The 144,179-nt window shown below is 36.8% G+C and overlaps 1 protein-coding gene across 2 annotated transcripts; it reads left to right on the top strand.

The window, feature by feature from the left end:
• Positions 1–39,235: 39,235 nt before the first annotated feature.
• On the top strand, positions 39,236–115,855 carry LOC131076408 (transcription factor RF2b). 2 transcript variants are annotated; one of them, XM_058013574.2, is made up of 6 exons: positions 39,236–39,740; positions 39,852–39,965; positions 40,307–41,088; positions 42,237–42,369; positions 80,692–80,776; positions 114,663–115,855. In XM_058013574.2, the coding sequence occupies exons 3-6, from the start codon at positions 40,559–40,561 to the stop codon at positions 115,013–115,015; spliced, it is 1,101 nt and encodes a 366-aa protein (XP_057869557.2). In that variant the 5' UTR covers positions 39,236–39,740; positions 39,852–39,965; positions 40,307–40,558; the 3' UTR covers positions 115,016–115,855. The 2 variants fall into 2 exon arrangements, with proteins under 2 accessions (XP_057869557.2, XP_057869556.2); XM_058013573.2 differs by lacking the exon at positions 39,852–39,965.
• Positions 115,856–144,179: the final 28,324 nt, after the last annotated feature.

Raw genomic sequence — 144,179 nt, 5'->3', positions numbered from 1 at the left:
AGAGAGGCTTGTTATATTCATTCAAATTTATCATGTTAACCAACTTAGAGGTCTTGTTTTTGTTTATAGGTTTCGACAAAGCCACAAAGTCATCAAGGGCATCATCCAACAAAGCATAATCATATCGTTTAAAGGGTTTGTCTTTTGATTCAAAAGGAGACATCTCCTCATAGAGGGGATTATTGAAAACAACCATGTTACTAGATTCAGGGGAAGAGTGGATAGGAATGTATCCTTGAGAGGAATCATTCAACCTATCTTTCTCATCACACCTAAATGGCATAGTAACAAGGTTTATGAGTTTTTGGTAAAATGAAGGTTTAGCATCCTTAGGGTTTAAAAACTCATCTAAAGCTTCATCTAATTCATCTTGGCTATACTCATAATAATCATCAAAAGTATGAACATTTTGCAAATAAAAATCTGACATTTTGAAAAGATTGCATAAAATTGAAACACACAATGCAAAGAAACACAAGTTTTCTCTTTTTTTTTTTTCTTTTAATGAAAAACACACTAAATCTAGATCTAGATCTAACAAATGCAATGCAAGAGGAAGCAATGATAGATTCACGTCGGGTTCACCAAAATGTGTAGGGGAAAAAGCGAGACTAGGACAATGTACCCTAATCCTAACTTTTGACACACATTACGGAATACGAAAGAGCCTAGAGATATCGCACAATTGGCTACTTCTTTTGGTGAAAGAGAGAGCCACGGGATATCTATTAGGATTCCTATTCCCTTGTTGAAATTGAAAGCTAAAATGATACAAGTTCAAACCCTAACCTCAAAGTGTAAGTATGAACTAGTAACCAATTTGCAGAATTGAGATTAAGCAATGAACAGCTATAAATGTAAGGATAAAATGAGAACGCAGATATGTACCCGGAGTCGAAATCAGACTGAAAATGTTCGGGACGGGGGCGCGGGCGCCACTGTCCTGAAAACTGCACCGGAAACCACTGTTCTGCACCCTGAAACACTGTCTGGAAACTGCCGGAAAGCTGTCTGTTCGGAGGACCAGGGCGCCCAGCGCCTCTGTCCCAGGGACCAGGGCGCCCAGCGCCCCTGTCCTGGCAGGACCAGGGCACCCAGCGCCCCTGTCCCAGTCTTCTGAGCTGCAACTGCACACAGAGTTATGTCTTTGTCTCCTCTTTCCGGATCTGTGTCCCGCGGCGTCGTCCGAATCCCGAAACCTGCACTAATATCTGAAAAGGGGGAAGGGCGGCTATATAGGGTTTTGCCTTAGTCAAACCCCCGCTTCGGTGATTTCCACCTCCACGAATAGCCAAGTTGTTTTGTAAAATGTATTGTGTGTGCAGACCTAGTGTGTATGCAAGGTCCAAAATGCAAGAAAACAAGCTAGAGCAACCTAGAAAGTAAACCCTAATTGCTTGTAAATGATAATGCAAATGCTCTAAATCAAGATGCAATGTGATCTAAAGCATGAATACATGATATATCAAAGCTTATGTAAGGACATGAAAACAATATGAAATCATACCCAACCCTCAAGGGAGGAGTACAAGCCAATCTTCAGTCGGTAATCTCCTATTGTTCTTCAATGTCTTCCAAGCCCTAATTGGATGAATGAATGAATTTGATAGATGCTTAATAGAATGATGTTGAGTGTTGTTGAAGTCTTCAAAGATCTGCTCTTTCGCTGCATATCAAGTTCCTGGAAACAAAAATCGGATCCCTTCAAATGAGGAAAGAGAGCTTTTATGTATGAAACCCTAGGTCGTAAATTCGTATTTTGGCCGACCTAGAGATTGAATATCCCGCCAATTTCTTGGGGTTAAGCTTTATTTTATGATTGGATCGTGCTCCCAAAATTTCGGGAAAAATGTCCGGGACCATGTTGCACGGGCGCCATGGTCCCGACAACTTTTCACCAAATTTTCAGGGCCGTCGGATATGATGATTTTAGAGAGAATCCCGAAGTTACAGGTGATTTCGAGATGTTTAGACCCCGAAACCAAGCCCTCAAGTTCGAAATAGGACTTAATTAGGGTTTTTGATTAAGTGGTGTATTGGAAGAATAAAATGCGAAGGGCGCGCTTTAGTGAAAGGGCCCAACTTTGTGATGTAGAAAATGATGAAATAGGGCCTTAGACCTAATTAATTTGATTAATTAAGTGCTTAAGGAGAAATGCAATGCAAAATGCAAAACGCACTAAGGCGGGTGCTAAACTAGGTGCGAAATTGTACCACCCTAGCGAGTGCGTACAATTTACGACGCTACATATACATATACATACATACTACATATATATGTATGTATGTATGTATGTATGTATGTATATGTATACATACACATATATATATATGTATACATATATATATATGTATGTATACATATACATACATACATACATACATACATACATATATATGTATGTATGTATGTATATGTATACATACATATACATACATACATACATATATATGTATATATGTATGTATGTATGTATATGTATACATACATATATGTAGGTTATATATATATATATATACACACACACACACACACATACATATACATATATGCATATGCATATACATATACATATGCACATATATATACATACACACACACCCATCCACACACACAGTGTATATACATATGTGTGTGTATGTTTATGTATATATACATACATACATGCATACATATAGATATATATATACATATACGTTTACATAACTATATATACATATGTATATGTATATGTATGTATGTATGCGCGCGCGCACACACACACAATCTATGGGTCTTCTCACTAATGGAACAAAATTTTGTTTTTAACATATCAAAATAACAATTGATTACAATGTGATTTTGCTCGTCTCAAAAGGACTCATTGTACACCAATTCTACAAAATCTCTTAAATCCAAATAAACTGAAGATAAGCAATCATGGAACACATCTTTCTTATTATGCAAATTTTCATCTATAATAGAACACATATTTCTTTTTATGCAAATTTACTTTTGTAGTTCTCAGTATTTTCTAAGTCTTTTAAATCGACACATTTTATACACGTAGACACACACACACACACATATTTTTATACATGTGTGTATATGTATATACGTGTATATATGTATACATATGTGTGTGTGTGTGTACACACACACACACACACACACACATATATATATAGCCATAATTTGTAAGTCTTCTCACCCATGGAATACATCTTTCTTATCGTGCAAATTTACTTCTACAAATTCTAATATCTTCTAAGTCTTATATACTAAGTACAAACAATTGCATGGAAACTTGTTGTGATATATATCCATAATTTATGAGTCTTCTCACCAATGGAACAAATCTTCCTTTTTAACTTAAAACAAAAATATATTAAAATGACAAGTGATTGCAAAGTGAGTTTTCTCCCTCCACACCAATTCCAAAAAATCCCCAAAATCCAAATAATGAAGATAAACAATCCTGGAACACATCTTTCTTATTATGCAAATTTATTTATATATTTTATGAATATCTTATAAGTCTTTTAAATACACATTTTAAATTTAAAAAAAATAAAAATAGTATAGCTACATCACAAATATATGTGTATACACACATTAATATACATGTGTCTATACATGTATATATGTGTGTGTATACAAACATTACACATATATACTTACATATGTGTGCATGTGTGTGTATATATGTGTGTAATATGTGTATACACACATATATATGTGTACGTATATGTGTGAAGAAAGTGTGAGTGCTAAACAAAAATGATTGAAATAATAATTATCAACTTAAGCATACACAAATCAATCAAACACTCAAGATAAGGATGCCAGAAAAGGAATTAATGAAGCTAAATTAACACAAAATATAAAAATACAAACTCCAATTGTTCCCTTGATTTGATTATCCTTTGGTTTGATATGTGTTGCTCATGATGTTACATATGCTCATTTTTGCTCCATGATGAGTGATGCAAGATGTCATTGATGGAAAATGATTATGCAAAGTGAATAATTACTTCAGCATTATGACGGTATGAGTGTGAAAAAGTACATCAATATGAGTATGAAAATTGACATTATGATGATATGGTTATGAAAAAGTGGACGAGTGAATAGAAAGGGGAGGTTTTAAATAGGATTTAGTGAGGAGAGGAAGGGCTTGACAAATGAGACACTTGTCATCAAAGAGGACAAGTGACTTAGCAAGAAATGACAAGTGTCTTTGGAAAATACAAGTGTCAAGGAGTGGAGTAACATGTGTCTTTTGTCCTCAAAGACACATGTCAATTTTGGGAGATGACCACCCAAAATTGGAATATCTTTTTCAAATAATAAAGATATTTAGGAATGTGCACACATGTGAGGGGGGAGGTTAGAAAGGATAAGGTTGGTTAGGTGGATATGGTTAGTTAGAACCCATGGGTTAGGCTTAAGACAAGGGTTAGATGGGGGTTTAGGTTAGAAAACATGTGACTTAATTGGATTATTTGAATTAATTAAATTCAAATAAGAGAAGAAAAATGTGACATGAACTAAATAAAATAATTATATTATTTTATTTAGCAAAAGAAGGGTTTAAGGGGAATTAATTAATTGAAAGGTTTAACAATTAATGGGACATGACTTTACTAATTAAATTAATTTAGCCAAAAGGAAGATACATTTAATTAAATAATATGGATTATTTAATTAATACAAGTGACTAAGGAAATTCAATTTGATTAAAATTAATTAGTCAAATTTGAGTGTCTACAATTAAATTATTTAAAATTTGAATATGAATGTGTATGTATAGTTGTTAAATTACTTGTTATTTTTTTAAAATTGCACATTATATTAATTGAAAAATTACAAAAATATACATAACTCCCTAAAATGGTTATGCTCTCCTCACCAATAAAACACATATTTCTCATTATGCAATACCCAATATCTTCAATATCTTGTAAATAAATATATTTTAATAAATATATGTACTAATTATTAAATATTAAAAAAAATTAACTTCAACAATCTTCACCTCGTCACATGTTAAATAATTTTAAAAATCATATATAATATCACTTAATTTATTTTCAAAAAGTGATTTTGCCACTCTTGGCACACTAATTCCAAAAAATCCAAATCCAAATAAAGAAGATCAACAATCATGGAATACATTTTTTTTATTATGCAAATTTACTTCTATAATATAACACATCTTTCTTTTTGTGCAAATTTACTTCTCTAATTTCCAATAACTTCTAAGCCTTTTAAATAGATACAATTTAAATATTTATATTAAATATTCAATTTCAAAAATAAACAATATATATAACTAAATCACAAATATATAATTAAGGAGTGACTTATGACTTCAACAATCTTCTCCACCTTCCCACTAAACAAATTTTAATTCCTATATAATGCTAGTTATTTTTGTACTTTCAAATTATACATTATATTAATAAAAAATTGGTACTTACAAACAATTGCATGAAAAGTTGTCAACATAATTTACTAGTCTTCTCACCTATGAAATACATCTTTCTTATCATGCAAATTTACTTCTACAAACTCTAATATCTTCTAAGTCTTATATACTAAGGACAAACAATTGCATGAAAATATGAAAAATTTGGGGTTATGTGTGTGTGTGTGTGTGTGTGTGCGTGCGTGCGCGCGCGTGTGTGTGGATCTTCTCATCAATAGAACAAATATTTTTTAATATAATGAAAAATATATTAAAATCGCAATTAAATACAAAGTGAGTTTGCTCATTTTAAAAAGTCTTTTTGTACACCAATTCCCAAAAAATCTCCAAAATACAAATAAACTGAAGATAAGCAATCATGGAACACATTTCTTATCATGCAAGTTTACTTTTGTAATAGAACACATCTTTCTTTTTATGCAAATTTAGTTATGTAATTCTTAGTATCTTCTAAGCCTTTTAAGTTTATGTAATTCTCAGTATCTTCTAAGCCTTTTAAGTACATATATTTTAAATATTTAATTAAATTTTAAAAATTAAGGACATACACATACACATACACATACACACACACACACATACACACACACATACACATACAAATACATGTACACGTACACGTACACATACACATACACATACACACATGTGTGTGTACATATATGCATGTATATGTGTGTATATGTATGTATATATGTGTGTGCATTATTACGTTGAGAGGCGTATTACACTCACATAATAGATTGAACAATGTTTGTTAATAAAAACTCCTTTGATTAAAATTAACGTTCATATATCATTTTTTTTTTATCAATAAAAAATGTTTTTTATTAGAAATATTAAAGAAGTATAATATCATATGAGATATCAAAACTTTATATAAGATCCACATCCCATCCCCATCTTGCAAAAAAACTTACAAGGCATGTAGACTGCCACATTGACCCCAATCCTATTGCAACTACGTCAACATACCAAAAATATACACCACCTCAACCTTGCTAAAATTTGACAATAGTAGAAACATTCATTCGATATGAATATAGACATAGAGACTGTAGAACACATTTTTGTCATTGATGTATGTTTTTGGAAATCTTTCAGCTAAGCGTGTTCTATGTCAGCGGTTGTTCTATTTGGTTGTCAGCTTGTTACCTGAGTTCATATTACTACAAGTGGCTTTGTTCTTTCAGCATGTCTTGATTTGATTGTAATGACTAAGATGGTAGACATACTTTGTGTTTTTAGTCTGCATTTTCAATTATATTTGTCCATGTTCAGTGTGGAAAGCATGTTTAGAACTATTACACTTTATCCGTTAGGGTAGTTACTTCTTGTTTGCAGAAGTGCAGCTAGAGATGCTCTTCAATTTCGCAGTATGTTGGAGATTCTTTAGTTTTTGAAGATTTTTTTTTGCTTTGTTAGTGCTTGTAGAAAACAACAACTATTTGCAGTCTTCTGGGTTCGATAGTGAGTGGTTTGCTTTCTTCTAAAGAGAATTGTTTTCTTTTTTGCATTTTGGACACAATTTTAGATGTTTTTTTTTTTGAGAGTTTGGTAGTTTGAAGTTTGTTTTTTGAGAAAGAGTTTGTTGTATATTCTTTTAGGTTGTTGCATTAAAGATGTTTTTGGTGAATGAACTTGTGATTGTATTGAAGATGACCTCTGTGTGTGAAGTGTTGAAATCGTGCCAGTGTTGAAGGAAGTTGAAGATGTTGAGTTGCATAAGTAAAATGAAAAATTATAATATCACTTCAGTATATTTGGTGGAGTTGTTGTTGGAGCTGGAGTTATCATTGAATGATATAGAAACTTTGGTTAGTGTGACCGTTTTTTAGAGAAATATGTGACGATATACAAAAGTGTGAGATTGGTTTCAAGTACTAAGTTGTGCATTGTTATGTGATGTTGTGTTATGCAGTCTTGTTAGTCAACAATGAATATTGAAGGAGACATCAAGATAATCATCGAAGCATTGTGGTAGTACTGGATACTAATGTATGTAATGGTTGACATAATTATCAGGCTGATAGTTAAAGTCTTTCAAAGCTATCTCACGATGTATGGGTGTTTTCAGAGTCTTTATTTTTAAAAGGTTTTGAATATTGAGAACATTGAAGAGTAAGATTGTGCGTTTAGAATGGTTGTGCAACTGTGATACTTAAAGCAGAAGCTTGTACTCCTCATGGTCTATGCAGATGATTCTACTACAAGGAAGTGAAATTGTTAAGACTATTCTAAGACAAAAGTGTTTTATACATATCAGTATAAAACTGTGATATGATTTTTGTAATTCCCTAAAATTTGAAAGTGTCTTTATTGAGTTGAAACTCTTCTAGGGGTTGGAGCCTCTTTTGCATTGATTTGGTGCTCTTCAAGGAGTTGGTGCCCACTTTGATTATAATAATTTTTGTGTTATGTGTTTTTTAACCGGGAAGGGTTTTCCATGGGAAATTATGTGTTCTTGTGCTTTGACTGTCTATTGGATTTTTTATTTTAATAAGTTGAGTTTTACAATAAGTTGAGTTGGTCCAGCCTGTGTTGAAAATGAATACCTTATAAGGTCTTGCTACAAATAGAGCACCTCTATTTGATGGTGTGAATTATGCTTTTTTGAGTATTAGAATGAAGACATATATTATGTCCTTGGGTTTTGATGTCTGGATGAGCATTGTGAATGGATACACTACTCCAACCACACCATCTATAGATCTTGATGCAAAGAGGGCATTTGAGAACAATGCCAAAGTAGTTAATGCAATTCTATGTGGTCTATCAGAATCATAGTTTGTTAGAATGATGCACTACACTGGGACACAATGAAAGTAGTCTGAGACAAACTGAATAATGCATATGTAGTACCCCTACCCTAATCAAATTCTAATTTCGGTTTGACCTTGGTTAGTTTATCATGTTATAATGTTATAGTCAGATGTTTTGATTATTATGTGTACCGGTTAATGTGGTTTTCGCATCATTTTGTATGTAAGCTTACTAGTTCTCCTGATTCATGTTATTAATCTCGGGCTAACACTTTTATTAAATATATATATATGCATGTGCGATTAATGGTTGCAAGAGATTGCAGGTACAGTACCGCATGGGTGTGAGGTTCGTCTCCACCTGAATTCACAGGTTTGAGTGTTCCTCATTGGCCCTTAGTAATTGGATTAGGTGGTCGTGAGACCTTCGTTTGACCTTAATTGTGCTCAAGTGAGCATCGTCAGTCGTCCGTCGATATCCCCTTTGATGGGGTATGCAAGTCATTTGTTGGTTTGGCTTTCTTGGGTTGCATGTTTTGTGTGTGGTTAAATTGAGTATTTAATCCTTAATATTTAATTTGATTTAATGTGTGTTTACGCATTAGTATTTTTGGGGACTAAATTAAATAAGTTCCCTTTTATGCGATTAATCGTTAATTAGAATTGCTCAATGCAAGTTGGTAGCAAGTTCAATTAAATGGTTAATTTTATATGATAAATATTTTCAATTATGTTTTTTGAAAGGAAAGATTTAAATTTAATTGAAATAGAATTAATTTAATCTCTTTGCCTTTTAATATATATATATATATATATATAGAAAGGTTGATTTCAATTAATTAAGAAAATCAATTTTATTAGAAAAGCAAGTTTAATGTATATTTGATAAAGTGTGAAAGATTGATTTTAGGATTTTATTTTAATTAAAAAATATATTTTACTCGCATTAATATTTTGGAATATAAAGGTTAATTTTGTTAAAATTGAGAAAATTAGAAATTAAACGAGGAAGAGGCATTTTGATTTTTCTAAATTAGAAATAAATTGTGTAAGAGTATTTTTATTTAGAAAGGGGATTTTTGGTCAAAAACTTTGCCATTTAACCTAGGGTTGGAAAAATATTTGGGAGGAATGATTTTTTGAAAAATATGGTTGAGAGACATTTTGGAATATGTCTCTGGAGAAATTTTAGGGCATTAGGTGGAAGAAGGATTCTAAGCTCGCAGGTTGGGCTCTCCTTCAAATCTCTTCCTGGATTGTGTATGGAAGTAGGATTTCTTTTATTTGTCTTCTTTGTTGCCAAAGAAATTTACTGTTTTGGTTGAAAGAAATGAGTTTGTTGTTAAATAATCTTTCTAATTGATGAATAGAGTATAATAGCAATGAGATCTTGAATGTATCCCTCATTGAATTCATTCCTTGTTTTCAAATCAGTTTCTGATTTGCTCAGATTGATTTAAAAAATAAATAAAAATAGAAGAAATATTGGGGGTTTGGTTGTTCTTGATGAATTTTTGTTTAAACTCCATTGAATTTTTTTTGATTAAGTTTTAAATTGAAAATTAGTATGGAGTTTGGCAGATTGGTTGAAACATTGTGTGAAAAAGGATTCTCTTTTGCCCAAATATGATATTTGGTTGAAGAAAGATTGCTTGTTTTAGTATGGTTATTCTCAAATTTTAATATGTGAAAACCAAGAAGTTATGGAGATTTATTTCCGAGTCTATTTTATTTGGGGGTTTTGTTTGAGATCATAAAAAAAAATGCAAATATTAGAAAACCCACGGTTTTTTGGAAAATTGTTTTAAGTCTCTGTTGAGACTGTATTTTTTTTGGATTGCGAGCTTATTATTTTTTTACCAATAAAGAATTAAAAAAATAAAATAATAATAAAGTAAACCCCCACGTGGCAGGGAAAACCCCCACCATGCGGGGAGGTAGCAGGCTACCAGCGCTACCAAAGGTAGCGATCTCTACTACCATTTGGTAGCAAATGGTAGCACTACCAAAGGTAGCGATCTGCTACCATTTGGTAGCAACGCTACCAATGGTAGTGTGGGCTACCAAGGAACACCCCCCCCTCTCTTTTGGGTTTTGTATTTTTTTATTTATTTATTTTTTTTAATTTGTTAAAAAAAAATATAATATTATAATAATAGTTAATTTTAAATAAAGTTTTATTTGTGATTTAATTTAGTCATTAATTAATAATTTATGATTAGTTTGTTATTAATTAATTGTATAATGGTAAATATACATTAATTAATATTCAAATTCTATTTTTGTTAATTAATGTATATTTTTCTAAATAAATACTTAATTTGTTAATTTTGTTATTAATTATTAATTGTTTATATTTTATTAATTGCGGATTAATAAATATATATTAATTAATATTTAATTTTGGTATTTTTCTTTATGTGTGTAAGGAAATAATTTGTTGATTTGGGAAATGTTTGTCTATTTTTGGTTCCTTTAAATGTATATTTCCTTAATCTGAAAAGTGTAACTTGGTTCTGGAAAAGATGAATTTTGGGGAATTGTTTTCGAACCAGTATGAAAATGATGTTTTATTTTGAAGAATAGATATCATATTTTAGTTGAGTAATGTTTATTTAATTATATTCATGCAATTTTGGTTTGAAAACTCATGATAATGTATTTATGTTATTTTATGATGCAAAACAAACTTTTGTGAGTTAGTAAACCATGAGCAACATCTACCTAGACAGGGTAGACAAAATACAACCAAACTTAGATCAATTAGGAAATTGGATCAATTTTAATGTTTAGACAATATGGAAAAAGGTTGTCCTTTCCGGTTTATGCCTATGCATGTTTAAATTTTTGTATTCGCATTGCTTATGAAATGGCTAGTCCTTGATTGTGATTGTTGGTTATTGTCGTTTGTTGATTTGGGTACCTGTTTATGTCCTTGATCTCGAGTATTGTTTGTTTTCTTGTGATGGTGTTGTATCCGATCATGTCCTTTATGCGGGTGTTGAATGTTGATTCGTGGTTGACCATAGCTGGTCAGGTCTCTAGTTGGAGTACCGTTAGTCAGTGCACCTCGTATGAAGTCTTGTTTGACCAAGTGGGTATTTCTATCGTTTTGAGCTCTGTTTGCTTGACCTTGTGTATTCCTTGGTTTAGGAGTTTGTTTGAGTATAGTTTAGTGTCATTTGGGAAAGTGGCTTTCAATTGGGGGTCGTGCCCAAAGTGGTTGTTGGGTAACCCATAGAAAGTGTGTTTAAATAAGTGGTAACCTAATAGCATACTAGAGAGTTAGTTAATGAATCACTAAAAAAGATAATTGTGCCTCACGTATGAAATGAGTGCTAGTACAGACTGTTGAAATGTGGCAACTGATTAGCAAAGTATTGTACACTCAGCACGTATCCTCGCTGGGGTCTGGGGCCGGGCTGGGCCCTGGGTAGGGGTTCGAGGGTAGCAGCCCCCGAGAAATTTTTTTTTGCCGTTTTTCATTGATGAAAACCGACATTGTAATAAAACCCTAAAAAGGCCGACTTTGTTTGTTGCCCTAAAAACACATGTTATAAGCGGCTGGGATGCTTAAGGCATTGTAAGGTTGATGTACTATTTTTGCTGGATAATAAGAAAGATTGGACGACTGTGTATGGTGGACGTAACCCATTCTGGGTGAACCACGTTAAATCTTTGTGTTATCTATGTCCTGTTTTATTTCTTTATCTTTTGTATTTAAATCTGCATATAATTGTTAGTTCATATTTGCTTCGGATCTGATTGAAACCCTAACACAAACTCGACATGCAGTGAGAAGGCCTGAAATGGCAAACCATCTACCTTGTCTTCATGAAAGGTGGTGTTGGGTCCACATAAGGCTTGGATGGGCTGGGGGTTTGGATTAGGTTGCTAGGGTAACCTAGTGGATGGGGTCGGAACCTATGAAGACCTGCCATGGTAACCATACCAAGTTATGTGACGACACTTGTCCCTTATGTTCGCTAGTGTGTTGTTGTGTTGTCTTGATATGAGCACTGTTGTGGAGTCGTCTTGATGCTTATGCCCTTGTGAGAACAAGATATCATGCTAGACCTTGGGTTGCAAAGACTTAGTTTTGCGGATGCTCCAATTGATATTTGTAATTGCTTCTTATTATGTTCAATTGGATCCTTTCCTATTCAGGTATCATTCATGTATTTATTTGACCGTTGTGGTCATATGTATTATTGGTTATGTTCGCCTTGATGGCAGGATTGTAATGATGTGAACCTTACGTATTCTTCACTATTATTTAAATATCAGAGGGGTCTTGCAGTTGAGCAGACCTAGAGATGTAGCCCGCTAGGGGTGAACTCCAAGATCATTTTGTAGTTATGTGGTGATTTACATTCTTATGTTTCCTTTTAATTTGGCATGTATCGATGACATTATGTTAGAATGTATAATGTGGATTAGATGAAGTTAATCTTAAATGCATGTATGTAGTCATCTTATTAAATGCAGTAATTTGGATCATGAAAGAATGTAGATTTGAATAATGGAATATATTCAGTTAATGATTATGCAATTAAAGTATGCATGGAAAATATTCGTTAGTTTATCTTGAAATTAAAGTATTTAATGAAATTAGATGCATGACTTATGTTTTAATATAAGCTTGAGCGCAATGTATGGTTAAATTGTAGTGGATGAACTTAATCATGTTATCTATATTTTTAACCTTAATGGAAGAACTCATCATGTTATCTATAATATTAATTTACCGAAAGAAATTATCCTTTGTTTAAGTTTTATCATGTCATTAAGTTAATCAGCTTAATTGGATTAATTAAGCATGAGTTGAGTTAAATGTTGAATTAAGTAATCGTGTTGGGAAACTCTTTAGGTGTTATTTAGTCTTCTATTGTGTTATCTGAGCATATGATATCTCATTGTATCATTATGTTGTGTTCAAATTAAAAAAAAAAATTATGTGCACTCTATTCTTGTGTTTTAGCTTTATCCCTTCGGGGTTTCCTAGCGGGGCATTACAACATATGAAGGTGACGATAAAGTTAAAAAGGCTAAGCTACAAGCACATAGAATGTTGTTTGAATGTCTTAAAATGAAGGAGGAAGAATGCATTGCAACCTACTTTCTGAGAGTAGATGAAGTGGTTAATTCTCTGAAAGGTCTTGGAGATACAATTGTGTAGCATCCTAAAAGTGCACCCCTTGCAATTTTTGATCGCATTTGGGTCTTCGCCTTAGTGTTTGCGCCCCTTGGCCTGATCAGAGACCTAATTATACTCATACATGACAAAAACAACATCTAGCTCAAAGTGCACTTCACATGCCACCTTGATCCTTCCCAAAAACAGGGTAGGACCAAGGCGTGGCACCTTGGTCCTCCCTAATGGGGACCTATTTTGAACCCCCTGTCCTATCTCAAATTTGAGTGGGAAAAAACCCCTCCAGGTCGGCTCATGTCAGAAAATTATTTTATTTTCCTTTGGGCAAGTATATAAGAGGGATTTCCCCTCTCACTTGATCATTAGACAACATTCATGAGCAAGAATTGAGCATTCAAGAGATCAAGCATTCAAGAGAAATTGAGCAATTTCAGTTTTCCTTCAAGCTTTGGAGCAGAAATAGAGTCAAGGTTTCAAACATTGAAGAGGAGATCATCGTCCTAATTCATGAAGTCCTAATTCCACGTGGAGGCAAGCAAAACTTCACAAGGAGGTATAAGCATTTCATTTTCAATCAATTCAACATCCCTTCGAAGAGGAGGATTTCTACTTTTAGTCATTTTCAATTACATTATTTCAACCACTTGGTTAATTCAGAAATCAAGGTTTGACCTAAAGGCAAGCCCCTATCCCCAACACATTTCCCCTTCCTTTTGTCTGCAGAAAAACAGGTGCACAACTGTAACTCTCACAATAAGCTTCAGACACAGAAACAGAAAAACCTTTTTCGGTGATCAGAAATCTTAAAGGACCAAGAGGGGGCACCCTGGTCCCTGCATATGATCCCTACTACTTTTGGCAGTTTTCACATAGTAGTTTTGAATCTTCTCATACTTCTCAGATCCAGGTGCATGACAAAATCCTAAATTTACAACTCATTGTTTTCTCATATTTGTCTTCATTTCTAGAACTTAGCCTTAATTCAACCAATCAACTTGCAAAAGAGGGTCAAACACATTCCATTTCAATCAATCTACTTAGTATTCAATCTTAATTTAATTAGTGACTAAATATAGTGGATTTACCCCCTCTTTTGAATGTAAAGGTACCTCCCCATTCAAGCGAAAATAGGTGATTTGGTGATTTCTCCTTCTATCTTGCAAATTGCCAAGTCACCTAATTTTTCCCTTTACAACTTAATGACAAAACAATAGTTCATAAAATCTTACGCACGTTGCCCCTAAAATTTGATGCAAAAGTTTATGTTGTTAAAGAGATGACAGATTTGGATCAACTTACCGTTGATAAGCTACATGGAATTCTTACCGCATATGAAATGTGAACTAATGTTGAGAATACTATTGGCAATATGTTGGATTTGGTGTTAAGTGTTGTCATTGATGTCAACACTGTATCCCGGTTGGAGACTATCCTAGTTGGATCTATCCTGGTTAGTCTTGGTGATCATTTTAGTTATGGCTATGATTTTGATCCGGTATGATCAGATCTCTGGAATCGGTTTTGGATGCTTATTTTGATGTTTGTATGCTTGCTATATTTTGGTGGTTTCATGATTTGGTTATCGCTTTTGGTATTTTCTGGTTACCGATTGGTTTATGCCTTTATCGACTTCTGGCATTCCCAGTTAGCTTTACCGGTATGCTATTTTGGTGACTTCGTCAATGGATTTTGGGTCCGGCTTATGGAATCAGTTTCTTTCATGTTGTTGGTGCTTCTTTTATCCCAAGGATTTGGTGACTTTGCATTGGATAGTGTGCTATATGGTGGTCCTATTTGGATTCGGTTAAACTTTCACTAAGGGTTTCTATTGGCAAGTGAAGCGTGTTGGATTTTGGTCTTAGTGGAATACCCGACAGATATAATTGTTTGGTTAGATGATTTAGGTCCATGCTATGTAATGTAAATCATAATATTGGTCTAGTGGTATCATGTGATGTAATTTTTATAATTATGGGTTTATGGGTTTAGAATTCAGCCAACCTTGTTAATAAGGTTGATGATCTGTACTTATAGGTGACTTGTTCATGTAATTCATATGGATAGATCGATGGTTATGGTTGGTTAAGACTGCATTATCAAAGAAAAAATTATGTGCGAATAAAGTCATATCATTCAGGTGAAGGTTGAAAAGGTTTTATATTGTAGAGAAGACATCAGTGCTTAATCGAAACTGTATCAGGTATTAGTAGATGCTACTTTCACAGTTCGTTGTTTTCTGGATTGTAGTCCAATGATTTTGTAAGTCACTAAGACTTTCCTTTGTGATGAGCAGTGCACTCTAGGTTGTTGGCCTTTTTGCATGTGCATACCCCATTGTAATTATTCATAATACTAATACAAAGTATTCATCTGATTGTGGGTAGGGTTTCCCACCGTGGTTTTTCCCTTTCCGAGTTTTTCACGTCAAATATTGGTGTTATGTGTGTTGTGCTTTCATGTTATATTCTTCATTGGGTTGTGCTTCAGTTTAAGGTTAATAATTGAATTGATTGTTGTTATTGTTAGTAAATTAATTCACCCCCCCCTCCCCCCCCCCCGAATCAGTTTACTGCCGGTATGAGTGCATTCCAACAATTGGTATCACAGCGAGGTCCTCTCTATAAAAGCTTAACCACTTGAGGAGATCCAATGGCAACTGCATCTAGTTCTACATTAAATCCTTATCGGAAGGAGAGTCCCATATTTGATGGTACAAATTATAAGATATGGAAGGAGCGAATGAAGATTCATCTCAGATGTCTTGAGCTGAAGTTTAGGAGATAGTGGAGAATGGGTATACACCTCATGATCCTAATTTTGGAACACTGACACCTGTTGATGAACAGAAGAGAGCTGAAAATGATGTATGAGAAAAAGAAGCATTGTTGAGCGCCCTAGCTAATGAAAATCTATTAAATGTCATAGAGTTGGAAAATGCTAAGTTGATTTGGACAAAGCTTGAAACTCTTTATGAAGGTGACCAGGCTGTGGAGATTGCTAAAATTGAAGGTTTCTGGGTAAGATATGAAACTTTAAAGATGGAAGAAGATGAGAAGATAAGTTCTTTCATGGATAGAGTCAATGAGATTGTCATGGGTATCATATGTTGTGGCAGATATGCCAGTGAAGATGAGATAGTGTCAAAAGTTCAAAGAGTTCTACTTCGATTTACAAAATGAAGGCTATTGCTATCAATGAACTCCGAACAATGTCAAGTACCCTTGTGACTAGAGATACACTACTTGAGAAATTGACTGCTTTTTAACTTGAAGAACTTGGAGATCAGAGTGCTACTAAAACTGAGACTGCATTTAGAGCATCCGCATCTGGTAAACAAAAGATAGATTGGAAAGAGATGTATGCTAAGGATATGGAGGAAATTGGGAAAGAAGAAAGAGAGCTTGAAGAGTTGGAAGCCCTGATTGCTAGAAGAATTCCTAAAGGACCCACTGGAAGTAAGTATGAAGGAAAAGTCCCTTTTAAATGTTTTTCATGCAATAAGATTGGTCATTTTGCATCTAGATGTCCTGAAAGAGATGCTAGGAATCATGAAACATTTGTGAGGAATTATAAGCCTAATCCTTAATATCAGAGCATACCTAGATTTAGAAGAAACAAGGATAAATCATATTATTATGCTAGTGATGATGATGGTATTTCTAATGATGATGATGATGATGAACCTGTGAGTGGATCCGGTAATGGTACCTCATCTGACAAAGATTGGGTCTTTATAGCTATCGAGGATGTTTCTTCGGAATCTGTCATTGAACCAGCATATACTGAGGAAAAGGCCTCGGCTGCTAAAATTGAAGAAAATGATGAATAGGTTATAGATAGTGGATGCTCACATCACATGACTGGTGACAAAATAAAGTTCTTATCATTGCAAGAGTTTGATGGTGGATTGGTTGGATTTCGAGACAAGGAGGCATGTAGGATCAAAGACAAAGGAACAATATCATTGGATTGTAAGACTAATACTGATAATGTCTATTATGTTGAAGGATTAAAGCATAATCTTTTAAGTGTAGGTTAGATGGTGGATAGAGGATTTCATTTGCAATTCAAGGATGGAAAAAGCAAGATCATTAATAAATCTAGATTGGAGATTGCTTCCGGAACTCAGACTAATGGTAATATCTTTCATTTGAACTTCGGTGAGAAGACTTGCTTGATTGCTCAGATTGATGAAAGTTGGTTATGGCATAAGAGGATGTGTCATGTAAATTTTGATTGCATAGTAAAGATCAGTTCAATACCGACTGTCAGAGATTTGCCCAAGATTGTTAAACCTCATAATCCGATATGTAGAGAATGTCAAATGGGTAAGCAAGTTAGAACTTCTTTCAGAAGTGTACATGATAAATCTAATGAAATTCTTGATCTTATTCGTACTGATTTGTGTGGACCGGAAAGGACTAAAAACTTTCAAGGTAATAGATATTTTATGTTACTTATTGGTGACTATTGTAGAATGATGTGGGTATCATTTTTGAAAGAGAAATCTGAAGGTTTTGATAAATTCAAAATCTTTAAGGCTATGGTTGAGACTGAGACAAGACTGAATATAAAGTGCTTAAGATCATATCATGGGGGTGAGTTTACATCTGGTGAGTTCAACAACTTTTGTGAAAGGAATGGTATTAGGAGACAACTTTCTGCACCTAGGACCCCACAACAAAACGGATTGGTGGAGAGGAAGAACAAAACAATTTTGGAGGCTGCAAGGACTATGATGACTGAAGCTAAATTACCTGATATCTATTAGAGGGAGGTTGTCGATACTATTGTATACACTTTCAACAAAGTACACATAAAAGGTGATACCAATAAGACTCCTTATGAATTATGGTTTGGTCATACTCCTACTGTTAGATATTTTAGATTTTTTGGAAGAAAATGTTACATTAGGAGAGATGATGCATTAGGTAAGTTTGATCCTAGAAGTGATGAAGGAATATTTTTGGGTTATTCTACTAAGAGCAAAGCATATAGATGTTATAACAAAAGATTGAATAGGATATTGGAAAGCATAAATGTCAAGGTGGATGAGAATGGTAGTAATCATATCAGAGCATATGATTATGGACCGGAAGATGAATTTATCAGACCTGAACCAGTAATGCAAGAATCAGTTCAGAACAGTGAACCTGTGACACCGATAGCATCAGAAAATTCAACAGTGATAGAGGAACAACAGAATGAGTCAACAAATCATGAAAATTCAAAGACTCCCAGGTATGTAAAGCTAAATCATTATGAAGATCAGATCTTTGGGGATTATTGCAAGGTGTACACCCTTGGTTTCCTTGTGTTGTGCACCGCAATGCAAGGGTTTGTGACATGGTATGCATTCTTTCTTGGGAAGAAGTTGGTTTCATGGCTTAGTAAGAAAAAATCATGCACTTCATTGTCTATAGTTGAAGCAGAATATGTTGCAGCTGCTACCAACTGCACTCAAATTTTACGGAGGAAACATATGTTAAAGGATATAAGGGTAAGTTATGACGAGCCTATTGTTATTCACTGTGATAATACTGCTTCTATTGATATGTCAAAGAATCTGGTATTTCATTCCAAATCAAAACACATTTCTATAAGGTATAATTTCTTGAAGAAAAAGGTTGAAGCAAAGGAAGTCAAATTGGTTTATATGCCTACTAAGGAACATATTACAGATATTCTAATGAAACCATTGCCTAAAGACACTTTTGAATATCTCAAAGATCAGTTGGGGGTTACCAGCCTTCCGAAAGAGACTTAGAGATACAGGGATGCATCAATCCGGTGAGCTTATCAAACATACTTTTTTTATCCGGGTTGATGAAGATGGTGCTACTACTTAGGGGGAGTAGTCAGCTGTTTAGTTCAATATTCTTGGATTAGTATCCATCCTTTGTCATTAATGTCAAAGGGGAAGATGGTATTCATGTGAAAATTACTAGATCTTTTGATGGTTTTGGAGATTGTTGGCATTCCTTGGCACTTGGATGTTTTTCACATTCAGTGTTGCCATCAATGTCAAAGGGGGAGATTGTTGGCAATATGTTGGATTTGGTTAAGTGTTGTCATTGATGTCAATAGTGTATCCCAGTTGCAGACTATCTCAGTTAGATCTATCCCAATTAGTCTTGGTGATCATTTTGGTTTTGGTTGTGATTATGATTTGGTATGATCAGATCTCTAGAATCGATTTTGGACGCTTATTGTGATGGTTATATGCTTTCTATATTCTAGTGGTTTCATGATTTAGTTGTCTCTTTTGGTATTTTTGGTTACCGATTGGTAGATGCCTTTATTGGCTAGTTTTTGGCTTTACCAGCTTTTGGAATTCTCAGTTAGCTTTATCGGTATGTTGTTTTGGTGACTTGGTCAGTGGATTTTGGGACCGGCTTATGGAATAGATTTCTTTCATGGTGTTGGTGCTTCTTGATCATATCTTGAGCATTTGGTGACTTTGCATTGGATAGTGTGCTATTATGGTGGTCCTATTTGGTTCCGGTTAAACTTTCACTGAGGGTTTCTATCGGCAAGTGAAGCGTGTTAGATTTTGGTCTTAGTGGAATCCCCGGTGGATATAATTGTTTGGTTACTTGATTTAGGTCCATGCTATGTAATGTAAATCATAATATTGGTCTGGTGGTATCATGTGATGTAATTTTTATAATTATGGGTTTATGGGTTTAGGGTTTAGCCGACCTTGTCAATAAGGTTGATGATTTGTACTTATAGGTGACTTGTTAATGTAATTCATATGGATAGATCAATGGTTGTGGTTTTTTAAGTCTGCATTATCAGATAAAGGATTATGTGCAAATAAAGTCATATCATTCAGGTGAAGGTTGGAAAGGTTTTATATTGTAGAGAAAATCAGTGCTTAACTGAAACTGTATTAGGCATTAGTAGATGCTACTTTCATAGTTCACTGTTTTCTGGATTGTAGTCCGATGATTTTGTAAGTCAGTGAGACTTCCCTTTGTGATGAGCACTACGCTCTAGGTTGTTGGCCTTTCTGCATGTGCATACCCCATTGTAATTATTCATAATACTACTACAAAGTATTCATATGATTGTGGGTAGGGTTTCCCACCGTGGTTTTTCCCTTTCCAGGTTTTCCACATCAAATATTGGTGTTATGTGTGTTTTTCTTTCATGTTATATTCTTCATTGGGTTGTGCTTCGGTTTAAGCTTTATAATTGAATTGATTGTTGTTATTGTTAGTAAACTGATTCACCCCCCGCCACCCCCCCCCCCCTCCCCTCTTAGTTTAGTGTTGGCATCAGTGCATTCCAACAAATACATCTAATAAGGAAACAACCTTTAAGGTTTCTAAGAAGGGTAAAGAAAATGAGAAAGTATCTAGTGCAAGTTCTGAAGAAGAGTCTGAAGATGAAGTTGCACATCTTGTAAGAAAACTGAAAAGAGGCTCTGAAAAATACAAGGGTAAGCTGCCATTAAAATGCTTCAACTGTGGGAAGATAGGTCAGTTTGCATCAAAGTTTCCTTATGAGAAAGAAAATGACAATGATGATGAAAAAGAATCAAGGTTCAAAAACAATAAGAAGTTTTTGAAAAGAGAAAAGAAGTTTCAGAAATTTAAGAGGTCTCTATTCCAAGGAAGATAATGATTCTTCTCCTAGTAGTGAAGAAGAAAATCAGAATGATGAGATTTTGTTCACGACAGTTGAAGACACTCAAGAAGAAGTAGATTATTTTGATGAAGAAGATGTGAAGGTTGATCTTGAACAAGAGTTGATTAGTGCTCTTAGTGAGATCAAGAAACTAAAGAAGAAAAATCAAAATCTTAAGCTATTGTTACAAGAAGAAAATAGCAAAGTTTTTGAAAAGTCCTTGGCTCTAGAAGCTGCTGAAAAGATGGTGGCTGATCTGAAAATTCAGATTGAAGAAACAAGAAAGATAGAGGAGGAGCTAAGAAAGCAAATTAAAGACAAAGAGGTAGTATGTGAAAAACTTGAAAATGAAGTTATATCTTTAAGAAGGTTAGAAAAATCTTCACTACTATTCAATAATGAGAATACTTTTCAGAATAGTACTATGACTCTTGATGATCTGTTGAGCTCACAAAAGTAGTCCCTTGACAAGAGTGGAGTCAGCCATGATGAAATTCAATGTTCTAAATCTTCTGGAGGTGAAAAATGGAAGCCTAAGGTTGGTTTTGTACCTAAAAACAAAAATGGTAACTTCAATAAGTTTTTTAATGCTAGACAAGCTCGTATGACTAGTTACAACAATGCTTATTTCTATGGTCATTGTTTTTATTGCAACTATTATGGTCACAAGGTTGTAAATTACAGAAGATTCCCTAAGAAAAATTTCAATTTTGTGAATCAGAATCCTTATTCTCCTTTGAGAAGTTATAATATTGTTTGTTACAAGTATAATAACCTTGGTCATTCTGCAAAGTTATGTAAGAGTGTGTTGACATATTTGTCTAAGAAGAGGATGCACAAGAGAAAGGGAAGAAGAATATGAAAGTTTGGAAGAAGAAAGAAAAGTTAAGTCTAGAAGTAGCTTTAGTTGTGCAGACAACTTTTCTTGCACAAAATGAGAAGGATATATGGTACGTTGACAGTGGTTGTTCCAGGCACATGATGGGTGACAAGAGTAAATTCCTTACTCTTAAAAAAATGAATGGAGGTAAAGTTAGATTTGGAGGTAGTTCTTCTGTAAGAGTTGCGGGTATAGGCACTCTTATTTTGAATGATGGTGAAACAAAAGTAGAAAATGTTTTATATGTTAAAGGTTTGAAACACAATCTATTAAGTGTCGGTCAGCTATGTGACCAAGGATATGATCTTTCTTTTAATTCAAATTGTTTCACTATAAGCAAAAGTGAATAACTTATTGCAAATGCTATAGGACAACAAATATTTTGTATATTCTTGATGATTCTGACAATGAGATATGTTGTTTAAGTCAGTTTGATGAAGCTTGGTTATGGCATATGAGACGGGCATATGAATTTTGAAAATCTGATTAAAATCAGCAAGAGGGAAGTTGTAAGAGATATTCCACAACCTGAGAAACTAGCTGATATTGTTTATAGAAATCATCAAATGGGGAAGCAAACCAAAACAAGTCTCAAATATAAAGATTTGTCAAGCACCAAACCACTTGAGTTAGTCCATACTGATTTATGTGGACCAACTATAACAACAAGTCTACGAGGTGAAAAGTATTTTATGCTATTAATAGATTATTTTACCCGTGTGACATGGGTGACATTTTTGAAAGAAAAGTTTGAAGCCGTAGCAAAATTTAAAGCATTTAAATCCTTAGTTGAGAATGAAATGGATTTGAGAATTAAATGTTTGTGCCCCGACAATGGTGGTGAATTTACATCTAATGAGTTTATGAGTTTTTTTAAGAAAAATGGAATCAAAAGATGGGTTTCAACACCCAGAACACCACAATAAAATGGTGTTGTTGAGAGGAAGAATAGAGTAGTTTAGGAAATGGCTCGTAGTATGATGAATGAGGCCAAGGTTAGTGATGATTTTTGGAGAGAAGCTATTCATACAATTGTGTATATACAAAATAGAGGTTTGATAAGATCTAAATATAACAAGACACCCTATGAGCCGTGGAAAGGTAAACCAACAACAATTAAGAATTTTAAATTTTTTGGTAGTCTTTGTTATATCAAAAGAAATGATGATAATTTAGGTATGTTTGATCCTATATCAGATGAGGGCATTTTATTGGGTAATTATTCTTCGAAAAACAAAGCTTATAAATGTTTCAACAAAAGGCTACATAAGATTGTAGAAAGTGTTAATGTTCAAGTTCATGAAATTACTAACACTTCTTGTGAGCATGGAAATGGCATCAAGAGTGCTAAAAAAGAAGAGATAAGTGGTGTTGTTCAACCTTATTCTTCACAACCACAAGCATGTGATGAATACTAAGAGGGGGGGGTGAATTAGTATACCAAAAAATATTGTACTTAAACACTTTAATAGTTTAGCAGTAAACCGGTAAAACAGTTTAGCAAACAAACCGGTTAACACACATGCAAACCAAATTGCAAGTAATGTATTCACCCACAGAAGAACAATCACCATAACACAAGATATTTTGACGTGGAAACCCAAATGGGAAAAACCACAGTGAGATGAAACTCACAAGCAACTATCTGCAGAATAGTAACTAGACCGGTTAAGGTTAGACTGGTTAAGGTCATACAATGTTCTTTACTAGAACAAATCCTGTTAGGAATCTCAATCTCTGTTAGGAGATAAGTCCGATTAAAGACTACCTTGTGAGAGGATTTCAGATCCACAGATGTGAACCACCTCGTTAGAGGATTTACAAAGGCTTTTCTGGGCCTACCCGGTTAAGGGTTTCTAACTTGTTAAAGATGTGAGTAATCAACAAGTGAATGATCTAGCAAAAGGCACAGTCTGCTTGATTAGATCCATTGTAGCTCATAGCTAATGCATTTTAGCATTACTTCAGTCTTCAATAACTTCTTACTCTATTACAACTCACAGACTTGATCTTCTCAGTTAAGATCGCACATTCAAGAGCTCATCAACCACCACAAACCCTATCAGCTACACACATACTAAAACCCTAGACATGATGTCCTTATGAGGAATCTGATTTCATGTCGGTCCAATAGGATTACATTGCAAGTTCCTAGGTTCATTGTATCTAGACACATTTGGTAACACGACACAAAATCACTGTCAAAGTGTCGGTGGATGGTAACTCATCACAAAAATATACCGGTTGGTAACTCATCATAGAGTATTACCGGTTTGTCCAACTTTTCGGTCACCGGTTGGTGACTTAGAGTAATACTAGTTGACAAAAATTGAAGATTGGGAAAAAATAACCGTCGCTTCTAGCTCCTTTGCTCCGCTCTGCTTGAGATCCTTAAATCGCTTGATCTCTTTATGTCACTTGGGTCTTTATACCGCTTGAGATTGGTAAACACTTTCTACATAACAACAGTAGTCTAAAGACTACAACATGATACTGGTTTGAAACAATTACCGGTTGAGCATAATTCATACATTCTCAAAGTGATCTCATAGCAAGTGTGTGTCCATCAATGACAATCACAACATAATCATCAAAATTCCAACAATCTCTCCCTTTGGCATTGATGGCAACACTTAGGAAACATTTTGACTTCTAAGTGTTTTACAACAAAATTATGCCATAAGTAAAATTACTCCCCCTAAGCATATACACCATCCCTTTTGCAAAAAATACAATGTATACTACTTCCTTATTGAGATAATCATGAAAGTATGCAAAGCATGCATCAAAAATTTAAATCAAAATACTACTCCCCCTTTGCCAACAATGACAAAGTAGTTGACAAAAAAAAAAAACCCTGTTCCATTAGCATTAAAAACTAATTTAAAAGTTTATGACAATAAAGAGTGAAACTTGTCAAAAACTGATTTAAAATCCTGCGTAAATGTCTTCGTGGATAAAGACCATGATTCAAGCAATGAGGTAGCAACCTCATTCTCTGTTTGCATCTAATAAACCTGCTCCTCCATGGCATCCATGGTACTCATCTCTTGAGTAACCGTTAGGGCATCTATATTGAGGTAGCATTTCTGGAGAATTTGCAGTCTTGGCAGTAGGACCAGTTGAAGTTCCTGCAAATTACGTCTCCGGTTGCTTATCTCTATCTCTATTCTTGCAGACTGAAGTTGAAACCGGTGAGCAGTTTGTCCATATGTGGAGAAGGAATCATATGGCATCTTGAAGGTGCTAATAAATGATTGCATATTAGATTGCAGTTTGTCCTTTCGAGTGAGCACATCATCACAAAATAAATGAGGTTGACAAATCTTGCTGAGTAGTAGATTTCCCTCATCCATTGCATCTTTTATGTCCTTTTGTGCCTTCTGAAGTTTTGACCGAAGCTCATTCAACTTCTTCACCAAGGCAATGTTCAGAGCCTTTTCATGCTCCTTTTTGGCATTTGTTTCTGCAACTTCTTCCGGGCTTTGGACCTAGTCTTCCACAACTGTACATAGATGCTTTAATTGGGCAAGTGAGGAATCAGTACTGGGGAGGTTTGTACCGAGTATCAAATTGGTGAGTGTTTCCACCTCAGTTTGGATAACATCTTCCTCCTTTTTCCTCCTCAGAGCATCCAATCATTCTTGAGCAATCTTAATGCTCTGCAGTAGCTCTGATTCGTTTGCAGACTGGAGGTCAATAGGATTGGTAATGTCAGTCGATTTGGCTTGACTACCGGTTGCCTTTGGAGTCTCCATCTAAGTGCTTGGTGTCGCTTCTTCTTTCTCTTTGGCTCTTTTCTTGTCTTCTTCTGCCTTCTTTTTCTCCTCTTCTTTCCGCTTCTCTTCATCTTCATCCTTTTTTCTTCTCCTCTTCCTTTTCTGCTTCCTTCTTCTTCTTCTCATCCTCTTGTTTCTTATTTTCCTCTTCCTTTCTCTTTTCTTCCTCTTTCTTTTTCTTCTCATCCTCTTTCTTCTTTTCCTGTTCTGCCTGTTTTGTCTTTTCTTTCTCCTGTTTCTTCTTCTCTTCCTCTGCCTGCTTTCTCTTGTCTTCTTCCTATTTCTTCTTTTCTTCCTCTGTTTGTTTTCTCTTGTCTTCTTCTTGTTTCTCCTGACCTTCCTGTTTCTACTGGTGCATCCAGAGTAACATTGTCACCGTTTAAGGCATCAACATCAATCGGTTCCATTTGAGTGGTGACCAATTCTCCTTCACTGTTGCATACTTCATCCAGTTGAGTGACTTCCGATTCTTGCTCTGCTTTCCTGTTGGCTTCAGCCACTTCATGCAATCTTAAAGCTGATCAAGCAAGGGAGTGGGTATCTTTGACCACTTCTGGAACTTTTCCTTCCAATAACAGGAGTCTTCTTCTTCTCATGAAGAAGAGGCCCTTATATCTTTCCACCACTTCATACAGTTCTGTTTCAAGCACATCAGGAAAGTATTGTGCAAATACTTCCTCTCTTATTTCTTGTTCCTTTTCTATGGCAATGTTCCACTTGTTGTCTAAAGAACTATACAAAGAATCAGGTGTCTCAGATTTAATTTCTGATGGCCACTGGTCATTAATACATAAATAGTTGATAACTTCCTGTTCAACTTCTTTCTTTTCATCATCATTAAAATCATCAAAGCACTCTTTCAAATCACCAAGTACTTTTCTTCTAATATTCTTAATTGTTCTTTGACAATGTGTCAAAGGTTTGTAAGAGGAAATATCAATATTTACCGATGTCGATGTTGTCGGTTCACTCTTTGTCTTTTTCCTCGTTTGCCTAGTCTTCTTAGGCTGTTCATCAGAGACAGTGTCCTCTGAGTCTGGTGTATTACTTTTTGTCTTCTGCTTCCTCTCGAAGAATTTGGCAGGTGCCGCTTCCAGTTTCTTCTTTACTGGTGACCGCTTGGTCACTTTGGGACTTGCTGGAGTAACCGGTACCGATGCTGAAGGCACTGCCTTTCCCTTCTTTACTGAGGGTTCTTGAACCGGTGTAACCCTTTCCAAATAGGTGTCGGTTCTCTTTTCCTTTGGATCAAGGGGCGAGGCGATTAGGGTAGAGGCATACCCATCTAACATGTCATTCATTACCTCATATCCCATTGGTTCCACTTCTTCCTGTCTAGGCTCAACCGCCTCCATTATGCACTCATCAATTTTGATGGTGAAGCAGATGTCTTCCTCATACTTTTTTACTATATCACTAGATATTCTTACCCTTTGGTTCATTTTACATCTAAACTCATCAAAGTATTTGTTCAACACTTCCGAATAGCCGGTTCCAACTGCTTGTAGGCTTTCCTTGATTTGCTTCGTCACCGGTTGGTCAGCAGACCACTGAATATCACTTGCTCCTAGAAAGTAGCCTTGGAAGTAGAAGAACAACCCAATGAATAGTTATCCAAACGTAAATTCCAGGCCATTTTCCTGTTTGATCGACTTGAGGTTCAACAAAAGTTGTCTTTGCATACCAGTGCACAGATCAAATGATGCATCTTCCTTGATCATCCTGTGGGCGACATTTACCACTGCAGCAGAGATAGAATTGATTCTGCTGGCATGGAATGTTCATTATCCTATCACCATACATGCATATTTGACAAGATTGTCCTTGATTGAATTGACAGTCATTCCCCATGAATCGCTCACAGAACTGGTGAGCTTAGTCATTTTTGTCTTGCTAATCTTCCTTAGGGTTGGCACTTCACCGATGTTGTAGAAACTGGTGATGACATGAATCACTTCTGGTGTGATATCATGCATCCACTCTAAGTACATCTTATCACTGTGTACTCTACTCAGAATAATTCAAATATGATCATCCAAAAATTCTTCAAGAAAACAGGTTGCGTTGTGAAGTTTCTTCTTTTCCAGAATGTTGAATTCCAGTTTAATCTTCTTATCCTTTCCGTAGAACAGACTCAATTGGGAATGGATCATCAGAGATCTTAGGTCTTCAATCTTGCAGTCAATGAAATCTGAAATGCCTTCTTCCACTATGACACCAACGGGTATTTGAGATAGGGCATTGTATTTTGCCTTCCATTGAATGAAGTCTACATAATCAACAGGTGCACTAGAACTAGCATGTGATGCTGAAGCCATGATAAACAGGGAATTTTGAAAAATACCTTCGTAGATCAAAATTTAGGGCTTTGCAATTGAACTTCACTACACACTCCTTCGGTTGCTAAAATACCGCTTTGCGTTCTACACTTCTCCAATAGATGTTTGCTTCAAATTCTTCTTCAAGATTTTGATAAATTCTTTGAATCACAATGTAAATCGCTTTTCTTCGCGTTGCACTTGAAAACTTCTTTGCTTGAAAAATGATAATGAGAAATGATTTGAAAATTCCTTTTAAATAGATTCTCCACCTACCATAATAAATGCTCCACTATTAGGGCATAAACCCTAATTTTGCTTTATACCATTTCTGGTCTTTTGCCAATCTGACAGGTATCTCATACCGGTTAAGGTCTTTTACTGGTGTCAATTGGGGGTTCAAGATATTTCACTATTTGCTCCCCCTAAGCTTTTCTGATGCTTAGTTTGCCAGTTCAGCGATTTCCACACTAGGTGCAGAAACCGGTTCTTCTTGAATCACTTCTTCTGGCTTCTTCTTCCAGGTTTTCTTCATATCTACTTGAACAATTTCAACATCAATTTTTCCTTCCGGAGTGACTGGTATGTCATCCGATATACTCTTTCTTGCTCTACAGAATCTTGTTGTATGACCCGGTTTGTTGCAGTGATAGTAAACCATTCCAGGGGCTCTCCAAGGTCCATTATTCCTGTTTCCATTCTTCCTTCTGCATGTTGCAGCAGTGTGACCATGACCATGACAAATCACACAGATTGCTCTCCATCTGGTTGTCGCTTGATAGCCACTGCTACCTAACTGATGACTATAGGTATTAAACTGGTTTGGGTTCCGGTTCCCAGAGGGTTCAGGAAAAACTCCTTGATTCCTTTGAGGATACCTTCCGGTATTGTGCATGACAAACCTGCATTCAAATGCTCTATGCCCAAACTTGTTGCATGCATAACAATTACCATTTAATCTATTGGATCTAGGCTTATTGTTTAGAAAATAAGGAAAATTATTGTAAGCCTTACTTCTACATACATTAGCAGTGTGTCCTTCCTTGAGACGGTTAAAGCAAACAGGTTTGAACTTTTGCTTACCTTTATCCTTTGATGCAGTCCATTGGTATTCTTTACCGGTTTAGCTGATTCAAGCTTCTGCTCTAGCTTGACAGAGCTCTTATTGAATTTGGCAAGTATTTCCTTTGACTTGGTGAGTTCCTTGGAAATGGCAGCATTGGATTCCTTCAAGGTTGCATTCTCAGAGATAGCTATGTTTAGTTCACCTTGCACTTCTTCTTTTTCCATTTTGCTTCCATGAAGATGAGCAGTAAGTGCATTGATCTCTTGCTTCAGTTTGGAGATCTCATGATCTTTGTCTTTTACCAGATCTTCATCTTTCCTTCGGTTCTCAAGCTCTTAACACATTCTGATAGTTAGGCCTTCAAGTTCCCTTCTTGGGTTGGCATTGGACTCATTCAGTTTTTCAACTTCTTGAATTAGGGCTTCCATGTTCGCTTCATCAGAGAAACTGTTTTCAGTTAGCTCCATCAGTTTTTCAGCATGCTCTCTTCTTTTTGGCTAAGAGGCCTTATATTTGACCATAAGTTCATCATAGGCTTGCTCAGACTGAGTGAGCCGATGAGTAAGTTCCCTCACAGTGTATTCCCCCATATCTCTTTCCAAGTGGTTAGACTTATAGAAAGGTTGGCTCTGATACCAATTGATGAATACTAAGAGGGGGGGTGAATTAGTATACCAAAAAATACTGTACTTAAACGCTTTAATAGTCTAGTAGTAAACCGGTAAAATAGTTGAGCAAACAAACCGGATAACACATATGCAAACCAAATAGCAAATAATGCATTCACCCACAGAAGAACAATCACCATAACACAAGATATTTTGATGTGGAAAACCAAATGGGAAAAACCACGGTGAGATGAAACTCACAAGTAACTATCTGCAGAATAGTAACCAGACTGGTTAAGGTCATACAATGTTCTTTACTATAACAGATCTTGTTGGGAATCTCAATCTTTGTTAGGATATAAGTCCGATTAAAGACTACCTTGTGAGAGGATTTCAGATCCACGGATGTGAACCACCTTGTTAGAGGATTTACTAAGGCTTTTCTGGGCCTACTTGGTTAAGGGTTTCTAACTTGTCAAAGATGTGAGTAATCAACAAGTGAATGATCTAGCAAATGGCACAGTCTGCTTGATTAGATCCATTGTAGCTCATAGCTAATGCATTTCAGCATTACTTCAGTCTTCAGTAACTTCTTACTCTGTTACAACTCACAGACTTGATCTTCTCAGTTAAGATCGCACATTCAAGAGCTCATCAACCACCACAAACCCTATCAGCTACACACATACTAAAACCCTAGACATGATGTCCTTATGAGGAATCTGATTTCATGTTGGTCCAATAGGATTACATTGCTTCCTAGGTTCATTGTATCTAGACACATTTGGTAACATGACACAAAATCACCGTGAAGTGTCGGTGGATGGTAACTCATCACAAAAATATACCAGTTGGTAACTCATCACAGAGTATTACCGGTTTGTCCAACTTTCCAGTTACCGATTGGTGACTCAGAGTAATACCGGTTAAACGGATTACTGGTTGACAAAAATTAAAGACTGGGAAAAAATAATTGCCACTTCTGGCTCCTTTGCTTTGCTCCGCTTGAGATCCTTAAACCGCTTGATCTCTCTATGTTGCTTGGGTCTTTATACCACTTAAGATCGGTAAACACTTTCTGCATAACAACAATAGTCTAAAAACTACAACATGATACCGGTTTGGAACAATTACCAGTTGAGCATAATTCATACATTCTCAAAGTGATCTCATAGCAAGTGTGTGTCCATTAATGACAATCACAACATAATCATCAAAATGCCAACATCATGGACAACAAGTAACAACACACAAAATACTCCTAAAAATGTTCAACCACGATTTGGAAATGCTTCTTCTTCTTCCAGTACGCAAAATGGGACAACAAGTACACATTCTAAAAATGAATCAGACAATGAGTATGGTAAGACCTCATTCGAGACTCCTTCTAAGTTTGTGCAGAGAAATCATCCTATTGATCAGATTTTACCTAAAAATAGAGCTAGAGCTACTAGAAGGAATATTAACTATTTTGAAGATGAAGATGTTTCGTTAATTTCTATGTTTGAACCTAAGAATTTTGAAGAAGTTGTTGAAGATAAACATTAGATAGCTGCTATGAAAGAAGAGCTTGAGCAGATTCAAAAGAGTGACACATGGGAGCTTGTGTCGAGACCCAAAGATAAGAATGTCATAGGCACGAAGTGGATCTACATAAACAAACTGAATGAGGAAGGCCAAGTGGTAATAAATAAAGAACGCTTGGTATGTAAGGGGTATGCTCAGGTAGAGAGTGTAGATTATGATGAGACCTTTACACCCGTAGCCCATCTTGAAGCTATTAGGCTTTTTCTTGCATTTTCTTCCTATAGGGTTTAAGATGTTTCAAATGGATGTTAAATATGCATTTCTTAATGGTTATTTGAGCGAAGAGGTTTATATTGAACAACTTGATGGATTTGTGTGGATTGAAAAACTTGATTATGTTTGCAAGTTGACAAAAGGCATTGTATGGCCTTAAACAAGCTCCACGAGCTTGGTATGACAAATTGGATAAGTACTTGTAGGAGCAAGGCTTCAAAAAAGGTGTAGCAGACAACAACCTTTATGTAAGAAAAGAAGGTAACAATATTTTAGTTGTTGTTGTTTATGTGGATGATCTAATTTTTGGTAGTGATTGTGTAGACATGTGCAAAGACTTTGTTGCAAACATGAAATGGGAGTTTGAAATGTCTATTTTGGGTGAGTTTTCTTACCTTTTGGGAATTCAAATTAGGCAGTCATCAAAAGGCATTTTTATCTCTCAAACTAAGTATATTAGAGAGATGTTAAAAATATTTAGAATGGAAGATAGTAATCCTGTTAGTACTCCTATGGTAACAGGATGCAAACTGAATGTTGATGATAAATCTTCTAATGTTAATCAAACATATTACAGGTCTATGGTAGGTAGTTTATTGTATGTTATAGCTACTAGACCTGACATTATGTAGACAATTGGATATGTTGCAAGATTTCAGACCTTTCCTAAAGACATGCATGTGCAAGCAGTGAAGAGGATTTTCAAGTATCTTAAGGGTACAATGAGTTTTGGTTTATGGTATCCTAGATGCAATGATTTTACACTAACAACCTACAGTGATGTAGATTGGCGAGGCTCAGTAGATGATAGAAAAAGCACGAGTGGAGGTGCTTTCTTTGTTGGTGGTTGTCTTGTTTCTTGGCATAGCAAAAAACAAGCTTCAGTTTCATTATCCACAACTGAAGTTGAGTACATAGCAGTTGTATCTTGTTGTACATAGGTTATTTGGATGAAACACACTTTGAAGGACTCTAATATTGAGTATATTGAACCTAATTCTATTTTATGTGATAATATGAGTGCTATTGATATTTCAAAAAATCCAGTTTTGCACTCTTGTACTAAGCATATTCCAATTAAATATCATTATTTGCACGAACAAGTTTCTAATCAAATTGTCAAGCTAGAATATGTGTGTTCTAAAGAACAGGTCGATATTTTTACCAATCCGCTTGCCAAGGAGACTTTTGAATTTTTAAGGGAGAAAGTTGGAATGATTTCACTCCACCACTGATTTACGAATTAAATTTAGGGGGACTTTGTATGGTTCTATTTTATGCCCCAGAACAATTTTCTTACTTGTTTTTAGTCTTATACTTTTCTTCAATCATTGATGTCAAAAGCGGGAGTAGTGAAACAGGGGGAGTGTTGTTGTTCAGGTGGTTTGTCATCAATGTCAAAAAGGGGGATATTATAGAACATATTTTTTTTCATTAATGTATGTTTTTGGACATCTTTTAGCTAAGCGTGTTCTATGTCAACAGTTGATCTACTTGGCTATCAGCTTGTTACCTGAGTTCATATTACTACAAGTGGCTTTGTTCTTTCAACATGTCTTGATTCGATTGTAATGACTGAGATGGCAAACATCCTCTATGTTTTTAGTCTGCATTTTCTATTATATTTGTGCATGTTTAGTGTGGAAAGTGTGTTCAGAACTATTACACTTTATCCGTTAGGGCAGTTACTTCTTGTTTGCAAAAGTCCATTTGGAGATGCTCTTCAATTTCGTAGTATGCTAGAGATTCTTCAGTTTTTGAAGAGTTGTTTTTGCTTTGTCAGTGCTTGCAGAAAATGACAGATGTTTGTAGTCTTCTGGGTTCAACAGTGAGTGGTTTGCTTTCTTCTAAAGAGAATCATTTTCTTTTCTACATGCTAGGTGCAATTTTAGATTTTTTTTGGAGAGTTTGGTAGTTTTGAATTTTATTTTTTGAGAAAGAGTTTGTTGTGTATTCTTTTGGGTTGTTGCATTAAAGATGTTTTTGGTGAATGAACTTGTGATTGTGTTGAAGATGACCTTTGTGTGTGAAGTGTTGAAGTCGTGTCGATGTTGAAGGAAGTTGAAGATGCTGAGTTGCAGAAGTTAAATGAAAAATTATAATATAATTTCAATAAATTTGGTGGATTTGTTACTGGAGCTGGAGTTATCATTGAATGATATAGAAACTTCAGTTAGTGTGACTATTTTTTAGAGAAATATGTGACGATATATAAAAGTGCGAGATTGGTTTCGAGTATTAAGTTGTGCATTGTTATGTAATGTTGTGTTATGCAGTCCTGTTAGTGAACAATGAATATCGAAGAAGACATCAAGATAATCATCGAAGCTTTGCTATAATACTGGATACTAATGTATGTAATGGTTGACATAATTATGTGGCTAACAATTAAAGTCTTTCAAATCTATCTCACGTTGTATGGGTGTTTTCTGAGTCTTTATTTGTAGAAGGTTTTGAATATCGAGAACATTGAAGAGTAAGATTGTGCGTATAGAATGGTTGTGCAGTTGTGATCCTTAAAGCATAAGTTTGTACTTCTCATGATCTATGCAAATGATTCTACTACGAGAAAGTGAAATTGTTAAGAGTATTCCAAGCCAAAAGTGTTTTATACATCTTAGTATAAAACTGTGATATGACTTTTGTAATTCCCTAAAATTTGAAAGTGTCTTTATTGAGTTGAAACTCTTCTAGGGGTTGGAGCCTCTTTTGCATTGAGTTGGTGCTCCTGCATGTAATTGGGTCGGTGCCCACTTTGATTATAATATTTTTTGTGTTGTGTGGTTTTTTCCTCGGAAGGGTTTTCCATGGGAAATTATGTGTTCTTGTGTTTTGACTGTCTATTGGATGTTCTATTTTAATAAGTTGAGTTTTACAATATTGATTCACCCCCTCCCCCTCTCAGTATTGTCTGTGTGTTCGCATAGAAAACATTGAAATCATTAAAAAATGTAAGAACCGAGCAAAAAATAATTTACTACCATGATGTTCTTGCCTTTGTTCCCTATTGCCACCATTTGGCCATCCGTAGCATCTGAGCCACCTGCGATATCCCTGTGCTTAGGAGAAAATCCAATGCACAACGTCTCACCCGCTTTATTTTTATATCGTTGCGGCCTACCCCATTTTTGCCTTGATGATGAATTAATTGACGTTGGTGCTGAATGCACCTCATATGGCCCCCATTTTTTCAATTCCTTTCTAATACTCTGTTCCTACTCAGACCTCAGATAGTCTTTCACCCCATTCATTTCAAATTGTGCAGAGGCTCTGGAAACCTCTTTGTTGTTGTTGGCACTCCATAAGAGGAAAGGGCGCAGAGGTGGAATGAATTAGCTCACATGCAACCACACACCACCTGGACAAAGAAAACCTTTACCTTCCCTTGCCATGCCCATAAAATTCTCCAAGCCCCCACACCATTCTTCCCCGATACAACTACTAACCACACATTGCATCGTTTCTTTAGATTCCAATTCAAAGCACTAAGCGATAAACAATGAGACTATATCAGCATTGGTTCTGTATTTGAATTGTGCCTTCAAGTATTCCTCTTCAAGAACGATTTTAACACGATTCAGGAAGTCCCTATCATCGAATTTGAACATGTTTGATTGCCTTTCATTCGATATATGACCCAAGAAGGCTACCATAGACTTTGCGACCAACAAAGAAAAATTTGCTTCCATTTTCCTGCGAATGTCGACTTCCTGTCACACAAAGGCTCTCTTACTCCAAAAGAAACTACTGACTCCGAGACTCTCTTTACCAAAAATAAACTTATATCCATAAAGGACACTTCTCCACCCGAGAACATTATTGCAGCCATATTGAATCGAAAAAACAATGATCACGCCAACTCAACCATGATTGAAATCTCCAGTAGATATATTTTCCTTTAATGAGCTTGAATTTTTGAGGACAAAAACCAGAGCTAGCCTTTAGTCTATCCATGATCGTTGTCAAATCACATAGGAGGTCGCTGCCACCCTAGCGAACCGTTGAAACCTCAACTTCCAGCTGTACAACAAGATAATCTAGCTAGGATTTTCATTTTAAAGAGACACTATGTCAATTTCCCAACATTAATGACATCTAATAGGGGCTATATCCCCTCATTTGAAAAGACAAAATGAATCTAGTCATCCCATACTCCCATGTCACCTGCCAACACAACCCGCAATGAATGAATGTTAGCCAACATAGCCTTCAAAATTGTTAAAAAATTTGACTGTTTGGATGGGGAATGCACAATTTAATTTCACCTTCAAGAAGATTGAAAGCTTGATTTGCACATACATCTTCTTCTTTGTTTCCAACTCTTTGAACATGGGACACCTTGAATTTTTTGAAAGAGGTGAGGATATTTATAATACCCCGAATTTCACGATCAAGCTTCCAATTTTTCGCCTTGCCCTTAAGAATCGCATGAATAATAATCTAGGAATCACCTTGAAGATGTAGATTTTCCACTCCCAATCTTTCAGCCAGTTGAACTGCTAGAAGAGCTACCGTGGCTTCAACCCCATTATTAGATCTCACTCCTAGGCATTGATTGCATTTAGCAATAATATGGCAATGGTAAACCCTTGCAACATAGCCTACACCCGATAGGCTAGGATTGCCACGCGTTACACCGTCAAAATTGACCTTGATCCAACCCTGCTCCAACGGTATCTAGGATGTTTGTTAGACTATCTGATGTGAAGGATTAACCCTTTCAAGCCCATTAACAAGCCACCTGACTCCTGTATATAATTACTATTACTTTTGCTTTTATTTATAATTTCATATTCCATGTAAGAAAAACACAAAACTAATAATAAAGAAAGTAGAAATATGGGCATGTTTCTATGTTGGACATTTAATTTCATATTAGATTTGAAATTATATTTTGAATTTGATTTATTTGTAATTTCCACTACATAAAACAAAAATTGGATTTATTTTTTAATTTATGATTTTAATAATTTAGATTTAATATTAATTATCATAATTATGTCATATACAATGATCTTGTAAACAAAAGCAATATTTTTAAATTAATTTATTATTTTTATTATTATTAAAATTAAATTTTTATCTTCATTTTTATTTTTATTTTTAGATAAAGTTTCCCTCTTCAACGAGATAAATATTTTTTTATCTTCATTTTTTATTTATATTTTTATTTTTCAGATAAAGTTTCCATTGAGATAAAATTCCTCTTGAATGAGATGAAGTTTCTATTAAAGTTTCCCATAGATAAGATTACACATTTGCAATGTAATGTGAAAAAGAAATTACATAACATTTGTGGTTTTTTATTAATCGGTAATTCTATTTTGTCTGTTTGTTTATTGTATTCCATTGTTTCTTTTGTATAATCCAGATCTTATTGCAATCTATAATGAAGTTTTGACAACATTAAATAATTTTTGACAACATTTTAGGAATCTCAAGTTGATTAAAGGAATATAAGGTTGATTTGAGGTAAGGCTATATCTTTTGTTATTTTTTGTTTATTGTATCTAATTGTATAATTAAGATCTTATTGAAATCTGTAATAAAGTTTTGACAACTTTAAGGATCTTTTGAAATCCATAATAAAGTTTTGACAATGTTAATGAAAAATTAAATCGGAATACTGGTTAAGTCTCCAAGCTTTTAAATCAATCCTAATGATTAACATTAAGGCGCTTATTTTTGTCTTGTTAAAATGCCCAAACATGCATTTTATCAAATTTGTGGTTTACTTTTCTCCTCTGTTTTTGCCAAATCTACAATTTACTTCTCCCATTGCACGCTTCATTGTCTTCTTTGCATTCTTTTTTTCCTCTTTCACTTGAAATTTTTCTTAAGAACCCTCATGATTTTAATCATTTATTCTCTATTGATTTTTCACTATTGCAGTTTGTATTTACTACTGACAAGCTTTTATTTAGGGTATCTAAACATGTAGGCATTGAAAGTTGGATTATATTACCCATTACTTAGATGTAGTATTTCATTAGAAAATTAATAAATTAATTTGCAAACCAATTTTAATATAACATTTTTTTCTCTTCATATAATTTGACTTTAAACTAATTTGTAAATAAAATGTTTATTATGTTCATTTTAATTTTAACGAGTACGGTCTTTCTAAAAAAAATACTTTAAAATTGAAAATAAAAAATACAATATATAAATAATGCAAAATAGAAAAAAAAACACATAAATAAGGAATAATTTTTTGACATGTTAGCTAGAAGAAAGATATTAAAAATATTTCTATAAATAACTTTAATAAATCTTTAAAAATTAAAGATTATCTAATGTAATTTAGATGCTTGAAATGCTACATAATCCAATTTCAAACCTTTGTATTTAAGTAAATATTTAAATGATCTTTACTTTTAAAATGCTTTATATCAATTTATAAATATATTTTTAATTCAATATTAATTTAAACTATATTTACATGATAAAATATAAATGATTTTTAGTTTTTATCTTAAATCATAAACCATCAACTCTAACATAAAACATAAATCATCAAAGTTAACTAAAAGATATCCGTCCACATATTTTACATGAAAAATTGATATGTTATAGTCATAATTTGCAAGTCCTCTCACCCATGGAATGCATATTTCTTATCATGCAAATTTACTTCTACAAAATCTAATATCTTCTAAGTCTTATATATCTTCTAAGTCTTATATACTAAGTACAAACAATTACATGGAAACTTGTTGTGATATATATCCATAATTTATGGGTCTTCTTACCAATGGAACAAATATTTCTTTTTAACTTAAAACAAAAATATATTAAAATAGCAATTGATTACAAAGTGAATTTGCTGCCTCCACATCAATTCCAAAAAAATCCCCAAAATCCAAATAATAAAGATAAAACAACCATGAAAGACATCTTTCTTATTATGCAAATTTACTTCTATAATAGATGACATCTTTCTTTTTATGCAAATTTATTTCTATAATTCTCAATATCTTCTAAGTCTTTTAAATAAATACATTTTAAATATTTAAACTAATTATTACATTTAAAAAATAAAAAAGACAGAATAATATAGCTACATCACAAATATATGTGTAGATACACATTGATATGCAAATGTCTATATGTGTATGTGTGTATACACACATTACACATATATATTTATAAGGTATATATGTGTAATATGTGTATATACACACATATATGTGTATGCGTAATTAATTAAAATTTGAATATGAGTGTGCATGAATAATTGATTAACTAAAATTAAAAAATAAAATATACAATAAAAGATAAAATATATATCATTCAACAATCCTCTTCACTCTTTTTTTTTTTTTTTTACTTATAACAACTTTAAAATTTTGTGTAATATTGCTTATTATTTTTTTCAAATTGTACATTATACTAATTAAAAGAATTACAAAATATACATAACTCCATGAAAATGATTATCCTCTTCTCACCAATAAAACACTTTTTCATTATGCAATTTTATTTCTAAAATTTTCAATATCTTTTAAATAGAAAAAACAAACAAAAACAAAACAAAACTTCAACAATCTTCACCTCCTCACATATTAACAATTTAAAAAACCCTATATAATATTACTTAAATTATTTTAAAAAATGGTACATTATACTAATTAAAAAATTGAAACTTCCTGTGACATACCCATAATTTAAGGGTCTTCTGACCAATAGGAGGCATCTTTCTTGCTATACAATTCTCCAACGACAATTCCCAATATCTTCTAAGCCTTGTCACGTGACATTTTGTGTGATCTCATTCAGCTTGATGAGAACATAAAAAGAATGATGGCCTGCATCTGATTCATCCATCGGACTTTATATATCATACGAAGTCGATATTATCGAATCCCTCATAATTCAAGGATGGGTTTTCTCCTCTCTAGTTTTTGCATGCATTTATTTTATATGCCTATCAGTTTTCAAGCTTCACCTAATACCTTCCACTATTAATCACTCGCTTGCCATTCCCATTAATTCCAATTCTTCTGTTTTTGGCTCCGGATTCATCTTCTTTTCATCTCTTACATTTTCATGTATATTCATTCATTGCCTACATTCCTTCCTTCTTTGTCAAGTTTCTCATAAAGCTCCAATTAAAGCCAATACATGTGGTTGTTATTCTTTTTCTCTGTAGTTTAGCTTGTTATGCAAGCCGACAGAAGCAATGTAAGACACTGTTGCTTCTGTTGGGTACACCACTTGCACACGTATAAAACACAACGGTCGTAAGCTTCGGAGCAATTTACAGGTCCGAAGCATTCTATCCTCCTCATTTACCATTAGCTTGTAGAATTTTACTGGATTCATTGTAGACTGTAGCTCATCTAGTTATGTCAATGAGATTTGGGTGTTTCTATAGGCATTCACTCGTAGGTGTATCTATTGGCATTGATTGTGCTTGATATTGAATTTTCGTGGGTTTCATGAGCATTGTGAAATCATCTCAGCTGTTTGAGCCTAATCGACATGTACTGTATGTATTCATGTATTGTTGTTTCATGTTATTGTTTTATGTTGGTCTCAGAGGTTTTAAGGGTTTTCCATCGAGTTTTACTGTGTGTGTATACACGGATAGATCTATTGATATATATTATGGCTGAAAATTCTAGTCGTCTTTTTGGCTGATTGTATTTTGTAGTTTACTTAATGTGTTCAAAGATGCCAGCATACGGGCTCTTTGGCTAGATGCGTCGATGCTAATTTAGATTGCGCATTCTGAAATTTCTGTGGGTTTTATAGGTTTTAAAATTTGCTTCATGTGGTTATGGTTGGATCGATTGATTTTCATTAAGGTTTGGAATGGTGAACTTGCAGCAATTTTTTTCTCGAGTGGAAGGTTAAAGAGATGGAACTGGTGCAATTTGTGGAGCTTTTGGTTGATGATTTATGTACCAAGTTGAGCCCCAAAATTGTGGAGTAATATAATTAATGCAGCTGCAGTTTAAGACAAGTTGTAAGCTATTCATCACAAATTAATACATTGATATTGAAAGGGAAATCGATCTTAATAAGTGAATCATATTCAGGGACTATCCTGGTATTATATTTGGCCAAGAGGCTGTCAAAATGAATGTACCGACCAACAATTTCAGTATGGATGTTAACAAAATGCCCGAAAATCCTCCTCGAAGAGGCACCCACAGAAGAGCTCAGTCAGAATTGGCATTTCGTCTACCTTATAATATTGATGTTAGGTTAACTGGAACTGAAACGCCTACCCTCTCTGATGAAATGGGTGAAAATTTGTTGCCCATGTATATGAATGTGGAGAAACATGAAAATAATTGTTTGGTAGAAGGAGGAGATATGAAGATAAATGGTACCGGAGTTTCAAATCATTCGAGAAGCGTGTCTGTAGAAGACAATGCAATGTGGGGATCAAAGGATAAGGCTATTTTTGGAATTGCAGATGGGTATGGGGTAATTGAAGTTTCTCCAGACCATGGCCGATCTCGGCATCGACACAGCTATTCCATGGATGGAGCAACGTCATCGCTGTCTGATCAACTACTTTCAGAAATGCCAGAGTTAAAGAAAGCAATGACTCCTGAAAAGCTTGCAGAACTGGCAGTCGCAGATCCTAAGAGAGCGAAGAGGTCTAATGTTTCTTATCTTATTTCTTATGCATTTTACTTCCAGAAGCTTTTCTCACACTTTGAATGTTTTAGAATGTATATCTGTTACTCCAGTATATGAAAAATGTCTATCAGATTGACATTTTGTCTGAATATTCTTATGTCTAAAGTTTAGAAACATCTGTATCTGTCCTGTTGCTTCAAGTATTCAGGTTGAAGCCTAAAAGTATTATGAGCTTAAGCTACCCAAGTCATTTCTCCTTTTTATCCTGATTGCAAGCATCTGATAGAGATAACATGTACCAACAATAGCTTTCAAGCCTTTTCTTTGTTCAAAGAATAATCTACATCTGCCCTTATAGCGTATTAACCATCAAGGAAGGAAACCATATCCGCCCTTCTGTATTTTGAAGTTCCATTTTATTGAGTCTAACTCAGATTTTAGGCTGATAATTAATCTGAAGGCTATCCTGTTTGTCTTACAGTTGGAAATTGTATAGCGTGGTTTGAAATTAGAATCCAACTGTGGCTTGGGTGCCTGTTGTGGGCATTTGAAATGACTCCATGGGTTCTGCATGTTTTAGCACTGCTTAGCAGCTAGAGCTTCCAAACACGTTGCCTATATGGAGTTGGGATACATGTTCCCGCTGCATGCAATGTTAAATTCTGTTACTAGTTTTCAAAGATCTCGTCAGAGTTGTTGAAGCTATTGAGCTTGTGAGTGAATTAAACTCTATGCCTATGGTATTAAGAAATGTGACTCTGAGTCCGTAATTATAAATGACGACACATTTTCATGCCAACTCTTCCTTATTTGTTGCTGGTAGTGAAGCTGTATTGAAGCTTTTCTGATGAAGATTTGTATAATAGCAATAAAATGTTTTTTATGCTGTTTGTAGTTGTCATTTGTTGTGTTTTATGTTTCTTTTTTACCTGATAAACATAATATATTTTGTCTTGTTATACAGATCAATAATTTTTGTCACCTTATTAAACTTTTGTCCATTGCATTTTATTTGCTGTAGTCATTCATGCTCGCTACATGTTTGTCATGCCTTTATGTGCCCTATAGGTTGAGGGAGATGATGGTATCTGCTTTTCTTTTTTTTATGGTTATGTTACATGCATATGGTAATTTAATGTTGAAATAATATGTTTCCTTATTGTAGGATTCTGGCAAATCGGCAATCAGCAGCTCGATCAAAGGAACGAAAGACAATATATATATCAGAATTAGAGCAAAAAGTGCGAACACTTCAGGCAGAAGCAACTACGCTTTCAGCACGGCTTACACTATATCAGGTGAACACAATTTGCCAGAAGTTTTCTATCTATTATTCTTGTAATAATACATTTTTATTCATCACTTGCTTTGCATTTGGCTTTATGAGATACATAACAGAAAGAAGTAATATCAAATACAAATCATATAGGCCTTATTTTGTATGTGCCAGCATTTTTAGCTTAAAGTTTCTTTGTACAAGCTAGCCATGCCTTTGGAGATGCAAAACAAATGGATGTAGTCTCTCACTTAGTGTTTGTGTATCGACTTTTTGGCAATAAGATTATGTGCTATCATTTTGGCCAATTCAATTGGCTTCATAGCAGAGAATTGATATTTTAATCTTCTGAGATCAGGATAAGTTGCTTGTTAACACATTTTCTTTTTGTTTCTGTCCTATATTTGTTCATACAAAGAAAGAAAGAAATTATGTTAATGTCCATAAAAGTAGATCATGACTTGAAGGATACATTAGTGGAGAAATACTGTGGTAAAGTTAACTAAATAATGAAAAAATAATCTTTGTACATCAAATAAATATAAACATAACTATGGGGTAAGCCTAAAACAGTTAAATCTGAATCATAAAAGCTAAGTACTAATAGTCTAATAATCCTGTTAGGGTTTGGTCCCCTCAAGGAAGCATGGAGCCGATGAATGAAAAAGTAGGGAATTGTTGCAGAAGGCCAGTCCAGGAAGCATGTAGCTGGTGTAGGTGAAAGTAGGAGATTGAAACAGGAGGCTAGTCAAGGAAGCATGTAGCAGATGCAGGTGAAAGTAGGAGATTGTGATATGAGGCCAGTAAAGGAAGCATGTATCTAATAAAGGTGAAAGTAGGATATCACGACAGGAGGCCAGTAGCATCACATGTGTTTAGTAATGTGCAGACCCAAAGAACCAACAACATTGTCATGTTAGGAGAATTAGGCTTTTACAGTCCATATCGGGAAGTTGTAAAGCATTTAGAGAAAACCTGTGAAGCAGAGTTTTCTACACAGATGTGAAATTTGTTACACAGTTTTTCATCAAAAGCTTTACAGCTTCAACATTGCCATCTATTGCTTCAAAAGGGTCAAAGGCCCAAAAGACGATCTGATAATGTTTATAGGGGAATTTCCAGGGCTGATGGTATCAGGCTGGATAATTCTAGGAGTAACTTGGGTTTTCTATCCTAGAACCCCCTTGAATGTCCATGACTGATAAATCCTGTATGTAGAGAAAAATCTATTAATATGTGTGTGCTATGTGACCTTAACTTGGACAAGGAAAAGCCTTAATACTGATATGAAACTTATCCACTCTACCTCAATTGAGATTGGGATGCTCTGGTAGAAACGTGCAAAGAGGAATACTGTGTGGAGACACTTTTAATCCTTTATTTTTTGTTTGAAAAGTGGCATTTTCCATTGTTTTGGCAAGAAAATTCATCTTCAGATTTTGGGAGGATTTCTATAAGATTCTGCGAGATATAGCAAGGTAAACAGTAGATAAAGAAAGAAATCTGATTACCATTCATATATGACCAGAAGGGTCCTTGACACTGTTAACTTTAATATAATAGACAATACATGAGGAGTGCATTAGAGATTTTCAACATGAGGAAATGCATTAAGGTTTTTCAACATTCCAGAGAATGTGATAGAAACTCAGTTAAATCTTCAATCAAAATGGAGATCTGTCTCAAATCCATTTAAGAAGGGAGGATACTGATGATTCCCGTTCATAAAATAACACTTGTGCATTATATCATTTGACATACTCATTATTATATGTATGGGCTGCAATTGGACATTCATCACGTTGGTCACCATTACAATTTAAAAATTTAGGCTGATTTCACTCTAGAAAAAATAAAAGCAAGGTGTTCTATGTTTCATCTGATATTCAGTTACTGAGAGCTCTCTATGGGCTAGGTGCTTAAATGATTTCTACTTAGGATTGGTACTGCACCTTACCTGATATATGTAAACAATTCCCTCCTTTTTTTCTGTGATAAATTGATTGGGGCCCTCGTCCAAAAAGTAATAAAAGCATTAGAATAATATATATAAAGCAAAATTACCATAGTGACCTCAAGAATCTACAAGATAACAAAAAAAACCATTGTATGTTGACTAACTGAAAATACCATCTTGGAAGGATCCCAAAAGACATGGTAAACACATGAATGGAGGATATCAACAAACTCCCTCATACTAGAAGAAACATCATCTCCCCACTCAACAACCCCCTCAACTTGAACTCTATTGCTTTAGTCACCTATTGCCTCCTAAGTTCTTTGCCAACAAGAATCTGGTGAAGAGAATTAGATTCCATGGAAAGCCCCCCTACACCTCTAAGCATGGCAAATCAAGTCCCCACAAAACATATGAACAGTAAGCTCATTGAAGATTGCAAGGTGTGCCTTGGAGTAGGTAACCATGAGGCCCTTTAGGAATTTTCCAATGCCATTATAGTATGCCATAGTAGATGTTGCTCCTAGTGGACAACTTTTGCTTTTTGCCCATCTTGTCCCTTTGATTAGAAATTAAGTTAAACAACTACAATCTGGAAATCTGAAATTTATCCTATATGATACCAATGGAGATTTAGGAAATGTAAGTCAACAGCAAAGAAATTAGCAAGCATAAGAGATTTACACAACACAACATTTACATGGAGGAAAACCCTTTCGAGCAAAGAAACGGGAATCGCCATGAATTGCCTAAACTTGGCGAGTCCGAGTCTGAGTCATGCTCGTCGAGTCTCTAGGACTCGGACTCGGACTCATTCGAGTTTGGTGAGCACACTCGCTAGACTCGCCGAGTTGGCGAGTTTGGCTCAAACTCGCCAAACTCGGCGAGTCCTGAGCCCCAAACTCGGCTACTGCTTGGGTTAAGTAAAATGACAAAAAAAAACATTTTCAAAAGATTTTTAAAAATGAATGGTCTCGTCTTTGTTCACTACAACCTCCGCCTGAGAATGAGAAAAATTAGGGTTACAACATGTCAACCAATAGAAAAATAACACCCGACGCCTTTATCGCGACAGGAAGCATGCAAGGGGCGCTGCCCCTTGACCCCACCTTGGGGGCGCTGCCCCCAAATCCCCGTCGAAAAATATGGGGGGAAACTGTGTCAATAGAAGTAGGGAAAATTTAACCTCCGAGTCTGACATTGATTGGATCGACCAGGTAGATATAGAGGTTGAGACTGTAGCCATGGCAGAGGAGGAGCGGAGAGCACGAGCACAGATAGGAGCTTTAGAGGCCGATAGTGACACGGATGTTCCTGATGTTGGTGAGCATGGCATGGTGTCACGGGGAGTGGCTATGGCTGTCGAATCATCCAGGACCTACCTTAGACGCCTTCACAGGTGGCCGGGGCCGGAGGGTGCTGCCGTGCAGGCTCCTCTGAGCCATAGGCTTGTAGTTGTATTTACCTTTGGTATTTGTATGAAACATTTGATGATGATCATATGATGACATGGATTTTTTATTCCATGAGTTTTGTAATATTGTATACATTTGACAATATTTATATATCTATGTTTGTTATTTCCTTCAGCTACAATTTGCGTTTATGCTTATGTGATTGATGTATACTTGTGTATGTAATCAAATGAGCCGAGTTTGATGATGTTATTGTGTCTTTAAGGTGTATTCAGTAAAGGGTGCCTGAAACGAGTTTTAAATCTTTAAAAATCTCTAAATTTCTTGAGTTTTTCACTTTCCCGAGTCCAACCGAGTTTGAAGCCGAGTTTGACTCCGAGTCCCGAGTCCAAGTCCGATTCGGCCTTGCCGAGTCCGAGCCGAGTCCCGTTTCTTTGCTTTCGAGTTTCAAGTAAAAAATTCCATCTGAAAAGAGGCCAAGTTTGTATCATCTTGAAACAAGAATACTATACAATCACTTCCTTTGTTCTTGCATCCATACTAATGTAACCGACAATCAATTGTTGGGCCCACTGTCTCGTGCCTTTTTGTGGGTTGTAATTGTCCATTCTGGATAGATGCTATTTTTGGTTTGTCCTCTCTTTTTAAGGAGGGGAGATGTTTTTTGTTCAGGAGGAAAGTTTCTTTGTTTTGTGTGGAAAAAATCTCTATTCTGGTGTGTTAGCTGTATAAACATTTTTTGTTGAAGATGAAGGATGTGACCCAGTATTTCTGATATTTCTTGTTTCTTCTTCAAATCCGAGTTTCTATTGTATTTTAGTTTTGCTAGTATTTGCCTTGTGATGGACAAAGTATCATGGACTGTTTTTTTTTCAGAGGCACAGTTTATTTCTAGGTTTTGTGTCTATGAATTATTGTGCAGCCTGATTGAGAGACAAGGGCAGAGGAGTCTTGAAGTACTCTGTGCATCAATTTTGGTATCAGAGCAATCAATAATGGCCCAGAAGGGAGTCCATGTGAATTGGGGAGGAAGGGGCAGGAGGAATGCTGGCCTTCGTATGAATGTTGCCAATGCCTTAGATCCAATGGAGAGGCTTATTGAAGCCTTAAAAAGCCAAAATTCTAAGATAAAAGTGGATATTTTCTGAATTTAAAGGTGAGCTCAACCCATATGCGTTTCTAGATTGGGTGCAAGAATTAGAGAAGTAATTTGAAATGGAGGATATTGATGAGGATGATCCAAAAAGGGTGAAAATTGGTGCATCCAAGTTGAAGTCTCATGAGTCCTGTGGTGGGAGAATGTGCAGATTTCAAGAAGAAGACAAGGAAAAAATAAAGCTTTGGCCTAAGATGCTAAAATATTTGAGAGCTTGATTTTTGCCCTCAGATTATCAACAAAAGCTGTTTAAAGAATTTCAAAATTTGAAACAGAAGGATCAGTTGTTATAACTTATAGGCTTATATTGAATAGTTCATGAGGTGTAATGTCCCCCTTTGGGTTTTGCCTTAATTTAGTCCTGAGACAATGATTCCAACTTAAGGTGAGAATTGTAATACATTTATAAATATAATTTTATCAAATCTGAAGACATTTCATTATAATATTTAACTTAAAATTCTTAGAATAGTTCGGAGGATAGAACTTATCTTGATGGCTTTCTCTAATTTGATGATGGGGCTTATGCAATGATAAATTCTGCTACACTCCAATCTGCAATTGATAGAGTAAATCTTGCTTTCTCTGATTTAACAATTTTGAAGTTTGCTAGTAGTATAATCACTTAGTGTTTGGTATTGATAATATAATGCTATGTCTGACTTCAAATGATATAAGCATGCACTGACTTTGATATCATGAAATGGTGATATAGTTGCTTTCTCTGATTACAACTGATATATTTGCAACTTAGAGGGGCTGTCTCAGATTTGGAAATTGATAAGATTGTGCACCTGATATTGTGCCTATGACATTGCTCACTAGGAGCAATAATCTGATTTATCTTTCTAATAACTTGCAATGTTTGAGGAAATTGCTGTGTCTGAATTCTGAATTGGTAATATGCAATATAATAGCCTTCCCTGATGTGTAGTCTTTATACTTATGCCTCCGCTGTGCCAATTTGGCAAGATGCTCACCAAAGCAGATCCAAAAAAAGTAATAAGTTTCCAAGTTCGATGCTCTGATAGAATGGATTGGATATCCATGATATATCTTGTAAACTTGAAGAGTCATGACTTGTCATTCAATATTTGCTGTCTCTTAAATTTATAATCATTCATCTTTTAAGGAAGCGATACTTCGTATTAACTAAATCTTTATTGATTGTCTTTCATCATGCACCTTTTAATCGCTCTACTTTGGGATATATTTGATTGCATCGATTGAGGCTTTTATAACAATAATATTATTGTGTTTGGTCAAAGCCTTTTTGTAACCAATGACTACTTAATTCCTTTTATTCATGCTTATTGATTGTTGACTTGTCATTATAATATTGATGGTCTGACTCTGTATTACTAGATTCATCTTCCAAATCCTCTTCTTGACTGATTCATCTCCTTGGACATTGTTCAAGTAATTAATTTATACGAATTCCTTTGAATGTCAATATGTTTGAATTAAGATATATTGGAGATCCGATCTGAATATGATAGGAGATTGATTCAATAACAATGGCATGTAGATGATTATCGATCTGATGGATTCAACAATATTCAACAATCCCGATTATTTGCAGCCTATGTTTTAGCAACTATTTCCGTGTTTTATCAATCATGGCAAATATTAAGGTCCGTCTTCGTGAGATATTTTACGCACAACATTAGTTAGTACCAACTAATATCGATGCTCTTCCGTAACCACTAGACATTTAATTTGTTTCTATGGTAGTATCTGTCAATATTTTATCATCTTCGTTATGAAAGCTTTAGATATAAATTGGACTACTTTGATTCTTGATCCTTGCTGGTAGAGTGTAATGGCCCCATATATACATAAGAGTATTATTGTGACGTTTTCACACATCCCCCCATTGCAAATGGGGACCCCCCACTTTTTGCTTAGATTGAGAGCTTTAGTTAGATGTTTTGGTTTTGGCTTGGCAGTAGTTCCTAGTCTTTAACCCTTGCTTGTGAGAAGGGGTTGGTTTTATTGGATTGAGTTTGAGGACAAATTGTTATCGATGTTGTAAAGTTGTCAAGATGTCATGTTGCAAAGTTGTTAGGAGTTTAAGGTGAGTGAATTAGAAATTTCCTTCTAAGGGTCAATTCTCCAACCTTTTAAATTTGTTAAGTGATGGAATTTGTTTTAAGAAAATTTAAATTTTTTTTGAATTTCCTTCTACATCTCGAATGTCCACTCCTGAAAATTGAGAGCTAAGTAAAAGAGAAGTTGGGAATCTTCCTAGTGGAGATTGATTTTCCACTCTAGAAGGAAATCTACAAGGCAAAATTTGTAAAGTGCAAATCTTACTAAGTAGGGTGCGAATTTCCACCCTTCCCTTGTGATAGTTGATTTTCGACCCCTATGTAATTTAGAATTTTTAAAGAGGTGAAGGGAAGTGAAGGAGAAACCTTCCTCCTAGAGGTCGATTTTCCACTCTAGCTGAAATTTGCTAGTAAAAATGGAACGAAGGTGGAAAAACAAAGAGAATCTAATCTTCCTTCTACTTCGCAAATTTCCACTCCTTCCTCCTAGAGGTCGAATTTCCACTCTTCAAGAAAATGATGAGCAATGCAAGTCAAAAATGGAACAAGGAAGCAAAATCTTCCTCCTAGGGGTTGATTTTCCACTCCCTCCTACATGGCAAATTTCCACCCTTGCTAAATTGAATGATGAATGGAAGAAGGTATAATTCTAAGGCATGAAAACAAAACCTTCCTAGTAGAGTGCAAATTTCCACTCTCACTTTTAGATCAAGCCTAGAGTGAAATTTTGAGAAGGAAATCAAACCTTCCTCCTTCCTAGTGTGTTGTGATTTTCCACTCCAAGTGTGATGAGTTTTCGAGTCAAAACATTCCTTGTGCACCTCAAATTTTTGCAACTTCCTCGTAGGTTGCGTTTTTCCACTCCTCTTTTGGTCAATTTAAAGGTGATTAAGATCGAATTTGAACAAAACAAAACCTTCCTTCTCCTAGTCGAATTTCCACTTGTTCAATTATAATTCAAATTTAAGCCCTAAACATTATTTGATTTCAAAATCGCATGGAAGGAGAATCTCGACTTGATAGGGAGAAATGCGAAATTTATTTGCAAAATAAAAATGTTTTCAAGACAAAGTTGGCAGGAAGATAAAGATGAAGGGTTATGACTTACGTTGCAAGGGTCCATAAAACAAAGATGACATGCACTATTCAACCAAATCAAATTCTAATCTCCTAAACAAGTTCGCTCCAATAGATGCATTTCAAATTCGCACCAAGAAGGCATTCTCAGGTCCGCAATCAGCCAACAAGGGTAAAATTGAAATTTATATCAGATCTTTCTAGGAGGGCAAAGTGTAATTAATAGCAGAAGACACGAATTCAAAGAGCAGATCTGGGCAAAATTGGGGAAGAGAACTATAGATCAGATATGATTAAGGATAATTTCAAGAGATATGCCTCAATCACAAACATGTTATGATGATCTACGTGAGGAGTGATGAGGTGGCATCCTAGTCATCATCCAACCTATCAGATTGTGCCACATCAACATGTCCACGTTCAATGAACTCATTCAAGGTGGAGCGACACATGACGCTTCATCAAATATTATTTTATGTACCTAACCTCAATTCTCATTAGTTAGAATTCAAAGGAAAGACATGTGTCCTATTCATTGTAATTTTCTTATTGGTCAAGGAGTTTGTTGTAACAAACCCTAATTAGGGTTTTATTGTAGAATCTTGGCCATTGATTTGAGAATCAATCAGAGCCATTTGTTGGTGTAAATAATTATTCATCATGGATATTAGTACACTTTACTTACGTTTACTTAGGAAATGCATTTCATAGTAGTTTGGGTATGAGACTTGGGTGTTTGTGCCACATTGGGATAGTGTGTGTAGGAGAATTTCCACCTTTTATGGTGTGATCTTTTTACTACTCTATCATATCCACTTATTGTGGAGTGATAATTCCACCTTTGATGGGTGATCCACCTCATGTGGAATATTTTATTGTTTCTCCTACCTACCACACCTATTTCCTACCTACCCTTGTTTCTTATTGAGCCACATGTCCTGTTTATGTGCTCACATATACATATTGCCTTGCCTATATATGCAAGCTCATCTACACTGTATGTAAGAACAACGATTGATGATCCAATAGATCAGTATTTTCATCTTGATAGAATACAGTTTATTCCTATCATCTATTTTGTTCTCTCTTATTTGTGCTTTCCATTGCCTCTAGATCTTGGAAAAATTTCACACTATTGAAATATAATGAGCTCTCTAGATAAGGCTCAGTCTCCTTATTTGTAAAAGTTAATAGTTAGTAGTAGAAGCAATCAATAGGAATAAGATAGCAAGTAGAGTAGGAGGAGAAGCCAGAAATCGTTGCCAAGCCATGTAAATAAACATACTTTTCATGGAATTTATGGTGGACAGTGGTGGTTCTTCTACATATGCATGGTTTCTTGTTACATCCTCAAATTTAGATAAAGTTCATTGATTATGATGGAGAAGTGTGATGATATTTGATGAACCCTTCGGTTTATACCATTTACAATTTGTTGATTATAAGTTGTAGTGTATGGTTAGTCTGAATGTAATTATTATTGTGGCTAAGTTCGATTGTGAATACTTCATTTGGATTGCGCTAGTATTGGGCATTTGAATGGATTGTTTACAATATGAAGATCTTTCACTACCTTAGGAGATCACACTCTTTCTATGGCATTGTGAACTATCTCTGGTTAAGTAGAAAGTAGTTTCATGAAGGATTTGTCTATCAAAGCATCATTAGTTATTGTCATTGACCTTAGGAATTAGATTAGTCTTCCTAAACCCTTCCTCTTTTTATCTTTTGTTTCAATTCAAGTCAGTTTAGGAGAAAGCATCAAAAGATTGCAATATCAAATGATTGAGTTCCAGTCACATTGAAGCAGTTCTAATTGTAGTTCAAGCATAAACGTAAGTCCCCTCGGATTACCAACAATCACATCTATACATTGAGTCTATCCACATATAAAGTCAAGACCTAACTATAGGAACCTTGGAGTTACCTTGTTTGATCACAAAGTTTTGCATTTGAGGAGATTTTGTTCAAGAGAGGATGAGATACTTGGTATTTTATTCTATGTTGTAAGGTGTCATAAAAAACACATCAACAAGTATGACTGATAAGTTTAAATGTTTAATTAAAACGTATTTAATCATTTCTCTTGAGCTTTGGAATGGGGACATTACACAAGGCTTTGTATTTGTATAGATATACAAGAGAATGATGGACAAGTTGCTGCTCAGTACATGAATGGACTAAAGTTTCAACTTCAGGATGAGCTTGCATTGCTGAAAGTATCTGCTATGGATGAAGCTTATGAATATGCATTAAGAGTAGAGGAGAAGCTAAACCGAAAGTGTAAATTCATGAGTAAGAAGGGTGATAACTACCAAAACAAAGGAAGAGGGAGTTCCTCCAAGCCTACCATAGAAGAAGCCCTAGATGGAAGTGTGAAGCCAAATTTTTTGAGGGAGGGGAAGCTTTAGAGGTAGAGGACGTGGACAATTGCCTTTAGAGGAATGGAAGCCCTTGAAGTGTTTTATTTATGATGAAGTTCGCAAGGCTATAGATTGCCCTCAAAATCCCAAAAGGGTGATGTTAGTCCAAGAAGAAGAAAAACCTTGGTTAGAAGCTAAAACCGAGTTTGGAGAAAAGTTAATGTTGAGAAGAACCTTAATATTTGGAAACAAGGAAACTCTTGAAGCTGATTGGAGGAGAAAAAGTGTCTTCCAAACGAAATGCAAATGCAAGGACAAGGTATGTAAGGTCATCATTGATGTTGGATCTACTGATAATCTGGTAAGTACAAAAATGCTTGACAAATTACAACTTGTTTGTGTTCCAAAATCTAACCCTTACAAGATTTCTTGGTTAAGAAAGATCGTAGTGTGTTGGTAGATAAGTCGTTTGGTAGCACTCAAAATTGGCCCTTATGTGGATGAAGTGCTTTGCAAAGTAGTGTCAGTGGATGCATGTCATTTGTTGTTGTGCAGGCCTTGGCAGCATGACCAAAATGTTATCCATCAAAGTCAAGAGAATACTTATGAATTTCAACATAAAGCGAAGAAAACACTCTTAAAACCATGGAAAGAAGAGGATGCATTTGAAATGTCGTCCTTTTCTCTTATTTCAACCAGCTATAAGAAATTTTGCAATGAGATCAAGGGATCAACTTGTTACTTATTACACCCAATAGAAGCAAGGGAGCCTCGTAAGATACAACCTCCTCCACAGATGCAAAAGTTGTTGGAAGAGTATTCTAATATAACTCCAACGGAACTGCTAGTTGGTTTACCTCTTTCATGAGGTATTACACACCATATTGATTTGGTATTGGGGTCCAAGCTTCCTAATCAAGCTGCATATCGATTGTCTTCGAAAGAAAATGAAGAAATGAGAAGGTAGATATGTGAATTGTTAGAAAAGGGATTCATTAGGGAGAGCATGAGCCCTTGTGCCATGCCTGCCTTAATTTGACCTAAAAAGGGGGCAAATGGAGAATGTGTGTGGATTCGAGAGCTGTCAACAAGATCATGGTGAAGTATTGGTGCTCCCTTCCTAGAATGAATGACTTGTTAGATTGTTTAGCAGGTGCCAAGGTTTTTTCCAAGGTTGATTTGACGAGTGGTTACCATCAAATTCAAATTCAAGAAGGGGATGAATGGAAGACAACATTCAAGGTCAAGGATGGGTCATATGAATGGTTGGTGATGCCTTTTGGAATGTCCAATGCCCCTGCCACTTTTATGTGCTCCATGAACCAGCTATTTAGATCCCACATTGGAAAGTTTGTTATAATCTATTTTGATGATATTTTAATTTTCAGCAGAAGCATGGAAGAACATTTGAAACACCTTCAAATTGTTTTCGATAATCTTAGAAGGGAGAGATTATTTATAATTCTTGAAAAAGGTGATTTTTGTATAGACAAGTTGGTTTTCCTTGGAAATTTGATTTCAGCAGGAGTAAGCATGGCTCTTGAAAAGGTTAATGCGATACTTGAATGGCCTACCCCTCAAAGTATTATAGAATAAAGAGTTTTCATGGGATAGTAAACTTCTATAAGAGGTTTATTCGAAATTTTAGTGGAATAGGTGCTCCCTTGACTAATTGTACTAAAGGAAAGTCTTTTTTTGGACTCAAGCAGCTGATAGAAGTTTTGAGCAGCTTAAAAAGAAGGTGACTTGAAGCCCCTATACTTGCCATACTAGACTTCAAGACATTTTTTACCATTGAGTGTGATGCTTCTGCAGTAGCATTAGGGGTGTATTGAGTCAACAGGGCAAGTCAATTGCCTACTTTAGTGAGAAACTAAATGATGCCAAAAAGAGGTATGGTACTTATGATACAGAATTATATGCTATTGTTTAAGCTTTGAAACAATGGAGGCACTACTTGTGTTCGCATAGGGAATTCATCTTGTTGACAAACAATCAAGCGCTGAAATATATCAATTCTCAAGCCATACTGTTACATAGGCATGCCAAATGGGTCTCCTCCTTGCAGAATTATGCATTTGTTGTTCAACATTTGAGTGGTAAACTAATGTTAGTGGCTGATGCCTTGAGTAGAAGACGCCACTTACTCGTCTCCGTGACCAATGAGATTGTTGGGTTTGAGGAAATGAAAGGGGAATATTCAACCGATCCTTATTTCAATGAAGTTATCATTGCCCTCAATAGTCTTGCTGCTGCAAGGAGTAAATTATTTGAAGATTTCTTGTTGGTAAGTGGGTTTTTATTTAAGGGACTCCATCTTTGTATTTCCACAGGATCTAGGAAGGAAAAATTGTTTTGAGAAATGCATTTGAATGGCTTGGGAGGACACTTTGGAATATAAAAAACTTATAGCTTGGTAAGTGAGAATTTTTTTTGGCCTCAACTAAGGAAGGATGTGAATAAGTTTGTTTCTAGATGTAGAGTTTGTCAAGTTTCTAAAGAGGGCAGCAAAACATGGGTTTATACAAACCTTTACCTATTCCTGAATTATGTTCCATGGGGATGCGTCCCTTGTGTTGGAACTCCCGTTCCCATACTAGGGATGACACGAGGACAGGTTTTAGAAGTACCTTGCTTGTCCCTAGATCGAGTAGAGTTTTAGAAATGCTTCCAGGATACCTTTGGGAGTGATTGGGGATGTAGGGGATTGCCAAAGGTTCCTTGGACGACTAAGGGACTTCCAAAAGTCCCTTGACTGTCCCCTATGTCCAAGACCAGTTTTGGACAGCCAGATTAAAAAAAACTGTATTTTTTAATTTGAAAAAGGGCTGCCTGGGCCTATAGGGACCCCCAAACCAAATTAAACAATACAAAACCTAATCCAAGGATAAAATAACCAAAAAGAAGAAAAAGACATTCATTTTTTAGATTTGCAAAAAAGGAGCAGTAAGAGGAGCAGTGACTTAGACTCAAGTTCTGGTTTTGATTTAGACTCTTAAATCTACCATGTGCTGATTATGGACAGCAATATTTTTTTCTTAGTTCTATCATTTCATTATTATGGGCAGCTGATTATTAAAACAGTGCGAGGCACGCAATGGATTTCAAAGAATTGATTGATTACAGAATGAGCAAGACGCTCATAAATAATACAAGAATATTTACAAGAATAGCAAGTTTCTAATAAGAAACTGCTGAGAAGATCGAAGAAGATCTTACTAAAATAGAATATACACTATTGAGCACTAATACTAAAATTAACATTATTTTAATATTCTAATACCCTCCCTGAATGCTCAATCTATTAACTACACCTATAGACCCCCTGAATTTTACAAATTTATCAGGACCAAGGGGCTTGGTGAAGATGTCTGCTGGCTGCTCCGAGGTAGGAACATATAGCAACTGGATAGATTCGTCTTCAACCAGTTGTCGAATATAGTGACAATGAGTTTCCACATGCTTGGTTCTTTCATGGAAGACTGGATTCTTGGTGAGTTTGAGCACTCCCTGATTATCACAGAACAAGGGAGTTGGACCTGCCTGGGAGACATGCATATCCGCAAGCAATTGTCAAAGCCAAACCACCTCACAAGATGCCTTAATTGCTCCCCGATACTCTGCTTTTGTCGAGGAGAGAGCCACTGCCTGCTGCTTCTTACTAGTCCATGTGATAGCACCAGATCCCAAACTAAACACATACCCTGTTGTAGATTTATGGTCATCAACCGAACCTGCCCAGTCAGAATCTGTGTAACCACTGAGTGTAGGATCAGAACTCCGAGTGTACAGAAGTCCATAATCAGGAGTGCCACTCACATAACGCAGCACACGCTTCGCTGCTATCCAATGATCAGCCTTGGGAGTTGTCATGAAGCGTGAAATGTAGCTCACTGCAAAACTGATGTCAGGTCTAGTGGCAGTAAGATAGATGAGACTGCCCACTAGTTGCCTGAACAAAGATTCATCCACAACTGGTGAAGATGATTGAGCTGAAAGTTTGAGCCCGGGTTCCATAGGAGTAGAGGCAGGTTTGCAATCCTGCATTCTGAACCTGTCCACAAGACTCTGGCATACTTGGACTGAGAGAGAAAGATACTGTTCTCAGTCTGCCAAACTTCAACTCCTAAGCAGTAATGTAGAAGTCCCAAATCTGTCATATAAAAAGTGTGGCACAAATCCTATTTGATTCCAGTGATCAAATGTGCTGAACTGCCAGTAATGATTAAGTCATCCACATAGACAACCACAAACAGAACATCATTACTAGTATGCCTGATATACAGGTTTGCATCAGATGGACTTTGCTGAAAACCATGATCTGTCAGGTACTTATCAATTTTCATGTACCGAGCCCGAGGAGCTTGTATCAGACCATAGAGTGCTTTGACTAGTCTACAGACCTTCTGTTCTTGACCAGCAACCTTGAATCCTGGGGGTTGCATCATGTAGACTTCTTCCTGTAAGTCACCATTCAAAAAGGCACTCTTGACGTCCATCTGATGGACTTTCCAACTGAACTGGGCTGCCAAGGCAAGAACGAGCCGTATGGTACTCATTTTGGCTGTAGGAGCAAAAGTCTCCTCGTAGTCAATGCCTTCTTTCTGTGAGAACCCACGAGCAACAAGACGAGCCTTATACTTGTCTAGGGTTCCATCAGCTTTGTATTTTACTTTGTACACCCATTTGCAGCTAATGGGCTTCTTCCCTGAAGGAAGATTAGAAAGGGCCCAAGTGTGATTCTTCTGAAGACTCTGGAACTCAGCTTCCATAGCCTGTTCCCACTCAGGTATACCTTTAGCCTCTGAATATGTCTGAGGCTCAAAAACACTGTGTATGTTAGCCATGAGAGCAAAATTGACTGTATGCTGCTGTTTGCTCTTATTACGGGAGGTTCTACCCTCAATGAGCTCAGTATCCCTGAGGTCACCAATGGTCTTGGCCCACCATTTAGGCTGGAGAGTAGAAGTGCTAACATCTGGAGGAGCTGGAAGAGGCTCAGGATCAGGAATAGGAGCAGCAGGAGGAGGATTATTCTCCGGAGGGAACTCAGGTAGTGCATCATCGAAAATAGATTTTGCACCATCCCTCCCATCAGGCGAACCTAAGGGAAGAAGAACACTGTGAGGCTGATCCTCAGAACACTGCTCAGAAGAAGGGGACTGAAAGAATCCTCTGTCTTCATCAAATACAACATCACGACTAAAGATAAGACGTTCAGTGTCTATATCTATCAGTCTGTATGCCTTATGGTGATCACTGTATCCTGTCATCATGAGTTTCTGACTTTTGGAATCCAACTTGGAGCGTTTAGCATCTGGAATCCAAACATAGGCAACAGAGCCAAAAACCTTCAGGTGGCTGATCTTAGGCTTCCGACTAGACCAAACCTCTTCTGGAGTCTTCCCCTTAACAACCTGAGTGGGGGAACGGTTAAGGAGGTAGACAGCAGTAAACACTGCTTCAGCCCAATACTTATTCGGAACACTCCTGTGTTGTAACATAGAGTGAGCCATCTCAACAACCGTACGATTGTGACGCTTGACAACACTGTTTTGCTGATGAGTGTAGGGTGTAGTCAATTGGCGTTTGATGCCATGGGTATCACAGAAGTTGGAGAATGCAGAAGAACAAAATTCCCCCCCGTTATCTGTCCTAAGAGTAATGATGCTACATCCAGACTCTTTTTCAACGAAGGACTTAAACTTCTGAAAGATACTAAATACATCTGATTTGTGTTTAAGAAAGTACACCCACGTCTTTCTACTAAAATCATCTACAATAAGCAAAAAGTATTTGCAACCAGTAACAGAAGATGTATTCATAGGACCACAAATATCAGCATGAAGTAATTGAAGTACCTTAGATGCGCGCCAAGACTTTCCATGTGTGAATGAAGTCCGATGCTGTTTGCCAACTTGACAGGCGCCACATACTCCAAGATGCTAAGTCTGAATATCAGGTAACCCTGAAACAAGTCCCTTCCGAGATAGCTGAGAGAGATACTGAATGTTGAGATGTCCATATCTCTGATGCCACAAAGTGCTGAGAGGAGAAACACGAGCTGCCAGAGCCACTTCAGGAGAATCACCAGTGTCAAGAAGCCTGTATAGGCCATGATCCTCGAGACCAACAACAACAATAAGACGAGTCTCCCGATCAATGATGGAACACTTGTGAGCACTGAACACCACATCTAGCTGAGGAGAATTCCTCATAATCTGACTGACAGAGAGCATATTAAGTTCCATACTAGGAACATAGTACACATTCAGGAAGATGAGATTCCTGCCACCAGATTGTATCTTAACAGTGCCTCTGCCAACAACTGTATACTCCTCACCTTCGCCAAATACAACGGAATCACTGAAAGGTGAGAAGTCTGTAAACCAGTCACGCCGATGAGAAAAGTGACGTGACGCACTAGAGTCAATGTACCAAGCAGAAGACCTGGCATGATCTGAAGACCTCTTAGCCATAAAGGCATAAAAGGTAGACTCCTTCTGCTCGGAATGTTCAGCAACATGCGCCTTCTGGTGTGACCCTCCCTGCTTCTTTTGTTCAGAAGCGAGCCTCTGACGGCAATCTTTCTTCATATGGCCGTACTTGTGACAGTAATTGTACTGCACATTCTTCTTCTTAGCACCATCTTGTGTCTGAGAAGAGCCTTTCTGCTGAAAAGACTGAGAGGACTGAAATTTGCCTTTATCCTTGTGAAAGGATTGGGCTGTGAAGGCATTTTCCGAGGAGATTGACGTAGTACCACTACCAAACTATTGTTTCTAGCGATCCTGGTATAGAAGTTTGGTGCACAATTCTGAAAACTTCAGGTCAACATTAGTTGAAGTAATATTGAGGGTCTCAATGAAGTGTTCGTACGATTTCGGAAGACTTTTCAGAGTGATTACTACCATGTCTTCTTCCTCCATAGTCCGACCAATAGCTTCGAGCTGATCTCGAATGTCCTTAATCCTCGTGAGGTGTTCCTGTAAGGACATGCGTTCGTCCATCATAATGGAGAACAACTGATTCTTCAGAAAGAAAGCTCGGCTCTTGTTGGATGTCTCATGCAATTCCTTCAGATGCTTCCAGATGTCGAAAGCTGTCTTGCCGGAAGGAATCTGTGGTAACTGATCATCAGTCACGGAGAGTTTGAGAAGCATAACTGCCTCCCGATTGCTTTCATCAAACTTATCTTGATCTGCACCAGGTGTACCAGGACTGAGCTCTTTTCCCAAAACAAGTTGGTCAAGACGCCTATATTCGAAAATGGTCAACATACACTGTTTCCAGATGTTGTAATTGTTGCCATTAAAGCGTTGACTGCCTTCTAACATTAGGTTGGTTAGAGAAGCCATTTGCACGTTTCCCAAGGCACGGAAAACGACAGGAAGAGACAGGTACAACTGCAACATGCACGAATTTCAAGATAAGTCCCGGCTGATCCGGAAAAAACTGACAGGTGCCTGAAAGCTGAGAGGAACTTAATCAAGAAAAAGCTGAGAAGAATAATTATGGACTTTCATATTTGTTGTTTACAGTTTATGTCATTTCATAGTTGATACTTGGATCCTTTGGGCATTTTTGTTATAATTCTAATGTAATATGTATGCACATTGACAATGAAAGTATTTGAATTTTGATGATTTGTTTGTCGAAATCTCAATTCAAGTCTAATGCTATGTATTAATCTTCTATAACATCTATGATGAATGCTTTATCAATGTTATGATATGCATATTTGAAATTTCTCTATATTTTTAAAAATTCCCCAATTTTTTGACAACTTTCCCCTAGAAAATGGCCCAAAAGTACCCCTATACTGAAAACATGTTTCACCGTCCATGTCCTCGAAACTTGGTGGAACATAGTGTAAATGATGTTCAATTTGCATTCAATATGCAAGTTATATTCTATTTGATATTATCTTGTTTTATGTATTACTGATTTAAAATATAAATCTAACTATCTTCTTTTGTATGGCAGGTGAGAGGAGCATTTATAAATTTCGATGTCCTTTCTCACAAATGCCATTTGATATATAATTAGCAAGTTGGGTACGATCAAGCAATGCCTTGATCGGTCATGACCGATCAAGACATTATTTGATCGTGTACCTTTGCTAATTTTATTAATAACAAACGGTGCATATTAACAATCGATGCCAACCGTATATGCTTAACCTTAACGACCGATAACTATCGGTGTATGCTCATGACCGATCAAGGCATTGCTTGATCGTGTCCCTTTCCTAATTATATTAATAACAAACGGTGCATATTAACAATCGATGCCAACCGGTATATGCTTAACCTTAACAACCGATAACTATCGGTGTATGATTAACCTTAACAGCCCGACAGTAATCGGTGCTTCTTTATCATGCCACCCGATATTAATCGGTGCACATATAACCCGATATCAATCGGTGTTAGTTTATATTAACACCTGATACTAATTGGTGTTTGGTTAATTCGATTAATCATTTGTTTATTATTAATTATGTTAACCGATATAAATCGGAATGCATTAGCATGATTTAGTAATCGGTGAACATAAATAATGATATAGGATGATTATCGATATTAAGCATTTGATCGAACTGAATAGATTAATTATATGCAAATGAAGAATGGTTATCAAATGAAGGGTTAATTGCTTGAAGGTTTTCATCATAATTATCGATATGATAAATGATTGAATGAGAGACTTAATTTATCTCTCATTCAATCATTTATCTTACCGAAGCTATCATGCATTAACACATAGTTCCTAAGGGATTGTGGGCTGACATCTCTATGTATTTCGTGTTGGGATTGCCTCATATTCAGCGAGGAAATGATTCTATTTTTGTTGTTGTGGATTGGTTCTCAAAGACGGCCCACTTTATTCCATGCAAAAAGACTACAGATACAAGTAAGGTTGTGGATTTGTTCTTTAAAGAAATTGTCCGCTTACATGGACTACCCTAAACCATTACTACTGATCAGGATACAAAGTTTTTGAATCACTTTTGGAGGACTTTGTGGAGGAAGCTCGATAGCAAACTGTAGTATAGTTTAGCGTATCACCCTCAAACTGATGGGCAAACGGAGGTGGTAAATAAGACTTTAGGTAGTTTGCTTTGATGCTTAGGTGGTGAGAATCCAAGGCAATGGGATTTGATTTTGGCCCAAGATGAGTTTGCTTTTAACTAAGCATCAATAGGCCCATTGGTAAGTCTCCATTCCAAGTTGTTTTAGGAAGCAATCCTAAAGGAGTTGTTGATCTTATTGATCTTCCAAATGGGAAGCGGGTTAGTCAAGATGTTGAGGACTTTGCAAGGTATATACAAGAAGTACAACAATAAGTGAAGCAAAAGCTGCCATTATCCAATGAAAAATATGAAAGGAATGCTAATTTGTGTTGAAGGGAGAAAATATATGATGAGGGTGAGCAAGTCATGGTGTATTTACATAAAGAAAGATTTTCCCAAGGCACTTATAACAAATTGAAACCTAGAAAAGTTGGACCATGCACAATACTAAAGAAAATTAGTGAGAATGCTTATTTGTTAGATTTACCTGAAGATTTGGATATTAGTCCTATTGTCAATGTTGTAGATCTTTATCCCTACCATGTTGGTCTTGAACAAGTTCTTGATGAAAATGTGCTAAGAGACTTGACCATAACATTGCCATAGAAAAAAAAAGAAAACATTGACAAGATAGTGGATACCGAGATTGCTGCTACAAGAGCAAAAAAATATAAGATATATTTGATTCTAACAACACATGGATCATTGAAGAAGACCTAATTAAATTTACAAGATTAGACTCTTTTGAATTAGGAGATTCAAAACCTTTCAAAGGTAGAAAAGATAGTGCAAAAGACAATCAATAGTTGGGCCCACTACATATTTGTGTTACCTTTTCTTTGCCTTGTGCCTTTTTTTGGGTTGTAATTGTCCATTTTAGACATATGCTATTTCTAGTTTGTCCTCTCGTTTTAAGGAGGTAGGACGGTTTTGTTTTGGAGTAAAGTTCTTTATTTTGTTGAAAATGAAGGAAGGATATGATCCAATTTTTCTAATATTTCTTGTTTTTTTTGCAAATCTGAGTTTCTATCGTATGTTAGTTTAGGTAGTATTTGCCTTGTGATGGATGAAGTATCATGGAGTGTTTTCTTTTTTAGAGGCAGGGTTTATTTCTAGGTTTTGTGTTTATAAATTACTGTATAGTGTGATTGAGAGACAAGGGTAGAGGAGTCTTGAGGTACTCTTTGCATCACATACTAACAACATCTATGTACCTATGCAACCTCATACTTTTCTTTGTCTAGTCTAACCCCTGAAGCACCTACTATTCCAAAATCTCTCAATGCAACAAGTATTGTGTGCATACTCGTGCAATTCACGTCTCATTTTGGGACACCACCTACGTGCTAAATTTGGCCTCTTACATGTCTCTTACAAGTGCGTATAATGCATTTCATCCTCATAACTTCCTCAAACTACTCCAAACTACTTCCCAACTAAATAAATATTTTAATACAAACTTAAGTCACCAAGATGACTATTAAAACATGCAAACTTTCATATTCCAACAATTGCTCTTTATTTGCATAACCACCCATGGTTCAAGCTATAGGTCACATTCAACATTAGCAACTTGTGCTACAAATTCTCTAGGATGGTCATGACACATAACGTGATGCACAAATATCAACATAGAAGTGAACATCCTTTTGAGGAAGGATATTGGGTTGTTCTTTCTCTATAACAAATCGACTTTGTAGTTCTATGACTTGTAATTCTGAGGTAAGTCGATTCAAGTGGAGTCTACCTAGTCCTCATGGAATTCATCTTATTTTTCATGTGTCTTGCTTGAAGGTGTTTGGTTGCTAAATCCTTGTAGAAATAAAGTTACCAAAATTGGATGATGAGGGCCAAATCCTTGGTTGATAGGTGAGTGTAATGGTCCATGATAGAGCTATCATATGGTATTTTATTAATATGGAGTATGTGACATTTTAGGACACATAGTTCATGTAGATGCACTTACAATTGGGAAGTGCTTAGGGCAATGTATTTTTGAAGTTATTTATTTGGATCTATTATCTTGCGCACTAGCATTCCAATAGTTGAGTAGAAACAAAAAAATGGTGGTCAATGTCATCAATGACATATTGAATTAGCTTGAAGAGAAAAAGGGAACGAACAATGTGTTCACGAAGTGGTGCCAAAGACTTGATAGAAATCATTAGCCTCAACGAAAATATTGAAATATTTAGATACATTGAAAACCTTACAAGGAAAAAAAATGGAGGGAGAAGAAGGTCACAAGCTGATAAAAAACGTTCCATAAATATTTCTAGCCTTAACTACAATATTGGGAAATTTGGACATGTACAAAGTCTTGGGGAAATAGATGATCCTAATTATGTCATCATGGTGGATCCATTTAGGCAACTTTTAAAGATAAGTGACAAGTTGAGCAACTACTTCTCTAGCTTTGTACAAGGGGAAATTCTCTCAAGTTTTCATATTACCAAGTTAAAGTTGATAGCTATTACCTCAACCTTAGATTCAACAAGAGAAGGTGTTCTTGTGGTCCTCAATATTCGCTTGTTGATCTCATTGGGATATTTTTTGGATAAATCATGGGGATCTTTGTTAGCCAAGAAGGTCACCACTACATCATCAAGGGAATAGAAGCAAACCTTGCCAAAATCTCGTGAACATCGCAAGTAATTTGCAACTTGTATAGGGCACTAAGTAGCTTGCCTAATTTCTCATGGAACTTGTAGATGAGATCCCATGAGTAAGATCTAGCAACTTGTGGCATGCACCAATGAATACTTACCGACATTGTGTCAACTTGGCTTGTGATTTGTAGATTGAGTTTCGAATTAAGTGTCCTTTTTAATTTGCTGAATTTTGCTAAGTTGCTAAGTATGAGTTAGATATGGTTATTTTTGAGTTTTTCTGAATTGCATGTTTTAAAATTATGATCAAATGAGAAAAGACCAAAATATAATCTCCAAGTGGATAGTTAATGGGATTTACAAATGAGTCTTATGCAGACATTTGAGATTGAATTCCCAAATTATACAATGAAATTTATAGAAAGAATGAATTTAATGGCTTCGTGTGGTGATCAAAGTAGGTCAATGAGACTTAAATGTATAAACCAATTGCAAAAGCATAGTAGGAGAGTTAAAGGGCCCTAAGACCTAAAAGGAAAAAGAATGAAAGCCATGAAACCATGAAAAAGCTAACTAAAATTGGTGGACACATAATGGGTACAGCCAAAACAATTTAAAAGAAGTTCCAAGGCAATAGCTCTTAGAGGCAAACTAATTTAGGGATGAAATAATAGGAATAATGATTTTTTTTTTGATCGGTAATTGGTTCCTTATATCTTGCTTTTGACTGGAGCTACGAACTAGTGGGATCACAATGGGGGACCCCATCCCCGTGATTACATCAATGACTTGCTGAGGCATTAACACCTCCCTAATTTGTCTCCTGCTGATCTTGGTTTCTACTTACCTTATCACTCCATTCTTCTCCTTATCCCTCCATGTTTTCTCCTTATTCCTCCAACCCTCATGACTCCACAACTTGTTTTTACAAGCTCGACGTTCATCTTCTTTCCTCCTTATTCCTCCACGCTCGCCGAATTCTTTGCCACAGGATGGAGGAGCCTTAACACTCAACCGCGACAGGCTTGTTCAAACGGTCTCAATTGCATGACTACCATGTAGCATGCGCATGCACCAAGTAAGCATCAACATCTGCAGTGTCCGTGTGTTTTTGCTGGGCGAGGATTCAACAGTCCAAGGGGCTCAAGCGGGCTCGAACCCGAGACCTCCACACAGGAGGCTCGCAGCTGTTATGGACGACTAGGTCTAGAAATGCCAAACTATAGCAAAGAACTCCAATAAATGCAGATTCCAGCTTTAATATACCTCAACGGCTGCCCTAGAAACCTCGTGTGGGCCTTCAAGAAGAGGTACGACTGGCTGGGAATGGTACATCAAGCTAGAATAAAATATAACCAGCAAATAGAAATAAACCCTCTTCAATCTTCTCCAAATCTCTTCAAATCTGATTGACAATAAGTTCTGAAGTCTGATAAATAATCCCCAATATGGTTAAATGTGACCTCTGAATGAAATCACCAAGTATCATCTAGATTGCATCTCTCAACAATGCTCTCAACAATATAGAGAATGCAAGGGTTTTCATCCCAACAAACCGAGAAGATGAAGAAGCAATCTCCACCAAAACAGAAGCAATATCAAAATCAAAACTCAACATATCCTCAAGTGAGAGCCCCAATCCTCCTTTTATATTTTTTGGCTTTTTGATTGCTTTTTTGAAAACACACTTTTTTGCTATTTTTTGGAAAAGCACTTTTTTCCTTTTGTTGTTTTTTCAAAAAACACTTTTTTTTTTTGGAAAAGCACTTTTTGACATGTTGCTACTTTTTCAGAAATGTGCTTTTTTTCTCTTTAAAATATTATTTTAATCTTTTAATTTCTTTTCACTTGAGGAGGCCACATAAAATGATATTAAAATATTATTTTACATCCTTAACTTTGACATCCACTTTATTTCACTTAAGTGATAAGGCCACTTTATTAAAATATTGAAGTGAAATAATAGAATATCTCCCAGCCTTAACACTTAATCTCCAAGTGTCAAGGGAAGAAAATTGAGTATGCCAACAAGCCCAATTTGCTGCAATCAACCAATCATCATTCTGAAGCATGCATGCTAACATCATTAAGTGATTGCAATGACCAATACTCTCCTAAGTGGAAGTGGAAAATAACAGAAATATTCCCAAAAGATCTCCCATAATTGATTGCACTAAGAGCTCAAATTCAATCTGCCCATAGACTGAAGTTACCATAAGCAATGTAGAAAAGCAAGGGCAGCGGTAAAAAATCTGAAATATCATTGAAAACATAGGAGACATGAGTAGCTGAGGAATCATCTCCTATGATCAAAACACCTCTACTAACCAACCACATTCATAAAGTACTCAACTGCTGATCAGAAGAATGTGCAGGTCAAGGACAAAAGACATGCTCAATTTGTCTTTGATAACTTTGCTTCAATTTTGTCAACCCTTGAAGTTGTTGCTTTTCAAAAGTCTCCATCTTCTTACTAGACCCTTCAGGATGGTAGGTTATATTGTTCCCACTCTTCAACTTCCCTTTTCCTTAATCTTTCTGGGTATCTCCTTTCCCTATCATTGGCTCTCATAGAACATGCTCAAAACTACCAGAAATTAACATGCAATTCGAATGCACTACTCTAAACAACTTCAAATTGACATGCCACTTCCAGAAACTACCTAAAACTGACATGGAAGCAATTGGGTATCTGTTAATCAGACATGCAATCGCTGTTCGCTCACATGCAAACAGAGGATGGCAGGATTTTCTGCTCTGATACCACTGTAATGTTGTTGATTGTAGCGGTGGGAGTCTCCTTAGCCTACTACGATCAAATATGCAATCAGCCTCTCGGCTTTGCATATTTATATTTGCTAATTTAAATAAAACGTCTTGTTAATAAAAACATAACTATTTGTTAAAGACCGCCTCCCTTGGTGAAAGTTGTGCTGATTGGAATATTGCCGACCCTTGGTGAATGTCGTGTTAGTTGGAATAGAGCCGACTCTAGGTGAAGAGACACCCACGTATGGGTATAAACATAGATCGGTTCTCTTTCTCTCTCTCTCCCCAATTCACATCGAATATCAATAGCAGTCCGTATTTATCTACAACAGATTGATTCATTCTGATCTTGCTTTAAGGAGTGAAGTGATCTTCATTGACATTGTAAAGGCATCTTATTGTACTTATTGATTAAATATAATAAGAGATCTTATTGCTGGGTTTTTTCCTTCGTGTTGGAAGGTTTTCCCAGGGTATATACTGTGCAAAATCTGATTGAATTGTCTTAATTCTGCATCTTATTAATCTGATCATAAAAAAAATATGTAATATGTAGCCCTATTTGTACTTTGATTTTTTGTTTTTATTTTTTATTTTTTGAGTGTTTTAGCAATGAATTTGAGTTGCCAAATTAAGTGTAGATAATAATGTACTTAATAAAAAATGAACAACTCAGAAATACAAGTAGTTGAAAAATTCCAAAATTAATTTCTGATCTGATTTTACAAAATCTATCAAATGTAAGAGCAACCCAGATCATAAAACAATATTACATATCTATTTCTGACGTACCCATTTGCTGATTTGATGAAATAAAGGTCTGCTACAGCAATGACCAACAAATACAATGTCCAGAAATGCTAGGTACTTCACCAAGTGACTCCAAAATGGTACGGCTGGGTGTTGAACTAATTAGCAGCAAATAATAAACACCAGGAATGCAGATTTGAACTCTCAAATACCAATCTTCTGCCATATAACCCTTACATCCAAGCTCTTGAAATGGTGCAGCTAACATGAGGAAGTATAACCAATAGTGAACAACAACAAAACCCTCCAAATGACCTTTCAAATCGATCTCTATCAATCAGATATTCAATAAATTCTCCAACATTGAAATGTAGATCTTCTCCAATGAGCACAATTGTGACCTCTAAATGAAATCACCGAGTATTCTCCAAATTGTATCTCTCAACAACATAGAGAATGTTGCCTGTAAGGGTTTTCGTCCTCACAAACCAAAGATGAAAAAGTAATCTCCTCCAAACAGAAGCCATATCAAAATCCAAACTCACTCTCCAACATTGAAATGTAGATCTTCTCCAATGAGCACAATTGTGACCTCTAAATGAAATCACCGAGTATTCTCCAAATTGTATCTCTCAACAACATAGGGAATGTTGCCTACAAGGGTTTTCGTCCTCACAAACCAAAGATGAAGAAAGAATCTCCTCCAAACAGAAGCCATATCAAAATCCAAACTCAACATACCAAATGAGCTCTCAATTCACCTTTTTATAAGCCTTCTAGGGAACTTTCTAGAAACTCCTTTTTAAAATCACTCTATGAATTTATTAAGCCTTTTAACTCCAAAAAGTGATTTAACGTACTTTTAAAACATTTTCAACACTTAAAGTTACTTTTAAGCATCTCAATGTTTAAAACTATTTGTTCTCTTTCCAAAGAGCTATAACATTGAGGTGTTTGATAAATTATTTTAATTAAAATGACAACCTTAGTGAAATTAATTAAATATAGCTCAATATTACACTTTTTAGTGAAATTAATTAAATATAGCTCAATATCACTTTCTAGAAACTCCTTTTTAAAATCACTTTATTAATTTATTAAGCCTTTTAACTCCAAAAAGTGATTTAACGTACTTTTTAAACATTATCAACACAAGTTACTTTTAAGCGTCTTAATATTTAAAACTCTTTGTTCTCTTTCCAAAGAGCTATAAAATTGAGGTGCTCGATAAATTATTTTAATTAAAATGGCAACCTTAGTGTAATTAATTAAATATGGCTCAATATTACACCCAATTAGCAACAATGATTGAAAATTATCGGAATTGAAATTTGACTGCGTAGGAGTGATCCTGATGATGAAAGATGATAAACGGACTCGATTGGGTGACCTACTAAAAATAGATGCTCCCTCCAAAAATTTTGGAGCCCAAACCAAAAGCCAAAAAAACATTTGAAAGCATCTTGTGACTCCTGTTAACCATTTGAGCTCCTTGGTAACATCAAATTACCCCTTTGAATAAGCTAGCACAAACCCATAAAGTCATCGATAACTGCATCGTTGGAGAACTTGAAAATGGGGACATTACATAAAAATAGTAAATTTTGGATAAGTTGTCCAAAATCACTCCAGAAAGTGTTATTAATCTCCATTAATCCAGCTGAACATATTGGGGACATCAAAATACTCCTCTGATCTTATTGACACAAACTCAGGAAACCGACACCTGCTGTATTACAAGAGAACCTGAAAATGGGGACATTACAACAGTGCATCAAATATTTATATGGCCTTTGACAAGTCTCCTCAATGATAGCTTAGACAGTAAAGATGCAATCAATATTTTAGAATTCTATGATTAAGCCCTTGATTGATCCTTTACTCTAATTGTTCATAAGCCTCATGTCCAGACTTGTTATTTGGGTCTGACTTATAAGCTGTGATTCATATAGATGAATGATGTGTTTTGTCTGTGAAGGGGGAAATCCTAGGAAAACAACCTTATTGAATAGATTTTTAATGGAGAAAACAAGTGATTTCAAAACTTATTGGAGAAACTCAACTCGAAGTCCTTCATAGTTTGCCACTTTATTGGTCCATAGTTTCCAAATAAAAATAAAAGACTAGAAGAAAGAGGAGAGGAGATTTAGGCATGAGGTTGACTAGGGACATCATAAAGATAATTGATGTGGGAGAGCCAGGTAAGGAATATCTGAAGAGGAGCTTTTCCTTTGGAGAATAATATTTGAAAAGAGCATGTTAGAGTTATGGAGGGCATTAATGAACACATGTCGTCTAGATGCAAGTAATACATTTTTGTTGCATTGAAGGGCATGGCGATAAGTGTTGCATCTAAGGGAAATAGAAGGAAGGTCATGACAGGAACAAGGCAAAGACTCCTATGCATATATTGATTTGTATTGTCCTAGTCCATGAACTTCCTTTTTGGACTTGCCCTGGAATGGGGGCAGGCTGTCATGGAATTATGAACATGTGCATGGAAGTCAAGGGCGTCTTTCAATAGGCAAATGATACAAAGTCAATACTTTAACAGTTTTATTGTTGTCAGAGAGAGGGAAAATTAGGTGGACAAAGTTTAAGAAGGTGGGCAGCACAAGCTTTGACATACAAAGCGTCAAAATGAATAATGGTGCAGCGTATGGATCTGGAAAAAGCACACATTGGAATACAAAGCATAAAATTGAAGCATGGGGATTTTTATAGAATGTAATGTCCCCACTTCTGTGGTACAAATAACTCACCATAAACAACAGAAAATTGTCCTATTCATAAGACATCACAATTTTCTGAGCAAAGGCAGCAGTTCCATCAGACAGTGATTATATTCTAATAGATAGCCATTACAGCGATCAATATCAATCATACCCATATTGATCAGTCACGCTTATATTAGGCAAAGCTTCACAACAAGAAGTAGCAATAAAACTTAAATATCATTCATTATGGGAGTATCACCTATGCAAAGAGCAAAAGTATATTGATTAAGAATCGATAGTGGGAAGTGGGACTGTCTTAAAAGCAAAGCGATTTTACATATGATGTAAGGAATGAATTTATCAAAGGAACAATCCAATTCATATTAATCTAATTCATATAAGACAGCAAATGATGATTAGAATATGCAGTGATCTTCATGATTGAATAAAATAGAAATCTGTTCTGTGGCAGCGATCCTTATGTCTTCATGATAGAGGAGTGCAATCGGTTAAAGAAGTGCGATCTGTTTTAGAAATATGGTGATCAGAAAAGAGAAACAGTGATTTGATTCAAGTGAAATTTATATTAACATGCTGGAGGGTGCAACTGAAAACAGTAATGATGCGGGTTCATCATTTTAAGGTGTTAGTTTAATATCTAAATACTTTATTGACAATAAAATATAAGATGGACTAAACAAAGGACTATGTTCGCTTAGAATAAGGATTAGTTAAGGTGTTTGAAGAGTCGTGACTGAGGAGATACAACTCCTCGCATCAAGACCACTTAAGAGATATTAAAGGAGGATCGAGTTACATTCAAGAAGCAAATTAAAGCAGCAAATTAAAGCAGCTGAGTGCAGGTGGTGCTTCCACCAGTTTGCAAGGCCATAGATGCATGAGGAGAAGACTTAACAAGCAGAAACAGCATCCATCATTATCACAGGAGCAGAGGGATTATAATCAGGTACAGTGACCAGACCAAGACATAAGCCTCTAACATACAAGTGCATAATCTTAAGGCCATTATTCAGGAACAGCGGAAGAAATTACAGCTCTAATTACAGCCATTGCAGAAGGGAATAAGGAAGCTGCCAACCATTATTAACCCGGGTATGCTGTATCAATTCAATACATATCTCTGCTGTCATATTAGTAATATATATTGAAAATGCATTTCTTATTTACAGCATTCTATCATATTCCTATCATAGCTGCCTAGTGGGTATGAAGGCTTAGGAGAGACTATACTTATCACATTAGAATCAGTCATACCTTATTGGGAATCAGTCATGATTAAATATGAATGATATATCTAAGTTATGCATTAGTCATTATGAATACAAAGTATGCTTCTTTAGATAATATTCAAATATGTTTGCTTCATAAGAATACAACCTTGTGGAGGAAGAGTATGGAATGTGATGAAGGGGTAACGAGAGGCTCGTTAGTAGGCCATCCGAGGATGACCAAGGTGGCATCTAGAGCTTGAATGGCCCTTACACGGAGGAGTCAAGGAACCCGGTTACATTCTATACCCATTCCCCGGAAGACATGATAACACGGGAGAAGCAGACTTGATAGGCAAGCAAGTGTGAGTCGCCAAGTGAAGCATGAAGGTTGTAGAAAGCAACCTCTCTTGGGCTTGGTATAGAAATGGCTCCCAGCAAACCTTCATGACTCTTTCTCTCCAACTCTTATGTATTATAATTTTAGTGTTTGATTTAACCCTAACAATAAGATGAATATGTATTTGTATTTATATGCAGAATCTACTTATAAGAGTTTATTTGTTTAACAAGTTGTTGATTGGTAAGTTCAATTTGTGTAATTTATGTTTTTAGGTAGAAGTTAGTGCAATTTGGGAAGGGCACATTATATAGACCTAAAATACACAATTTCTGTTTGTTTAAGACATGGAAGGATCTTCTTGTGCTTTGGAGTGATCCAGTGAAGTATCACTGTTTATGCTTATACTTGTAAGTTGAAAGCTAGGAGTTTGGAGTGCGAGATATTAGAATAATGCAGTACAGTAACCTTGAAACTTTGATGCATGACAGCACATCTCTAGGAAGTAGAAAGGCACACAAAATGATGTTTATGTCTGACAATTTAATGCAGCGGCTGCAGAGGTTTATCCTTTTTGACTACAGCTATTTTCAGAAAAAGTGTAATGATTTTCAAGGAAATAATATGTATTTTTTTTTACAATTCTACTTTTTTACACATGTAAACTTCTTAATTCCCAATACATAATGAAATATTTAATTATTATTTGCCAAAAACTTTACAGTAAGCGATTTTCCTCAATATACCTACAAGAAGATACAGGAACCCCTTATAGACCAGGTATGATTTGGTGATGGTGGTTTAGGAAACTATTTTACACATGCCCCTAGCTAATTCAGTAATTCAAAAGTGCTTGAACATGCAGCATATTCCATTAATTTGATATTTTATTTGACATGTGATAATCAATCACTTAATCAAATATAGATAGCAAAAACAAGATGTGATTTCTCAAATTTTGTTAACATTTACCCCACAAGGAATTCAGTGCCCCACTGATTTTATAGACTGAAGATTCACATGACATGGCTAATTATAGATGTAGAGCATGTCTGAGTGGTTGATTCATTGGTGATCTCCGTGTATGCTGAAAATGGAACTGGTGCAGATGCTGAAATTGGAACTGGTGCAGATGCTGAAGCAGGAATAGGTGTAGATGCTGAAGTTGGAACTAGTACAAAAGCTGGTGTAAATGATTTACTTGAATCTGTTGCCATTGATGTTAAACTTGGATAAGATGTCGTGCTGGGCACCTAATTTGATGACTAATGAAGACGCTTTATATATATTTATTCTTTCTTGGGAAACCAATTTTCCTTGAGTTTCATTAGCAGCTTTCATAACATTTTTCTTTATGTTTAGGTCTGACCTTTCGGTATGCTTCAATGCTACTACCTGTTGCTTTGTAACATTAGAATTGTCTGCATGCTTATTCTAGGCTGAAGCTATTGCCTTGGTTTTGGCCATTTCTATTCCGTCATCATATATTTTACCATAGATAGTGAGTTCTAGTTTGGAATTTAATTGAAATTTGCTGTTTTTGTTCATTCAACTTACTGCCCACTTCTACCTACATATTAGTCATGCAATCACTGAAGTCTTTTCTTTGGTGTGTCATTTATGCATCCTTCTATAGTAATTTGTTGTGCTCATTCCATGAATCCATAGTTACTGATTGAACTTCTAACTTTTCTTTTAATTCGGCCTGTTTTGTTCACTAGAGCAAGTAAGCTAACTTAATCAATGGGATCTTGTGTTCATGTTTTGAATAGACTTCCTTATCCATTGTTGTTGAACAGGCAACAATCTGTCATAACATATCTTCATCCTGCAGTTTTGTACAAGGTGAGCTACTTTTTCAACTACTGTTGTGAGTAGCTTTGTTAGTTTTTTGACATTAACAGATCATCAGAAGTGGCCTGCAAATCCTGGATTACCTCCATATTTAATTGCATGAGTTTTTAATCTATTCAATCAGTTAATAAATAAAATAGAAAGGTAGAGGATTCCTCACTTCCTCTCAACCCCACATCTTCTATTTAGCTTGATCAATGCTGACTGAAGGTATAAACTTGTGTGGCTGTGTTATCACAATTCTCTGACATGCTGAATGGGGTTGTGATGTATCTGACTGCAAAGGTGTTGAGTCAATCAAATTGTGCCGATATCGTGACAGTTGGTGCAACTAATTTGTTTTATATTTATTTGACCACTTAAAAAGGATTTTGAAGTAACACTGTATCAGGCTTGAATTCTGTGTATGACTGCTCAACTTCAAGAGGCAATTGTTCCATGTGAAACTGAGATGGATGGGGGGAAGCAACATCAATAGAAAATGGGGAATTATTTAATTTATTTGACATATACATCCATTGGTAGATTATTTCCTCTGTAGTGCCTTCTATGTCCAAATTGTTCCTTCACCAGTTTCTAGTTTCCTATGAGATAATATGTAAATGATAGAGTTTGGTTCTAGAATCTGTTGGATGGATTAACCTCATATACTTAATTTGCATGAAATTATAAATTATATAATACAAATCCTCATTTTATATCTTATTGCTTGTTCACTTTTAGTAGAATTATAAAATTGATACGGGATACAAGTTTGATGTTTATTCTTTAGAATTCCTGTTGGATGAACCTCGTTTAATAATAATTGATAAAAGTAAAACAAAAACGCTCCTACAAATGTAAGAGAATTTCCTACTTTATCTAATATGATAAACCATAAATCTATAAAGCGTTTGTCAATAGGTGGCAGACAAACGGTATCCTTTTGCCTATTATTATAGAGTATTCAGTTTTAAACGCCCTTCATAACCTACAAACAAGTAATCTATTATCTGAGTATAATACCGAATATAGAAGCAAGCAGTTCTTAGTTCTCTGGTAACCTCAGTGGCAGGAAGCTGAAAGTAAAGAGATGGTACCAGCAACAATTGATGGCAAAGTAATTTAGCAATGTCCTCTCTATGCACTTTGCCCAATCGTTTCTGCTTTCTTTCCATCATTGTATCTTAAATGAAGGTATCAAACAATTACAAACATAATGCTATGATGATCTGCAGATAATCAACACACAAAAATACAGAGATAGTTGGAGGGCACACCAAAATTCCTTTGTCGAAATTTATTGATCCAAACTACACATGTATACAATAGGATTCACAACTGAACCCAACTAATCAAGCAACTAATGTGAACAACTACTTGCTAACAACAACTAATATACTAACATTATTAATGAATAAAATTTCATTCTCCTCCATAATGAACATTGTAGAGAAAGAAGTAAAAAAAAATGTTCATTAGTTTATCCTGTTTCTCCCCCATAATGAACATTTGGATGAACACCAAGTAAACTACGAAGTGCCTGAAAGCGATCATGAGAAAGGGGCTTTGTGAAAATATGAGCAATTTCTGTCGCAATGGAACAATATAAAAGTTCAATTGAGACTTGCTGAACCAATTCATGAATGTAGTGGTGTTGGATGTCAATGTGCTTAGTCCTGCTGTGGAACTAATTTGAAGAGTACTTTGATTGTCACAGCAAAACATCTTGGGACCATCTAGGAGTTGCTATGTATCCTGCAACATTCTCATCAACTAAACAGCCTGACAAGTAGCAATAGTGGCAGCTTTGTATTCAGCCTCTGCAGCAGAAAGAGAAAAAGTGAGTTGCTTCTTGGATATCTAAGAAATGACAGTAGAACCAAGACTAAATGTATAACAAGAAGTAAGCTTCCGATCATTTACAGAGCCAGCTTAATCAGAATCAATACACTCAACCAATTTACTCTCCTTGGAATTTTGAAAATAGATACCATAATGCACTGCCCCTTGAAGATACCTGAGAATTCTTTTAGCAGCACTCCAATGTGTCTCCTTAGGTTTGGACATGAATCTAGTGACCAGGCCTACTACATATGTGATATTTGGTTTATTAGTGGTCAAATAGAGCAAACTTCCAATTAACTATCTATAGAGAGTGGGACACACAGAAGGAGAATCATCAGAAATGGACAACTTAATTCCAACTTCCATAGTTGTAGCCACAAGGTTGAAATCTTGCATACAAAATGTAAAATTCCTGAACTATGATTGGTTTAAGAAAGACTCAAGTGCAGAATACACGCATTAAGTTCAACTCAGCAGGTGGAATACTTTAAATGGTTTATTGTCTTATTACACAAATCTCAATTGCTGATTAACATAATATTTACCAACAGGAAACTGAATCATCTTTATTCAATGCTTTTGATAACAATTGATGAAATATTCCATCAATAAAATGAGTTAAGAATTCTTTTGGTGCACCTGATGAATACGCAGTGAAGGTCGTTGTTCTTCCGCGTGGTGCCAAACGTAATGCCAAATACTTGTTGAGAGTCTTCAAAACACGATAAACCATTCAACCTCCGATTATTGGAAGTCACCCACAGTTCTTCCGCAGCAATTCCGCAATATAGAATTCATCATCTTCCACGAAAACGACCTCCTTGCACGGCAACGCGACCTTGCTACATAGTCACGACTTGGCTGAACACCCTCACGGGTTACGGGGCACAGAGAGTGGAAAACGCGGCTGCTACACACCTTCACAGGTTACGGCACAGAGTGTAGAAGATGCGGATTTCACTTAGCATTTGGTGGTGCACGGGAGGAAGGAAAACGCCCCCGATAATCTGTAGTTTTCACGTGGTTTGGGGTCTACACAAGCGTGCAACTCTGACAAGCTCGTTTCAAAGTCCCAACTCGGCTCTTCTCAAAGCTCTCGCAACCAATAGGCCAGTGGTTAATTGGCGAAAGGCATCAATCCACTGTGCAATTTTGCACTAAGGCAAATCATTTTCTATTCCGCCATGAATGTTTCCTGCACTGCCATCTTTTTATTCGTAATAAGTTGGTTAATTTCCCGTAGGAAACTACTTCAATAGTTAAGAGTAATCTTGGTGTTTGTCACTTTATTCACAAAAGTATTAATAATATTGTTTGTCACTTTATTCACCAAACTATTAATAATATTAATTATTTATATTAATCTATAGCTAAGATATTAATATAAAGTAATTAATATTGTTTCAATTTTACTTTTTGTAACTCAATTATTAGGGAACTTCACACAAAACCTCCGAAGAAGATTGGAAACATACTTTAAGTTTATGCTATGACAAAAATACACCATCTGTATGTTGCCAAACTTCAAGACAAAGAAAGTAATGCATCTGTCCTAAATCAGTCATTTCAAGTTCTAAAACCATAGTTGCTCTAGATGCAGGAAACAAAGATGAATTATTCCAAGTGTGTATTAGTTCACCCACATATAAAACAACAATTAGATTATCCTTACCATAAAGACCCTTCTTCAACTTGCAAACAAAATGTTCTTTGGAAGGCGCTTCAAAACCTTGAGGTTGAGAAATGTTAAGTTATTCATCAATATAACCATTCAAAAATGCACTGTTAACATCCATTTGATAAACATTCCATTCGTTTTGAGTAGCTAAAGACATGACAAATAGAACAATGCCCATCTTGGCTACAAGAGCAAAACATTTGGTATAGTAAATACCTTCCTATTGAGTGTACCCTTTTGCAACCAATCTAGCCTTATATTTATCAATAGTTCCATAAGATTTATATTTAGTTTTATATATCCATTTTGTATGAACAGCATTCTTAGTAGTGGGAAATTTGACCAACTTTCAAGTGTAATTTTGCTCAATGGATGCCTCTTTATGGCCGCAATTCACTCTTCTTTTTGCACTGGCTTCTGCAAAATCTTTTGGCTCATCATTCGGCATAACATGAATCATGAGAGCATAGTTAACTTTTCTATGGAAGCTTATAGTCATCTGATCAAAATAAGTGTCTAAAATGAGTGATGGGGGATGTCATGTCCCCTCCTTGATCATTATTTATAATCTAAATGAAGCAATTATTATTATAAATTAATATAATCAACAAATGTTTATTTGAAATTATTAATATTTATTTATTGATAAATAATATTTTTTTGAAATATCCAAATAAAATAAATTAATATTATATTATAAACAAATATAATAATAAATAAATTCAGAAAATATATGTAACAAAAATAATATAAAAACTGCCTTCATCCTCATCAATAACCTGCAAAATAAATAAAGACCAAGTGGACTGCAGGGGTCAGAGTTGTCCCCTAAGCTGTAGACAATGATAATTAGTCAGGAGTATCAATAATAAATTGGTTAAGTAAGTCTAATGTTAATCATCTGCAATAATAGGCAGTAGTTTACTAAGTTTCAATGGGAGACAATGATTACACAAGCAATCTAATCACCAATGCCTCCTAAATAACCCAAAAGACACGATCTGATTAGCATACCAATTATTATGAAGAAGGTCAGATGTGTCCTATCAACATATTAATGTTAACAACTGATACGTGGTTGTTATTGAGATAACAAACCTCATTTAGTATATTATGAAAAGGCACTTTAGATTAAAGTAAGCGATTCCTAAAAGAACCGAACATGTCTTATAAAGAGTTCATGGGAATTAATTGAAGGGGAAGGAAGAGAATATGGGAATGTTTTACGGGGGAGGAGCAGAAGTATAGGATTATCATTCCAATTAGGGGTCAATAAGACATAGCAGAGACACAAGGTTAACTAAAAGAGAAGACGATCAGAAAATGACAATCATCTCTCATATATGTTTATTTGCACAATCGCAGAGATTACATTTTGAAACAGCGGTTGTGTATATAATATATATAATCCAGTCACTTTTCATATACAAATAACATTACTGGTCTACTTCATTATAGTTGTACTAAAAGAGGATAGGTTTGCAGCATTCCCTGGTCGATTTATATCCTACCATCAGTATTTATATCAGGCTTCGTAGATGCCGAGTCCCTAATAATCTTGTAAGGGTTAGAAGGTTTAGAGGCAGTACCTTTAAACTTCTTCACTAAAACTGCCTAATTGACAATCAAAGAAAGGACATAAAATATATATTCTATATATCAATACGTTCCAGAGCAGATCAGAACTTTTATTAAGTTACAGGCAGTAACATCCTTGTTCTTGGTGGCATGCACAGGGATGTGCTTAATACGCATGCTTAAAACATGATATCTAGTAATGGTTTTTATGCAGAATTTAATAGTAATATTAATATAGACTGCAACACACATGACAGTCATTCTTAATTTCATATAAAGTGGCAGACCAGATCTGATGCATGTCAGATCTTTCTGTCCTTACAGCCACTATTATAATTGATGATTTTTTGGCCAGTGGTGTTATTATTAATTTATATAAGAGGTAATTAATAAATAGGTTACTAATAAATATATAAATGATTTATAATATAATTTATAATTCATTTATTTGTTTATTTACATGTTCAAATCAGAATAAGGATTATATATATAGACATATATGTATACATAGTGTCTAAATCAGACAAATAAAAATATTAGATTTGGTTCATGTTAAGATGGAATTGCTTACTAATCAATCTAGTTTAAGTCATAAGTATATGGGAATAGATTAATTATGGTTAAAACAGGCCTAAAATTAGTAGGGGACATTACAGGGGATGATTTTCCTTAGTTCTTTTTGGGTATTTTCTGATATCTCCTAGTCTCCACAGTGGAGGATGAAGGTTCCACATTGTCAGTGACTTCTGATTCACCGGACATAAGTAGATGAGAGTCCTCTTTGCCTACATCATTCGCAGGAGGGTTAGATTTCTTATAAGCAATCTCAATATTCTTAGGCTTTTCATCGGGAGCATATTGTGCTTTTCCATCAAATATGACATCTCTACTTATGATTAATTTGGCAGAGGCAGGCAGGATGTTGGATAAGTTCTGGAGTATGGGTTTACACATGCCAAGTGCTCTGATACCAATTGAATGTATCAAACAACAAATAATATCCTAATGATGATCCTGCAGATTGTCAACACAGAAAAATGCAGAGATAATTGGAGGGCACACCAAACTCCTTGTTCAAATTCATAGATTCAAATTACACATTTATACAATAGGATTCACAACCGAATCCAACTAATCAAGCAACTAATCTAGCAACTAATCTGAACAACTACCTGCTAACAACAACTAATCTACTAATAATGTCCATTAACGAATAATTACTTTCATTACGTTAGTCCTAACTCCTAAGTAAGTTGTGATTATTCTACATAAACCAGAAAAATGGGCTGCAGAAATACGTGCTGCATAACTGACAATTGCAAAGCTTCAAGTGAGATGGCATGATGTCATATTTTAAGCTCCAAATTTCCAGAAATGTTAAAATTAATCTGTCTTTCTTTCTTGCTGTGTCTTAGCCAGTTTTTTTTTCCTGATTTTAAATATCTTTATTTCCTAAATTTAAAATTTCAAACCACATAATGTATTAATGTATTTTTAAACAAGGTTTAGAAGAGATTTAAGGGGAATTTTGTTTTTTGAAATATTGCTTGGTATGTTGAACAAAATACAGTAGGCTAATCTTATGGGCAAACGTTAGGACAGGTAAGCTCAGCTGGATTCTTAGATATTGCCAACATTTATAGCTTTGAAATTCAGACGGAGGCATGTTGCACACATAGCACAAGTTTAAATTTGCTAGTAAATATATGTAGGAACGTGGGAAGTGGAGCTCCAACACTTTTTTGGGGTTTGATTTTAGATAGTTCATTCTACTTTATAGCAATTAAGGTTTTGAAAATGTATGCATGTACTCATCATTTTATTTTCTTCCTATCTGTGAGTATAACTGCAAGGCAGACAGTGGATCCCTGATATATTTGGGTGTTTTTCTTGTCCAGAGAGATACTTCAGAATTAAGTACTGAGAACAGTGAATTGAAATTGCGTTTACAAGCCATGGAACAGCATGCACAACTTCGAGATGGTAAGTTCTGTTCCTTGATTTTCTCCAAGAGCTTTACTGATGTTAAGGTACTATGTTCTATTTGCTTGGTCTATATATTGTATTTGTGAGGATTACTTTCCTGACCATTTACTGCTCTTTGCTTTGTTTAAAGTAAAACAAGCCGTAAGTCAACTCTTGATGAGATGAATTTGAATATCATAAAACATATATGTTTTCTTCATTATATTTGATTATTTACTCAAATTGGACATGTAGTCCACCTAGGTGATCATTCTAAAGCTAGTATAACTATCCGAGCTTGTAGTCTTTCCTATTGTTAAGTAACTCAAGCCACCTGCATGCTATTGCCCTGTAGCTGCTGGTGGAGTGGTCCATCTCTCTCATCTAATGGATAAGTTTGGTGGCTAAGCTAATGAACATGGATAGAATCTGAGGATGAGGTTTGCCACAGATAATTGTGAACCTACTTAGACCTACACCTACTATTAAGTTAGGTAGTTGCCTCTTTAGCCTTGAGATAGCGTGTTGAACTATTTCCATTCATCACACTTGACAACATTTGGCTTTGAGAGCTTGACTGATGCTGCAATAGCGACAATGGACAATCACTAGGTTAGGTTGTGAACCAAATAAATACTTTGCTTGCCCTTGAGATGGATGTGGGTTAGGATTGGTTTGGTGGTTTTTACTAATGGGACAGAGGTTCTAGTGTGGGCCTTGGGTTTATATTTATAATCCCCTTGGATGGTAGGATAACTTAGCAATAGGAAATTTTTTGGTAGTAGTTCTTTTGTTGAGGGAGGTTGAAGCATTGTTTTCTATTCTATCTCCTATAGCAATATCCAAAGAAAGTGGGATTTCATTTACAAAAGTAGTTTCCATTGATAGTGTGGGGGCTCTTGTTTATTGGTAGTAGTTCTTTTGTTGTGGATGTTCAAGCATCATCTCTTATTTCTTCTCCTTTGTCTGTGTTTGGCAGGTGGTTAGACATTCTTAATAGAAAACTCTCCCTTCCTTTGAAGGATAAATAAAGGAAGGTTGATTTCTATTATTGGAGATTCCTTCTCTAATGCACTTCTATTACTCATATTAGTGCCTCCTTGCTGATTGAAATAGGGATGACGGGTTTCAATATTCACGTTCAGTTCTTTCAATTTTCTATGTTGGCTAGGCTTGTGAACAACTTGATTTTGGAGAATTTAGAGTTGAGGTGTAAGCATCATTGAACCACTTGATTTTTGATTTTCACAAATTGAGGTTTAAAGTTAAACTCTATTGTAAAAAGAGAGGGAGAGGCATAAGCTTGATTTTTGTGTTGCAAAAATCAAGAGCTGAGCCTTGAGTGGACCACTTTTGGAGAATTCAAAATCAAAGCATAAGTGAAGTTAACCAATAACAAGGGGAGAGGTACATATAATTGTCCATTCTTAACAAAGGACCTTGACCATCTATAGTAGGGGCACATGACTAATGGGACATCATGCTTTGTTAGTGGACTACATTTCATGAAATTCCTATGCATGCATCACACCGGTGTGAACTTATAAAATACTGTAGGGAGCCTCTAATGCCAATGTCAATCTTTCTTGGTTAGCTAGGTAAGAAGTGGTTCAATTCGATATGAGGTGAATGATTGAGTAGCTAGCACTCAGTGGTTTTTTAACAAAAAAAATCTTTGGTAATGTAAGAAAAGAAAAATTAGTTGGGAAGGAGAAGAATAAAAAAGAAAATATTTTTCCTTACAATGTTGTTGAAAAGCATCCCTTCTCCTAGAATTATAGGGTCATTTTGCTAAGTTCCTTCAATGTGGTTTGCAAGTGCTCTATTATACTCTATTCTTTCACCTCTATGGGTTTGGGGTACATTTAGTTCATTGGGAGGCTCTATCCATCCAAAGTAGGGTACTGCTTGTGGGCAATTGCATTCTTTGCCTTGATTTTGTTTCTAATTTCTTGATCCATCTATTATGTCTATTTGGTTGGTTTTTTCACTTAGCTTTGGGTGCATGGGGTCTTACCATCTAGTTATAGGTATTGTACATCTTCATGGAGAATTCAATTGTATTGGAGCCATGTTAGAGACAATAGGATAGTTGTTACACTATTTGTCCAGTTTGCAACCCCCCAACTATTGAGGTCAAGTGGTTTGTTATTGCTCTTACCTTGGCTTCCTAGTTTCTCCCTTGACAAATTTTTAGCTAAAGCCCAAGGGGTTTAGATTGTGATTTATTCAACCCACTATCCATGTAAGGGAGGAGATTGACTTTACTTGTTTGTTTTACCATTTGAGTGAAGAGAGACCTATCAAATATTTAGTTTATACCAATTAATGATTAGCACTAGTGACTTCTTCCAAAATAAGGAAATCCACTCATGCAGATCTACTAGTTTGGGTGAAAAATTGGAGAATTTTCATATTAGCATGTGTTTCAACAGAAAATCCTTCCTCTCCACCACTCTTGAATCCATAATAACTATTAGAGACCTGTTTAAAATTGAGATCCATCCCTTGTTAGAATCCAAGGTAACCTCCCCCTCTCAAGATTTACTGCATCATGCCTCTCAAAGTTAGGCAATATTTGCAACTGCAGAAGCTCTAGTGACAAGATCACCATTGCTAGAGCCAACAACAATTTTGCATCTATCTATTCAAGTTGAGCCCTTAGCCAATTTAACTGGGGGCATTCTAGGGAAAGGATTGTTAGCAAAATTTCCAATCCCTTCAACTGCTCACATCCTCTAGAGGGGGGAGATCTTTGAAAGGCTCATGGGAGAGGCAAAAAACTCTTGAGTTCCATAACTAGGCAAACATTCTCTATTTGAGTCATGCCACTATCAATGATTTCCGCATTCCTTGATGTGTAATACAACCAATCTCCATGTAGCCTTGGCAACCAAATTGTTTGGATATTTCTTCCAAAAGGCAAAAATCCTAGCCAGCGACATAGACTTTCCTAGAACATCTAAAATGGTGGAATTAGATGAAGAGGTAGGAATTGTTGACGTGTTTTTTATGACTACGTCGAACACAGAATAAAGTTGCCTAACGGTCACTTCATTCTCTCTTGATCAAAGTACGATTGCATGCTAAGATTGCAAGAAGTTCAAACAATCGACTCCAAGGTTCCTTTATGCTACGGACGTGACTCAGTTGGTTTATGTGATTGCTGGTAATCCAAGGGGCCTTACGTTTGTATCATTCTTTCACTTCTTTGTTGTGGCTAGAACTCCATCATCGAATATGGCAATTCTGCGATGCTGCTGCTTTGAACGGACTAAAATGAACTGAAAGTAAAAGGGAAAGGGTTTTAGAAGGATCTAAATCTACTCCTAAGGGCAGTGATAACAATGAATCGTGCTCTGGTGGACAAATTCCAAATAAACCAAGCTCTGCTTCGCCAAGATCAACTACAACTCCGCAAGAACCGGTGCAATCTTCTGGGGATGCTAGAGGATTTTCAAATCGAGAAAGTACATTTGAATACCCAAAAACGGCGCAATCCAAACGACTATCCACAATCGAACTTAGCACAAACTTAGGGGGCTCAAACTAACTTTACACTGCAACTTACAATCAGCAAGATGCAAAAAGTATGAACCTTGGAAATTCATCAGACACCATTACATTCTCCATTGAAATCAAAGCACTTTACTATTTCTAATCTAAGTGAGGAAGGTGAAACCATGCAAGCTTTGAAAAAATTATTTAAGTGGACACCATCAGAGAACAATGTTTCACTGTTATTATCTCAAAACTTATCACAACAATTTCATACAAGTCTCCCTCTTTTTTACAAATGAGGGGGGTCACCCCTTTATATAGGCTTCAAGCCCTGGCTACATGTAAAACCCTAATTAGGGTTTTCCCAAAAGATTCTCCACTCAAGATACAACAAGGTGGGAATCAACAATAAATACCCCATAAAGCCCATATACAATTAATTATAATCCTGCCGAAAATGGCACTCATAAAGCATTAATTAACCATTACATTTAAAAAGTGCCCACTATGCAATGAATGTACCCTCATGCAAAAATCGCCCATGATGCCATAAATGCACCATCATCTCCTAAACGTGAGGCTGCATGCAGAAGGAATCTGCCATAAATTCAACATGCAATGACCGGGTCGCCATTTGGTCAAATATTCCGGTAATGAATGCGCCACTCTATTGCCACATGTTCAATAGATCCTCGCCATGCAAGTGGACCTCGCCGTCGTATATTCGCTCGTGCACATCTAGAATTGTTGGAGAGAGAAAATTTGATTCAGGAAGAATTTTCTTGAAGTCTCTTCAACTTTCCTTGCTTGGAGAAGGGTTTCCATCAATTTTCACCATCTCCTATTTTTTAGGAATTTTGCACAAATTAGGGTTTCAAGTCCAAGAGGAAGAGAATTCTCCTATGAATCCAAATCTATGAAAATTTTGAAATTTGGATGTGATTTGGTGTCTAAAAATAGGATTTTTCAAAATTATTCCCGAGGGGATTTCCTGCATTTCCATTCCTCCTTGACCCTCGAAATTCTCCTTTGCCTTGGAAATTTCCATTCCGGACTGTCAAACTTAGGCGTGGAACATGGAATTCAGCTTGGTGAAGGAATTTCATTATTTCCATGCCTTAGAAAATTTTCAACTTCCTAACTGGGCTTGGAATTTTGACTTTGATAGAGGAAATTCATCCCTCCCATGTCCTTCCTTGACATTGGATTTTCGCGTGCCTTAGACAAATTTTCAGTTTTCCAACTTAGGTGTGGAATTCACTCTTCATGGTGTAATTCATCATTTCATCCTTACCTCAATTTAATGCTCCTCCTTGGTCTAGGGTGCAATTCTTCACAAGGCAAGGAATTTTTTCATTTTGCAATCTTCCTTGGTCATCATGTCTTGGCGCCCTCCTGAAGAATAGGGTGCAAATTCCACTTGAGCATGTATTCTTGCATTTTTCAACTTCTCTAGGAGCACTCCACTTTGGCGCCCTTCCATGTCTTAGGGCGGAATTTTCACCCGAGGAAGGAATTCATCATTTTGTCCATTGTCCATGAGCATACCCTTTTGGCGCCCTCCACAATGCTTAGGCGCAATTTTGACTTAGGCAGGGAAATCCTTGATTCACTATGAATTCCAAGTCCATGTCAATTTGGCGCTCTTTACCTCTCTTGGGCGCTATTTCACCCAGGAGAAGGATTTCACAAATTTTCCTTCCTTCCAAGCATTCCTCAATTTGGCGCCTTCCTTCACTTCCAAGCGGCATTTTAACTTGGTCAAGGATTCATTAACTTCTCCGCGCATTCCAAGAACTCTTCAATTTGGCGCCCTCCATAGTGTTTGGGCACTATTTCACCTAGGAGAAGGAATTCACAATTTTTAATTCCTTCCATGACCACTCCATTCTAGTGCCCTGCTGAGTGTTTTGGCGATATTTTGACTTGATGGAGGATTCAATGAAATTTGTGAATCCTCCATGCCTCCTTGGTTTTGGTGCCTTGTCTTTCATCTTAGGCGGAATTTTGACTTGGTGGAGGATTCGGCGAAATTGTGAATCCTCCATGCCTCCTTGGTTTTGGTGCTTGTCCTTCATCTTGGGCGGAATTTTGACTTGGTGGAGGATTCAGTGAAATTTGTGAATCCTCCATGCCTCCTTGGTTTTGGCGCCTATCCTTCATCTTGGGCGGAATTTTGACTTGGTGGAGAATTCAGTGAAATTTGTGAATCCTCCATGCCTCCTTGGTTTTGGTGCCTGTCCTTCATCTTGGGCGGAATTTTGACTTGGTGGAGGATTCAGTGAAATTTGTGAATCCTCCACACCTCCTTCATTCTGGCGTCATGTAGGAATTTGGGATGATTTTTCCAGACAGAGAGAATTTTCCCGAGCTTTCCATTTCAGGAGTGGGCTTCCAGCACTCAACCATCTTCTGGCTTTCTCTGTCTGCTTTTCGCCTTTTCAGAATTAGAAATAGTTGCAAATGCTTGATCTTTGTCATCTTGCCTGAATGGTCTTGTCAGAACAAACTTTCCAAAAATAGAAACCTTCAAAGTGTCAGCGTTAGACCCCTAGACATGATACATGAATGAATTACTATAAATAAAAACTTACTAAAAATAGAAATTACTAAAATATTAAGTTTGATTTTTGGCAAAATGACGACATTTTGAGACTCAGTAAAATCCCTTAAAAATAGGAACTTTCTAAAAATAGAAAGTTGCTCTGTTTTGGTTCAAATTTTACTGGGAGGTTCCTTGAAGGGTCCTGATTCCAGTCGTGTGTTCAGTTTTTCCAAAATCCTAACAAAACCCCCTAAAATCTAGGACAAAAGGCAGAAACCCTAAAAAAGGACAAAACAGGCCCTAGACTTCACCAAACTCGCTCAAACGAAAAGCAGACTAACTCCAAATGACCCTCAAACATCTCGCAAACTAGAGAGATTGACGATATTGCTGCGAAAAGACCCAAAAAACGAAAGCCAAAAGACCAAGAGGGCCTAAACAGTAGGGGGGTCCCCATTCGCAATGGGGCGATGTGTGAAAACGTCACAACAGGAATCACGAAGGACCAAAGTGCTTATAGGCAACCATGTCAGGATTAATGCGAATATTGGAAGAGCCAACTAATAATTGATAATTTAGTCTCAATTGTCAAATGTTAAATATAAATCATTACATAAATACACTGATTTGTGTAAACAATGTATTGATTGAGATTCATTGTGAATAAAAATAATTTATAGAAGTGCGATTCCACATGGAAAATCAATATAAATCAACATATTACATTTCATTGGCAACATCAACCTTGTTAGTTGGTTCGTTAGAAGCATAAGCAACACCATTGTAAATCTTATGTAGTAGCCTCATGCCCCTCATCTGCTATCGAGCTTAAGGAAAGGTGTTTGTCAAGGTTTTATTATGTATTTTTTTGCTTTATTCTTTAAAAAAATCATTTTTGTTTTGGGGTATTGTTGGTGGTGGTTTTATGCCTGCTCAACACAAAATAAAATACTCAGAGATATCATATTCTCTCTCGATCAAAATCTTCTATGTGCTAAACATCTGAATTGTGTGATCACACAGACGACTCCAAGGTTCTCAAATGCGTACGGATAGTCTCAATTGGTTTATTGTGATTTGATGGTAATCTCAAGGAGGACTTACATAATTGTTCGAGGAGTTAATCATCTTTCTTTTTTTTTGGGAATGATTTTGCAATATGCTCTTTCCAAGCCTACTTCTAGTAAGACTTGGAAAAAAGGAAAAAAGGGTGATTGTTTAGGAAGATAAGTCTAATCCTATGAACTTTGGAGACAAAAATTGCAAAAGTGAAATTTAAACCAATTCTTGTTTCGCCAAATTCAACAACTACACAAGGACGGTGCAATCTTCAAAGGAATTCAAAAGATTTTCATATCACTTACATTCACCAACATATTGAACAATGAATATAGTAATAGAAGCTAATTTTTCATTTACTTGTTCAGGCTAACTTTGTAAAATAATCGAAAATCATTCAATTATAAAAAGTATGAACACATCAACTCCACATTAAGCAATTTTATCAATCCTTCACTCAATCTATCAACTTGGAAATCAAATCTATTCTAATGAGAGCCAAGAAACCATGCTAACTTGCAAAGGTGGACAAAGATTCGCCAAACTTCAATGAATATGTCTATTACTTAAGAAGTATCACTACAACAATTTCTCTGAAATCTCTCTTTACAAATGAGAGGGAGGAGCCTTAAATAGGAGTACAAAATAAACAAAGGGCTAGGATTAAACTAGGATCAACGACCAAGATTAAAACATTAAATCCTTGTCAAGGCAAGCTACAATAGTTATCCAAAACGGACCAATGACAAATAAACAAATATTAAATCCAGCTTTCTTCTAGAAGTGGGTGTCCCTTATCCTTTTCTTTGGCAGCAAATTCAATGAACCTGGTCACTATGGGGTCAAGCTCTTTGATTGGGACACTTGGCATAATGTTAATCTTGTATTCCATTAGGTCCATCTCATCTTCACATGTGGCAAAAATGGCTATCCAATCCATTCCCAATTTTTAGAAAACCATCCTCAATGGACAAAAATGAGGCTGCCTTGCTAAAATGTTGCTTTTGGGTTGGATTTATAGAAGTGAAAAAGTTGCTCTGAACTTTGGCTTTCATAATCTCTATATTTAAGTCCTTGTCTTAAACTATTTCCTGCTCAAGCACATCAAAGACCGTGACGAAGACCTTGTCTTGGACAGCTTTGATTGTTTCTTCTATTCTAGCACCATCAATCATCATCTTCTCCAAGACTTCTCCTCTAGCCACCAAGGCGTGATACCATGTGTGGAAGTCATATGATGTCCTAGCATCAATAACACTTCCATTGACTAAGTCTTGTTCAAGGATTCCTTTCAGCACCTTTAAACATGAGATTGTCTTCTCTTGAACAATTTGAAAATCTTCCCAAAACTCAACTATGGTCTGGATTCTATATATGAATGAAGAGATCCGACCATAGACCCGTGCCAATTCTTCCACGAATTTGATGGCCTTGTCTGCAACTTCTGCAATCCATTCCTTGGCTTCTTTGGCTACCATCTTCATTCCTTCAAAGCTCTCAACTAATTCTTGTGGAAGAGCCAAAGGTGGAGTGACTATTGCCTCTTCTTTTCTAATAGGGTTTATCAAATGTTAGATATAATCCTTCAATTGTTCATTCTCTAATTTGAGTTTGTCCTTTTTTTCTTCCTCTTTCCTTAGCCTTTCTTTGATGGCCTTGACTAAATCATCTAACTCTTGGACTTCTTTGTTCCTTTGTAGTAGAACCTAAGTCCACAGTCATTAGCGCGTAATCTTTAGGAGTGATGTCCTCTAATGTTTTGTCAACTTTTGGAATGGCCACTTGTACCGAACGAGATCCTGTGCCATCTTTATGGATTAAGGAATATTTCTTTGCCTTCTTTTCCATAGGCTGGTTCAATCTGGCTAAGAAATCTGCTGAATCATCTGCTGATTGGACTTCTATAATATCTTTCTTTTCATTCTTTCTATTGACCAATCTGGTACCATTGGCTGTTCAATGCCATCACCTTCTTTATTTCCTTCATTTCCCCCGTGTACGAAAACCATTCCCTCTTGAAAATCTCTTTCCAAGATATCAACTTCAATATATTTCAATTCCTCATCCATTACCGTCACTGGATTATCAAGGCTATCAGGAACAACTTGCTGTTGGACTGGTTCTTTATTTGGTTCTTCACAAATTGGAGGAATTTCCATCTCAATTTGTAGATTGTCTGCAACTAGAGCTTTGTTCCTATCTATGGATGAGCCAACTTCTTTAACCAAAGAAGTGTTGGTAGAGGAAGATGCATTGTTTGTTTTCTGTTTCTTGTGTATAATCTCCTCATCTGAAGTCCTCTTTCTTCTTGGCCTTAGTGAACTCTTTGTTGTATCCTTCCTTTTCCTAGAAATTTCCACTTTTTGGTTTCTCAGCATTGTGAGTCACTTCATCCTCATTGGATGAACAAGAATCCATGCTTCCTATTAAATTATAGGTGAAGGTAGTATTCTTCTCCTTCAGTTTGTGAGTCCGTTGATCCACCCACCACTTAGTGTATTTCATGACTGGCCTCTTAAATGTATTCAAATTTGAAAGTTCTCGTTCAGACCAATCTGTTGCATGAAGAGGTTTATCTTTTTCTTCTTCATAGGGTGGCTGGGTGTAATCTCCATCATCTTCCAGTTGATTAGGTGTGGGGAAAAGCTGAGTTGTTCTGATTATACTCACTGATATCCTGGACCACATTCTCTTTCTTATTTCATACGCATCAGCTGCATTGGCCCATAAATCCTCAAGATCAACTCTGTGTTTATACTTCTTTTTGTTTACCATCCCAATATGTTGATGGGGATCAAAGTTGGACCTTGATTGATAGAAGGAGAATGGGTACCATTGCTTTCCAAATTTGCCTTATCAGTCCCCTGTTTTAATGGACATGATTCTTACATCTTTCCAACGAAAAGGGGAAAAGAAATTCCAACCTTTTTCTTGCCTCTTTGGATTTTCTCATATGTGTCCAGCTATTTGATGACTTCTAGTAGTATCATCTTATGTGTAGGATATCTTGGAAATTTGTATGGGCAACTTGTAAATCCTTGGACCCTCAGGTTTTGTGAATTTGGGGAATTGAATATACCAAGATCCAAACTTGCTTATCAAATCTTTGGTCTCTTGTATCAATCGTTGATGAGTACATTAAGAATTCATCATTGACTCTTTTGAAATGGGATTTCTCTTGTATATGCAATTGTGAATAGCAGTCATATGCTTTGAATTGACCATCCTTATTTCCCATAACGCTTTTGCAAATCAATCCCTTATATCTGTAACATCTTACCAGCATGTAAATGATGAAGGAACTCATGTAAAAAGACTTTGTGTGCTCCATGTTTCTCAATTGCTCATCTATGCTATTACTGGTTATTTTTTGCCCAATTCATCCAAGGCTCAAATGGAGAGGCTTGAGCGCTTCCCTGACTTTGTTTAGCAATAGGATGAGGTCTCCATACTCTTCTATGAAATCTGTTTGGAAAAGTTTCTTAGGCATTTTAGTATAATAAGCCATTGGCTTTTGCAACCATTGCTTGTTGATTACTTTAGCAAACGAGTTAGGTTTTACGTTAAAAATTCTTAAGGTTTCCTCTTTGGTCTTGTATATGGTGGAATGATAATCTAGAATGCCGAATCCTTCTTTGATGGCCATTTCTCCAAGGTAGGCCAGGGCTCTGCCATTAGGTGCCATAATTTGTCTTTCCAGGATGTTGTAATGTCTGGCACATTCTACTATTAGCTCGTTGCATTGCATAGCTGGAGGAAATCCAGCTACTTGGACGATTCCATTTCTCATCATTTTGCATGCTGAGGGTGAAGGAAAGCATTCATTGAGCTTGTACAATCTTTTTTTGAAGTCCTTGAGGTCCACATGGCCAGGGTTGGTATCTCCATCCTCCTTCAATTTTGTCACAATCTTGGACTCCAATTGTGGTCCTTTGTTATTAAACTTCATTTGCACCTTTATGGAAATCCCTGCTTGAGTCAACATCTACCACCTGAAAAACATGAAGAATTTCTAAGTTAAAAAAAAATAGGGGGTTTGATGTTTGTTTCCAGCCTAGAGCACAAATTTTGATGGTATTTCAAAGGATAATTCTGATTTAACTAATGAAATTTGTAACTAAAATCAGACTCAGTGAAATTTTGGAAATTGAAATTAAGTCTGATTGTGAAATTTTGCCTCCAAATCTGCATAAAAGCATAAAAAGCAAGATGGTCTTGAGTAAAATTTGAAGAATCTGATCTCTTGCAAATTTGGAAAATTAAAAATTCTGACAGAAAGTTGTCTTGAAGTCTGAAAGGAATTGGAATTCTGAATGAAAATCTGCCTTCAATCCTTAGTAAACCTTAGAATTTTGATGAAGTCCCTTAAATTTCTTTAAGGAATCGCTTTCAATCTTTGTCTCCAAGTGTAGAAATTGGCCTGAAATTCTCCTAGAAGTTGCCTTATACCTGCAATTTGCTTTGAAGTTTAGGAAAAATTGTTTCCTAAGCTTCAACTTTTAGCCTTGAAGCGATTTGTGAGTGAATGAAACGCCAATGCTCATGTTTATTGATGTTGAAAATATTAGCTAAGTTCGGATATCTGATTATCGAACTTTGATGTTAAATGATAATTAAATATGTATATGATATCTCAATGTATTTGCTAAATGGGCTGGACCCAAATGTAACGTGGGAAAGGCAATTCGATGTGTCATTGGGCTGGGCCCAAAATGTAACGTGCAAAGGCATGTCGATATCTATTGGTCTGGACCCAAATGTCCAACGTGGTAATGTGCAATAACAATATAACATTAAATAAATAATGTTGCAAGCCGACCTAAGGGTGTCTACTGCCAAAAGGAGGATATTTATAATCAACCTCAAGATGAAGTCAAACACATTCATTATTACTTGCAAAAATGCGATCTGCTCTTTAGCTATCTGCTCTTCTTCACTTAGCGATCTGCTCTTCTACACTTAGAGAATTTGTTGCTCTACACCTTGGCGAACTTCAAGGATATTTCTGCTCCAGTCTATTGAAGTTATCTTCTGCTTATCTGCTCTCTTGGTCATCTACTGCTGGTTAGGGCTGCATCCTCTTTCATCTTGTCAACTTGCTGTTTGGATAGCAATCAGAGATAAGTCTGTTATATTGTAATTGCCTAACATTGAGATAATATACTTCATAGTTTAAGGCTGGGTTTTTCACCTCCAAGAGTGAGGTTTTCCCAGGGTATTGGTGTCTTGTGTTTCATTACTATTGCTGTTTATTCACAGTCTGATTATAGTTAATTAGTTTGTTTAAACATCTGAGCACCTAAAATTAACAATAGAGAAGTTGAACTCTTGCTTTGTTTTATTTTTTGTTTTTGTGTTTAATTGGAAACAAATCTAGTTTTGTTTTGAACACTAAGTCGAACCTTCTCTTGCTTTCTTTCTTTCGTAATCTCAATGGTGATCTCTTCTGCTTTCTTCTAGAACCTTCCCTTTATGGCAAACTTTATGTCTTGTGCGGACTTAATTGTTGGTTGGGGATATTCCTTTACTAGGGGTGGATTTCATGATTGAACAAGGAATTTTATCAACCATAGGGTGTACTTCATACTAAGACAAGGAATTTGTCAAGCCTAGGGCAGACTTGGCTTGTGGACAAGGAATTTCGTGGCCCAAACTTCATACTTAGCCTTTTTCTTGTGATCTTTCATTAGCATTCCTGACATTATCCTTTGGATTCGAAGGTGGTTCCATATCCAATTCGTTCTAGATGAATCTTCTAGGCTTGACACTTCTTCTGACTCGACAACTACTTGTGATCTCGGGAAAAGCAAAAAGCAACTTTCTATTTTTAGAAAAAAGCAGAACAAAAAAGAAGATTCTCGGATCGGCCCCAAAAAGCCAAAAATTAAAAAGCAAAAAGCAGAAAAAACAACTTTCCATTCTAATAGGAAGCTATTAGAATTGTTCTTGAAAAACTGCGTTTCTCTTTTGATCTATCTGAGCACATCCATAGCATTAAAATGTTCTTTTGATCATTCTATCTCCTTATTGATTTGATGACTCCGAATTTGAAGAACTTGACTCAATTGTGAAAGTGGGAGACCGGAGACAAAATCCAAGACACCAAAACACTACACTAAAAATTTGCAATGGGGCGATGTGTGATTAGGTCACGACAGGTATGTTGTGACATTTTCACACATCGCCCCATTGCAAATGGGGACCCCACGTTTTGCTTAGCTTAGGTGTTTTAGGTTAGGTTCAAGCTTGGTGATAGTCATAGTTGATAGCCTTTGCTAGTGTGAGAAGGGTATGTTGCAAAGTCGTTGAAAAATGTTGTTTCAAGCGGATTAAAGGGTAAGGAGTGGCAACTTGGCTTGTAGTTCCGTTATGAACTGCAAGCAAAGCACCTAAGCTCATGAGCTGCAAGATTAAATTGTGTAGGATCTTGAGGGGGTAAAATCATGAAAATTTGCCTAAGTCTGGAGTCACCCCCCCATTTCACATTAAACTTTTGCAAGCTCGGGGGGGTAAAATGTGCATTGGTATCCTCTTATGCATTCTTATGTAACGACATCATTCATATGCCATCATAGTAACTTTATGCAAACCTACCCTTATGATGTGCTCATTTTCTTTATGCAAGCATCACCTTCTATGTGCTCAAGCATCTAGCACTCATGGCTTGTGCATTGTAACCCTCTAGTTGCGCTCTATCTTTTGCCTTGGCTCACTTCAAACCATGCAACACTTGTGTAGGCATAAGCATCAAACCCACCATACAAGTAGGATGTCAGAATGCGCCCAAGGAAGGGGGGTAATTAAGTAAGAGATCAGCTCCGAGGGGATGAAAACTTAGACAAGGACATGAAAATAGGTGAAAAGTTGATTAAGGGTTTAAGTCCCCCTAGGCATGTAAAATTTGTGCATTCCAACCTCTTAAATGTGCTCACCCTCCTCTTTGTGCATGCAAGACTTCAAATTCCACCCTTGTTTTTGTGTAAATACTAAATTATGTTGCATGGTGCTCTAATCACTTCTTATGCAAGGGTATGCATCAAATTTGCCATGTAACATAGGAGTTGAAATGCGCTCAAGGGTTATATGTTGTGCATTGCACCACCTAGAACTCGCTTTACATTATGCAAGACAACACCAAAGGTGCCTAGGTTTGTGCAAACAAAGGTCTGAAATCCACTCATAGACTTGTGCATGCAATCACCTTCAATGCGCTCTACCTTGTGCTTTAGCCCCCTCCAAGCTTGCTTCACTTTACCTTGGGCAAGGACATGCCTTAGTTGCGCTCTGCTTATAGTTGTGTGAGCAATCTGCCCAAATGCGCTCTATTCACATTATATGTGCTCCAACATGAAATTAGTGTAGAGCTTCACTCCAAACCTGCTCTGCGAGGCACCCATCAAAATCTGCTTCACCTTACTATGCATACATTCCCCATCATGATGCATTCAGCCAAGTTCACATTGTGCAAGGTCAGTCTTTGAATGTGCCCAACGAGATTTCTGTGCATATGATCACCTAATTTGTGCCCTCATTTTGTGCAGGACCCCCTCCCAAATGTGCTCATGCATTTGTAGGAGTAAGGTTTGCCTAGCAAGAACTTAGGGATTGGATCTAAAACCTAAACCACACTTGAATTTCAAGCTAAAACACAAACTCAGACCTCAAGGACTTGTAAATCAGACCTAAGATGGCAGGACTTAGACCTGACTCTCCCTTGCCAAGCAGAGAGAAGATTAATTGGTATGGATTACGTTTGAGTGAAGTTTAATCCTTATTTCTATGTGTTTGATCCACAAGGCGTTATACACAACCGACCTTGTGCATAAGAAGACTCTAAACCCGCTCAAGGCTTAATCAATGCAGGGGCCTCTTCAAGTGTGCTCATACTTGTGTAAATAACGCCTTCAAACCCACTATACATGACATGGTAGCATTTGCGCCCAAGTCATGGATATTCCAAATTCTAGGAGGTAAATTCATGTGCAAGTCTGTGCAAACATACCTATGCCATGCGCTCAAGGAACATCTATTTAGTCTAAAACTTTGAATGGTATAGTGAGAAGACTTAATGTTTTAATTTATGATATGTTTGTTTTGTAGGATCAAGGCGTGGAGTAAGGGCAACATAGGGTGGTGAATCAAATAACATCAAGGACTTAGCGAGAGCTATCATTAATGAAGAGTAGAAGGGTGCACATTCAAGACTACATCATGAAGATCACCATACAAACATCAAGTTATTCAAGTCATAATAATGAGGTTGAAAAACATAGGACAATCTTGAATTTCCTTTGGAAATCTAAGAATAAGGGTTAGTAGATGGAGATAATCTCGATTCAAGGCCAGTGCAACATGGAGATACCCTACATCAGGGTGAGTAATCTAAGTCTAAGTAGGGGTTGATGCAAGGCATTCAAGGTGCAATGCTACATAATCACAAGGACGAAATTCCCAAGTTAGAAGATGAAAATACAAATGTGATCAAGGAGAGGGAGTTTCAGAAGAGTTAGATGCTTCATCACTTAGATGATACAATTTGGGAATATGCCCCATCTTCATCACGTTGAGCAATTGGATAATGTTGAGTATCAAGAGATATTGCTCAAAACACAAAACACTTTGTGATAATCTACATGAGTAGGAATGAGGGGCATCTTAGTCATCATCCAACCAATCAAGTTACTCCACATCAGTGCGTCCAAGTTCATTGAACCTATGTCATCTCATGAAGGAGCAAGTGACAAATGGCAGTACATTGGTGTTTGTTAAGCATACCTAACCTATTTTCTTATGGGTTAGAATTCAAGGAAGGACACGTGTCATAAATATTGTAATTATTTTATTGGTTGAAGCGAGTTAGTTGTAACTAACCCTAATTAGGGTTTTATCTTGTAATCTCGGCCATTGATTCACAATCAATCTTAGCCATTCATTGTAAAGAGACCTCTATATAAGGCTTAGTTCTCTCATTTGTAAAGGTTAATAGTTAGTGATTAGAAGTAGTTGTAGAGTAGGACGAGGAAGCTCAAAATTGTTGCTAAAACTTGTTGGAGTTAATACATGATTTTCATTGAAGCATGGTGGATTTCTATGTGTAATTTCTACATGTTGCATGGTTTCTTGTTACTTCTCAAGTTTAGATAAAGTTAATTGATTATAATGGAGAAGTGTAGTGATATGTAATGGAATTTTGGTTCATACTTTTTGTGGTGTGTTGATTGTAAGCTATAGTGCAAAGTTAGCCTAAACCTCATTAAGCACTAGTTCGATTGTGGATATTTATTTGAACTGCACTAGTATTGGGTGTTTGAATGAATGTTCATGATATGAAAATCCTTTGTTGTCCTTGGGAGATTCCATCAGTTTTGTGTAGTTGTTTCCGCATGGCGAAGGAAAGCTTGATTATGGAATCCGTCTATGAAATCGTTATCCTTTATTGTCATTGTCCTTAGGATTAGATTAGTTTTCTCAACCCTTATTCCCTTGTCTTTATTTCCAAGTGAGTTAGTATAGAGTCCACTTTCCAACAATGTTCACAATCGTAAGTCCCCTTGTGATTCCAACAATATCACATCATACATCACTGAGTCTATCCAACAAATTAAAGTTGATTGTTTGCATTGTAAACCTTGGAGTTGTCTCATTTGATCATATTCTTTAGCATGTGAGGTTTCTTTGCTCGAGAGGAAAGAATACTTAGTATTTTATTCTGTGTTCCAGGTGTCCTAAAAAACACATCAACAGGGTCCTAGACGGGATAACCTTTGATTTTTCTGTATTTGGACAAGGTCCCCTTGACCTGTAGATTTGGCTTCGATGCGTTTGAATGTACTCGGGCTGAATCAATAGGCTCAAGATGGATCTTGGCTGAATTTGGACTGGAACAAACCGGGGCAAATTCAGCCAAGGTTTTGGGTGAACAGGTATGATTGTTTTTGATAAGAGATGGTTCTAGTTAGAGCCCTTGCTTATCATGTAGCTCTAGTGTCAAAACTGTTTTGTCATTGTTTAGATGCATATTTTTGATGATCTTTACACAACATTTCTATGTTAAATTTTTAAATCGGGTGTCATATGAGTGCCACCACATTTTAGGATTTTGGGTAAGACAAATTTTGCAAAGAAAATGGTAGGTGTGCCATATGTGTGTGACCTTGCATTTCTTGTCCGTTTGTGGTAAAGAGACTTATATGCAATGCATTTGGATGCCTTACACCCCTCATTTATTGTGATAAGGTGGAGCTATAGAAGACTAATTTCAAAATTTTGATTTTTAGCTACTCTACTTCTAGAAATTTAGGGCATGCTTCGAATCCACCCTTTTCAAATGGTGGACACCATTCATGCATTGCTACAGAGGGGTTTGAACCTAACTGGGGAGCTTCGAACGCGCCCATTTCGAGTTGGACTACCAACTTACTAGGTCAGCATCATATAGAAGATTACTTTGATGTCGAGTGTTAATTATTTAGATCAGATTAGTACGCAAGACCTATTTGAGTGTGTAGACAATGCAGTTTTGTGTAAATTATTGCTGCAAAATTTGATTCGGGAATTGTTGTTAGTGTCAAGCTTGGCTATCCCCTTATCGTCCTTACTCGTCCAAACAAAATAAAAGAGTAATAAAATTTAAATGGTTGCCATTCATGGCATAGTGTGGTGGTTAAATCATCGCATTATGGATGTTGCCACCAAGGTTCAAACCCTAGCTGTGCCATCATGATTGTGGGCATTGTGCCCTCATTGATCTACTGTACTTGCGGGTTTGAATTGATGTTGCTGGCGTTCATGCCAAGTGACTTAGTGCTCCATATCCTTGTTGGGCATATCATGGGTCTGCACTAATGTTGTGTGTTCATGCTGGGGATGAGGTCCCCCATTTGTGGCCTCACCTGACTCAGGCCAGACTAAAAATTCTTGAGGTACCAAGCAAAAAAATAAATTTAAATGGTTTTATACATAAATCTAGGTTAGGACAAAAAAGGGAGAGATTTGAACACCCAGTCACCCCAAACTTTGTTCATAAAGTCATGTTTAACTTGCTTAAGCAGTTTTTTTGGCGAGTGTTTAATTTTGAAGAAAATAATCTCCTAACATTGTTTGGTTGTCTCGATTTAGGGATTCACGTACCAGGTTGGGGTTTTGTTGACGTGTATTTTGTACACAATCATACACAGAATAAAATACCCAAAGGCATCTTATCCTCTCTTGAATAAAGTCTCTAACTGCTGAAGATATCGCAAGAAGGATCAGTTAGGGTGACTCCAATGTTCTTGTAAGTAGGGTCTCTACGTGTGGATAAGCACCAGTGGTCGTTGTGATTGCTGTGTCATCAAGGGGCCTTACGTTTCCGAAGAATTTTCTAAACTAAACAAGCTCTCAAAAAATATCAAAGGGCAGGGTTTGCAAGAGATCTAATCTAGTCTAACCCTAAGAATAACTCCATGTAGACGAGACTTGGCGAGATTCTACCAACTTCAATATTGCCATAAATTAACAACTCAATTGAAATTGATGCGATCTTCTAAGGTAACAAATGATTTTTCAATACATCAAGTATCAAGGACACTATCACGAAGGTACATATCCGAGATACAACAACGATTGAAGGTTTAAGCGATTCAAATATCTCCAGTCGACCACGCAAGGCGTTCCTACAATCAGCAAGAAGCTAGTGGTTTGGAAAACGAATCCTACCAAAGATCAAGTCCAACACTTTGTCCTTCGAATTAACACACTACTTTGATTGAGAATGATTCAAGAAAATGAACAACCATGAAGATAACCACGAGAATTGCAATAAAACACCATAACTTCAATATTTTATTGATCTCAAAGCCATCATGTACAACAATTGTTTGAAATTCTTCCCTCAAAGCTCAATCTTGCTACAAAAACAACTTGCTTCTAATCTCTCTAATTTCTCCTTAATCTCTAATTTTTCTAGTTCTAGTTACAAAATGAAAAGAAATGAGGGTATATATAGCATCCTCAATTACAATGAACGGTCCAGATCGAAAGAAGATCAATGGCCAAGATTATGACACCTAAACCCTAATTAGGGTTTATTACAAATAGCCCCCTTTTATTGCACAATATTAAATGCATAGCCAAATGTTAAATTTGGCATGAAAATCTAGGAGACATAGACCAATGACAATTAAGGTGCCATGTCATCTATAACAACCTCTCATCTAGAATCCTATTCCCTTTCCAATGCTCCTTTTTAGCATATGCAATGAATCTAGACATGATTCCTTCGATCCTAGCAATGGGAATCTCGGGAAGATTCTTCATTCTTTCTTCCAAGTGGATGACCTGATCAAATGCCTGGAGAAGAGCAGCGTCCCAACCAGGTTCAAGTTCCTTAGTCTTCTCAATCAGGAGCATGGTAGCAAACATCCGGTCCCGTTGCTCATCTGTGATAACATTAGCATCCTTGCAAAAGATGACTTTGACTTTATCCTCCAATTCCTGCAAATCCACATCTGTCTCAACTTCGATCCTCCTGCCAAGAATGGTACGTAGTACCTCAAATACTCTGTCCTGGATCGGGTGGATAACCTCCTCAACATGATTGCACCTAGTACTGATGTCCTCGAAGAGAACTTCCTTCATCTGGAGTAAGGTTGACCACTGAAGCAAACTATGAGGTCCTCCATCCATTATCTTTTCCTGTGCCAGGACCTTCCTTGATGTTTGTCTGATTACTTGCAAGACAGGAATGATAACATCCTTAGTATGAGCAAAAGCAGCTACAGTTATCATCAAGTTGTGGATGACCTCAAGAACCTGGATAGCCCTATGAATGGTCTGCATCATCCTTGTTGCAAATTCAATAGCAACTGTATGGGATTTGTCAATCCATGAGCTCATAAGCTGGACTAAACTCCTGACTCTCTTTGCCTCACCAATTGATTGAAGGGGAAGTGCCTGTGTAGGGGATACTGCTGGATCCTGACGTCCCAAAGGTTGATTGAGATGGCTGAAGTATGTTCTCCATGCACCGACCTCCCTCTCAAGCTTTCTATTTTTCTCCATTTCTTCCCTAAGCTTATCTTTCAATGCCTCAAATGAATCGGTGGCATCATCTAGTGTCTGCTCGGCTGTGAGTGGACCAAGCGCAAATGTCTCTACATCATATTCTTCTGCAAGGATCTCACCTTCATACTTGTCCACGGCCGGTGTAGCTATCTGCAATATTCTGGATCCAGTCCCATCTCTAATCATCTTGGACATCTTAGTAGCCTTCCTCTTCTCTGTCACTTCCTGGGAATGTCCAACAAGACTCTCTAAATCAATCACATTGTCCTCATCCTCGACCACAATTACCTTCGTTAATCGTTCCTTTAACTAATCTGGGATGGCAGATCTTGTTTCTTTAACCTGAATCTCCTTAGGCAATTCTTCTTTTCTGGGAGGAGATGTCACTTCGTTATCTTCCCTATCTTCATGCAACTCATTATCTTGGAGAGATCCACCTGGTGACCTTCGTGGTGCCTGTCCTTCTTTATCATTCTGTACCATTGATTCCATGGATTCCTCCATCTCAAATGTCCTCTTCTCCTGTCGAGAAGATGTGCCGGATGAACGATCTCGGTTGGCCTCTTGCTTCTTCTTGGAGGATTCCCTTTTCTCAGGTCTTTCTTTCCTCTTCGAGCCTCTAGGATGGAGATTGCCTTCACTTGCGCTTCGAAGGTTGCCTTCACTTGTATTTCTGTGATTAGGATTACCTTCGCTTACACTTGCCCCACCTTCAACTGGTCTCTCCTCCAAGGTGAAAGTCATAGCTATGCCCTGTTCTCTCAACTTTTGATGCTGCACATCAACCCATCTGCGAGTACAAGACAAGACTGGAGCCATCAAGGCATCTAGATCCACAACCTCGGGTTCATTCCAATCTAGCTTCACTGATTTGCTTTCTCGATCATAAGATGATTGAAGATGCCTGCCACTGTCCTGAGCTTGGTCGGCCACTCTGTAAATCTTGCATTTCCTGATGAAATCTAAAGGCAATCTAGAATGCATCTTTCTTTTCACTTCAAGATCATCTAAGAGATTCATCATAAAATCTTCTATTTGAAACTCATGCTTATATTTCCTACCGACTGTCTCTTCTATATATCCATGTGGATCAAAGCTCTCTCTCAAGGTAAAGGATGAAAATGAATACAAAGCTAACTCCTTCTCTGCATCATCCATGGCTAGAGCATTAGGACATACCTCAACTGAATTTCCTAATATGATAGGTAGAGGAACTCCATTTCCATGTCTGTGTCTGAATGCCTTCGCATAAGCTGCCAACTGTCTAGTTACTTCAAGTAACACTATTCTGTCTGTCGGATATCTCGGCAACATGTATGGAGGTGAAGGACATCCATGAACTCTAATATAAGTAAATTTCGGAAATTGGATGAACCAAGCACCGTACCTCTTTACTAGCTCTTGTGCATCCTGTGATAGCCTATTGTGAATCCCGCCTTGCAATGTCCTGGTGATGTTCATCGTGAAGGTATCATTAACTAACTTGTAGTTGCTTCCTGGAGGATGATGCAAATGAACATAGGAATCACAAACTCTGACCTCACCGGGTCCTCTTCCAATCACTCCTCTGTGAGGTAGTCCTGCATATTCAAAGCTCCTGATCAAGGCATATACGACGTATGAACTCATGTGGAATGACTTGGTAGCCTTCAGTCTCCTTAACTGTACGTCCAAGCAATGGCTAATCATTCTAGCCCAATGAATTGTTCCTTTTCCCTGAACTATCACTTGGATGAAGTAAAACATCCACTTCTCGAAATAGAAGGCTTGAGGGGCTCCTGTGACTCGGTTGAGCATTGTTATCAAATCTCTGTACTCCTCCTGGAAATCGATCCTATGTGGTGTGTTCGGGATCTTGCTCAGGTGAGGACGACTCTTAAGTAACCAATTCTTATTGATGATGCTTAAGCAAGCATCTGGATCATCTTCGTACATGGACTTGGCTCCTTCTAAGCTTTTATAAATCATATCTTTATGTTCTGGTAAGTGAAGAGCTTCACTTATAGCCTCCTCTGAAAGATAAGCAAAAGTGTCTCCCTCCTTGGACACGATCGTTCTGGACTGAGGATCATAATGGTGAGCACACTCGATCATCAACTCATGGCACTGGACTGCTGGAGGGAAGCCGGCCGCCTTAATGATGCCACTTTCAATCATCCTCCTGGCGACAGGTGATGGCTTGCCAATATAAGGGGACCTCTCGAAACTTCTTCGTACTGAAGTTGCCCAAGTTGGTATCTCCAATGTTGCTCCACTTAGACACGATCTTGGTCTCCAGTTCTTCGTTCTTTTGATCTTCCTTCATGAGAGCTGGACGACTGGTGGATGCTCCCACCTTCGGGGTCGCCATCGTAATACCTACATAGCATTTCATAATAAGTAATAGATTTTGCAATGTATAAACATAGATTAGATTAGAGATTGAATTTAGGAAACTTCATGATAAGTCTTTGAGTTATCATTTCCTAAAAACGATTAAGCTAATGGAATCTCAAAATTTCAAAATTCAAAATTTAAACTATGATGATCAAAATTCAAAATTAAGACAAGGGATCCTCGCCATACCTCTCTTGCGAGCTAACTCTAAAAATGCAAAATAAGGCGATTTGTCTAGACAAAAATTGGAGTTTTGAAGATTTCAACGTGATCTTCCTCAAGCGAACACCTTCCTTGGTAATTTCGCCAACCTTAGGGGTCTTCAACGTCTTGATGGCAAATTCGCTTCACTTCAAACCAAATGCGCACTCTCCTTGGATGGAATTTCGCACTTCTCCTTGTCTTCCAAATCGCATATGAAAGGATGATAAAATGATGATTTAAAATGAGATATCACACCCCCTTTTATAGGCGCTCACCTCCTCAATCCCCATAGGCCGACTTTTGCAAATAAATAGATTTTAAATAAAAAGAGGAGGTCGACTTTTACAAAATATAGAAAATAAAACCCAAGCGCTCCAATTTATTTTTTATTTAAAATTAATAATTAATTAAAAATGCCTTCGTAATTAATTAATTCGATCTTTTAAAGGCAAAAATAATTAATTAAATGTTTTGCGCAATTTTTTAAATGCTAATTTTAATTGGATATTTCAAATTTCATCGATTTTTAGCATTTAATATAATTCAAACTTCATTGGCGCCAAAACATGAGAGAGGTAAGGGTACAAACCATATCGCTCTAGTCCCTGACTGAGGGACAGGAGCGAACTTCATTTCCTAGCTCAAATTTGCGATTTTTAAATATTCACTCCTTGTTTGTTACCTTTCAAATGACGATTTCAACCTTGTGTAACTTCGCCTTGCTATCGTTTTTTGAAGGAAATGACTAGTTTAATGAATATCGCCTTGGTCCTTGACTGAAGGACAGGAGCGATTTTGCATCTTTGCTCAAATTGATCACCTTTTGACGTTTGATTCCTTGTCCATCATCCTTCCAAAGACATATTCGATCTTGTGAAACTTTGCCTTGGCGTGGTCTAGGAAGAAAAAGATTGATTTCATGAATATCGCCCTAGTCCTTGACTGAAGGACAGGAGCGAACTTTGGTCTATAGTGCAAATCCTCCATCATATCGACTTGCAATTGCCTTCGAAGTATAAAATGGTGTTCCTTACTCCCTTTTGAACGTATGAAATGGGATTGATATTCAAAATTTAAGCATACTTAGAGATTTCGCTCTGGTCCCTAGGAGAGGGGCAGGAGCGAACTTAGGTGATTTCATCATATTAGGCGGTCTTTGCAACTTCATTCTTCGTCGAGGCGTTCCAAACATCATTGCCTCCTTGTACCTTGACTTGGAGTGACTTAAACTTGGAGGGAAATGTTAGATAACCTTGATTTCGCCCTGGTCCCTGGCTGAGGGACAGGAGCGAACTTGTAGTTGTAGGCTCAATCACTTTTTGCCAATGCTTAAAACTATCTTCAACGGACTTGTCATGCTTCCTTTCATTCACCTTTGACATGGAATTCGTTTCATTTTGGCGAGAAATTTGTCTAGGGAAGAAATCGCTCTGGTCCCTTGGTGAGGGACAGGAGCGCCTAGGACAACATAGGCCTCACTTGGCGTTTTACAATCTTCAAATTATCTTCAACGGGTTCGTTACGCCTCCTTTGCTTGCCTCAAAGTTAAAACTTACTTGATCTTTGCCTAAGTCTTGCCTTATAAGGAAATTTGCTCTGGTCCCTGAGAGAGGGACGGGAGCTACCACTAAAATTCGCCCTGGTCCCTGGGAGAGGGACAGGAGCGATTTTGCTTCTATGGTCCATTTTCCTCATGATGACATTTTCAAGTTATATTCAACTGATAAGATGTATCTCTTCTGTCCTCCCCAAATCGCGAAATCGTTCAAATGTTGCAAGGGCAAGGCAATTTTGGATTTTAAGCTTCGGTCCTTCAGTGAGGGATAGGAGCGATTTTTGCTCTTGGCACATTTCCATGTTTGCAAATTTCCTCAAATTATATTCACTGGAAAGAACATGCCTCCCCTTATCTCTTCCAATCCAAAATTCATCTTGATCCTTCAAGGACAGTAAAATTTTGAGAAACAAGCTCCGGTCCTTCAGTGAGGGACAGGAGCGAACTTTGTCCTTGAGGGCAAACGTTCAACTTTTCTTCGCAAATGACTAAGTCCTGGCGTTCCATCACGTTTATTCCATCTTTCATCACGTCCTTGATGTTTTAGCTTGATCAAAATGAAGTCAGAATGGTCCAGACAAGACATTTCGCCCTGGTCCCTGACTGAGGGACAGGAGCGATTTGCCCTAAAACCCCAAAAAATTCGCCATTTTCAAATCTCAAAATCTTCAAAGGTTTCAATTCGTGTTCAAACGCATCTCCTGGCGACCCTGCACAAGACAAATGAAACAAATTAATAACCAAGATGCCTAAAATATCACTTTCGCCCTGGTCCCTGACTGAGGGACAGGAGCGATTTTGCTTCCCTAGGCCAAAATACCATGAATTTAGAGATTTAATCACTTGACAAGGCAACAATAAGACTTTCCCAATGTCCGGAATCAATTATCAAAATTTTCAAAATTTGGTCAAAATCACTCAAACAAAATCTCAAAATTCCATCACTAACACTTTTAGGCAAAATTTGGATTTGCATTCAAAATTCCGACTAATCCTAGACCAACCCACTCAACCTCTGACGAATTTACCCCACTTCAAAATTGCATCCTATGAGAGGAAGCTCAACAATCTCTCAAAATTGGACTGGACTCTGGCTTAAAAATCATCAAAACGGAAACCCTAAGGCTTGACCCTAATCCAGACGACTGACTCACTAACCCAAAACCCTAAAAGCAGAGAGAGAAACAGGCAAAACCGAGCAAAAAGAGGGGGTCCCCATTTTAATGGGGCGATGTGTGAAATGGTCACAACAGGTTTCAAAGAAATTTATAATCACACGTAATACATTATATAATGGGAATTCTTAAAGAAGATGTGCTATATTTTCAATCCCTTTTAGGTCACATGATTTACAAATTCTTCTTTCTAAAGGTGTTTATGGGGTTGTCCGTTCATTGGTAATACTATATAGGTTATATGAGGGAGTTCTTAGCTTTGCATTTATTATTTACTTTTTGAATTTTATCATATTATATAGGTAAGGACAAATGTTCATGTTTTGGGTTGATAATATTTTTAGTCCAAGGGAATAGTGATGATCCAAATCATATCATGATAACCATCGGAGGATGTCTTGACGTGTTTTTTATGACTATGTCGAACACAAAATAAAGTTGCCTAACGGTCACTTCACTCTCTCTTGATCAAAGTGCGATTGTCTGCTAAGATTGCAGGAAGATCAGACAATCGACTCCAAGGTTCCTTTATGCTACGGACGTGACTCAGTTGGCTAATGTGATTGCTGGTAATCCAAGGGGCCTTACGTTTGCATCGTTCTTTCACTTCTTTGTTGTGGCTGGAACTCCATCGTCGGATATGGCAATTCTGCGATGCTGCTGCTTCAAACGGACTAAAACAAACTGAAAGTAAAAGGGAAAGGGTTTAGAAGGATCTAAATCTACTCCTAAGGGCAGTGATAACAATGAATAGTGCTTTGGTGGACAAATTCCAAATAAACCAAGCTCTGCTTCGCCAAGCTTAACTACAACTCCGCAAGAACCGGTGCAATCTTCTGGGGATGCTAGAGGAATTTCAAATCGAGAAAGTACATTTGAATACCCAAAAAACGACGCAGTCCAAACGACTATCCACAATCGAACTTAGCACAAATTTAGGGGGCTCAGACTAACTTTACACTACAAATTACAATCAGCAAGATGCAAAAAGTATGAACTATGGAAATTCATCAGACACCATTACATTCTCCATTGAAATCAAAGCGCTTTACTATTTCTTATCTAAGTGAGGAAGGTGAAACCATGCACGTCTTGAAAAAATAACTTAAGCGGACACCATCAAAGAACAATGTTTCACTGTTATTATCTCAAAACCTATCGCAACAATTTCATACAAAGCTCCCTCCTTTACAAATGAGGGGGTCACCCCTTTATATAGGCCTCAGGCCATGCAAACCCTAATTAGGGTTCACCCCAAAAGATTCCCACTCAAGGTGCAACAAGGTGGTAATCGGTAATTAACAACCCATCATGCCCATATACAATTAATTACAATCCTGCTAGAAATGGCGCCCATAAAGCATTAATTAACCATTACATTCAAAAAGTGGCCACTATGCAATGAATGTGCCCTCATGCAAAAATTGCCCATGATGCCATAAATGCACCATCATCTCCTGAACGTGACGACCGTATGCAGAAGGAATTTGCCATAATGTCATAAATGTGACGGCTGCATGCAAAGAGATGCTTCATTAATTCAACGTCTGTTGACTTGACTGCCACTTGGTGGAAAAAACCCTGGATACAAAAAAAACTTCAAGAGGGAGAATCTCTGACTCTAGAAGTATTTTCTTGAAGTTTTTGAACTTGCCTTGCTCTGGAAAAGATTTTCAATGATTTTTCAATATCTCCTATTTTTTTAGGAATTTTGCAGAAATTAGGGTTTCAAGTCCAGGAGGAAGAGAATTTTCCTACGAATCCAAATCTGTAAAACTTTTGAAATTTGGATGTGATTCGATGCCCGCGAATGGATTTTTCAAATTTTTCCTTGGGGGGGAATTTCTTGTTTAGTTCATCGCTGATTCCTTCCTTGCCTTAGAAATTTTATCTTCAATTCATCCGATGTGATTTCTTGTTGTGGAGGAATTCTCCTTTGGAAAGAAATTTGTTCCTTACCCTGAGGAAGGAAATTCTTCATACCTTAGCCAATTTTCATGATTTCCAAGAACTATGTCCTGAAGGAAGAAATTTCAAACACTTAGTCAAATTTTCACCTTTCTTGGAATTTCTTCTTCTTGGGTGCAATTCTTCTCCGATGAAGGAATTTATCTCTTTGTGCATTGTCCATGAGAAGATCATTCTAGCGCATTCCTGTTTTCCTAGGCGACATTTTACACTTGGTGGGGAATTCTTTCAATTCCATGGATTCCTTGCATCCCTCTATTCGGCGCTCCTTCTCTCACTTGGGTGCTGAAATGCCTTGGTTAAGGACTCTTGCAATTTGCCTGTTTCTCCATGCACTCTTCATTCTGGCGCCCTCCACAAGGCTGGGGCGGAAATTCCTCTTGAGGAAGGAATTCATTGTTTTGTGAATTGTCCATGTCTTCTTTTCAACATCCCTATTTTTTAGGGATCCTCCTAAATTTTAGGAGCTAGGTTCATTGGATGGAGAATTTTGCCACGATTCCAAATCTATAACAATTTCCTCATTCCGGCGAGATTCAGTGTCTAAATATAGCAAATTCAAAAATTTGCCCGAGGGGAATTTTACTTTCTATTCCACCTTGACCCCTTGGATTCCATGCCTTACGCAAAATTTCAACTTTTTAGCTTGAGCGTTGAATTCACCATGCCTTGGAATTTTCATTTTTTTACACATTCCATGGAATGTCCATTTTGGCGCCCAACTGCGTCCTTGGGCGGAATTTTCACTGGAGGAAGGATTCATGGAATTGTCCTTCTCTCCTTGGGCATGCCACTTTGGCGTCCATCTGCATCCTTGGGCGGAATTTTCACTATGCCATGGATTCATGGAATTTGTCCATCTATCCTTGCCTAACCCATTTTGGCGCCCAACTGCATCCTTGGGCGGAATTTTCACCATGCCATGGATTCATGGAATTTGTCCATCTATCCTTGCCTGACCCATTTTGGCGCCCAACTGCATCCTTGGGCGGAATTTTCACTATGCCATGGATTCATGGAATTTGTCTGCTTATCCTTGCCTCCTCCATTTTGGCGCTCAAGTCCACATCTGGGCGGATTTTCTCATGGGCCAAGGATTCATGAAATTTGTCCGCTTATCCTTGCCTCCCCCATTCTGGCGTCCAAATCCACATCTGGGCAGAATTTTCACTATGTGAAGGATTCATGTAATTTTTTGTGAATCCTTGAGACCCTCATTTTGGCACCCAATCATTTCCTTGGGTGGAATTCTTCATGCATGGAGGATTTTGATGCTTTTCACAAGTTCTAGGCTCTTCGTCAGGATATATATATATATATATATATATATATATATGAAATATAACATTTAAGTATAAGTTCTTATACTTTAAGTTATATTTCATATATATTGTCAGGATGTTTGAGAGTGGTTTCAGGTCCATAGGAATCATAATGCAAATTCTGGATTTTGGAAGATCTTTCAAGTTTTCAGACTTAGTCAAATTTCAGGCCATTTTCATATCAGGATGACATTGGTGGATTGATGTGAATTTCTGGAATTGAATGATTTTGCATGCTTTCCTCTTCTGGAATATGAGCTCCTAACTTAACCATTTTTTGATCCAACTTGTCTGCCTTCTGACTCTTCCGGATTTAGAAATGGTCTTCAGGAACGTTTAGTCTTCAGCGCCTTCAGAGATATTCAGCTTTCAGTGTTTTCCTGTGAAGATCTTGCCAAAAATAGATTTTCCCAAATAGTAAGTGTTTCAAAATGTCAAGGTTTGGGCAAAATAGGTCAGAAAAGCACTTACTAAAAATAGTAAGTTTGATTTTTGGCAAAATGACGACATTCTGGGACTCAATAAAATCCCTAAAAAATAGGAACTTTCTAAAAATAGAAAGTTGCTATGTTCTGGCCCAAATTTTACTGGGAGGTTCCTAGAAGGGTTCTAATTCGAGTCGTATGTTCAGTTTTCCAAAACCCTAACAAAAACCCCTCAAATCTAGGACAAAAGGCAAAAAAACCCCCAAAAAGGACAAAACAGGCCCTTGATTTCACCAAACTCGCTCAAACGAAAAGCAAATTAAACCCAAATGACCCTCGAACACTTGCAAAGTAGGGAGACTGACGAGACTGCTGCGAAAAGACCCCAAAAACGCAAGCCAAAAGACCGGGAGGGCCTAAAAAGTAGGGGGTCCCCATTTGGAATGGGGCGATGTGTGAAAACGTCACAACAGGATGTTTCCCCATGAGAATGCTTACCTTCATAGGGAATGCAACATAATCTTGACCATCAAATTCCTTGGGTTGGGTAGGCATTCACGATAAACCTATATTGTAATCCAAGGGGACTTACGTTGAATACTTGAATGTTTTGGATGTAGCTGGAACTTAGATTCTAACTTCTTGCTTGGAAAATAAAAGAGCAAAAGAGATGGTTTAGGGAGTTTAATCTAATTCTAAGAATGCAAGAGACAATGAACAATTAGGTGAGCTTCAACTAAGCTTCGCTTTGCCATCAACAAACAACTCTACAAAGTTAATGGGATCTCCTAAGGTAGGCACATGATGTTCAAATCACTATCAACAACAAAGACACCATTGAGGCAATGCATATCAAAGTGTGAATAGCAATTGAAGTAAAACTCATTAAGAATTCCAGTTGACCACACAAGGCAAACTTACAATCAGCAAATCACTAGTGGTATGGATATATGAATTTCATCATTAATCATTCACAATTCCTTTTATTCATCTAATCAACATGAAAACATATGATAAGTAGAAACCATGTAACTTGCTGAAATAACACATTTCACCATATCTTCAATGAAAAGAGTATATCCATTTACAAGCCTTAACAACAATTTCTTCTCCTCCTACTCTATTCTAACTGCTTGCTATCTAATATCTATCAACTATTCACTATTGTTGAACTATTAACTATTCTTAAATTATTAACCTTTACAAATGAAAGAGAGAGAAGCCTTTATAGTGCTCCGTTTACAAATGAATGGCTTGAATTAAATCCATATCAATGGCCAAGATTAGGGTTTGTTAGAACAAACTCTTCTTAGCCAATGAGAAAACTACACTTAGGTTCAATATTGAATGTGAGGATAGGTACATAAAATAATATCTAATGAAATGACATGTGTCACTTGTTCCACCATGAGATGAATCAAGTTTATTGAACTTAGACTTGCTGATGTGGAAGCAACTTCATTGGCTTGAATATGGATAGGATGCCACCTCAGCTTCTTCTGAAATTATCTCCATCCCTTGAATGTCTCAATGCTTAAAGTCATGAAGGTGCAAGGGGCATATGTTGACTTCCTCTTAGTCTTGAATCTCGATACCCCTTTTACTTTGAGAGGTAATGAAAGCTTTCAACCTCTTGATATGATTGAAATTCTCCTCTCTATGTAGCAATCCGCTTCGCGTTTTTTTCTTGAACCTGTCGATCTCCCTTACATTGTGAAGTTCTTTTATCACCTGAAATTTGACTTAGATCCTTTTACAATATTGAGTCCCCGAACATCTTGATGTTGTCTTTCCTCATATCAAAACCTGAAAAACAAATACATTTTAAATCAAAATGCAATCATAATTATTAATATTTAACACTTCGTAATTCTCAAATCTGAAAATAAGACTTTAGGTTCGGAAATGTGGATGGTTTCAGATCTGGAAAATTGAACTTAGAATGAAAGCTACAGGTCTGGAGTTAATGGTGAAATCTAGTTAAATCTGAATGTATATTTTCCTCACACAATTTTGTACTCAATTTTTTCCCAATCTGCACCTGTCAAATTTCAATTTCAGATTGCTTATAACTTTCAATGAATGCTGGTAATTGCTTCTAACTGTTGAAGAAATCAACTGCTAATTACAGTGTTTTTACTCCTTTTGCTTTCCATGTCATAATCACCAACCTCTTCTGTTTGATCTGCTCCTTAAATTGCTTTGAAATGAATTTGCTGATTATTTGAATGATGCCTTTACTAAGGTAGAAGACTTATCTTATATATGCGTTGATGTGAGGAGTTGTGCCTCTTTACCTTGTACGCCGACTTGCTTTTTGAAATGTTTGTTTTTATTTTTTAAATTTATGTTTGTTTTTATTTTTTAAATTTACTTTCAAACTTCCTTTGCACCGATTCTTAATAATGAGGGCCCACTTTATTTTGAAATGAATTTGTTTTATTTTATTACTTTATATTTCACCTATCACCTTTTTAAATGAAATACTACTTCTTAGTGGGCCCCTCTTATCCTTGCTGGTGCTAACTTTTCTTTATGCTTTATCTGGTGCTTTGAATAAAGTATGACCAACTTTATTTTTTTTTAAACAAAATATTTCTTTGTTAAGGTGTGGGCCCTCCATCCTAGCTGGCATTGACAACAGCTACATGCTTTAGGTTTGAAGGAGCACATGCTGCGTGGAAGACTTGGGAGGGATGTGGAGTAAGGGAGATGTGCCGCGGTATAGAGGAAGGGAGGTTGGTCGGTGGGGAGTATAGAAAGAAAGAAAGAAATTTATTTTAATGTTCATGAGATTTAACATTGTATATGGGACAGCACATCAGATCTAATCGATTTCTGCAAATCTGCCCGCTTTCTGTGTAAAATGCTGACAAGTGGCCCCAACCTTTCGACAAAATCTTCGCTGAAAAAATCATACCAAGATCCCTCAGTCAATAACTTATTATACTCGTCCCTAACATCTTTGAAGGCATCGCACTCTAAAATGAAGTGTTTTTCGGTTTCAACTTTCCCAGATGTGCAAAAAATACACTCTTTCCTCCCAAATTTGTTTTGGTAGGCGAGGGATGAAGGATATTGGAGTGTACATGCCGCAGTGAAGAGGAAGGGAGGAAGGAAGGAAGGAAGGTAGGAAAGTGCCGGGGGTAGAGGGTAGGTAAGTAGGTAGTGGTAAGGAGTTAGGGAATGTGGGGAGTTGGGAAATGGAGGGAGGGTAGGGTTAGGCTAAATATAAGGTGGTTTTTGATAGGATGTAGGTTAAGAAAAAGGTAATTAGGGAATAAAGGTGGGAAATGAGAATGGTTAGGTGGGTAAGGAGATAGTGGTAGGGGTAGTGAATTAAATCTAGGATATGTTTGTGGGGGGTTTTGGGTGGGGGTGTAAGGGTTTGTTAGGATGAGATGTAGGTAGTGGTAGGAGTAGGTTAGAATGTAGGATGAAAGTCGGAAGGTATAAGGTAGTGAGGGATGGGAGGTAAAAAGGTTAAGGGATGGGATGGAGGTTATGTAGGTGAAGTGGGTTAGGAAGGGATGGAGGGCTAGGTAGGTGAGGTGGAAAGGTATGTTTAGGGTGAAGGTGATGAAAGATAAGGGAGGTATAAGGGATAGGTTAAGGTGAAGGTAGGTGAAGGTGAAGGTGAAGGTGAAGGTGAAGGGTATATGGAGGTGAATGGAATAGTTAAGGGGTGATGAAGAAAGGAAGGAAGGATGGAAGGATGGGGAGGCGGACTCCCTCTCGTGAAGCAACTGATATTCCAAGTTTCGCTTTTTTACACATCCCTTATCTTTCAGTTATCATTATACATTGAAATACATATTTGCTTGAGGATTATTCAATTACTCCTGACCTTCATCATGGAATTCATACTTGGACTCGATCTAGAAATTGCATTGCATCCTCTCAAGTAAGAGGTTAAAAGCTCCAAAAGTATTGCTAAGCTAGGAAAATAAACTAAGACAACTACTCTAGAAAGCAAAAAAGTAAGGCTCCCCATTTACAATGGGACGATGTGTGAAAATGTCACAACAGATACAAGCTTTAAACATTTCTTTCTTATATCATAGGCTCACAACTAACAGTGCAAATGGGAGGAAAGATTAAAATTTGTTTAAAGAACAGACTAACTTTTCCATTCAGTTTAGGTTAATTATATTGGGATGAAACATTTATATATCGAAACTATATGGTTATTCATTACTTCAGAAACCCGTAGTAATTCAGGTGTGACTCTCTCTGTGTTTATTGAAATATCTTTTTTGAATTTAGCTGAGAATAATGCTGTTCAATATCTTATTTTTAACCCAAGTGCTGGATATCTATAGCTTAAATGTAGATGTGCTGGATATTCAAATTTGAATTTGGCTTCTTTATGTACTTCTGAATCTTATTGACACTACTTGAGCCAGTTACAAATCAAAGCATCCAGAAGAGCTACTGTGTGAGCATTATTTTTGTATAGAATAATATTATATATACACTTAGATGTATATTTTGTGTGACTTACTATTTGTAGAATTACTTTCTGTCGTATTTGTTGGTTTGATAATATCTGGGTTAGGAGATTATTTGCATGTAGAGATTTCTGAGATCATTTTAATTTAGAGAAATCTGAACCATAAGATATTTGGGCATGGTAAATATAGACGAACAAGATGATATATTTTGTAACAAGCATTCTTATGGTTAAATTTTCCAAGTGATTGAAGCGAAATGTTTTTGTTGGTGCACAGCTTTGAATGAGGCATTAAAGGATGAAGTACAACGACTAAAGATGGCCACTGGTCAATTTGTCCCAAGTATTTCAAATCCTTTCAATGGGGACGTGCAGCAAGTACCACTTGATCAGTTAGTCTTCTCTTTCCCCCGGCAAGCACACAACCTAACTGCTCAACAATTTCAACAACTTAAGCTATCTCGGTCCATGTTTAACAATGAACAAAATCTGGGACAATTCCAGCCATGTTCTGATTTCCTTCAAAACGGTTCTTCTGGGATAACGCATGGACTTAGTGGAACTCAAGGTGGATATTTTGTTAAGGGCCCTTCTGTTGCCATCAGCCATACCGGTACAAGGCCTGTTTAGATTCTGCTTTAGAATTATTGGTTTGAGGTGTCACTTGTTTGAAACCTTTGCTCTTTCAATCTGTTCACCAGGCTATCTATTTTAGGCATGTCATTGGTTGCATCAGTCTTTGTTGAATCTGAAGCAGAGATTGAACAAAAGTCAAATAAAGCTTAATCACTGAAGCACACATGTTGTTTCCATTGTCTGGACGTCTTGAATTTTTTGGCATTAGTATCACAGTACACAAAGTAGCAAGCATTTTGGGTTGTTCATACTGCATGTTAGAGGATGTAAAGTCACAATTTTGCCTTTGTTTGAATTTTCTATCTGCGAGTAAAACTAGTTGTGGACTCGAGTCTGGAGGAGCTACCTTATGACAGGAGGAGAACGGACTTTTTGTAAAGAGTGTTTCTGAGGCAAAACATATGTATTCTATCTGAGTTTTTGTTGGCCTCATTTTGATGAGCGACTCAGCATTGGGTGAATTCTGATTGAAACGTGGTAAGGTGTTACCGGGTAATTATAATTTATTTTTTTGTAGCTGGAAAAACCATTATTTCTTTTCAGCTGGAAGAACTAGTTTATGAGGAACAGTTCCCAATATTTTTATTATTTGCTGATTTTGTGGGGATATCCGGCATTCTTTTAGAGGAATGCTATACTCGAAAATGTGGGTATAGTTCTGTTATTTTCTGTCCATTCTCTAAAATAGATGAAATTCTTGAGACGCCCTGCGAGGCCACTTAGGAGGTTAAGATTTTTAATAAGAGCAATTGCACCTTTAGGTGCACTGAGAGGAAATGTGAGAATCGTTTATTCAAACGCAACACATTAAATCAATTTTCTTATTTAAAATCACCATTTTTAAAGTCTTCAAATTAGATAGACAAAAAATAAACGTGTCTAATTTTTAAAAAAAAGGAATGTAGTCTTATGCTGCATTTCTTCAGCTAAGAGCTAAGGACTGAGGGGTATCATTCTCTGTCGGTCTCATCTCTTTTGATGTTGGAGCCTTACACTCAACAACAAGATTTAATACCTAACAGACTCATTTTTGTATTTTTTTATTCCTCCATTTCTAAGTTTCTTAATTAGTAATTGTTCATAAATAAAATAATAAATGATTATATCTAAAATAAGTCAGATCTAGAAAAAAACAAATAATATCATACTAATATTATTAATCAAAGCCTTCTAGAGGTAATTATTTAGGTGGTGTTTACATGCAAAATAAAATCTCTATGATTATTTGGTTGACATGTTTTCTTTCTTCTTTTAAATTATGCACCAATATGACTTTAGAAATTCATCCATTATTTTCATTATGGTTATTCAACTGAATTCTTAGTTTTGCATCTTATTGGTTTTTATGTATAGACTAAATAAGATAATGCTATGCCTATACAATCCAATGTCTTTGACTTTGTTGTACAATATATAATTGTAGTTGCTCATGTTGTTATTTATCTTACCTAGATAGATAGGAAATACATACTTATTTATCTTGTGTTGTGACATTCACTCTTCTTTTATAAATATGACTCATAACTATTTTGATATGTTTTTACTATTTTTTTTGGCCTTTGAGTTCATACCCCTAATCTAATTTTGGACCTATTTTCATTTTTGCATTATCAAATCCATGGATCACCATCATCCACCTTGACATAAACATTAGGGCTTGTGCTATTTTACCCTAGATAGGAGTGCCCATGTTAGAGTACATAAGTTTGAACTCAACTTTTCTTGTTTAAATGATGATTCCTCTTTTGAAACTCTAACCTTGGCTTATCCATGGCAACTTGAAATCACTAGAAAATATCTCACAGGTTTATAGTAAGAATTTTGAAGGGTAAATGAAAATTTCTAGGCCCCAAGATGTGTTGGGTAAGATGACACTAATATCAAAAGGTTGACACTAATTTATATGGAATTAAGGGCTTGCTTTTGTCCTGAAGGGACATAAATCATCTTAAGGTTTATGATTGCTAGGTCTTGATGTTAGAAAATAATGCTTTAAACACATTCAAATAATCAATTTCTTACATAACCCATGAGAGAAAAACATGCATACAAGCTTACAAAATTACTATAATGCAAAGATCAAAATAGACAAGCAACAAGATAACACAAGATATATCTTGGGAAAAGCCTCATGAGGGAAAATCCAACTTCCAAAAACATCCATATTCCATTATATTATTCAACCATAAAGCAACATAGAGTTACAATGAATACCTCTGAATCATCAAGCCCTCAAATGCATTCCCATGTGTCTAAGTATGAATTCACACATTCCATGTCATGCTTCACAAATGCAATCCTCCAAAGCACTCAAAAACAATGACAACACAAAACCACTAGCCCAACATAAACCATTAAACATGTGCTTGCTTATATAGACCCAAGTTAACACAAAAACTACTAGTAGTAAAGTAAATCCATGTGCCACAAAACCATGTGCTAACTACCCTTTGACCCTACATTTGATATTGGGTACTAAGTTTTCTCTTTTTACATATCTTCCCCCAATATTAAATAAATACAATATAATAATCCCAATGTTACAATACAACTCATCAAATGGTTTCGAGAATATTCCCAATGAATCTCTACATGTTTTTGATAAATAAACCAGCGTTAACTAGGGCGCTGACCCTTTACAAAGCCAACAGGCTATCAGAATTAAACAGACGAAGTAGGGGTATAGACCCCAAACAAACAAAGTTAGAAAGGCCAAACAAACGGTGTAGACCCCAAACAAACAAAGTTAGAAAGGCCAAACAAACCACTTGTCAAACCATCAACAACTCAACCCAACTCAAGAGTGGGGAGAATCCACAATTTGATGAAGGGAGGGTTGGGGAAGGGGGCTAGATTTTCCCTTCCACCATCCAGGCAACACTATCATTAGGAATATTCAAAGACAAATCAGGCGGGAGAGACCTCGTAGAGTCACTGCCAGATTGCTGCGACAAAACACTAGTAGACTGTTGCTGCAGAACAACAACAGACTGCCGTTGAAGAAGAACATAATTGCCAAGAGAAGAGCGAAGCTGAGGATCGGGAGCAACAGATGTAGGAGCCAAGGGGATAGAAGAGTCTACAACAGTAGTAACCTCAGCAAAGGCATCATCAGCAGTAAGGGGCACCTCATCTCGAGAGGATTCAATCGAGACAGAGTCAAAAGCATTAATTGTCAAGTGATCTTCAGTAGCGTCCTTCCACCAAGTAGCAGCGCCTCTGCAGCACGCGAGAGAGAGAGAGAGAGAGAGAGAGAGAGAGAGAGAGAGAGAGAGAGAGAGAGAGAGAGAGAGAGAGAGAGAGAGCAGTTTGAAGCAATGAATCTCTACATGTTACACGTCCATGTACAACATCAAATAAATAAATAATACATTACATGTCCATGAGAAACCACATAATAAATAAAATATTACAATTACAACATTATTATGCAAGGTGTACATCTATTTTCCCAACATTCTCCCACTTGTTGTATACATTGCTTGAGGGTCAATCAATGAAATACATCATCATAGCCAATACATGCAACCACATGAATCTCCAACAAGATACTTGTAATAAAACCAAGTGACCACCATCTTAAGCAAGAACTCCTCTCATCCTCCAACATGCCACCTATGGAAAAAACGAAACAAGCCAAGGCGAAGATGCACCAATCCATGAACACAAGCATAAAATTCAATGTGATAACAAAGGCTCTAAGCTACTATCATAAAGTAAAAACCCACATGTTCGGAAATGACATCCACAACACATGCCAATACATCTAACCATCCATACCTACTAGGTATAAAGAACATTAGTAAACTCGTGCCAATCTCATATCAACCTATAAACCATAATCAAGCTCCCTATACCAAAACCTGTCAATGAAGTACATACATATCTAGGAACTCCCATTGCATGGGTAATACCAAATCTGAAATGAAGCACAAATCATATCAAGTCTACCAATAGCTGCTCATATTAAGGTGATAAGAAAATCAAACATGTAGTACCAAGAACAATCACAATGATCCACACACACAACTCACATAGCTGCATACTCTCACAACATGTCACCATCCTCCCAAACAAGAGAGAGTACATAGAATGAAGAGAGACAACCTGTAAACCATAACCTGTCCTTCTACCAACACTTCAAATAAGCAATGTTGTGTCAAGTATGATCCTCTCCAAAACACCCCAAAAGAGAAGCCAAACAACACCCAAAAACCCTGTTCAATCTCTTAGATCAAACAAACATAAGTATCATGTAATTCACATGGATGTAAGCCTCTCATAACCAAGAAGATCAGACTCATGATAACCATTCCCAATGAAGGAAATCAACCCACTAAACAATCTCCTAACATCCTCAAAGTGATATCATAATATCAAACCATATGCACAAGGAGATAACCAATGCTATACATCTCTCAAATGAACCCTTTAGAACTAAACATCTCCATAGCTCAAAATCCATATCTATGAAAGATAAGCATAAACATAATGCACCTGAAAGGAAACAATGGGCAATACCTCTCAAGTAGTAAACTGCCGAGTAGACCAAGAGTGGTGAATGAGAATGTTCATCAAATGATCCAAGTCATCATGACTCACACTAATAACAATCTCCTCTCAAGTCTATACCAGGTGAACGCTCTTCATACTTCTTGCTGAAACAACCAACCGTCCAAACACATATCTCTAATCACAAGAGAATACTAGCATCATCTACATCTCCAAGTATCCATGAGCACCTGTAACCAGTCAATCCATGCCAAACTCCAAATGGAACATAGCACCATCATGAAGTATCAAGAAAATGATCATACACTCAATACAAAGAGAACCACCAAGACCAATGTCAAAGCTCCAATAGCTGAATCAGAAACATAAACATGACAACATGATTTAACCATCTCCTCCAAGGAGATAACATTCTCCATATGAAAATATCAAATAACTGCAACATGCCATAACTCTAAATGCACATCAAGAGTGTACCATGACATAGTAACAACCATCCTATCAAATAAGGATAATATGTCAAATGAAAACGTAAAACCACACCTCAACCAAGGACTCCATGAGCCCTAAAAGATGTTCACATCCTCAAATAACATGAAGATCACCATCTCCTACTAGTGTACTTGCAAATGTGAAAGAACCTCTGCAACAAAATGATCAAGAGCTCCTCCAACATTTGCACACTAAGAAGATCATCCACCATCCAATGGTGAATACACATCACTGCCAACAACTCCCACTGAACCGTGATACCGAGTCACACATGGCATCGTGATAACCATCTCCTATATGAAGAACAACCAGGTCTACACACATACACTTGAAAAGTCAATACCATCAAGTGTAACCATGAACTCCAATCCAAGAAGATACATAAAACCACCAATCAGGAATCAATCCTACACCGCCAATACATCACCGTCAAAAGCTCCCACTGAAAGTTTAGCCAATGAATAACCAAGCTATCATGACATCGTGATAAACCACATGATACAAGTCCCAAATCCAACTATCCAGGTACTAAAAACATCATCCATCCTTTCATCCCAAAGCAAACATACCAATGCACAAATGACCACAGATAAGGCCAACTAACAAGTATGCACCACAATGAATCAATCACGTGGATATAGACAGTGCACATTGAGTCATCCCACTGCAGGTGAATGAGTAGCTAATCCACAACCCACATAACTTGAAGATCTAATCAATGAAACATGCAAACTCATCATCACATTAGTAAACTGCAAATTGAGATATCATAGAGAATAATCCTGTAGACCACATGACTCAAACACCAAATCAACATCCGATCTGATTTGCCAAACATGTCGACAACCAAGTACCATAGTCAAGGAACCAAATAAGAATCTAGGAGATAAGAACAACCTCCTAACATCAAACCAAATCACCAAAAACATGACTATATCATGTCAATGCAAAACATGTACCTAGATACCCAAGACACCATAATCATAACCAACGCTATACCTGCACTCAACTATCACCAACATGAAACTTTAAGTCTCAAACCATGTCCAACCATGTCCTCAAACTGAGAACAACCTGTGTACTTGTCACCATCAAAGTCCAACTCTGAAAACACTTGTAAACCTGTACCAAGGAGCATCAAATTTGATAATTAGTTGTAGCATCATAAATATCACATAAAAACATGTACTCCCTCAAGGTTTCACCTCATGACTCGTCTGGATGCACTCTCACTCACACCTCGAAACTCGAGCATCTACAAGTGATCAAACAAATACACACCTCTCCATACTGATCAAAATGATAAAATAACAACACCACGCTGTAGTAGACTACACATGCTCTCCAACGCCTATTCGAAATCAAAATTTCGATTCCGTATGCAAAAGTTATGACCAAAATTGTGAAAAGGAGAACATCTGGCTTCCAAGCTCCAAAAACACGTCAAAATGATAAAATTAGGGAACCAAACCTATATCAAACTGTAGTGCTTAGAATTAGCTTTCCAATGAGTATAAGAAGTTCAAAATCTGACATCTCGGGTGAAAGTTATGCCTGTTAAATAAAATCAATGCATTTTCCTTATAATCTTAAGGACCCAAAATAATATAAATCATGATTTTATAAATTTATATTTTCCAAATTGAAAAAAATTTCCTTATAATCTTTTGGATCCAAAATAATATAAAGTCATGATTTTATTTTTCATTGGTAGATTTTAATATTTGCAACTGTATAATAAAAATGCATTTAATAATTTTCATGGTGGTTGAAATTTTTATGTTAATGGGCAGTGGTTTATGGGCCCCCTATTGGCGGGTCCACCAACTGGGATCTGGCAGCGTTGAGCCCACTGGTTGGTACTGACAATGAAGCTACCCACGAAATCTGAGTACTGCGGACTGTAGTACCAGGTATTGAGTACGCAACACTGTCAGGGGGTGTGGGGGAGCGGTGGTGGCCCCGCAAGCATAGAAATTACATTTCAAGGTTTTGTGAACACTTGCGGCAAAATGTAGATGATTTTTGTACAGATATTTTAGCTCTAAAGAATTCAGTGATAATATTACATAATAATGTGCAAAAAATAGAAGCTTCGACCAATACATTTCTGATTATAGGAACTCTTTCAGGAATTGATCAAGCAACTACTTGTAGATTTGCTACCAATTATTTGTGGGGTATTGTTAGAGATTGGTGGACCAACAAATCTAATGTTACAAAGGATGCAAAAGTCTATCAAAAGGTCATAACCCAAGTAGTTGTTGATCCTCAAACAGGGGAAACTGCCCATAGGCAAGAACATCTTGATCCTCTCAAGTGCCTAATGGATGAAATGGTTAATGAATTTTGTCTTGAAGCTGTCAACAAAAATGATAGAATTATAAAAAACATTCTATAGATGAAATGTTGTGATCTGAAAGACTTTACAGAATACTCAAATGATTTCAGACAACTTCTATATCAATTAAGGGATGAAAAGCAGATTGAAATGGCAAAAACAAAATATCTTGAAGGACTGCCATACAATCTTTCAGATAGAGTGATAGGATATCTTGACCTACACAATCTTACTCTACAAGATTGTCCTATTACTAATTTGATTTAATTTGCTAGAGATCAGATATTGAAATTTATAGATGATTGTTAATATCAATCGAAGTTTACAAAACATGAGGTGCAAAGGATTGCTCCTACTTTCATTGATTCTTATGAATGTAACCAGTTTACAAAATCAAAACACAAAATCCATAAGAAACGTAGGAAGAGCAAAGTCCATTTCCAGAAAAGGACTTTCAGAAAAAGAAATTCTTATGCACCCAAGAACATATATTTGTGCAAACGCTCTCATCCTCGCCCACAAAGCCAAAACATTATCTGTTATATCTGTAACAAACTAGGGCACAAAGCACCAAACTGTTCTTGTAAAAAAAGAGCAGTAAAAGCAGTATATTCCGATCCTTCAGCAACAACATGGTGGGATGTTGTAGATGAAGAAGAAGATTTTTATCTGCAAGATAATATCTATCAACCTATAATTGAGAAATCGAAGAAGTAGATGAAGAAGATGAAGCTGCTTTAGACGACCTTGGTACTACACTACAAGAAACTGGAAAGCAACTAGAAGATGCAAAGCTTGATGAATTCCCCAATGTATTGATGATTCAAACAAGATGGGAAAAAAGAAGGGGATATCAAGGAAGAGGGCGCAACAACAGATGTAATTTAACTTTTCAACAACATCAGCCAAGGTCCCCTGTTATGACTTACCAGCCACCATTCCAACAGTCAACCTTGGAATATCAAGACTTCCAAAGAGAATTTGAAGAATTCAGCCCTTTCGAAGAAGAGATTCCTAAGGTATTTATAAAACCATCAATATTTACTCCTTTAATAGCAAAAAGAGGAGAAAGAAAATTCAATAAAAAATCTATCCCTGAGGATCGTATTATACGAGCCATTTCTCAATTCTCTCAAGAACAACCATGTCTCAGAATGATTGAGTACAATATTCAATTTTGTCTATCTATGATTATTGAAAAAGAATTAGATGTTCCTAGTACATCATGTAGTCACATAAATCTGTCCATTTTAATTAAATGAATATTTCGTATTTATTTGATTAAAAATCCACTAGCCATCAGTTAATTAATAATTCATCTTCAAACATTCTCCTATTAATTAAATAAATTATTCATTTATTTTAATTAATTCATTCAAACCAAATTCACAAGCAATTAAATGAATAAATCATATTTATTTCATTTAATCCCCTTTTCCTCTTTTAAATAAATTAAATAAAATATATTTTTAAATCATTTATCCCCCCCACTTGCATTTTCCTACAAATGCAACTTGCACACATTTATTGAAATAAATAAATTTTATTTTAATTAAAAATCCTATTTTCCCTCACCCACCAAATCCACTTGTATTCCTAAACCCCCTTTTAGATTCTTCTAACCCCTTCCTAATTAACCTAATCCATCCCCTAATTATTGTCACATTCCTAAGCAACTTGGAGTCACTTCTCAAAGACTTCAAAGTCTTTGAAAAATATTTAATGCTTTGTATGTTCAACAATCTAACCTCTAAAGTCTTCCAAAAACCACTAATGGCTCTTACATGACCATTAATGGCTCTTACATAACCATTTATGGTTAATTCAACTTGCACTCATATGTCTCCTCAAACATTTATTGTTTTGACCATGGTTATCCCTTTTGCCTTTGCACAAGAGTTTATCCATTGGATAAAAACTTTATTCTTTGAATAAAGAATTTATTCACTCAACCCAACCTTAACCTTAACTCCCAAGTTAACTCTCAGGTCATGTCAAACATTTAATGCTTATTCTCTCTCCTCTCAACCTATCTCACATTGACACTTGTCATCCTGGGATTGGGTTGAAAGCCTTCACATGGATTGAATATCATTCAGTCGTGACCCTTGTTGAGATTACTCAATCTCAACCATCCATTGCTCCATTTTTCCTATAAATAAAGCCCATTTCTTCATAATCTAGATCATGAAAACTTGTATGCATCTAAGTTATAGAGAATTTTAGAGAGCATTTAGCATAAATCACTAATATCTTGTTATTGTGGCCTAAAATAAATCATTTTAGCATCATAGAAGCCAATATTAGCTTTTATTCACATTTGCATAGCATTTTAGCATAAAACATTTCAATTTTGAACCTCCATAAGCATCCATAGTGCAAAAAGCTGCTGAGAGCTACACTAGTTTGGAACTTGGAGAGGAGAGGAACAAAGGAAAATGAGCTAAGAGCATGTTAGGAGGCATTTGGAGATGTCTCATTATATTTACTTTCTTAGTTAAATATTCTTTCATGTTTTTGGTGTCTCTTTTGATATGCCTGCTTAGATTAGTTTTTGGTTGATTAACACTAACAGTTTGTTGTGTTTTTGTGTGTTATATGACCACAAGTTCTAGTCTAACCTCCCCCCATTTTCGTAGAGCATCATTTGGTGAACCTGACGTGAATCCAAACACCCAGAAACAATCTTAAAAAAAACAAAAAAAAAACAAACTTGTTTGAATGTTTAGCTTGACACACAGGTTACGCTTTGACGATTTTGATCGCGTTTTAGCGCTATTGCAATTTGATATTCTAGCGCTATTGTATTCACAATAGCACCATTGTCTCAAATTTAACGCTATTGCTCATCTTTTTAGCGCTTTTAAGGCTTAAGTAGCGCATTTGCACATGTTTTAGCGCTTTTGTTTTTGCTATTAAAATTCTGCTTTTAGCGCTTTTGTCTTCTTTTTAGCGCGTTTGTGTTAAATAGCGCTTCTGTTTGCACACAGAGTAGCTCTATTGTAACTGAACTTTGTAAAAAAAGGCCCTGTAATCGAGAAAATAAGTTTTCTTAGGCTTGTAGAAGCTCATCATTGGTTCAGATTGTCCTAACTATTTGTTTCTTGTGCAGGTTTAAACTAACTCTTTTTGTTGTTTAGAAGTTAAAATTTGTCATTTGGGGCTCTAAAATTGAACAACACAAAATTTTCTTTCATTGCAAGTTAGGATGAATTTTGTTTTGGTGCTCTAAAATTGAACAACACAAATTTTCTTTCATTGCAAGTTAGGATACACTCTATTTTTGGTGCTTAAAACAAGACAAGACAAATTTCATTTTATTGCATCAAACTTAAGCAAAACTCACAATCAACACTTCAAAATTTCGGTGCAAGTAAAAAGAATAATCAACTTGTCTTATTTTGCAAAACGATTTACTTCATGCATACGCGTTTTAATTTCAGTTGACCAGGATTTCAAATTCTAGTTTACTCAAACACATTGATTTTGAAGTTAAAAAGAACATCATGGTTGTTGGAGCAACATCTCCAAATAGTTAGATCACATTGCAATGAAAATCAGTTAAAAAGAACAAATGTGTTTTTCGTGATTGACACACTTGTGCAAAGTTTGTCGAGTGGTCCTACTTCTAACACACACTATCCTCTCCCTTGGCTTTCATGGTCTTAGGTGCAAGAGAAAAGTGTTAGTAACACTCATATTTTATAGTTTTAAGAGAGGCTTGCTAAAAGACACATCACTCTTTGGAACGACCTCGCGCGGTAAATCCTTCGAGCCGCTATAGAAATTAGGTGTGAGCGAAAGTTGTAGCCTTGGGCATAGCTGTTCCTACAGTGTAACTTGCCGAAAGGACAAATGGGCCCCGCCACAAGTTACAAGGCTCTTAAGTGAGTCACTGCAGAATGAACTTATGTCCAAAAACATCGAACATTACTAAACACCTTTGAGTAGTAGCCCACCCGTTCTATTGATTGAGGATATTTGTGATACAATTCAGTGCAAGAGCATAGATGGTTTTGCTCCCAAGATACTCACCATACATATTTCCTTGAGTAGAAACATAGCTTTTTGAAAAGTCACTTGTGGCTTGATGAAAGTGATGATTCCCCCATCATAGGGATCATCTATTTGTTATGCTCGTGCAAGACTTAGTATATCACATCCTTACCTGCCACGACGGGATTCATAAGGTATGTAGTACCAAAGTCGAATAAATATCAAGATGTGGGCTGAATTTATCGCAACTGGCCATTTGACCTTAGGGATAAAGAGTGTTTGAAGTGTTTTCGTTTTTGAGTCAAGACCAGTGCAAATTGAGCCGACTTCAAGCTTTGGAAAACACCTAAAAATAAAGTTAAAGGAAAGGGTCATAAAAAGTCCAAGGATTGGGTTGATCTAGACCCATACTTATTTGTGCCTTTTGAGGCAACATTCATGTGTTTGTGTGCTTGCTTTGTTTTCTTTTCAAGGAAAAATCAAAAATCAAATTCCAAAGAACAAGTATTCATCCAACATAAACATTTCCAAACACCAACAAAAGATCAAAAACAAAGAGCAAGAGTATCAAACTATATGACCATTCTTCACAACTTGAGAAAGAAGAATCTTCATCAAAACATCAACTTGAAGAAAAGACCATTGAGCTCAAAGGCTCTTATCAAAAGGAGGAAATTCTTCTATCTTAATAGACAAATCTTTGTCTCTCATAGAGCCTTCTTACGTCACACGCGTCTTTATCTTCAAGGAAAATCAAACGAATTTGATCAAGAGTCATTAAACCACAGAGCTTTCACACAATATCGAGCTTTGAGTTATCACAAAAACAAAGGAGGCAAGATCAATTTTGACTTCTTTCCAGACATCTGCATCACATATAACGTAGCTCGAGAAGAACCACCAACTCCCGAAAGAGAAGAGGAAGAATTTGTCCCATATGTGACACAAAGCTTTTATTGAAGTTAAACATTTCATCCATTATCATATCCATATCTCATCAACTCCATTCCAACTCTCAACACACCCTAAGGTTTTTGTCCTAAGTTCTATTCTAATATTGCTTGAATCAAACACAAAACATCACCTTTTAGAGTGTCTCTACATCTAGGATAAACTTGTCCTAAGAGACATTTCTACGCAGGTTAAAACTAGTCTATGAGTGAATCCTCTCATTACTAGGTAGTTAAGTCTGTAACACATCTCAGATTTCTCTAAACCTTATCACATCAAACCTTATAAAAAACAAACAAGCAATTCAAGAAGAACTTTTGGAAGCATTTACCTTTAGTGCTAGAGATCCATATGCAACACACCACACCAACCATAAATATCTCATTTCATCAAGAACTCATCATCATTTTCAGCCAACTTCAACAAAAACTTATAAACGAAATGGCTCATACCAGATCACGATCTAGACAACAAGAAATTGAAGAAGAAGAGGAAGAAAATAACAATGAGTTCCAAGAAGCCCTTGGAGGAAATGTAAATGATGAAAATCCAAGTACTCCTACTCCTGTGGCAATAGAAAGGGCACAACACAACCCTCTCTTTAATAGGCTTTTTGATGAGATATTCAAGAGTAATGCTGATGCTCACTTTTTAAAACTTGCTCAAGAAGGAGCCAAACTCCCCTCTGACTTTGATCTGGCACAACTAAGACAAGCGTTAGAATGCCAAAGTCGTAATGAGGATGAAAGAGGTTGAGAACACAGTAGATACAACTTTCATCAAGGTAATCCACCACCTCCTCCTCCTCCGAATGAAATAGACATGTTGTGGCAACAAGTCGAATATCTCGCCCAACAACTTCATAGTGGTGTAAAAACCAATCAATTTTCACTCAATGACATTTGCCCCTATCCATTTGATAGGAATCTTCATATGCCACCTTTTCCGCGAGGGTTCGAAACACCCAAGTTCGAAAAGTATAGAGGAAAAGGAGATCCTCGTGATCATGTTAGAGAATTCCATTCAGCTTGCCTCGAAGTGGCATACGAGGATACATACCTAATGTGACTTTTCCCCCAAAGCTTGGGAGGAACAACCACATCATGGTTTTCCTGATTACCAGGTGGCATTAGGACATTTGAAGAGTTAGTCCAGAAATTCTTGGCACATTACTCACACAACATTGAACGTGATATCACCATGGCTGATCTATGTAACACTAAACAAAAATCGGGTGAGCTATTTTCAATCTTTCTGCAATGATGACGTCAAATGTCTAGCAGACGTTCTCTTCAGTTACCTGAACAAGAACTAGTGGAAATATTTATTTCCAACTTAAATGACGAAATGGAATTTCACCTAGATGTAAAAGACACAGACTCTTTCAATGACATGATCACCAAAGGCTTAAAATGTGAACGGGCTCTCATAAAAAAAGGGTTTATCAAGATATATAATGAGCCAAAGGACGACCCTTGCCCATGCTTCAATAGTGACAAACCAAACTTCTGGAATAAAAACAAAAATATCGTCAATGACGGGGTTGTGGATGCAAGAACTATCAAAAGTGCACAACCTATAGTTCAATTTGCAGGACATAATCCCCCACCTCAGACTAACACAGTTGCTCCTCCAAATCAAGGCCGCATCACATCTCGAGATGAACCCAGACCGTGTCAACAAAAACCAAAGCGAACATACACTCCCTTAGGGGAACCCATCGAAACAGTATTACGTCAACTGGTTTCTCAAAATATGGTAACCTTACCCAAAACATCAAATTATGAACCTCAAGTCAAATCTTCCTGGTGGAGGGATACTGAGCATTGCAATTTCCATCAAGGGAAAGGACATAAGACAAGCGATTGTCACAGATTGAAAGATCTTATTCAGGATCTTATTGACTGAGGTGAAATCGAAATCGAAGGACATGACTCTAAGATAACAAACAATGATCATCTCATGTTTAAAAATCCACTTCCATCACAAGATCAAAGGGGTCCTTCTACTTCAGGGAGTAACACAGATACCACCAATTATATGCAAGCCGCATATAATTATACTGTGAATCACCTATACGATGCCAGTGAACAGATTGCAACTATAACCATCAAAAATCCCAACTCCACTTGCAATGTTGTTACACGTCACAACAAGATTACCATAAATGTAGCTCCACAAGGCACCCCATCTATCCCAAAGCAGTATAACCTTGTGGAACAGTTAGACAAAATGCCTGCACTGATATCTATCTTAGAGCTATTGCACCTATCTCCATCCCATAAAACAATCTTGGATCAAGCTCTCCAAGAGGCGTCAGTCCCTGCAAACCTAAATACAAATCAATTCCAAGCCATGGTCGGAAATCTAAGATCCTCACCTTGTGTCACTTTCTTGGAAAGTGACAACTCCTCCTTCCAGCAACCTCATAACGCCTCACTCCATATTGACGGGTTTATCAACCAACATAGGATCAAGCGAGTCTTGATCGACAATGGAGCAGGCCTGAATATCTGTACTCTACAATTAGTCACAACTTTGGGATATGCAATAGAATCAGTGGATCCCCGCAAGAAGATCACAATCAAAGCCTATGATGATGCCGAGCGTTCATCCAAAGGAGATGTGGTGCAACCAATCCGAGTGGGCCCTGTGGTGAAACACATTATCTGTCAAGTTCTGGACCTTCCTCTGCCATACAATCTATTGTTAGGAAGACCTTGGATACACGCCATGCAAGCCGTTCCATCCACCTACCATCAGTGCATCAAGTTCCCGCATAATGGTGTAGAGATCACAATCCTGGGCGATACAAACCCCTTTGCATATTGTCATAATATAAGTCATCAACTAGAGATTACCGTTCCTAACAATAGAGAAGCCATCTCCTCCACATCATACGTAAGTCCAACCTCTCTTTCCAGTTCAAACACCACTATACCCAAGCAAGAAAAGCTTAAGATGAAAATAGCAGAGGAAGGTCCTGGGGAATACAATTTGAGCCAACTCTTTTGTGTGGGACAAATGCCTACTTCTCCTAGGACACATGGTAAACCTCAACAATTACTTCAAAAACCACTGATCAAGCCAGCATGTACTTTGACGCCTTTCATCCTTGGAAAGAGTCAAGAAGAAGAAACCAGAGATGAGGACTTAGCAGAATGGATCTATAAAGATCCCATCACCACAAATACTCTGCAAGCTAAGATTCCCACATATCAATATGGAAAGGGCCTTCTCATTATGCAAAGAATGGGTTATGATGGTCAGAGTGCTTTGGGACTTTGCAAGCAAGGAAGACATGAACCACTGCAGCCGGAATTAAAGCCCAAGGATAATATAAGACTAGGCTTTCAAAAGGAGATCCTTCCTAAGCTCAGATTCAAAGGAAAACCCAGCAAACCACTATATCAGCCTATTACAAAGAGGCCCCCTTTGATCATATCAGCAGCACCGCACACCATCACAACTACCCTACTGAGGCTAAAAATCCCAGCAAAACCATCTACAATACCCATCATCCCACCAATCAAACCAGTAACCCCATCAACAACAACAATAACATCAATAGCACCATTAGTAGTAGCAACTGTATCAGAACCCACAACAATATCTACGACACCAACAGTTTCAGCAAAAGCAGCAGAGTCAACACTACCAATACTTCCCGTATCGGATTCATTGATTCCCACAATCCTTCCTGCAACACCAATCATTTCATCTACAAAACCGGTCACACCTGCAGTGTTTAACTCAAAGGACATCCTAGTATGGTATAGTAATCGGATACTGGAAAATGACTCTGAGACTGACTCACATGAATGGGAATTTGATCCCATCCAGCTTAATACTTCGGATGAGGAAGACATATCACTACCTCCACCCCGCAAAGACATCCCTGTTTATGGAGAAGCACAGATAAAGACCTCTTGGGTTCCTGAGTTGGAAACTTCTTCCATAGACCCTACGTCACATCCTACGCCTAATTCTGACAAGGAGAGTACCATCAACAACCTTGACCACAATGTCTTTACCCTCACTGACACATCTAACGAACTTAACCTAATTGATGAGGTAATGACCATTATCCATCCGGAACTCATCGAATGGAACCAACCTAATCCCCCATGTCTTGACCTTTTCCAAAATGATGAGGCGATCATTGACTTTTTGGAACTACGGGATAACATACCAAGCGGGGATCACAAAGCTGGATTCGCCATTGAACTTAATAGCGCAACATACTTCGGGGCGGATGCCAAACCTTTCAGCTGCAAAAATATAACAATAAAACATGGATCTTCCAGTGAAAACCACACTGTGGCACTGTTTGATCCAACAAAAGTAAAAAAAAAGAGCATATCCAACGGTGAAAACCTCTTTGAGGCGCCGAAGGATGAAAGGTTTGACATTCTCCCTGCTAGTACACAACATGAACGGTCAACAATTCTCATCGAAGAAACAAAAGAATACAATGTGGGGAGTCTTGAAACACCTCACCACATACATCTGGCATCTCTTCTAACTCTAGAGGAACAACCTAAATTTGTAGAGTTCTTTCAGAAGCGTCAGATCAACTTTGCATAGTCATATACAGACATGCCTGAGCTTGATCCGGATTTAGTCATGCATCACCTTGCCGTAGCAGAAGGAGCCAAACCTGTCAAGCAAAAACTTCGCAAGATGCATCCTCAGATTGCAGTATTAGTCAAAGCAGAACTCACGAAACTCCTAGATGTTGGTTTCATTAGACCAATTGATTATGCATATTGGATATCCAATATTGTGCCTGTCGGCAAACCAAATGGGGGCATCTGTATCTGTACTGACTTTAGAGATCTGAACAAAGCATGTCCCAAAGATGACTTCCCCCTACCAAACATCGACATAATAGTAGACCTAACAACAGGACATGCCATGCTCTCACTCATGGATGGCTTTTCAGGATACAATCAGATAAAGATCACACCAGAAGATCAACATAAGACAACCTTCACATGTCCATGGGGAACATACTGCTGGAATGTAATGCCTTTCGGTCTTAAGAATGCAGGAGCGACCTATCAACGAGTAATGACCACCATCTTCCATGACATGATGCATACCATAATGGAAGATTATGTTGATGACTTACTGGCAAAATCACTCACAAGAGAAGGTCATCTACACATATTGACAAAAATCTTTGACATAATGGAACAATATCATGTTCGGCTCAACCCAAAGAAGTGTGTCTTTAGAGTAACCTCAGGGAAGCTTCTAGGATACATCGTCTCAAGCAAAGGTATTGAGGTCGATCCAGCAAAGGTCAAAGCAATCATGGACATGTCACCTCCAAAGAACATCAGCCAGCTAAGGACACTACAAGGGTGGCTTCAATCAATCCGAAGATTCATTGCACAACTGGCAGATAAGTGTCACCCTTTTACACACCTATTACATAAGAATATCCGATTTCAATGGGATACCAGATGCCAGCAAGCATTCCAGATGCTTAAAGACTATCTCATGAATACATGATTGTTGATTCCACCAGATCTGAGTAGACCTTTACTACTCTATATATCAGCAAAAAATACAACATTGGGTGTACTATTGGCACAACACAATGCAGAAGGGAAAGAGTGTGTTGTTTACTACATCTCTCGCACACTGGTTGGCTATGAACTCAATTACACACCTATTGAGCGAGCTTGCTTAGCAGTAATCTTGGTAGCCACTAAACTGAGGCACTATCTGTTAACACACAAAGTACAACTCATTGCAAAGATTGATCCACTCAAATACTTACTCAACAAAGCAGCATTGACAAGCCACTTGGCCAAATGGGTGATGATTCTAAGTGAATTTGACATCGAGTATATGGACCGTAAGGCTATCAAAGGACAAGTTATTGCAGATCAGTTGGTCGATGCTCCCCTCATAGGCGTTCATCCTCTCATTTCCAATTTTCCAGATGAAGAGATATTCATGATCACAACAACACAACCATGGAAACTATACTTTGATGGTTCATACACTAGGCACGACTCAGGGGCAGGCATTTTGTTTATCACACCTCAAGGTGACATCATCCCGAAGTCTTACAGGCTCACATTTTCGTGTACAAACAACATAGTTGAATATGAAGCCTTGATCACAGGACTCAGGCTAGCCATACAATGGAAGTTACAAGAACTACAAGTATATGGCGACTCCCAACTGGTCATTTGACAAGCAACTGATGAATATCAGACTAAAGATGACAAACTCATGCCATACAAACAAATGGTGGACAAATTAAAAGCATCATTTACTACTATCACCTTTGAGCAGATACCCAGAGATCAGAATCGAGTTGCTGACGCTATGGCTACCATTGCATCTCTCCTAGATCTTCCACAAAATTCAACATGCTACGAGTTCTTGGTAGAATAGCTTTGGATCCCCGCTTATGATATCCCTGAATCTGAGATGATATGTCACCTTATCGATTCCGAATCCCCATGGTACAGTGAGTTCTACACCTATCTTCGCGATCACACACTTCCTCCTAACCAATCGAATAACCAACGTAAAATCTTCATTCGCCAAACCGCTCGATATACCATTATTGCTGAAACCCTATACTGACGTAGTCTTGATGGTACTCTCTTTCGACGTCTGGAGTAGGATGAGATAACAAAGGCCTTGGAAGAGGTACATGAAGGAATTTGTGGAATTCATGTAAGCAGTCCATCACTAGCCAAGAAACTCCTGCGCACTGGATACTATTGGCCATCTATGGAAAAAGACTCCTACTACTTTGTTAGAAAGTGCAAGAAATGCCAAATTCATGGAGACCTGATACATGCACTGGCACAGGAATTGCAACCAATCACAACACTATGGCCCTTTTGTCAATGGGGCCTTGACCTTGTGGGTAAAATTCATCCATCTTCATCCAACGGCCACAAATTCATTATTACCGCCACCGAATACTTCACAAAGTGGATCGAAGCTGTTCCACTTACCCAAGTCACTAGCAAGCAGATCGCCTCATTCATCCTCAATTACATCATCTGCCGGTATGGTGTACCAATGTCCATCATCACAGATAACAGACTTCCATTCAAGAATCGAGATGTTCGTGAGCTCTGTGAGAAATTTCACATCCAACACCGCTTTTCCACGCCCTATTACCCACAAGCCAATGGTCAGGCTGAAGAATCAAACAAGAACATATTGAAAATCCTAAAGAAGATAGTCAATGATGCCGGTCGTGATTGGCATGTTCAATTGAATCCAACACTATGGGCGTATCGAACTAGCATTCGAACCCCTACAGGCAGGCACAACTCCCTACTCACTAGTCTATGGCGCAAAAGCTATCTTACCTATTGAGGTCGAGATACCATCACTACGGGTTTCCTTGCACAATCTTATCGATGATGAGGCATACATAGTATCATGTCTTCAGGACTTAGAGCTACTTGATGAGAAGCGACAAGCTGCATACAATCACCTCAAGGCCTATCAGCAGCGCATGAGCAGAAGCTATAATCATCAGGTTAGACCTCGTACATTCGAGGTAGGTGATCTTGTTCTTTGAGAGAATCCTCGTAACCAACCAAACCGCGAACATCAAGGAAATTTTGAATCAAATTGGCTAGGTCCATATGTTATCACTGCTGTATTTGGGTCCGGGGCATATCAGTTGGCTACTTCAGAAGGAGAACCGCTAGCAGATCTGATCAGCAACATGCACCTCAAATGGTTTTATACATAAGCTGCATAGAGCATCAGGCTCCCATACATACCGGAAAAAACACCAAAAACATTCAGATAAATGACTTGAAGAAAATACAAAAACATCAAAATAGTAAAGAAAAATCATGCATCCAAATGGTGAACAACCACTCCGGTGGTACCTTGGGTAAGTACGATGGTGAAAACCTAGCAAACAGGTGCCACTCATAAAGGCTATGACTCCATTGTCTTTCAGGTTTGTTGCGATCACATTCATTTCATACACACATCCATCAGTCCAAACCATGGCTTCTTATTGATCTGCAAACCAAGATAGTACTTCATGCGTCTTGCATCCCACTTTTTCATAGTCAAGTCTAAACTGGGGGCAATGCCCTTCACCTATTGATGGAAGTGGATTCTACATTGTTTTGTGATTCACTGAGCTCTTCATTTCAAAAATATCTCACAAAATACCAAAAACATTCAAAAAAAAAAAATCAAAAAAAAAAAAAAAAAAAAAAAAAATCACAAAATCCAAAAAATATCAGAAAACATTGAAAATCAAACAAAAACATGGCACCACATTGTACATACTCATCCGAGAAGATACCAAACAAGTATTGAAAAATACTCGCACGATGATCACTTCTCAAATCGACCAAACAATCAACATCAACACTCAAACTGTCTTCAAAAAGGATGCATCCTTCCTTACCAAAACAAAGACAAGATGACATTTTCTTTGACAAGAAATTTTTTTTTTAAGCTATCAAATACTTGGTTGATTTGTTGGTTATTCATTCGTTTATATATATCAGGTTCCTACAACATTGTTTGTGTATCTTCGGCGCATTATTCTGATGAAGTACTAGAGTATGTCCTAATGGTGTCTACGTGGGAAGTTCACTAAGCTACGTGATCATAGGAAAAATACAATCATAGATCACTACGGCTTGCTGACTACAGCGTATACCTCGACCATATGAGCATGAACCATTACCAAGGATCCATATTCTTTATTCTTTATGTATGTTGTTTACTTACTGGTACAATGCTCTTTCTTTGGTTCCTCCTATCTCATCCAAATTGGATAAAAGGTCTTTATCTCTTATTACGGTATGAACTTGTCTCAAGATATGATTAGCCCAAGATCAAGGAGGACGATCCAAGTCATGGAGGAAAGGAGAGGATACTTATCTATTCTGTAAGCAATACTCAGGTCAACTTGACCCATTATATCAAGTTGTTTGTATTAACTTGCTCTATGAAAATCCATGTAAGGAATACTCAGGTCATCTTGAATCATTATGCCAAGATGCTTGTATTTTCTTACAACATTTTAAAGCTCGATGATGAAAAATAAAGCACTATGGATCGTCCTTTCATCTCATCTGTTTATATTGCATTCCGTTGCATACCGTCCATCCATTTACTCATTTATTTACATAATTTGGCATGCAAGTGTGAACAAAGTTAAATATGAGCAGTTATGCAAAAATTGAGGTGGTTTTGGATACAATCGCGAAAAAGTACTCTGATACATCATCAAGTGCATCATGCAAAGTCTAAACAACCTTGCATTCATCATCCCATCATCATTTCATTACATTTTAGTTGCATTTGCATTATTCTTTAGCCATTCATTAGCGTGCATTTAATATCATTTAGTTTCACTTACCACATATAGTTCATTCTCATTTACTTGCATTAGTATCATTATATCATTTCATTATTACACTCATGACATTTAGATTCACTTACATAAATAATTGTCCTTATTTGCATTTCCTACCATGATTACTCATTACTATACATTCATTTTTAAACATCCGTTAGTGATCATCATTTATCATCATTTCCACACTTATGTATCATACATTTGTTTAGGTTTCCATAGTTGCATACATTCATTTATCTATCCATTAGTTCAAGTGCATTCATTCATCCATTTTAGTATATTCTTATACTCATTTTTATCTCACTTAGGGTTCATTAGATTGCATTCATTATCCCTCTTAATTGCATTCAGATGCAGTTATTCATGAGTTGCATTATCATCACATTATCATTTTTCATCCTATTTTGACATTTAACCATTTTACATAGGCATTCATTTAGAGATCATCATTTAAACATTTGTACTTTACATTTTGTTTACCCACATAAACATTCATTTTAAAACCATCTAGATGCATATCCATAAATAAATCATTCATTCCAAAGCATTACATTAACATCATTACATATCATTATCCCATAATTGTATTAAATATAAAAATACAAAGTACATAAACATCATGACATTGCATACATCCGACATTTTATCCCATAACATCAAAAGCACACATATATCAACCTGCATCCACATGTTAGCATCCAACATCATACAAAAATGCATATAGACATCATGTAAGAATAAATCATCATAAAACATGCATATAGGAATCATCTCATAAACACATACATATAGCAAAGTACAAGTATCCATCTAAAGCATAAACTCCATACATATCAAAATGCATATCATCACAAAACTATGGGATCTCCTAATATATATCATCTCATGTATCAGAGTACAATGAAGTCTACAAAATCGGCTACCAAGAGCCATCCAAGACATAGTCCAAAATGACAATATAAATACATGCATGCAAAATGCTCTCTCAAATGCCACTCTGACCAGATGTTGCACCACCATCACCACCTACTCCCCCACAAGTCCCTACACCATCCGATCTATCTCTCAGTGGAGGCCCCATCAAACCCCCACTAGCTCCTACACCACCTGACCTATCTCTCCGTAGAGGACCCATCACACCCCCACTGCTCTGCATCCTCTGAGATCGCTCTGATCTGGCTTGCCGCATCTATGAATAGCTCAGTGCTCGCTGACTAGTTGACACCACCTGCTCATATAAACTCCGCCAATACTCTATCTCATCCTGTGCTTGTCGGACCTCCCTCACCAAAGCCTCCACAGTCGGCCCTTGTCCCGGTACTCCCTCCAAGGCCCACACTCTCTCCTGCAACTGAATCACTATCTCCACCGCACCATCCCTCTCCCGCAACACTACAGTCAGCTCTGACTCTCGTGCAAATAGCTGCACATCTCTAGCTGCAACCTCCGCCTCCAGATCCTCCACCTGTGTTTCGACTGCTGTAAGTCGAGTCTGCAACTGTAATATCATATGGTCTCGAGGATCTCCAGTGGCTCCCTCCCCTGTATCCCTAGGTGCCTGACCTGTAGCTCCCTCTCTTGTGGCTCCCTCCCCTGTATCCATAGGTGCCTCACCTGTAGCTCCCTCTCCAGTAGCTCCCTCCCCTCTATCCATCGGTACCTCCCTCTCTCCCATGCCTCTCCCACCCAATCTAACTCCTCCCTGCATCAGAGGTCCCTATGATATCCGCAATGGCAAACCGCCTCTCCCTCTTTGTTGAACTCGACCACCACCGTCACATCCACCTCCGAATCCACCACCTCCACCATCCCCCCTCCTTGTCCATCACCACCTCCTCCATCACCACCATCCCCTCTCCCTCCTCCATCTACTATAGGTCCTCGACCTCCTCTCCTCCTCCGTCTCTATCCCCTCTCCTCCTCAAAATCTAGAATCGGCTCTGTCGGATCTGATATCCGAGGAATTAGATGAGCTACCATATACTGTGTATACTCCTCCGCCACCCCTACATCTACCATCCTCAGCCGTATATCCCATGGCATCTCCTATAGCATCTGAAACTCTGCTAAAGCACGATCATAAGGTAGTACTGGCCCCCATGCGTACATCTCCCGGACCACCTTGACATACTCCCCCGATCCCCTAGGCAACCCCTGTCGCCATCCAAACCGTCTCAAAACTCTACCAGGCAACTGTCTCTCCACATGGTAGGCTGTCCTCCCAATGAGGAATCGGGTCATAAATACATACGTCAACGCCTTCGCATCATCCTCCTAGGGCTCACACTCAATATAGGGTCTCCGGATCACTGCATCTAGATCATCCAGTGCCCACCGCTAGCACTCTAACTTCCCCAGGTGGGGCTGACTCATCATACCGCTATACATATACATATATGGTTGGTCGACTGCCCGAAATATCAGACTAACTGGTCGAATAACTGGTAGGTGCTCTCATGCCGAAATATGCAGCAACGTGACTCCCACCGCCAATGAGCCCCTCCCTCAGTATACTACCTCATGCAGCTCCTGATATAAGTGCGCTAACACGCACGGTCCCCACGCAAATCGGGTCCCCTCTGTCATCATCTGCTCGATCACCTGCCCCCAACCCACTGCAAGTCCATGTGATCAACGATCTGGGCATAGTAGTCCTCCCACAATCCCTGACAAAACTGTTGGTAATGGCTCATACAATGCAGCGATATCCTCCCAGGCTATCGAACCATTATCAATATAAACATCCTCATCAAAGAATCTCTGCATCGATAGGGTCCCCCATGCTCTATCATATGTCACCAGCTCACCTCGAATGGGAATATGCAAGATGTGCCATACATCCTCTAGTGTCACAGTCATCTCCCCCTGTGCCAAGTGAAATGTGCAGGTCTCACTATGCCAGCGCTCTGCCAATGCTGTAATCAAACCGTGATTCATCCGAAGCACATGCATATGCATCACATCGTACAACCCAGTCGCTGCAATGCAATCCACCTCGACCTCTATCAGTCGATCACGCATCCCTTGTGTGGCGGGATGTCTCTTGCGCAACTGTAAGACGCGCAGATCCTCCTACACAAGTGCATCAACCATTATTATCAATTGTTTTGTTTCAAACTTTCTTAAGTTTAAACCTAGACTATCAACAGATACTTTGATCAAATATCTTCGGGTCTCAACAGGTAAGCAATCATTACACACCTAGACTTCAACAAACATTTATTCCAATGACCTAAGTCTCATCAGGGCTGCTGTGGTTCAAAACAACTCTCACTTCACATCTCCATCCATCCATCATTGGCATCTGAAGATTATTTTGTTCAAACACCGGGGCACCTATTTTTCTGCACAAAAGCGCTATTTTGTACGCAAAAGCGCTATCTCCTAACAATAGTGCCACTACCCTAACAAAAGCACTTAATCAACTCTGCAAAAGTGCTCAAACTACAAAAGCGCTACAGTAATTATGCAATAGCGCTGCTTCACAGCAATAACGCTCAATTAACTCCTCAATAACGCTAAACCAACAATAGCGCTCAAACAACTATACAATAGCGCTACTATTTACAAAAGCGCTCAAACGACTACACAATAGCACCATTGTGACACAAAAGCGCTAATTAAATCGACAAAAGCGCCAAAACACAGTTTCAGCGCTATTGTCTCGACTCAACTTGGACCTAGCTAAAAATACATAAAAAATGCATAAAATTCAAAAACTCAAATTCACATATCGCTGGTCCGTAGTCATCTGGCCGTTGGAATCGTCGGACTCGCTCTAATCGATGCTCTGCTACGGGTATCGACATCCTGACTGCTCCTGACTCTTCCAAAAAGTCACTATCAGAGCTATACTTTCACTATGGTCGCGGATGCAAATGAGCCTATTTTCACCCCCTTCTCCCCATATAAACCCTTCGCCGTACCCCTAATTTTTTCCCGCTCACCGTCGTGGTCCCCGTGAACTTCTTGAGCCTCCCATTTCTCCATTTTATCTCTGATTTATTCTATTTTTCTCTAGCATGGCTAACTTCTTCTCTTCTATCACCCTGCCAATTTTCATTCTTTTTTGCGAGATCGTCCAATTTTTCAAAAATTCTTCAGCCCATCTCTCGAGGGGGCATACCACCCATTAAATTAAAATTTTATGGGGCATTTCTTCACACCTATTATTTTTATTTATTTGAAACGACACGATAAACCACACTATCTCAAAGAGGGGCAAATGTAGTCACATAAATCTATCCATTTTAATTAAATGAATATTTCGTATTTATTTGATTAAAAATCCAATAGCCATTAGTTAATTAAATTAATATTTAATTAATTCATCTTCAAACATTCTCCTATTAATTAAATAAATTATTCATTTATTTTAATTAATTCATTCAAACCAAATTCACAAGCAATTAAATGAATAAATCATATTTATTTCATTTAATCCCCTTTTCCTCTTTTAAATAAATTAAATAAAACATTTTTTTAAATCATTTATCCCCCCCACTTGCATTTTCCTACAAATGCAACTTGCACACATTTATTGAAATAAATTAATTTTATTTTAATTAAAAATCCTATTTTCCCTCACCCACCAAATCCACTTGCATTTCTAAACCCCCTTTTAGATTCTTCTAACCCCTTCCTAATTAACCTAATCCATCCCCTAATTATTGTCACATTCCTAAGCAACTTGGAGTCACTTCTCAAAGACTTCAAAGTCTTTGAAAAACATTTAATGCTTTGTATGTTCAACAATCTAACCTCTAAAGTCTTCCAAAAACCACTAATGGCTCTTACATGACCATTAATGGCTCTTACATAACCATTTATGGTTAATTCAACTTGCACTCATATGTCTCTTCAAACATTTATTGCTTTGACCATGGTTATCCCTTTTGTCTTTGCACAAGAGTTTATCCATTGGATAAAAGCTTTATTCTTTGAATAAAGAATTTATTCACTCAACCCAACCTAAACCTTAACTCCCAAGTTAACTCTCAGGTCATGTCAAGCATTTAATGCTTATTCTCTCTCCTCTCAACCTATCTCACATTGACACTTGTCATCCTGGGATTGGGTTGAAAGCCTTCACATGGATTGAATATCATTCAGTCCTGACCCTTGTTGAGATTACTCAATCTCAACCATCCATTGCTCCATTTTTCCTATAAATAGAGCCCATTTCTTCATAATCTAGATCCTGAAAACTTGTATCCATCTAAGTTATAGAGAATTTTAGAGAGCATTTAGCATAAATCACTAATATCTTGTTATTGTGGGCTAAAATAAATCATTTTAGCATCATAGAATCCAATATTAGCTTTTATTCACATTTGCATAGCTCACGACTATCCAGATATGCAAGAACCAATCGAAGAACTCAAAAGAGGGAAGTATACTATGCACTCTCAATCTGACTTTAACTGTTATGCATTTATGGTTTGTAAAGAATCTGAAAAAAGAAGGAATCAAGAAAAGAATGGTTATAAATTATAGGCCATTAAATGCAATCACAATTCCCTTCCCTTATCCAATTCCAGATAAGACTTATTTATTAGAAAAAGGTTGCTAATGCAAAAGTTTTTTGTCAATTTGATTGTGAATCAGGTTTCTACCAGATAAGAGTGAAGAAAGAAGACCAATATAAGACTGCATTCAGTTGCCTTTTTGGACATTATGAATGGACAATGATACCTTTTGGTTTAATGAATGCTCCTTCTTATTTCTAGGAGAGGATGGATAAATTTTTTTGTGGCTGTAAAGATTTTGTATGTGTATGTATAGATAATATTCTTATTTTTAGTAAAAGTTTTGATGAGCATAAGTCTCATTTAGAAATCTTTGATAAGCTAGCTTTATATTCTAGGATTGTCTTGTCCCTCTCTAAAATTCAATGATGCTCAGACTCTTGTAAATTTTTAGGAATGATTGTTAATGCTGGAAAACTTGACGTTCAACCTCATATTAAACATGAATTCTAATTTCCTCTTAATACTAAGGAGTTACAAGGATTTTTAGGAATGTTAAATTATGTCAATAATTTCTATCCAAGTGCAGGTTTTGACAAAGAACCATTACAACAACTTCTCACAAAGAAGAAACCACAATGGGGACCAAGCCATGATGAAGCAGTTAAGATGATACAATGTAGAAGATCAAGAATCTAGTTGTATTACATGTTCCGACAACTGAAGACTTTATTTTGTATACAGATGCTTCAGAATATGCATGGGGTGGAAACCTTTGTTTTGTTAAGGATGGAAAATAATTTACTGCAGAATATACTAGTGGTGTTTTCCCAGTAGAAGTTAGAAAATGGATTTCTTTTGATAAAGAAATATGTGGGATCATTAAAAATGTGAAGAAATTTGCCCTAAAATTGATGCATTTAAAGAAATTCATAATCCGAACTGATTGCACCAAATTCCTAACATTCAAAGAAAAAGACCATGGTAGAAAGGATGGTCAAGGGAAATATGTTAGATGGCAAGAATATTTAAATCAATTCAACTATGAAGCCCAACATATCCCAGGGAAAGAAAATGTTGTCGCTGATTATCTTAGCAGGAAAGTACCCAGAGTATTCATGCAAAATCTAGCTAATCCTTCTTCTAATCCAGGATTCTTAATTAATAAGGAATTTGATGTTTATTTCCAGACAATAAATCAGAGTGTCCAAAGAATCATGCTCCTAAAAGGTACTAAAAAGAAATATTTGGATCAAGCACTCTATGTAGCAAACACACTATCACACTTAGAGTGTATTTCTAAACTAGTTATAACCAGTGAAACTTGTGGAGAATTCACAATTCCGAGAATTAAAACATAACACCAATATTTGTCATTGTTAGACTTGATCAGAAGACCCTTTTTTACATGGTTGGTTAGTTGTTCTGCACCAATAACACAAGAAATATTAGAATTCTTTACTTATGCTGGACTAGACCAGGTAAATCAAGATCCCAAATATAAACTTAGAAGGGAGATTGTCACAAGGATTATTGTTAAGACAAGACTAAAATGGGAATCCTTCTTTTCTCCACAATTAATATATGACAATGATTTCCAAGACTGAAACATACGACATAAATTCGAGATTCTTGCCAAATGGAAACCATTAAACTGGGAACAAGTATTTGATCATTGAGAAGTGACACCACCACTACCTTAACTGACATCCAACTCATCATCAACAAGTAATGATGAATATCATGTCTATAGTGACTAAAGGACTTTTGATGAAAGGGAATATTTGTACAAGGACAGTCAATGTCGGTGGTTTAAGACCGATATACCTCCTTTTTTGATAACCGATTTACCCGGTATACTAAGTCGAATTCCATTTTATTGTCTTTCTCGGTCACTTATCTACTATAAATAAGCCCTCACGGAAGCATTGTGGGCATCAAGTGTTTAAAGAATGTAGAGTGTTTGTAGGTTCTAAGTGCTTGGAGTCTGTAGCATCTACCATAGAGAGT

This window comes from Cryptomeria japonica, chromosome 7, assembly GCF_030272615.1.
Source record: "Cryptomeria japonica chromosome 7, Sugi_1.0, whole genome shotgun sequence".
In the NCBI taxonomy this organism is placed as follows: domain Eukaryota; kingdom Viridiplantae; phylum Streptophyta; class Pinopsida; order Cupressales; family Cupressaceae; genus Cryptomeria; species Cryptomeria japonica.
The sequence above is the reverse complement of the archived record's forward strand: the minus strand, read 5'-3'. Positions and strand labels throughout refer to the sequence as shown.

Bases quoted from the DNA above. Each gene is read 5' to 3' on its own strand.
- LOC131076408 (XM_058013573.2), top strand. From the start codon at position 40,559: ATGAATGTACCGACCAACAATTTCAGTATGGATGTTAACAAAATGCCC. The intron at 42,370-80,691 runs GTGAACACAATT...TTTCTTGTCCAG, and splicing joins CACGGCTTACACTATATCAG to AGAGATACTTCAGAATTAAG. The intron at 80,777-114,662 runs GTAAGTTCTGTT...GTTGGTGCACAG, and splicing joins GCATGCACAACTTCGAGATG to CTTTGAATGAGGCATTAAAG.